This window comes from Lagopus leucura, unplaced genomic scaffold, assembly GCF_019238085.1.
Source record: "Lagopus leucura isolate 7727_CA_CO unplaced genomic scaffold, USGS_WTPT01 Super-Scaffold_1, whole genome shotgun sequence".
Taxonomy (NCBI): domain Eukaryota; kingdom Metazoa; phylum Chordata; class Aves; order Galliformes; family Phasianidae; genus Lagopus; species Lagopus leucura.
In genome coordinates, this window is record NW_024962250.1 from 34,685,731 (window position 1) to 34,804,092 (window position 118,362).

Sequence of the window (118,362 nt, forward strand, 5' to 3'; positions counted from 1 at the left end):
CTTACTCTTTTGATTATATTGCAATTATAACATCTTGGTTATACACTGATATAAAATAGTGTAGAAGGCAGATTCCCACCTCTAGGTATAATGTTCTAATTTCTCTTTGAATGGCCTAAGAATGTGCTAATAGAATAAATGAGGAACTTTAATTAGAGTTACATGGGGAAGAGCCCTTTGGTATAAATGGAGTGGACAAGAAGCATAAGATATTCTCAAGGCCTTCTGATGTAATGCATATAGGTACCTACCCAGGCATGTAGAACAACTCAAAAGCTAGTGTAATCTTCTGGATTGCTATTTTTCTGCCACCTGTTCCTAAAATGGAATGTTTAACTTGTTATGGTAAGGTTGCTTGCAAAACAAAGCATAGGCAGGAAGGCTGAAAGTTGATGAATATTTAAGTTCACAAATACAGATCAGCTATTATAAATATTTTGACCGGCACTCTGCCTAAAACAAAAGGTGATTTTTTCCTCAATTTGTTATTCTCCAAGCACCAAAGTTATTTTCTGTTTAAGAAAACATGTAATCCTTATTTACAATGTCTGTAATTTACACTGATTTGTATTCCAGTCAACCTGATTGTTCCTAACTGCCAAAAATTGTATTTTGGAATAGTTTAAAGCACTGGCAGACAGTCAAACATTTACCTTTGTTGTATTACTGATGGATCAGAAACAAAGATCTCTCAAAGCTTACAGGAGTATTGAAAATCTCAATCTGCCTGTTTCATAGGCAAAGTCTATTGGAGTTCAGGTGCAGATGTGAGATACTGACTTACGTGGTGCTTTACAAAGAGGTGATGGTGGCTTTGAGGCCTGACCTCAGGCAGGTTCGGGCAAGATGTCTGTGTGTTTGCATGTGTTTGTAGATAACCTGAGAAAGGGGGATGAGCAGTGAGGTGTCGGTGTTTGCTGCGTTATTGTTTGAAGTCCAATCTAAAAGCCAAACTGGGAAGAGCTCCAGCTGCGTATTTTTGAGGTACTCTATACCTAGCAAACAAGAAATTGGCAATGTCAGTAAGGACGCAGTAACACACATGGGGGAAAAATAACTGGGCCCACTGATAACTGCTAAGTATTAAGATCCGAATGGGAAGTTTGGCTCAGAAAATTTCTAGACTCCAAACTGCAAGAAGCCGTGAAGGTGAGCGATGGCCAGAATCCCTCTGTGCATGCCCTGACTTTCTCAAAGTACTGGTAGAAATGGAATATTAGAAGAGACCAACTTGGTGACCATAGCCTACTACTCTATTTTGTTCTTTAAATTTGCTTACTGGAAATGGAAACCATTGAAGAAATTGAAATGCAATTTTTGTTGTGTACGAGAAGAAGCTATCAGCCAAGCAGTTTGTCTGTAATACTCACACAAACACAACAGAAGCAAAGAAGCGAGAGAAATACTGTTGTTTATATTCTCTGCTTTCTCTTGCAAATGTGTTTTCAAGGTTAAACCAAAACTATCATATTTCTCAGTTACTACTAATGGTTTAGGATTCTTTTGGGCTGATTTTTCATATTCCAAAGCTGTGTAGCAACATGCAAAGTCTTTAACTAACCTGGGAGATTGTCAGCATTAATTTTCATTAATGCTCAGTGCCAACAATCTTTGCCAGATCAGACCTCAGCTTTTTTTTCTGCTTCCAAATCACCAATGCATCTTCCTCAAGAATAACTGCTATGAAATTAATGGAGTACTGGGAACCATCCTGTTGGGTAGCGCATCAGTGGATCAGCAGGTGAAACACTTTTCTCCCTATAAGATGCTATGAGACGTTGATACTGAAAATAGCAAATTGTTTTGCCTTGATTGCTTACAAATAGGAAATATCTGATCAGTAGCAGACGTTATTACAGTTGAGGCTCACAGAGCAATTAAAGATCTGTCAACACCCACAGCCGACTCAGCAGCAACAGCTTTCTGTGTTTGCCCTGAGATGGGCTGGTGATGGCAGGTTGTGAATGTAACAGCCCTCGAGAAAGTGTAAATGTACCATGAGGTGACAGCTGCAGCAGCACCATCACTGCACATGCTGCTCACTTTCATATCTCTTTCCCATTAGTGTTTCCCATTAGAGTTTCAGAGCATTCCAAGCAGAGCAGTGCTTTTTTTCTTTCTTATCCAGCTCTCAGACAGTTGAGCTCCATCTGTTGACATGAACACATGCGATCCAGTGCTCTCTGTCCTGATGGGGCACTGTACGACCCTTTTGACATTTCCACTGACTCATGTTGCTCAGCATACAGATGAGATGTTCCTCAGCGAGCTTCAGGGACATTGCAGTGTATACTTAAGGAATGTTCACAAAGAAAATTCCTGAGGAATAAAGAAAAGACCACAGGTTTGCTATGTGCAGTTGGATATCTGTACGCTCACAAGTACATGCAGAAAAAGCCAAAGTAGCAATCTTTGCTGCTGCATGTGGCAGCAGCCAGGCCTTGCAGCACAGCAGGCATTCCTTTGAATTGCTGCGTGTTACAGCTGCAGCTTCCAGCTTTCCACAAGCCTGGGCTGATCAGCTCTGTGGAAACAGTCCATGTTAGTCTGTATGGAATCAGTGTGAGCAGATGTGCAGCCTAGCAGCGGTTGAGTTGCAATGGAGCCTGGCTTTGGTGTTCATCGAGGGAGGAATCCCTCCTGGTTGGGCTTTGGTACAGAAACCTTGTGTGTGTACAGGTGGAGGGTTGAATACGTGGAACTGAATGCGACGTGTAGCGCGATAAGTAGACGGGTATAGCGGGTTTATGCAGAAATAAGAAATTAATTGTAGTACTTCAACATCGCGCATTGAAAGCAGAAAACCTGAGGAAACCCGATGATTTTAGTGAGACAGCCCCGCACGCTCAGCACGGAACGGCGCCGCCCGCCCCGCTCCGCCCCGCCCCTCAGCGCTTCCCGCCCCGCTCCTCCATTGGCGCGCGCGGCGGTGACGCGGCCGCTGCGCCGTCGCAGCCGGGGCCCGGCGCCGCTGGCGGAGGCGATGCCGAAGCGCTCGTGCCCCTTCGGGGAGGCGGCCCCGCTGCAGCTGAAGACCCGCGTGGGGCTGAGGGAGCTGAGCAACGGGGTGCGGGGCGAGGAGTACCGCCGGGAGATCTTCGGTGAGACGGAGAGGAGAGGGAAGGGAAGGGACGGGAAGGGAAGGGCGGGTGAGGGGCCGCGGCCGCCCGTTAAACCCGCCTCTCCTGTCCGCCGGCAGAGCGCACCCGGCGGCTGCTGTTCAGGGGCGCTCGGGCGTGCATGGAGGGCGCCTGTCCCGGCGCGCCCCGCGCCGCCAGCCGCTCCCCGGAGCCGGAGTCGGGCGGGCAGAGCGCGGGGCGCCGCCGGAGCGCGCAGCTGCAGATCGGGCCCGACGGGAAACTGCTGAGGTGCGCGGCCGCCGCGGAGAGGGGTGAGTGCAGCGAGGATGGGAGCTGGGAGCGGGGCGGGATCCGGGCAGAGGGAGCCTGGAGAGGAGGTGCGGCACCCAAAGGGAGCAAACTGGAGAGAGACCAGCTTCCGCGGGCTGATAGCGGCAGCGCGAGAGGGAAGGGCTTTGAAGTACAAGAGGGAAGGTTTAGTTTTGGTGTTTGGTAGAAGTCCTTTACTCGGAGGGCTTTACTCTGCCGCCTGAGAGCTGTGGTGCCCCGTCCGTGGAGGCTGGGCTGGATGGGGCCCTGGGCAGCCCGAGCTGGTGGGGGCAGCCGGTCCAAGGCACGGGGTGAAGCTCAGCGATACGTAAGGCAGCCTGAGCCGTTCTGTGAGTGCTGCGAGCAGTGCTGTCAGCTGCTTCAAAGTGCCGCTGCCCTCAGCTGTAATACCAAGCAGAGATGACGAGTTCCTGCCGTTCTTAGAGCTCTCTGGTTCTCTCTGTTTTCCTAGTTTCTCAGTTGCATCTTTTCTAAGCAGTTCCACCAGTGGGAGTTTCCAAAGCCTGCTCCTCCTGCGTGAGAGCTGCCGATGTGAAGGAAGCGTGTGCGCAGTGCGACCGGTTCGTGTGCCAGAGCTGCAGCAGGGTCTGCAGCTGCTGTAATGCCATTACCTGCTCCTTGTGCTCCATCACTGAGTAAGTGCCTTCGGAGTTCTCAGGCTTCCTGTAACCCGGTGCACCCTGACGATCTGTTGTAGTTTGTGAAGTCTCAGCAGTTGTCTTAGCTCATACATCCAATTTTCTCAAATTCTTGGATATTGAATTAGGAGCAATAAAACTGTATGAAACGTGGAAAATGAAATGGTAGTTTAATCGATCTTCATGAAAGCCTACTTGAGCTTTTCATTTAAAGGCTTTAGGTGGCAAATATTGCTCCAGGTGGCAAATATTCCTCTTGCTGTTTCAACAGCAGTTCTCGCCAGTGATGAGCAAATGCACTCCCAAGGAGTGATGTTAAAATTTCCATATCGTCATTAAGGGTTCTGTGATGTAAAGAAAGTGTTGTGCTGGGAGTCATGTGGTTACTGTTCCCAACAGAGTAGAATAGCATTCTTTTTTGTGTTACAAGTACAGTAGATGCACTCTGACTTTCTGTTTTTCTTTCTTTTTCTTCTTGTTTCCTTCCTAGCTATGGTGATGTTGGTGAGCAAGTTCTCTGCAATGGCTGCTCGATATTTCAAGTCTGAAACCTGATGAAATATCCTTTATAACTAAGCTGTCTGTAAATTTCATGAAGTCTCCTTCTAACAGCTGGTCAGTTAATCCTTTTAGCCTGTGAATTAATTATGGGATTTCTATGTTTTATATCTTTATATTGTACTTTTTAATATTGTAGTTAAATAAACTTTTATATTTTGAGGATTTCTGCATTGTCTTGAGTCAACTCTTGTTTGTTCACGGTTATGACATGTTTGTCTGCAGTGGGCTACTTTGTGCTCTTACCTGGTATTCCTTGTGTCACACAGAATTCAGTGTCTCTCCTGTTGTTGCTCGTATCAGGACATTCTTTTTGTGGATCAGAATAGAAATCATGTGTTCCTCTTGTGCTTCCAGGTGAGTGAGTGTAAGTCTGTTCTGAACGCAAAACACTTAGTGAACTAGTTAGGGTAGTCAGCCATGCCTGAAAGGACTTCCAGATAGAGAACTTGCTGATTTCTAGTTAGGTTTTCATAAACTGTTGCACATCTTATTATTACTGCTAGCTTGAGTGGTTTTAATTGTTATTTCAATAATCTCTTTGATAGAGAAGTGGTACTATGGACTTCTTGAGGGGGAAAAACAGACTAAAGAAAACACAATAGTTGAGTGTCAAAGACTGCTTTTGCTGCACCTCCTCATAAGGTTACTTTTTAGAAAGCAGCTTATTTGCATGAGCTGATCATCTATCCTGTGAATTTAATATTGTCCTGAATAGCTGCCAGAAATAGCTGAAAGCGGTCTGAAAAGTGCTCAGCACTCAAGGTCCCATCTTCACAAACTGCCATTCCTCATCTTCCTGTGCTGTCATAGCAGACACCAGCTTGCTTGGTTCTGTTTATGCCATAGGGGTGTGTCTGTCATTAAGCACTACTGGGAGTCCCCTCAGAATAGTTTTTGTTTACTATTTTTGCAACAGCTGTAGGAGAGAAAAGACTTATAACTAAAGCTCCATATTATGTCCCATAATATTTGCCCTGAATTCCCAAAGCGAAGTCTACCACTTATGCTTCCCAGTCTCCTCAACTACGATCAGTATGTTCTGCATGGAATAACCTTTTCTTACCTGTTTCCCTCCACTCTTGCTACTTCTGTCTGGGGAAATGAAAAGCCTGTGCAATGCTGGCTCAGCTGAAAAACTTATCGGTCTTATGGGGAGCATCTTTATTTCAAATGCTATTGAAAACAGTCATAAAATCATAACAAGGCTTGGGTTGGAAGGGACCTTAAAGCCCACCCAGTCCCAACCCCTGCTGTGGGCTGGTTGCCCCCCAGCTCAGGCTGCCCATGGCCCATCCATGACCTTGGGCACCTCCAGGGATGGGGCACCCACTGCTCTCTGGGCAGCAGTGCCAGGGTCTCTCTGCCCTCTGAGTAAAGAATTTCTTTCCTTTATTTAATCTAAACTCACGCTTCTTCAGTTTAAAGCCACTACCCCTTGTCCTATGCCCTTATAAAAAGTTAATCTCTGCTTTCAGAAGGCTCCTTTAAGTATTGAAAGGCTGCAGTAGGGTCTCCCTGGAGTCCAGGTGCTGCTGATTTTCAGTTTCTAAACACTGCAACTAACTGACCAAGTGCTCTAACGCAGGGTAGGCTGTTAGCAGCTGCTGTATAGCAATGCTTCCTAGCTGCACATGGCCTGGCTTTGGACATGACATCCACAGGGAGACCTGGAGTGACAATCCAGACACTGTGCAAATACCTCATGTAACTCGGTGGTGACGCTTAGAAATCATTTGCGTCCTCTGGAGGGGATCCCATTGATCTTCCTGATGGTGTAACTTGTTTCCTTGTTTGGATAACTTGTAGCTATTGGAATGAGAGAAGTTACTAGCTCCTACTGCAGTCTTGGTTCTCAGGAGTGTTTGCCCTTCAAAACAAAATGTAACCAAGTTTGAGTCCGTTGACTGAGCTGGTAGTGACAGCATGTGCAGACCTGCAGTAACTCCAGAGTATTACCTATTCCTTCAGAACAGTAACAGATGAAGGATGATGGCAGAACTCTGGTGCAGCGCCCAGTTGTCAGGGTTCATAGAGCAAGTAAAAATGTGGTTTTTTTCTATGGTAGTCATCTTAAAATACAGAGTTCAGCTTTATGAGCGCTAAGAATCTGTAGCTACTGTGTTGAAATGTTAATTTGGGGGAAGAATTTTATGCCTTGACTTTGCTTCACTTGAAGCTCTAAGCGGTGGCAGAAACGTTTTTCAGTCAGGCATATTTCTCAGGCTGAAACCTTTCTGTGTGTCTGCTTTTTGCCATCCTTTCCTGAGGGTGAGACTGAAGGCAATGTTTTGCTTCCATTCTCCTGGGGAGATGAGACTTATTTAGAGATTTTATTCTATTTTAGAGATTTGTATTTCAGTGGAGTTGATGGCTGTGTTTTTTGCACTCATTCAGTCACGACTGTGTTTCATATAAAGCTGTCTTCTCTAAACCATTGGCTTGGATTTCCTGATGGGAACTTGTTACCCTGTAGCCCTCTGGAAGATGTCTGTTCATAAGCACAGGTACCCAGTGCCCAGTGAGGAGCTGGAAGAATTAAAAAGCAGGAAGAGTAGAACGAGGAAGAGAATGGAAGGAGAAGGGACGCTTTTGCATTGGAGTGATGTGTTGTGCAGGCAGGAAATATATATATTTTTTGTGATTACCAATTCACTTACCTGGATTCAGAACATGTGGGGGAAAAACTGCTTTTCCTGTGCTTATATGTCTCAAAAGACTCAAATTCTCATCGCAGAGGAAAGCTCCAGCTCTTGTTTGGCTCTTCTGAGATGACCAGGTGAGGTAGGACTGGTGACTTTTTTTTTTTTTCTTAGTCTTTGTTTGCCTTCAACAACAAATCATGGAGGAGAAGAATCTTAAATTGGAAGGTCTGAGCTCCTTTGTCTTTTTTATGCCTATTCAGAAACACTTTCATGTTGTCAGTGGCCATCGAGCTGGATGTTGTGCAATGAGTGGTAGAGAAAGAGAAATAATCTATTATAATTGGACAGGAAAACATTTTTTATACTGTGCTTTACTGTTATTAATGTATGTTCTTCACCTCTTATTCAATGCAAAGTACTAAAAAGCAGTTGGTGTGGCATTCAGAGCAGTGGTGATTCTTTGAGGAGCTACCATATGTATGGGTGAATGCAGGCTGCAGTAATGATCTGGATGGGTGCAGAACTTCTTTTAAAGCCATTATGTTATTACTGGTAAAATAAGTGTCACAGAGCCCAGTTTTGTGTCTTAAAATGAACTAACCTGCTCAGGACTGGCCTATGGATACAGCTTCTGCGCTATGTTTGCTAGTCAGGAGATGCCAAGAAACAGCAGCGGTCTAGGAATGTTTTAAGCCTGCTGAATTTGTGATGTATGAGTGATGTAACTCACCTTGGCCTCTGGTCTGGGAGGTGAGAATCCTGAAAATGCACGAGAAGCCTCTGGGTGAAACGGTTGGACGCTGCTTTTCTCTTATCTTTTCAGAAGAAGTTCTGCGTTACGTCCACACGGTGGCATTACTTTGTTAGTTTTGCATAGGTTCTCACCGAATCCTGCACCGGGGGCAGAGCAACTCCTGGACTGCAGGCTGGGGGCAGCGCGGCAGCAAAGAGCTTTGCAGAAAAGAACCCGGCTGTCCTGATGGACGCATCGCACGCGGCACAAAGCTGCGTTGGGCAGCGTTAGCAAGAGCAGAGCCAGCACGATTCCCTTAAGGCACGAGATGCAGAGATGCTGCTACACGCAGAGGTACAGGGGTATGCTGCAGGAAGCCTGGCCCTCCCCATTTTACAGGTAGGGCATGTCTGTGGCCTGCTGTCATGAGCACAGGTATTTTGGGATTGTACATCTGAGTTTACACATGCGCTGCTTTTGAAGACTGAAGAACTTATAGTAGCATTGAAACTCTTTGACCTGTTCCATTCTTCTGCTGTTCCACGCAGCGACTACCGATAACCCTTAGAAATGAGGAACTGGTAAAAGGATGTGTGGTCTGAATATGTCCACTCTTGCATCCTGTTTACTTTGCTACAACTACTCGCATGATGACACTTACTCATATCCTTAGTGTTTCGATGGGTTGTGCTACAGAGCACAGAGTATAAGCTTATGAACAGATAGAAATAGTTAAATTTTCAAACAAGTGTCTCACATACATAAAAGTGCATTAATTTTTTTATCTCAGTCCCAATGAGTTTCATTTCAGAAGATTGATTCTCCCACGCTTTCTTGCACTGAGTAATATCTTGCTAAATGAGTAACCTAATTGTTCTGATATCTCTTTCCAGAACACCAACATTATTTACTGTCACAAACTAGACTGGAAAATAGCTTTAAACCTAGTAAAAAATAAAGCTAGAAACCTAAGCCGGTCTTTTGGAGGAGCACTGTGTGGAGGCACATTATTGTGGTACAGTAAAAAAAAATACAGCTGAAAGTGCATTCAGTCTGCAAATGTTCATGGACTTCTCCAGATGTTAAGAGTGAGCTCCAGCACTTTCTTCATAATATTTCATATTCAGCAGAGTTAATTAAATTCAGGATTGCCCTGCAAGTCTTCACTTCTCTGACAATGAGAGAACTTGGTCTTGGTTGAATGTAGTTCCATGCATTACTACTTACAGAGGGATTTTTAGATAGCTGTGTGTTTAGGTAAGATTTTGACAAGAATGCAAGGCCTTTGTAATTCAGTAATTGTCTGGAGTAACAAAGTTCCATAGGAAAATACTTTGTTAATGTGAGCTTAGGTCAGCACTACTACAAGCATCTGTAAGTCCAGAAAATGTCTTTGAAATCTTTTTGCATTATGTTGGGCCTCACGCACCCAACGAGTGCACTGTGCTAATGAGACCAAGAACAGGAATCTATTGTAAAGCGAGTGAGAGGGACTTTAATTATTTACAGCCACAAGTCTCCCACAGTGTTTATTCCATGCGTGTTCAAGTGTTGAGCCTGCATTTTTTCAGATCTCTTCTACTGACTTTGTCCCTTCCGTGCTGGTTCTACTGATGTGGATGTAGCAACGACTTGTGCACTTCTGTCCACCTTCATGCTAACAGATTTTCCATTTGCTGCTGCAGTTCTGTCTATCTCTCCTGAAGAGGTCAACTGAGCTCAAGATGCCGTTTCTTCCTTGCTGTACTCTACTGTAAAATGACATCATTTCTGTTTCTTTCGTCTTTTCCTTAGTTCCAGATATTGTCTCCGGTTGTGCTTTACAGTGCAAACACAGCTTATATGCAGAAGGTGTGGCTTTGGACTTGATCTGAAGCTTCCATTGCGTTAATTTCACAGGTAGTGTCTTCTTCCAAGTTAAATGATAACTTTCGTCATGAGTGCTTCAGAAATGAGATCGCCTCTTGATGTTTTTAGTGGCATACATCACTTGCACATGAAAACTAGTTCAAACTTCAACATTTGTTCTCTGGATTTTCTTGAGAATTTCAGTTCTTGCAAGGCTTTTAACTTTATTCCTCCACTCCGAATATTTTCATAGTTTGCTTAACTCATGCTACCATCTGTTGTTCAGTAACTGCTCGGAGCCAAGAGGGCTGGTGGAGATCTGAGTTCTCTTAGATCAGCACTTGGCACTGTGGGTTTTTTCACAACCCAACAAGCCGTTCCAACAGCTGCATGTATGAATCACTGAAGTTACAGTGCCCTGCAGCACTCTGTAAGAATGGGTTTTGGCAATCTGGTCAGATGCCACACAAGTGAAAGTGCTATGAACTGAGCTTCTTGTAAGGTGTGACATAAATTTAAGGTACTTATTTCAATCCTTCTTTTAATATAATGTGGTTTGTTGTTGTTCAGAATGCTTTTGAAATACCTTCATTACACATAGTTTACCATTAATTACAAAAAATATTCAGTAGATTGGAAGGGCTGTTGTTTGTTAAACTCTTCTGACACACTCCCTGTGCTATTTCGTATTACTGACAGTTTGCCCCAGCAAAACTGCTCTTCACATGCTCTCGTGTCAGTCTATATTTAAACCTGTCTCCAACAGTATTTTATTTCAGTTGTTTCAGTCAGGTTTGCTGTGGATGCACTGTTGATTTTATGTTTATTGAGAGACTCGCTATCCTTTACCGCTTTTCTGCAAGTGCTACAAAGCCTCGCTTCACCGGGAGTTGAGCAATTGCTCCAACGCTTCTTAAAGCTCTTGTTCAAGAGGAGAGCGTGGGCTCCTTGCTGGTTTCAGAGCAGCTCGCTGAGTGCACAAGCACAAAGCCCAAAGCACTGTGTTTTCTGCTGCTGTAAATCAGCCCGCTGTCACTGAGCAAAGAGAGCTACGCTGCTGAGGATCTGGTCCTGCATAGAAGTTGTTGGCGTTGTCAGTGTTTAATGATAACCATTGCTTTGGCTCGGTGTTCCACATAAAGCCATTTACAGAAGAATTTATGGAGTCCATATGTTTGTATTTCACTTAGCAGCCTAAATAAGGTGTGTGTGATGGGACGATATATAGAGTGTTTTGTCTCGATTTTATTTTGAAGCTGCTTTGCAGACTGGCTGGAGCCAAGCAGGGCAACTGGAGGATAGGACTGTATCATCCAGGAATAGGGTGCAGAATCTTCCCTTCCCTCTGTGGGCAATTTCCACAGAGCTGCCTGGAAGGACTTCTCCACAGTTCCTCTTAGAAACTGAGTGGGTACCCAGGGGATGATGAGGGAGGAGTGCCAAACACAGCCTCAGTCATGCAGCAGAAGTAGGATGGGAAGGGACATGATTAAGTCTTGTGCTCTGGGAGTTTAATTCTTTATATATTTGTTTGAGTCTGACTGCAGGCCTTTCATAGTGCTGGAAGAGCAGATTAAAGCAGGATATGCAGGCTGCAGCCTGGCACAGTGAACCTGAGCACGTTGTAGAAGATTGGTGTTAGTTTCCCAGATTGACAAGGGTTCTTAGAAGTTTATGAGATTTTTAATGAATTAAAGGGAATGAATTTCAGTCAACGTCTTATCAGGGATTCAACTGCAGGTAAGACAGGTGAAACTCTGTAGTTTGTACCACAGATAACTTAGATAAAGGATGCAAGTGTTCTTTTTGGCTTTTCCTGGATGTTTTACATTTAAATTCACTCAATTTAGGGAACTCTCACTCTGGAATAGAATTGGATGCCAAGCAGTGAGGAATGGTCAGATTTCTTACAAAGAAACAAACATTTCTAAATCTGTTAAGGAAAAGAAATGAATGACAGAAGGTGCAGTTACCTCCTCTTCTTGCCCTACTGATTTCTAGTTGTGCTTACGCAGCAGAATTGATATTGAAAATATCAAAATAGCAAATGACTTTAAAACTCAAGGGGAGATGTAATCTTTCCTTTGGTTGAGTCAGCAGGGCACGCCAAAATGCATCATAGGATTCTACAGTAAACTTCTATCCTCAAGGTTTCTAGAGTGGTTCCTAAGGGTTTGGGCAGGTGACAGAATTCAGCTCATTCCATTTCCACATTAAGGAACTGCACTATCCAAATGAGATTCAATCCCTGCCTGAAGCTAAATACTGTATAGTCTCCAGTACTGTACATCTTGTAGCAAAGTCAGCACACCCAGACAAGCAGCAGGGACTGCAGCCTATGGTCAGAGCCTTCTTCCAGTCCATGCACCGTGCCAGAGAGCGTCAGTGGAAGAAGGAATACTGACAGGCTTTACCATAACTCCTTTCACTCATTAAATCGACACTTGTCTGAGATGAAGGCCAGAGGTCTGGCAGCTTCTTTATACCATTTACAATGGAGTTTAACTGTATATGGGGTTCCTGAAGTCTCTGCAGTGACCTGAAGGTCAGAGCACTGCCCAAGAGAAATTAATTACTTAAATTGACACAGTATCTCTTACTTTACACACCTTCTAGAAGGGACTGCAGAAGGTCTGAAACGGGCTAAGAAGGCATAAGAGCGACGGAGTGAATATAGGGAAAAAGAGAAGGAAGAAAACCATTGCTTCTTGTATGCTGCAAAGAGATGGAAAGGAGGAAGGTTATCATAAGGAAAGCATCAAAAGACAAAAGGAAGAGTACTGGTACTCAGATAAAACTTACTTAAAAGTAAGCAAAGGGGGAGAGGGGACAGGATAGAGAAAACTGGTCTCGGTGTGGTGGGGAAGTGAGAGCCCACCTCCGTGTCCCTGCTTTTTTCTGTTCCCAAGAGAGATGTGCTCTGCAGAAGACAGATGGCATTGCCATTGCCTGTGCTCCTGTGGGGGATTTTTCCAGATGGGGAGTTGGAAGCTTCTTTGTGCTGTTACAGCCTTCCCCTCGAGCAGCTCTCCGCCGCTCAGGGCCTCCACCAGCCTGTGTGCTCGGATCCCATGCTCCTTGTACGCGTGCACACTGCATGCTACTGCATGCGTTTCAGCTGAACCTGTTATAAAATGGGTTCGTTTGTACCTACGGTGTTCTTCACACTTAAGAAGGCAACCAGGATGCTTCTCATAACGCGCACCTGTGTTTTGTCACAACGAAGAGATTGCTAACAAAAACAACAAAAACAAAAAAATTACCAGCACTGATCTTAAGGAAAAGCTGACAGGACTGTTTTATACAGGGGAACCACAGATACCATTGCCACCATCACCCAGAAACTTCAGCAGTCAGTGCCGGTGCTTTTCTATCTCTGACAAATAGAACAGAAATGACAGGTTTCTCAAAATTACCTGGAAAAAATAACAACTGTGGGGAGACCGAGGGAGCAGGAGAAATCCAAGGAAGGCTATTTTAAATAACAAGCTGTCACCTTTGATTTGCTCTTCCTCAACAGCTGAGCCAACGAGCACAGAAAGTAAAACTTTGGAAAGGTAATGTGACTTCAAGCTTTACAATCAACTACAGGGAGGGAGTAAGTTTGAGCCCTTTGTCTTAGTTATACATTAAATTTATGAAAACCTCACCTGTGTATGTACATAAGTACGTTTTTTGGTTTGTTTTTATACTTTCCTTCCTCTGCAACTTTCCATTTGCAGCAAGAGACTTTGCTCTTTCCACTCTGTTTTCATTCAGTTTCACTTCGTATTCGATACTGGATTGTCACCAGATATTACAGTCTTCTGGTTAGTTTCCTTTCCCCAGGAACAGCAGAAGAAGGAATAATTGTAGCAGATTATAATATATGGAAAGTCAACTACATGCAGCAACCATCTTTCTTAAAAACAGTATCACTGATTTCATTATTACAATTCACAGAGGGGTTTGTCTTCTGGTCTTTCTGCACATCCATACATTCTTTAAAATCACCAACTTAGCAAATACCTAAGAAAAGTTTGGTGTTGTTTAAAGAAAAAACAAACACATTCAGGCTTGGAGATAGGAAAACACGCAGGGCACAGTCAGCAAAAGCAGGTTGCTCCGAGCATCAGTGTCCAGGTGGGTCACAGCTCAAAGGATGGTGACTCTACAACCTCTCTGAGCAACCCGTCACCACCTTCACAGTGATAAGGATTTTTATTACATCCAAACAGGTTTTCTCCTGTTTCAAGGACACAATAATGCAAAGAGATGCGATGGTGGGGAGTCCATAAAAAAAGATCACGCCGGTGGTAGGATTGCATCTCATCTGGTTCTGTGATTAATTTCCACTCTTGTAGTCAAAATGATTTTTGTCTCTTCTGTGGGGTGAATATTTAACTTAAAAAAGGTGTAGAATCATAACAACCATCGGAATCCAGGAAACACAACAAGAACAGCCTGGGCAGCAGTCTTTCTGAAACACACTTAGAGACCCATTGGAAGATGCAAAATACAACAGGTGTGGCAATGGAATAGGGAACACCAACGAAAAACTGAAAAAAATCATATAAACAGAATGATTGGGCTTACATTTAATACAGGAAGGTGTTGATAAAGTCCATTTCTAGGGGAGCCAATACTGAGCTCAGTGCAGGCAGCCATGTGAAACAACCTCTCTGTGAGGGAAAAACCAAGAACTGAGCAGAGAGTGTGCTGGAAAGCTGCAGAGGTGTCACACACAAAGTCCTTCACCTGGTCCCCAAAGGAGGGCCCACCACGTGCACAACACCACGATGGGGACCAGCAGTAAATAACTACCCACATAAAGAAAAAGGAGAGGGAAAAGGCACGCAGGGACTACTGTAATGAAACGGCTTTGTTTAAAATGATTTCAAACACAGAGCAACCAGTCATCACCTGATTAGAATGCGACATATGTTCCATTAGACAGAACTACGAAACGTCTGTACACTCAGCTGCATTTGGGATAATAAGCTCTCATTTGCTATAGGCACTGTATGTTCTTTTCGTTTTACTTCTAGTGGCAATTAACCTCCCTGTTATTAAGAAAATTGAGCTCAAAGTGGAAGACAAACACACTCATTTGCAACGCTGAAGAAACAAGATCCTTTCACATATGCTCATTTCTTCAAATGTGTTTTTACCTCCAAAGCTCTTTAAGATACAGCGAAGCAAATCAAACCTTCCTCCTAACTTCCCAATTCCCAGACTTCTCAGGCAGAAACCCCCACAACTCTCACAGGCGCTTCATGTTAGCAAGCTCTGCGTCTCCAGCTGCTTGGGGCTTACATTCCCACTGCAGACCTCCATCCTAAGCAAGTCCTGCTGCTGGAGGTAAAATCTGGAAACTTCAAACAATCAAGGAAGGTTTTCACCTCCCATCTAAAAAAAAAAAAAATACTTGGAAAACTGTGAGGAAATCCAAACAGTGCAACTTTGGGCCTGCATGAGAGCAGTGCAGCAGCTGGAGTGCACGTGGAGCTCATGGAAAAATGATGATGTAGAAAGAAAACTGCAGAAGCAGCAGTTCGCTTTGTTGTGAGATGTGAGAGGTCAGTTTAGCATTCAAAGCTCTGCACAGAAAGCACAGCGGTCCTGTGCCAGTTTAGAGAAAGAACAGTTTGCCAAACCTGACGAGACTGTAACTTCTCAGGACACATAATGGGATTTGCAGTATCACCTGGCTTTGGCCAAAGTCTCTTAGCCCCAGCTAGCAGCAGCACATGTTCCGAGCAGCTTTCAGCTGACCATGTCTCTGGACTGTAATTAGCAGCACAGAGGAATGCTGCTTGCTTTTATACTGTTGCAAATGTAAGTTTTTCTCCTGCTTTCTCCCAGCCTGAGTTTACAGCCAGGTTCTCAGGCTGCAGCACAGACCTGTAAGCAATGTTCTGCATTCAGGAGGCGTAGCACTCAGCATGCACCATCTTCATCTTGAAAAGGACCCCATTACACTGAGCTCTGCCAGCATTTTGGGGGTAAGGACCCGCAACCAGACAAAAAAATAAGCAGCAGGGAGAAAGAAGATGGCACAGCTCAGCCAGGATACCTGACTGGACATCACAGCAAGGACAGCATTAAGCATGAGATCAGGAAAGCAATAATTTAGAAGATGTCTGGAGGCATTCCTTCCATGTACAAAAATGAAGGCAAAAAAAGCTGCACAAAAAATAGGAGCTAGAAGACACTGCTATCAGTATTTCAAGCAGTAGCAGAGAAAAGGCATCAGGGAACACAGGAACAACCTGTGACATGGAGGACCGGTGGCGTGGTCAACAGCAGACTATACATAATATAAGAACACACACTGAAAAAGACACTAGTGTCAGATCAATGGGATTGTAAGATCTTTGCTGCAATGCACAACAGAAGAACACGATGACATTTGTCAGTGCCAGAGGGAAGAACAAAGAGGTTCTGACAGTTTTACAAGTTCTGTTTGTATGTTTTAAACACACCAGCTAAATGAATGCACGAGATTTAAGCAGTTTCTGCATGTGCTATATGAAAGCAATGAGATGAACAAGGCAGCTCACAGGCTTGTGCCAGGGAAAGACAGCAGTACCATATCAGCTTCTTCCCATTTTCTCTGTTCAATCAAAACTTAAAGAACATATTTTATATCTGCAGTAGGCTGCGGGTGAGTATTCAGTCAAGACAACAGGCTTTGAAAAACCACAGGTGAAATGAGGACTCACATCCAGAAGACCCTGTGCTGAGGAGTGGCCCTCAGTTCACTGTTGCCAGCAGGGCTAAGATTACCAGACTTTCTGACAGACGTTTTGCCCTCTTAATTCCATCATAGATACAGAAGTTAAAACAAAAATCCAATTGGAACAACTAGCAAAAAAAACCACTGTTCTCAGACAGCGCCTCAACAGACCGACCTGATCCTCATCTGTTCCTGCATTTGGAAAAACACATTTTCCTTGGGGCAGATTGTGGTAACCTTTGCTCCTTAGTGTTGCCTATATTTGGATGCACGAAGGACGTTAGTTCTGATCTTGTCAGGGCTTGTAGACTTGCAGAAGAGCTCTCTGGACTTCGTCCCTGAGCTGGCTGCAAATTCAGATGAAGGTTTAAGCAAAGGAAGAAGCTGTTAAGAGATGGGCAGTCCAGCATCAATTTAAGGTATACTCTACAGACAGATCCTCCTTTCACTTTCCATCTTTGCATAAAACATGCAGTAAATTCTACTGAGAATTACAGCCTACTCCTCGAACCAAAAGAACGTTTTGGACATTTAAAGGCTTACAACAGTTGCAACTTCTGTGCTTAGTTTGAAGCAAATTACAGTTGTTCTTGGATGCTCTTGCACTTTTCTCTGTATTCTCATTTGAAAAAGGACATTCCAGCCTTGTGTAACTGGCTCCCAGAAGTGATTAATACCAGTCCCTAGAAAGGAAACACAGTGTTATATGTTGTGCGCTGGCCAGAGTGACTGAAACAGAAATACCTTTAGGTTTGGGGCCTCAGTAACTCACTGCTGCTAGCACTTGGAGGACAGCAGAGAGGCCCATCCTCCTTTCCCTCAAGAGTGATTCCACAGCAGGGCGTACTTCACTTCACCAAACTTTACCAAAACTGTCGTAACACCACAATCAGCACAGAGATGTAACAACCAGGGAGGGACAGAAAAGCTAAAATCCCTTCACCGACTCTTGAAACAGGAGCAACTGTTGCATCTGTACAGATTCAGAAGGCTCCTACTACAATAAATAAGAACCTAACGTGTTAAAGCAATTTTTATTTAAGTATTTGGAGGGAAACTTCCATATCATAAGTAAAAATACTAGAGTTGAACGTTGTTAAAAAAAAAAAAAGTCAAGATGATGGTTCTCTGTGCAAACACAGCAGGCTCTGATGGAAAGGGGAAGCAAAGGGGTTCACAATATACTCCTTTTCAAATAAAAATCAAATGCTAGTTAATGGTGGTACATGGAATCGTTTTTTATACAGTCAAGAGAACAAAAAAAAAAAAAACCAAACACAAAAAAGCCATTTAAGAGAACGCAACCTACATTGGAATAAATTCATTCGCAGGAGAGACAGAATAAGACTGCTTTTATGAAAATTACAAAGAAATTGATACAACAAAAACAGGGTGAGGGGAATTTTTCCACTAAGGTTAAAAAAAAAATGAAGAAACAAAAAAAAAATTCACTTTTTGAACACCATTATTATTCAAACACATACGAAGTTCCAACCTAGTTTTTTTTCTTATACATGGGAAACACTGGTAAAGTGAATCTTCAAGAGTGAGAAGGCACCGTGAACTGTCAGCTGATACCTTTAACGCACACTCAAGAAAGAGGAAATGATCTGGCATGATGCAAAAAATCATTAAGTGTTTATATATATTCATATATCTTTTCATTAAAAAAAAAGCGGCAACAAGTCATTACTTCAGTGCCAAAACGGACGTCTGTCTGCGTAACTCGCTCCTTCAGGTGGTTTCTCACGTAGACCTGTATGGTATTTTATACAGTGGTGAAAGTGGATGATTCTGTGTTGTTGCAGTTCAAATTAATTGGTAAAGTAAGCATTTTCTATGTTCTGAGAAGCCAATCCTATGAAGTATTCCTAACCTACACAAATGGAACAATTAAATGCACTGTCCTGAACGGAACACTCATCTGTGCTATGTAGCGATGGACCAGATTCCACTGGATTCGGTTTGATATGTAATGTCTTGTAGCAGATGTTATAACAAAAATAACTTTTGCTTTTTGATTTACCTCACTGAGGCCATTAATGCTGTTCCTATAGTTGGTTTTCTGGAGCTGGATGACACTTCAACTGCTGTCCAAAATGAGTTTGAACCTTAATCCTCCAGAGTTTGTTCACTTTGTTGCTTCTATTATTGCACTAACTACTAAAGTCTTATATCTTCCTATATAAATCTAATTGTTCAGAGTGCAGATTCTATATTTAGACAATGAACTGTATGAAATAAATAAAACAAGGGGATGTTCTGGTCAGAGTTGCTGATATGTTGAATACCTTAATTAATCCTAAAGTAAACAGTTTTGGTGCATATTCTTAAAAACCTATGGTCGTTCAGCATAAGAGCCTTGACGTAATACTTTAAGAATGGATTTGTTTTCCTTCTCAAAAATGCATCAAAGAATTGTTTTAAATACAGAATCTGTGAGGCTTCCTACAAATTCATCTAAATCGTAATACAAACACAGTTTGTAATTCAGATAATATAGAAAGTTCTCTAGTGTCCATTGAAGTAAGGTCCCCAAAATGCAGTCTGTTTTGTTTCTGAATGGGAAAACACTGCAAAACATTAAGCGGTTCCACTGGCTGAATAGGAGAACTGAGGAAAATGAGGTCTTCTCTCATTGTCTACACAATCCATGCTGTCATCTGGAGGAAGAAAAACAAACAGAACAAACCCGTTAAGACAACATTTGGTTCTTTTTTTGTTTTACATAAACAAACATGGAGATAACACACAGTAAATCTCCCTCAGAAAAGGCAGTTTCTTCTTCCACAGCTAGAAAAGACAAAGAGACATCAAGTCTGAAATCTCACCCCGTTCACTGGGCATAGGAGCAGATCCTGAGTTTATGTTCACTGTGAAAGTGGTTGTTTGGATGCCTATTTGAAACTGCTAGGGGCTTTCATCACTTAACTTCATATTCAGTGCTCTGAATCTTTGGCAGCTGCTATTTCAAAGTACTGAACATGCTCCATCAGAATGAAAGACTGACTGAGAACGGACATTAACCCAGACTCAACTGACTGCATATACCCAGTGTGTGAACAGATGCACGCAGCAAAGCTCATGGACAGAGCTTTTTTCCCCAGCAGAGGACTATGAAGATTTTGAAAAGACAACAGAATAAATAACTTCAGTGTCTTTTAAAATGAGTTTCCCATTTCTTAAGCAGGAAAGATGTGTGGAAAGTTTCACACTGATTCTGAAATTCACACAAATTCTTGATCAAATACATGAAGATGCTCACACATTTTTGCACACGTTCTAACAAATAACCTTACAGCAAATTGTTTTTATTGGTCTGGAAAAGACAGCAGGAAATGTTTGGGAGAACTTTACCTTGGTCAGGAGGAGTGATTGTAATCATCTGTGCTGTAAATTCTTCATCAAAGTATCTTGTATCTGTTTCAGATGTAACTTGTGGCTTAAACGGAGGTACAAGCTATGAAAAACAGAAAGATACTGTTTGTTTCCAGGTTCACCAAGCACTGTTTCAAGCAGGCAGGATCTGAAGCATGGTTATGAGCTACAATGGCTTCAAAAAAACCCAACAGTCCATAAAAAAGGAACAGCATGCATTAAGGCTAGGTGTGCACTTCTGAGGCCTTTAAGACATTGCACTTCTAGAATTTAATTGTACAAAGAAAATCCTACGCTCCTAATGTCACTTCAAGGAAAAAATAACACACATGTAAGATATTAAAATGAACAGTACACACTGCTTCTCTTCCTAATTATATGCAAATCCAGTCTGATTTACACTTGAGGAGGTTGAAAAGGAGTAAGAACCAGCAACTGCAAATGGATCAGTAATCCTTGCAGAAAAAGTCACAGAACCATCTGAGTTGGAAGGGACCTTTAAAGGCCATCTAATCCAACTCCCCTGCAGTGAACAGGGACACCCACAGCTCCATCAGGTGCTCAGAGCCCCGTCCAGCCTGACCGTGGCTGTTTTCTCAGGACGGAGCACCCACCACCTCTCTGAGCAACCTGTGCCAGTGCCTCACCACCCTCACTGTAAAAAACTTTCCTAATAGCCAGTCTAAGTCTCTCCTCTGTTAGTTTGAAACCATTTCCCCTTGTCCTGTCACAACAGACCCTGCTAAGGAGTCCATCCCCTTCTCCTTTTCAGCCCCTCTTCAGATACTGAAAGGTCTCCCCCAAGCCCCAGCTCTCTCAGCCTGCCCCTCCTTGGGTCATTTTCACAGCCTTCCTCTGGACACACTCCAATAGGCTCACCTCTCTCCCATACTGAGGAATAAGGGTGATAACATTCACAAAAATATTCCAACTACAGTTACTGTGCCCCAGCAGCTCAAAACACAACTGCAGCAGCCTGGGAGAACGTGGGTCACAGCAGCAGCTACACTATGCATTACACTTCCAATCCCCAAGAAGCAGTTTGATGTAAACGCTGAACTTAAATAAATGAGTAAATGAATAAATGAATAAATCGAAGTGTTACCAAAAAAAAAAAAAAAAAAAAGCAGCAGTAACCATCATCCTCTTGTTACAGCACTGTTTGGGTCCCATTCTTGAAATGCACTTGGGCAGAAGGGCCAGAAATCACTCATGCGTACATAGGCAAGCATTGGCAACTGGAACTCCAGATGGAGCTGAGCTGCTTGAACGGGGCTGGAGGAGAAGAAAGGCTGGGAAGCAGGGTGCCAGAGCCGGCTGCACGCAGATGCACGGAGCTGGAACACGTACAATTTTGGAGGGCAAAGTATGTGGGATTCAGACCTTGCTCACCTCCCCGCCGCACGATACACGAGGAACACGATGTAAACACTGCCCTCAGCCTGCCCACAGAGGGCACGCGCAGCTCTCAGCTGGGCTTCGGGTCGCCCACCGCTGGGGTTAAATGTGGCCATCTTTTAATAGCGCTGAGCCACACCAGGCAACAATTCTGGAGCGTGATTGAGGAAGTATATGGCTTCCAAGCTGAAACCGCAGGGAAAGGTTCATCTGGGCAAGTGGTAAATGGCTCAGACTGGAATTAAGCAGTGACCCTGAGATGCACTTTTGCTTTTGCACAAATAGAGCGGCAGAAATCACTACCTGGAAAATATCATCATATCTTGAACGTACAAAAGGATCTCTTTTCCACCTTCAGATCCAAGCTGGAGGAAAGCTGAAGAATCATCTGTTTGGCAAGTCAGCTAATAGGAAAATCACTGCCTTCAAGCTCCTCATTAGCCTTCTTTTTGAGAGCACCTAACAGCGCTGCTCTGACTTTCCCACACGACAATACAGCCCCTTCTTTTTCAGTGTAAAGCCTCTAAGCAATGTAATCAACACATATGGCTTTATTTCCAAATACAAAGAAGCATTCTGCAGTTTAAAACCAATCTTTAAATACTAAGGGACATACAAATTCTATCTTTATTATAGAAGAGAGCAAAATTACAGTACGTATTCATCATCCTTTTTTAATTGGTAATTGCTCTCTGTTCCCAAGTACGGCTTCAAGGAGCCTGGCAAATGTTTCTGTAAAAAAAATTAGGTCGGGCTTTATGTCCCGAATTTGAAACGGAAAAGGAAACCGGATATCCCAAAGGCAGCCGTCCCTCTGCGCCCTGCAGTCCTCCCAGAGCAATTGAAGAGGGAATGGTGTGCATTGTCATGCTAATAACAGTATTCCGATCAAGTCAAACCAGCAGCATTACGCATAAAGCCCCGCTGAGGATGAGTATTATTTATCACATCATTTCTATTCTTTCTCCTCATAGCAGTTTTCTGCCTGTTACCTTAAAGTGAACCTGTGTATGCTGTTTCACAAGCCGTGCGTGCATGTGCACATGAAGCTCGGTCTGTCCTTTTCAAGCTCAGGGTGCTTTGGGCATGGCAGAGCTCCCAGCCGCTCTGGCTTGCTTTGTGCAGCGCACAGTGATTTAGGACTTGGGCACTGCAGCAGACACCTGAACTGTGCACATCAGAGCGACTTGGAGCAGCAGCCCTAAGTCAGAACGCATGTGTAATGGGCGACTGCTGCCTGGATCATTTCTTCCTTTTATTTTAGGATCTGTTAAAAGCAATTTGAGACAGATTACGCTGCACCCACAAGACAAAATTCTTTTCCTAGCTGTCAAATTCAGAACATTAAGCTGGAAACAGAGGGGAAGCCACAGAAAGCTACACTGCTGGCTTTAGCAAGCAAATATGTTGCTTTACTGAAAAGCTGTCACTGCAATAGCTCTGCAGCTCACCCAGCAGAGGTGCCACCTGTAGCCTCCCACTGCTGCAGACCAGCTTGATACCCGCAGGCTTATGCTGGCTTAAGAGGCAAAAGAGCCCAGTAAAACCTGCTTGCGATTAACATCGCATTGCGTACGTCTCACGTGTGGATGGGCAAAGCACTGCAAATTGAACTGCACCTTTTGTTACACCAGAGACAAATATAAGCAATTCTCCAGGACAGTCTAAGTACAGTCTAATGAATATTTTACATTCCTGGGACAACCTCAGTTATTCAAAACCGCTTATAACTCAAAGCACAGCTCTGTTTCCAAAAAGCTTAATTACCAAGCAAGTGTTCCTGAGTACCCTAAACCTGTACTCATAAACATATTTGCCATTTTCTGAAGATGGGGGATAACCAAGCTGAGTGCACAACCACCCCAGGCAGCTGACAGAATTCCAGATTTATCCATCATGCTGCATTTCAGGTAAATGCTGCAAGAACCTCACTGGACCACCCAGAACTCAGGCAGCAATTGCTCACGGGCTGCATGAAATCTCTTCATTTACACAGCACAGCTATTTCTATAATAGATAACAGCTTACATCCAATTTCAGGTGCAGTATTGATGGGATAGGAACAAAAGCAGAATCCAGCCTCCTTGCACAAACCACACTGTTCCCTCCTGCCCAAACCTACCTCATAGGTTGCATGGAACTCTGCAAGAGACATTTTGAAAGGACAGATCTCAAAGCTTCATACGCTTTCAAGGCACAAAGAGCTACTTTCTAATTTTTCAGTTCCTTTTAGTCATACAAATATAGGAGGAAGTGAACAAGAAGGAAACAGAGCTCTCCTTGTATAGAAGCACTGGACAATTCTCTTATTGCAGTATGGAAAGCAGTGCTGTCATTCTCTGCTTTCTAAGAAAACAAAAATTGCACTGCATTAGTTTTACCAAAAGAATCCAAGGAATTAGAACTCCCTTCTTGCCTGCTTTCATCAACTGGAGGGAGAACTGAACTCTACTGATAGATTCAACTAGACCTGGTATCTCATGGGGCTGCAGGGGGAAGGAGGGAAATGAGGGAAGACTGAGGTTAGGTGAGATCATATGGCATCAGTAAATGGGAGCCTTGAATCACCAGACCTAAGTTTTAGTTAGCTGCATTTCACGTGACTGTTAGGAAATGGTAGCTGATGAGAGTTAAATGGGAGAGGACAACAGCAGATCAAAAGCATCAACAGGGACATCCCAGAAGAGTGCACTGAGTGACCTGGGAGTGAAGGGGCAGTGAGACAGACCGGAATGCCTACAAACTCAGTGGGTCTCGAGGAAAGCTGAGGAGAAAAGCCATGAAGGGCGACACTTCACAACATTCCTTCTCACCAAAGACACACACACCTTAGGCTTGAATTGATGCAAAAGACTGTACTTCGCTGTGCCTGCTCAATTCAGCCTGATTTTGTCATTCAAGACAAGAAAAACAAAGGGAATGGCACTGCCAGTCTTCCACTCTGCTTCTACAAAGTTTTGCTTCCAGATGCTCAGGAACCAGCAGTTCCCAACTTTCAGGCTCCATAAATCACAAGGGGTACATCAGTTGATAGCGAGAAACGGCAACAGGAATTCACAGGAAATGCTATTTCAAAAGCTTATATAGCATCTACATTTGGAAGCAATTTTAGCTGTAGCCTATTTACTCAGTCACAGGAAACCATCTCTTATTGAGAGAGGCTTCTCTCTCAATGCAGGCAAAAAACAAACCAAACCTTTGGTTGTGAAGCAATTCAGCCACAGGATTTTAAGAAGCAAGGAGCAATTCAACCTTGACAAAAACAATTGCAAACCTCTTCTGTGGAGAATTTGTGTGTACCGTACCAAAGGCAACAAAATCTGAGGTGCGCTACCATTCACCTTGGGAGAAGAGTTGTTTCAGTACCTTTTTCTCGTATACATCTTGCCAAACAATGCCAGCAAAGAATTTGTGTTGCATAATCTCCTTGGCATCATCAGGACCGCCTCCTAACCTGTTTGGGGCAAAATAAAGAAGTGGTTGAATACAGTTATTTTTTCTTCATACGATTTTTATTAAATGGTACTGAAGAAATTTGGAGTTTACATAACACATTCCAGAGCAATTCTGGCATTTGCTTCACATTTGTTTTTTCTGCAAGGCCTGCAGGACAGCCTATTTTAGATGTCAACACAGTTTGTCTAAAAGGTTTGAAAACACACTAAGGAATCGCAGTATGTAATTAAGGCTTCTGTTAAACAAACCTCAGAAAGGATGCTGTCCTACAGCCTAGAGCAGATACTGCAAGTAAGGGTCTGAGCAACCTGGCCTTCCCTCCTCCTGAATTAACAAGTGACTACCCCTTAGAGATTTCAAGAGCAGAGCAATGGCAGCAATAAAACTGAATTTGATTTTGATGCTTAAGAGAGGCAAGGATTTTTAAGACAAACTGATCTATGCAATCTGATTTAAATTTCCATTAAAGAAAACAGTTGACAACTGCAGTGATAACATCATCTTGTACGCAAATCCTTACTTCTCTTCAGTTTCAAGAAAGCACAAAGGGTGTTTTATTGACTTAAAGGTATATCAAGATAAAGCATTTTTATTCCAGAATAAAACTGTCCACACAGCTTACAGACGTAATCAGTTTAGTTGCAGTCTGGAGCTAACAGATGCTTAAATTTTGCTGTGGAGGTTAAAGTGTTCTCTGAAATACTGAACCACATCTGCACACAAAGACAATGCATTGTGAAAACTAAACACATACTGAGTCATCAGCAGGAGACTTACGCCGGATAACAAGGTGAAGAGACACTCTGGCTTTCGAGCACGAGAAGTGCCATCCCTGTACACCCAGTCTGACCTCTGGTATCTGCGAGCTTTCTGTTCCTACTGCCATCCCAATGCCACTGGCAAACTGAAAAGTTAACTTGATTTTATGGGCTTGGAACATTGGCTCCAGGTGATCAAGGCTTACTAGTTCAGCACCCATGCTTGCCCCCTGGCCCTGTTTCCATTCAGTGGCACAGTATTCTAAGGGGTCTGCCTGTCTCTGTTTCTTCAGGAAACCTGCAGTGCAACATACAACAGACTGCCAGGCTTCAAGTCACAAAGCACTGAGGGACACTCTGCCTCCCCCGTAAACTCTCAGTGCAAGCCCAAGTCCACCCCAGAGCCCCACCGGCCACAGCAGGCTGGACGATGGCTCTCCCCGTTCTGTGCCAGCATGGCATACAGCTGCAAAGCCACCTGGAACAGAGACAAACACCAGGGTAGCCTGGGAACAGAGACAAAATCTGTGAGTAATCATCTCTCAGTTGGTTCCCTGCAGGTCTAGAGGGTTTGCCAAGTCTATATCAGGCTCCTCCGCTACTTCCCTGGTGCAGATGAAGATGGCCAGTGAAGAAGAGGGTGGAATCCATCGGTTCTTTCCTCTTTACTCCCAGATGGCACCAGGCTGCACTCCAGCAACTAAGTTTGGGAGTTATGAAGTGACTAAAAGCTACAAAGAACCCAAGTACTGTTTTGTACAAGTATGCAGAAAGGCTGGATGATTGCAGCCATACACAAGTGCTTTGGAGAACACATTATCTATTATGAGCCTTTGTTCCATGAAGGGCAAATACACACTCAGGGAAAGGCCAAGAGAAACCCCAGATGTTTTACTTACCTTTTAAAAACTGTTAATATTAAACAAACCCATTCAAATCTAATGGAAAAACGATAGAAAACACGTGTTTTGGATATGAACTTATTCCAAAATGTTTTTCAGAATTATTATGAAAGAGCCTCTCAAGGTGAATAAAATCGTGTCAGCATCCAATGCAAAAAGCATGCTGAGAACTGAAAGCCCAACAAGTTTGTCTCCTTGCAAGAATATGCAACAACTGAAGAAAAATACAGCATGAACAGCAGCCTTTTTCAAGACTCCTGTACAGTGAAGTTAAATTCTATACGTCTAAGTCTTCAAATAGAACCAAAATCTGTATAAAGAGAACCCAAAAATAAAAGGCTGCTGAGGCTTACCGTATACAAGGGAATATCTCAGAACATGTAGAGACTGAAAAACATTTTATTTATTTTTTTTAATCCAAATTGGTCTCCTTAAAATGGACCTGCTGAATGTTTCTGGTTTAACTTCCCTCAAAACCTGAGACCCTCTGGTTTGGTGCTTCATTTCCAAGAAGAAAATTATTTATAAATACAACATTACTGTTAAATTCAAATCGTTTCCACACTTTTAACTGTTATGATATTGTGTGTTACTTGCAGGTTACTTTAATCATTTAATCACAAGTGCCTGTATTCCAGAAGCCAAGGGCAAAGAGCTATTGTACCATAGAGAAACTATTTACAAAACTTGTATGCAAGTATGCATATGGTCATTGTAGAGCTGCATATTATAAACATAGCATATGCACAGATGCTCAACAATGAAGGCACTGTTATCACAGACCAGATGATTACAATTATTAAGTAACAGGACTTTTTTTTTGCTTTCTACCCGTCCATGTAAAGGTAAGCAGCACTCAGCACCCAGGTCTATTCCCAGTTTTTTAAAACATCCCATGAACTTCTTGTTCCACAGATATTTTTTTTTACCATAAGGGCAGCAGGGCTCCAATGCAGGGAAGCAAGCAGCAACCATGTTCACTCTGGCCTGCCCAACCATCCCGTTCCTCATCTCCTGATGCACCAATGTTGGAAGCCACTAAAGATTGTGACTGTGGGCAAAAGCCTGCCATACTTCCAGGTTACAGACTTCTGCTGTTTACACACTTGCACATGCCCCATCCTCACATGAAAAGACAGTCGCAGCTTTAGGGACTCCAAAGTTTAGTTGCTGTTTTGCTTTCATGTGAGTTCTCTGACTCCCCTCCACCTCTTAAAATGGTTCTTGAATAGCATAAATACACCCACTTGGCTCAGGAACAGCAGCTCAGCAAAAGCTCCTTGTGTTCACCAGGTTGGAGCACACAGATGCTTATTTCAGCTTCTGTGATACTGTCAGGAAGGAGAGCAGGACTGTACCTTGGTATGGTCCTTACCCTCACAGACCTCTAGCAGACACAGACACATATTTATGAATTGCACCTACCCAGCTTGCCTGGGGCCAGCAGCACAGAGAAGCTCTGGCCTGAGGTTTCTCAAACTCACATCCAGACTGATCCTGAACAACTCAGGGTGAAGTAGCAATGTTATTAATGTGACTAATGTTACCATGTACAACAGCTAAAGCTCAGCCTCCCTTCACAGCACTTGGTGAAATGTGCACAGACCTGCTGAGCAGTTCAAGGGATAACCAGGATGTCGAGGCTCTTCTGGAGATGACAACTTTTTTGTACTTACAGCACACAAGTTTCAGACACCAGATGCCTGTCACAAGTGATGCCAAAGCTCTGCAAGCCAACAGGACATGAAGCGTGCTGCAGAACAGGAGCAGCTATTCAAGAGCTTATTGCAGAGGAAGCAGGGGGGTCTGCAGTCCTTACAGTTGTCACCCCCACCTCTTCCAAAGCCAATAGCAGCTGCAAGGGCTGCCGACTTTGCTGTACCTGAGAGCAGGTTTGCTCACACTGCTTACCCTTCACATAGCAAAGAACCACAGAGAGAACAGACATCTGCAGCTCTGTGCAGTCGTCCAACCTTCTAACAGGTCTTCCTCCTCTTACTTCCTGCATGGCAAGGTCCCATAGCACCACCAAAGGCAGCACTGATGAAACAAAGCAGCTTGTGATAAACACATGGAAAGAGGCTGAACACTGGAGGCCATCCTGCTCTATGCTGGGGAGCACAAAGGGATGCAGTGAAAACAGCATCAAAATTCAGAGGAAACGGCCTTAGAGATCCCTCAGGTTTAAAACCTGCCAAGGTTCAGTGCCTCCGAGACTCTGCTGGTTACAATGCACACGCACACTTAAGCTCAGCCCATCTACATGGAGCCCTCTGATGCATGCCCATGCTCACAAGTTGCAGACCTTACAGTTAGATAAAGAATAATAAGAATGCCACCAACTTTGCTGTTTTATGTGTGCAAATATGCTATGATTACCTCCTTCCATTTGATCTATGTCACAAAGCAGCAAAGGAGAATTTCAGGTCACACTAAAAGGAAGTATTTGTAGAATAGGTTTTTTCCTTCTTAGGAAAATTAAGGCTCACATTACAAGATTAATAAACTTATATCAATCCCAAAAGAAACTTCAAAATTCCTTTTCTCTTACAAAATGGATTTTATATGACCAAATTTAGAGAACAGCCATTATTAAAAGCAGAATGCAATTTATTGTTCTTCATATTTTCCCCATATGCCTGGGAGTTGCTATTACTGAAAGCAGAATGCTAAGACTGCTCCTCTATTTCCAGCTTACGTACAAAAGGTAATTTGTAAGATTTAATTCACCAACTCTGGTCATTATTCATTTACGATTTACGCAGAGTTTCGTTATTTCAACTTTTTTTTTGGGGGGGGGATTTTACTGGAAAGGAGAATATGTCCTTGTTTCATTTTCCTTTTGCTCATCTTCTCTGTCCCACTCTCAAGCCCACTGGCAGTACCTAAAATGCCAGTGATGATGTTTTCTGCCACAGACACTACAACGAAGCCAACTTCTGCCAATCACTGGGCTTTGCTGAGGAGGGGATTTCTGTTGAATTACACAAATTCCCCAAAACATCATCACCAGGCTAATGTGCAATGGACTGCTGCACATTATTTAATTTCAATTGACTGTACTTTGCAGCTATCTGGGTGTTTTCCTTTAGCATGGCTGAATGACCTCATCATGAGTCAATCACCACGTCTCCCAGGCGCCCCAGCACAGACCAAAGTGTGAACAGCTGACAATAGAACCCATAACACTACAAGGGCAGGGCAGGATTCAGGACTGCCACCCCCAGTGCCCCCAGCTCAGCTCTCCCTGCTGCCCAACACCACCAACTGCAGTGCACTGCAGAATCCCAACTGCAGTTAAAAAGCTGGGTGAACAGCAATTGGTGAGAAACCAGTATTTAGGAATGGTCCACAATCCAAAAAGCTTGGGAGGCACGAGTGTAATTAGCAAGGTGCAGGCATGTGTGCAGGCTTCTCTAGTCTATAGTTATTTCTATCAGCAGCATGAAAATCATCTGTCCAACATATCAGAGCATCACTGGTTCCAAGCCTGCTGAAGACACACGTGAAGAAGTGGCTATTTGCACAAAATGAGCATATTGTGGAGTAATTATTGGCACTGGAAAAACCTTGCAATTAGAAACAAGTGGGCGTTCTTTGTTTGTAAACAAATTGTAGTTTGGTTCATCAGAGATGCTCCTTTAAGAACAAATTACAGCAGATGCTGCTTCTGTTTCCAGAGATTGAAAGGCCCCACCTGAATAAGCTACAAGAGGGTCACAATTGTATTTAACCCAGGACTTTCCTAGACAGGAATCCTGCTGGCAGGGGCTGCAGCCACATTTGCTGGGCAGGGTAACCAGAGGGCTGCTCATCCATCACACAATCAAAAGTAGTGATGGAGGGAGTCCACTCTCGTGACAAAAATCCCTGCTCTAAGAAATCCCAAACTGGCAAAAAGCATTTTCACGTTACATGTGTGTGTGTGTGTATGCACAAACTTAACAAACATCAGAAAGCAAACTGGAACATTTTACTTACATCTCGTGTGAAAGGTTTCCTAGCTTGGGTTCTTTTATGGTGGGAAGGTTCAGAGTCACTATTTTCGTTTGTTTAAAAAGAGTCTGGGCTGACAAGATAGCAGGTTTTCAGACTGATGTTTACCCTTGGTGCAAAGGTCAACATCCTTTTTGGATCCTGTTCTATTTTTTGTTATGTTTTGTTTGTTAGCCATTAAGGTTTTGGAGTTTTCTTTTTTGTTGATGTTGTTTTTGTTTGGTATTAAGACATAGGCTACTTTTTTAAACAAAAGGAGGAAATGGGAAAAGTAGATTAAAGCACAGTATGAACTCCACCACAAACACGGTACGAACACCACCACCTGCTGTCCAAAGCAGGATGATAGATCACTGGCACAGACTGAACAGAAAATTTAGAAAGCTTACTGTAAGCAGCCTGAACTTGGATAGATGGTAAAACAATTACTGTAAAGCAGCTGATAACTCACAGCAACGATCAGATTAGTTATGACCAAAAGCAAGGTTAACTTGCTTTGTCCAAAGCTATAGCTGGCAGCCATCGAGTTCTGAAATTCGGTCTTCTGAACAACAAAACTGCTTCATGTTGCCATCTGCAAGCCAGCTTGAGTCAAAAGTTAAGATGAATCTGAATAGGTCTGTGTGCTACATCTCTCAGCTCTACTTGGTGGATGATAATTTTGAACCAGTTAAAAACAAATTCACAATTTCATCCAAAATACCTTCCTCATTTTTAAAGACAAAAAGACTGGCATGGGTGCATTCAGTCTCCTTTGTGCAGAATCCTCTTCAATTGCTTCTCAATGGTGGAGATATGGATCATTTAAATGGCAGCACAGGAACGGCCACTTTTAAGCCACTTGTCTAAAAAGACAGCTCCCTTTCACAGGCACACCTCTACACAGCACAGTTACTAACTTTTTTGTGAAGGCTTTAAAAGATGTATTTCCTTGATTTATTTAGCTATTTCTGAGGGAATGAGTGTTTGAGAACATCAGTATTAAGAAAAAGCCTCACCTTTGCTTAGGATCTTTCTTCAGCAAACCTGACAAGAGAGATTTTGCTTCAGGTGACAAAGTGCGTGGAAATCTAATCTCTTCCATAAGGATGAGTTCAAAGAGCTTTTCATGGTCCTGATTGTAGAAAGGGAGCCGGCCACACATCATTTCATACATCACAACTCCTAATCCCCACCAGTCCACTGCACGACCATAGTCGTTATCTTCCAGCACCTGCAGAAAGGTAAGGAGGCTTTAGAATACATTTCTATGTTGGGAATGAACACAGAACTCAAGAGGCAAAATTTACACCAGCAAATTCATGTTCTCGTGTTACAGAGCTGAATCTATTAGCACAGAGTGTTTTCAGAAGATCCTCCTTGAAAACAAACGTCAAGAGACAAAAGAGCACTGTAGATGAGCAAGGTGGGGAAGAGAAGAAAGTGTGCATGTTATGGCAATGTTCTCTTCCTTCTTCAACCCTCCCCCCTTTCACTGCATTGATGGTAAGCAGAACCTTTGAAAGCCCAAAGGCTGAGGACAGTTCTCACATTACAGAGCCAGCTGCTGAATTTTCACTTATTCATCACAAACTGTTCCAAATGAGATCTTATAAATATATATATATGTATATATATATATATATATATTTTTTTTTTTTTAAATGAGCTCCTATTTGGAACAGTATATATATATAAAATCAAGGAGCCGTTTTGGGAAGAGGAAAAAAGCCCGCTGGTCTGTTACTTCAGAAGCAACAAACTGAAAATCAAACTGATCGTCACAATCATCTCTGTATTAACCTGCTCCTACTCAAAGGGCTACTCTGCACATCACAAAAGACCACCCACACACACCAAATGACTAATCCACATTCAGCCCTAAGAGCCAGAACTCCCCTCCTAACACTTGACCGACTGCAAGGCTGTAAAATGGCAGCCAAAGTGAAATATTTCCCTTCCTCCCTCCAGTGGGACTTCCACACTGGCTCCAACACTGAAGGCCCTCATTTCAGCTTCTTCCATTTCTCACAGCAGAAGGGATTCAGCACATTCATTTTTCCCCTCCCCTGGGCATTTCTACCCAACAAATCCCTGATTAATGCAGGGCCTCGGGGCTCAGCAGTGCCCTTGCTCCACAGCAGTACTTTCACACTGCATTCCTCATCCTTTGCACCAACAGTTGCTGAGGAGATCAGGAACGTTTTGTGGCTCATGGAGTGGATGCTGGGAGCACTTCCCCAGACTTCGTGTCTCCAATACAGTCGTCTGTAGTTGACACCATCAGTCTCATATTCCAGACCCTGTCCTCAGGTTTTACTTGTCATCTTCAGTCTTTTCACAGGTCTGCACTGAACTGTGTACTGTCACCAAGAGTCAAAACCATCGCCAGGCCACCTCCATTCTCTCTCAGTCCACGGCGGCTGAGTGAGTTTTACATTGCTGAAGTACAGGATTCTCTGCATTCAAAGCTAAAAGGGTGAAACAGTCAGTTGAAGTTGGCAGCTTTCCCTTTAACAGAAGCAGGATCCGAACCTCCTGAAAACCTTCAGAAATTTTTGTGTGTGTGCAAAACTTAAATATTGAGACTCTCTGGAACAACTGTTTGCGCTGCGCCTCTCTTTATTCACTAATTATTCCCCTTAATTATCTGAACGAGGGAAAGGGCCTGCAGTAAAAATCAAAAGGCTGCCAGGTATTAGATTACCCCACGCTGGTCTATTTACAGCATCCCCTGCCGTATGATTCACACCAAACGACAGCTGGCTCTGCAGCTGCCCCATATCTGTATATGGCCGACACAGCTGCCGGCCGGACAGGATTCCAGGAGCCAGCCTTCCCCAGGCACCGTGGCCCTTGTGTGACTGTGCAGCTCCTGCACAGAGTGCCCCACTTCCAATCAATGCTTCCTGCTCCCGTTGCCCTGCTTGAGTTTACCTAAAATAAATTTGTCCGGGGTCTCTGCTTGTGTATTTATGGGTTGCTGCAGGAGCTACGAGAGGAGGGGATTGAAAGCAAAACACCACGAACTCTTTGGTTGTAGTATGGGCAGTGCTACAGGTGCTTTCAAAAGGCACAGAGCAATTCAAACATCATTGCAGTGAGGATACTACAAATGCATTGTAGTGCAGGTTGCTAACTACGAGCCTTTCCCCTCCTCCACTAATTCCAAACGGAATATAAAATGCTAATTTCTTCGAAGTGCTTTATCAAGAATGTGAACACATAAATGCTCATACTTGTAATTGCATAAAACAGAGTAATGGTGCAAGTATTAAAAATACACCTTAATGCAAAAGGTATTACACGTACCCATGATTTACTGCAACGTGCAGGACAGCAGTGAAATAACAAGGTCATTTCACTTAAAGGATGATCAATCCCTAACAAGCAGCTCTAGACTGCTGTGAGATGGAATGTGAAAGAGAAGGCACAACAGCTGTAAACATCACAGTCATTGATATATCTGACACATCAAAGTTGACATGGTTCAGTCACTGTCATCCATGCACAAGATTCCAATATGAACCTAAAAACAACTATGCAGCAACTGTACAAACAGGCTGCTCACCAGATTCAAGTTACAGACACAGATAACGAGAACGAGGCCTCTGCTTTTAAGGATGTTTGACCTTAAATGCACAGAACATCACTCACACACAATTTCCAGATTTTTTGCATGCTATCAACCAGATGACAAAAGCCTCCAGAGTTTAACACTCTAGCTCACAGACGGATTTGAAAGCAAAGGAAAGAGCTGGGTTAATCAGAAGGATTTGTCCTTCAGGGTTTTGGAAGAACCAACTTGTCATAAATATGAAAAATAACAGCAAACAGTATAACTGAAAAAATAACCACCTACACAGGGAACTGCCACGTGCCAAGTTTAGAAAAAACAAGTACTTTTTAATCACCTCACAAAATCCTCGATGAGAAACTGAAGTTCAGCCATTGATTTTAGGAGGAGAGCCACCAAATAAAAGCCACGTTTATGAACAAAAAATACTCTTTGCTGTGCTGCTAATTACTCCCTGCATCAGCGCATCTCAAATTGAGCTGCACGGGCCCCATTTAGAAATACTGAAGACTTCTAGTGATCCATGGAGAGCTGGCTCCACCTCTTTGCTGCAAGCTACTTCGACAGGTGCCCACGTTCCTCATTATTACGAAGACTGCAGGCCCTTGAGAGCAGCTGGTAGTTAAAACAAAAATATGAGAGCGTACAACTGCCTCCACTGCCACCACCACGCAAGCTGCAAAAGCACTGATCAGCAGCGACATCAGCTCCCCACAGCAATATTCCTCCTCCACCTTGGTCTTTTGTGCTTTGTACCTCTGCGTACTTTCAACTCAAGGAAGGTTTGCAATGCACACCTCGGAGAAAGAATACATCCTGGGTGTGCCTGCAATACCTAATCTGCTGGCAGCCCAAGACTTGCTCCTGCCTGCGCTCTGAGCTGGATGGCAGCCGTAACGCCATAGGTAAATGGCAAAGTGCAGGCAATGAGCCCTTCTGTGAGGCATGGGGCATGAGCTCAGGCACTGTGCCCTGCTAATACAGCAACTGCTTCCAGACAGGTTAGAGCGTAGGCAGAGAAAACCAGCATCTGCCTGCAAAATACCACGTATACATCTTCTCTATCACACAATTTCGCTTTTGATCTGCCCTTAACTAACTCACTGCTCTAACAGCACCTGTGTTGCACAACTTCCCAAAGAACTATTTCCAGGATGAATATTACAACCTTGGATTTGGATTTTATGCTTTGCAAAAACACTTTTTGTAGAAAAAACAGCCCCCAAAATGTATGCTTGGGGATTCTAGTTCCCTGCTTGGGCTTCCCTGCTTGGGAACAGATGTTTACAAGGGTGGATAGTGATAGGACAAGGAGGAATGGTCTTAAACTGAGATGGGGGAGGTTTAGGTTAGACATTAGGAGGAAGTTTTTCACACAAAGGGTGGTGACACACTGGAACAGGTTGCCCAAGGACGCTGTGGATGCCCCATCCCTGGAGGCATTCAAGGCCAGGTGGATGTGGCTCTGGGCAGCCTGGTCTGCTGGTTGGCGACCCTGCACACAGCAGGGGGATTGAAACTACATGATCACTGTGATCCTTTTCAACTCAGGCCATTCTATGATTCTGTGATTATTTTCTTAATAAATTAACCCTGAGGAAGACCTTTTCAGCCATGAAGCAGTTGGCATTTTTAACATACACAGTGGTGAACACTGAAAAAAGAGCTCGCTCCTTTGTACAAGTTTTTGTGCTGTTTTGTTTAAATTAGACTTCTGACACAAGAAGCAAGCACTCCTCTGTTAAAATGTAAATATTCCCTAGAGCAAGAGGAAAATGCTACCACATCTGGAAATTATCACACATCTTCATTCTGGTATGTCCCAAAATGATGAATAAAAGATTTGGAGTATGTGTTATGTGACAGTAGTGCTGTATGAACACAATAACAGCAGGAGTTATTACGGATTGGTAAAGCTGTCATGGATGGCATTTAAGAATATAATTTTGTAGAAAAGCCAATGTAAACAGACCTCTGGTGCAAGATACTCTGGAGTGCCACAGAAAGTCTTCATTGTTGCTCCATCTTTTATGCCTTCTTTACATAGTCCAAAGTCTGTAATTTTTATGTGTCCATCTTTATCCAGCATAAGATTTTCCAGCTGAGAAGAAAACCCAAAGGAATCACATCAGATATAACATACACTGCTCCTGAGCAAGTCAATAAAAACCATTCCTGCAGATTGATTACAGTTTTGAAACACGTTTTCACTGGAGTCTGAATTACAGTAGCTGCCAAAGCACGTGTGATGTAAATATGCATTTATATCACTTTCCCTAATCCTTTAGGGAGCGTTAGGTGACTCATTTGCAGTCTTTGGGTAACCAGTCATATATACAAAAAGATACAGAATATAAACATATTTGTGCTTCCAAAATATTATCACCAACAGAACACCAGATTCTTTTAAAAATAACACATTGTTACTTCTCACATGACTTCATCCCTGCTTTTATTCTTAAGTGACTGTATAAAATACTCTGCACTACTAAAGAGTAGTAAATGAATGAAAGTAAATGAGTGTAAGTTTAAGGAACCGTTTGTCAGATACCCTTGATATGGGAATCGTTTTGTACATCTGCTCATTCTTGTTTGCTCTACCAATTTCGAACAAGGCCATCCAGATTTCAAGACAGAGCTTCAACCATGTATGAAACAAAGTGCAATTTCAAAGGAATCACAGTGATATGGGATACAAAATCCCAGCAGGAATCCCTAAAAGAACTCTGAAGTAGCCTGCAAATATTACCTTGCATGCTCCCAGTAGCATCACCTCATTCTCTCCTGAAAACACTTCTCAGAAAACCAGTTTTGCTGTTGCAATACCCTTGAGAACTTCCCTAGTTTGTTTTCCCTGAGATTTCTTACTCGGTGCTTTTCCCTCTCTGCTCCCCAAACATAAGCCATTTGAACTTTATGCAATTTTCTCTCTGCAAGAAGGTACTATGAAGATAGTGATGCACAGCAGACTGAAAGGAAGAACAACATCCACACAAGTGTGAATTTGCACATATCTGATAAGACCTGGCATGAAGAGTTCAGAATTGTATTTCATCACACATGAAGCCAGAAAGGTTTCTTTTGGAACAAGCAGTCAGGTGAGAACACAACCCACGATGCTCAAACGCTCTTTGTATTCTCCAAAACACTGCCAGAACCCTGATAAATGCATTAGACAAGCTCTAATGCTACAAAGGTGTTTAGACACCCTGTAAAGTCAAACCCGACAGCTGCAATAACAGTTATGTTGAACTTCAGTGAGAAAAGGCTTTCTTACAGTGAAGGCTCACTTACTTCTGTGACTAAGAAACCAAAAGCCCAAATCCAAAAAGCCTCTGAAATTGTTTTTCTCCATACCTTCAAATCTCTGTAGACCACATTCTTCTCTGAATGCAGGTAATCCAGCGCTGAAACAATCTCAGCTCCGTAAAAACGCGCCCGGTCTTCAGAAAACACACGCTCTCTCGACAGATGGAAAAACAACTACAAGACCAACAGTGTCTCACGTTTAGGTTGTGAATGTTTCTGTGTTACGTCTAACACCTCGCAGGCCATCCTGCACCTGATGTTACCTAAGAGAAAACCCCTTCCCATCCGCACCCAGTTGAGTTCCCAAGTGTTTTAAAAACCATCATAAACAATGCATTGTAACTCATATTCACAGATGCATGCTGATAACTAGTTTGTGAGCTACACTTTGTGTGTACAGAAAATAAAACCTTCTAATCAAATTACAATTACACATTAAAACTATCTTATGGCTCAGTTTAGAGAAATGTTGGTATTTCATCTTTTCCTTCTTAACTAACAGCATTTTGCTGCACTTCAAATTCTCTCCATAGTGATATTCATCTAGAAGTACTAAAACCTACCTGAAAAGCAAACAGAAAGCAAGTCGCTTTTCTAAATAACTAACTGTCAGATTAAAGGATGTTGTTGTCATGTGTAAAATACATACCTACACCCCAACCTGCACTTACTAAAAGTGAAGAAATACGAGTCCTAATTCTTAACATTAGTTAAAACTGCAGACAGCTCTGTTTAGCTGGGACAATTTGGATTAACTAGAAATGCAAACACATTTATTATTTGGATAATATAGAAATGCAAACGCAGACCTTAGCTGAACAATGCCAAGCACGATTAACACTAGTACAGGAATATCCTACAATACTGAACATTGTTACATTTCCCTTACCTCCCCTCCGTTAGCATACTCCATAACAAAACACAAGCGATCGTGTGTCTGAAAGGAATACTTTAAAGCCTGAAACAGATTTAAACAAAAACTCAGGTGATCACACAGACAGTTATAAAAAGCATGCTGAGTAAGTTTTCAGAATCACAGACAGACAAAAGATAAGATTTCAGTGGACTTTTTGTCCTTGACTCTCATATAATACTCGCAGTTTCTCATTTGAGCTGAGTGCTGATCCACTGCCAACTTATTTTATTAAATATATTTAATGCAACATTACAAAAAAAGAAATCCCTTGCAGAAGCTACTGGTAATGCTATAATGTTATGAGAAGCCCTAACCCATTACAATGGCACAAAATGCATTGGCAGTGGCACTGAAATATCCTTCACAGGCCACAAGCTCCCAGTTTGATCTCTCAGACAGTGGGCCACAGCCAAATCCAAGAGCACGAGGTTTTGCCACGCTGGCTGCAAGCCCACTAGTGTGAAACAAGTGCACTTACAGACACCAGCCCCCTGGTCTCTGCCCTGCTCGCTGCAACTGCTCTCTGTTGACAGCCTGCCAGGGGATTGAGCAATGCTATCAATATGCACTTGTGAGCAATTTGCAAAAACAGATCAGACAGAGGGTGTGATGGAGTGTCACAAGGTGCCTTTGCACAGTTGTGTCATGGGTACTCCTGCAGTAAGAGTAACACCAACTTGTTTGCTATGGTCTTACGTTTCTTGGTCACAACCTGCTCTCCTAGCTGACTTCAAGACAGCCCTTGTTTTGGACTTTAGGGTTTATGAAAGCAATGAGAAAATACCACATGTGGTATCATCATCATCTTCATTATTAATGAAATCATTTTTATACCAGCAAAAGAAAGGGAGAATCAGGTTCTAGACATGTCAGCAAACATGAACTGATTATACTCAATTCAGCTAATATTTACTTCCAGAGGTCACACTTAAAAAGTTTAAATTCCAGTTAAACTCACGTGTATCTGGATGAAGGAAACCACCAGGATACTACACAGGTCTCTTAGAGGCCTGAAGTGGTTGGAAATGATTCAAAGCAAACTTGTAATGAATACTACAAAGTCTTGAATTAGAACTCAATCCAGAGAAACTGCTAGAGTTGTGAAGTGAGGCTACAGCTTCATTGAACAGTTAGCCAATCTAAATGGAAAGCAATAGATAAAGCACGGTCCTGCTCTCCCGTCTCACCCCCACGCTTCTGCTGGCACCACAACAGCTCTGATTGCACAGTGAGCTGTTTGTGGGAATTTGAAAAGGAAAGAAAAATTAAAGAGCTTTTCCCACTATGTAACCCTGAACTCATGTGTCACAAGGTCTGAGTCATCCTGGTCTCTGTCACAGAGGACAGCAAGCATTTGGAGGACAGGGAAAGCAAATACTTCTCTCAAGAGACAGGAGCCATTATACAGGTGAGCCATTATATCAAATCACATCCTGAAAATACAAAGTCTCTGATTTCAAGAGGCACTGAAGATCTGATCCACAAAACTCTAGAAAGGATTATAATTTATGCTTCCCAAAAATGAAACACACAAGAATATATACCTGCTCTAAAAACACAGATCACTGTGTAACCAACCAAAAATAAGGAAAGTCTCAGTTGTCACAATGTTAAGCAGCAATCAATAAAGGGACAAGTACTTACTGTTAGGAACGGATGCCGTGAGTTCTGTAAAACACGGTTTTCCGTCAGCGTGTGTGCTACTTCATCCTGAAACACAGGCAGAGGGAAATCACTACAGCGATTCTGCAGACCAGGGGCTTTATTTCAAACACTACTGGAGCAATTATTACAAGTGCTCACAGTACCCCTGTTAAGACTTTCCAGAAGGCTACAGCAAGAGTGAACCACGCTCCCAACTTTCCCATCTACTCACCTTTGCTACAATAACTTCCTTCTTCAGAATTTTCATAGCATAATACCGTCCAGTTGCTTTTTCTTTAACTAAAATGACCTTTCCAAAAGTGCCTTTTCCCAGTAGCTTAAGGTATTCAAATTCATTCATGGTCTGTTAATGACACAGATAAATAAGAACTGAATTATATGAACTACCAATAAGTACATCATTCTCAGACTAAGATTTCTCATTCCTGTAAGAACCCTATGTGCATGCATTAACACTTTTGCTTAGCTGAAAACAGAAGTAGAAATGATTCTTCCATAGAAATCATAATCATAGAATCATAATCACAGAATGGTTTGGGTTGGAAGGGACCTTAAAGGTCATCTAGTTCTACCTCCCTGCTTTAGGCAGGAACACCTCCCTCTAGAGCAGGTTGGTCAAAGCCCTCATCCAGCCTGACCTTGAATGCTTCCAGGGAGGGGACATCCACAGCCTCTCTGGGCAACCAGTTCCAGTGTCTCACCACCCTCACAGTAAAGAATTTCTTCCTAATATCTAGTCTAAATCTGCCCTCTTCCACTTTAAAGCCATTTCCCTTCCTCCTGTTGTTACATGCCCTTATAAAAAGTCACTCCCCAGCTTTCATGTTGGCCTGGTTCATGAGTACCAGTACACTTATGAAACATAATCAAACCAAGAAAAACCATTAACTGCCTGCTAACAGAAAACTCATTCACTACTTAGCATATTATCACTCTATAGACATTTCAATCGCTTTGTCAGCACTCAGAAAGATTTGTATCTGCTCGGTGAAGGATGCAGAAGGCTAATGGCAGCTACAGTTCAGAGTGACACATAAATAGTCACCCACACCAGTCTAAAACCAAGAGCATGACACAAGGCTGGCAGACATACAGAGCAGCCTCTGGTGGATAGTTCATATTTTATCTTTAAAAATTTCATCAGTTCTGCCAAAATTGAAGCAAAATTATGAATGTAACGGGGGATGACAATAGTGAGACAAGGACACACAGAAATGCTTTGGTATTCTCCAGACGTGGCATTTGCACAGAAGGTTAAATCAATTTTCAATTACAAGTGCCAATGGGAATCCTTTGGAAAATGGAAACCCAAGTAAGAGGCACAGATAGGGCAGAGAAAAGGCTGAAGGAAGATGTCCAGAAGGACTCCAAAGGGCAGAGAATCTACACTGGCACATACTGTGCCATGCAAGCCAATTCAGTCATTACTCTACTTGATGCAAAAACCCAAGCTCTATGAACACTATGGACAGACATATCATTGGCTGTCAGTAAACCCAGGCCCTTAACCCAGAGAAATCAAATCCTCTGGATCCACCCTAGATTTGCATACTGCAGATACTGGTGTATACTGCAGTAGCCTGCAACAACACAGCGCACAGAGTTCACACAGAGTCAAGGTACAGTGGAAGCTACAATTTCAGTTCCTGTTACCACAAGAAAATGGGCAAACTTCTTCTAGATCTAAGCTGGTCTTAGAAGTGAAGCATTATATCCAAGTTTAGAATGCTGACAAACCCAGTCAGGCTTTGATTGGTACCTCCTCATCTCTGACAGTTGCTTCATCCAGAAGCCACATCTACAAAAACTGCATAATTGTTACAGGAACAGATGTGCCTTGATGGTTGCTTCTTGTCTACATTCAAGAAGACCTAAAATTTATGGTTATTCCTGCTGTGCTTGCTTACCACTTTGTGTTTTGGCTTTGTCATGGAAACTTCCATTTCTTCAGCACCTGAATTATCACTAGGAGAACCAGATCTAAAATCCATCATCTCTTCCTCCTGTTTCTTGAGGCTGTCTGCTACAGTTTGGATGGCTTTTGTCCATTCTTCCCTGGAAAAATACAAGCAATGACATCTGTTACTTGCAACTCCAGATTACTGTTGGCCACAGCAAGGGTCTCCAAGGAATACAGAAGAATTAATGCTCTCAAACACACCAATGCAATGTACACTGAATTATGTGTTTTCAAGCACTATAAAAATACATTTTCAAGAGCATTTTCAGGCCATGTCTTCATCACTAGAAAATAAAAGGCAGCAGAAGTCCCAACACTCCATATCAACTTAAGACTCTTTAGCACACAAGACTTCTAATGCACTGTCAGTCACTGGGTCAAGATATGACCTAGTGATACAGAGATTCACATAACAAAAGCAGACTTGCCAAAACCAAGAAGTAGAAGGATCCCACGCCACACAGCACAAGCAATTAAATACAGCTCTTCCATTCCTACAGTGTACTGAAACATGTATATCCAACTGCTGGGGGCACTATGCCACCTCTTCACACACGTATCCCAAGTTTCAACAGCAAGGAATGTTCTAGGAAAAGTTTTAAGTTATTCTTCTCTTGGATAGATGGGTGACAGCAGCTCTTTTGTAAAAAGTTTAGCAGAGTGTCAGCAAAAAGAGTGACAGAGGCATGGTTACAAGAAAGTTCCCACAGCCATTTCAGCAACTGCTGCTCTGCTACTGACCCCTTTAACACCTATGCAGACCATCTTCCCTGCACTGAACTTTACGAAATTTCATACCTTCGAAAACTACTCAAGTTAAAGATTTTGGCATTCACCTCATCTCACTGCAAATGCACTGATCACAAAACATAACCCAGTGTCTAGCAGGGTTCTGGGAAAACCTGTAAGGTGTACAGGGGCTGAAGAGACGTTTTGTGGACTACGTGAATTTACCATTTTTTATTGTGTCTTCTGCATCTTTAAGGAACAGGATGTTGTGGTCTACTTGGAATTTTGGTGGCACTGGCTAAACTCTTCTTCCTAGGACATCACAGGTAAACTACTCTCGTGACAACAGGAATATAAATAAGTAGACAATGCTGAGCAATGCCACGCATGATCAGCAATGTACAGGAGAAGCCATACCATCCTAAGCAACGTCACAGTGTTTTTTCACTGGCTGTATGAAATAATATGATGAAATACCAGATTAAAAAAAAAATAATCATGCCTGACCATCTGAATTGCAATTTTTATTGGATGAAAAAAGCAAAGTATTCCACACAGGGACGGAAGTCCATAGAAAAAGTATCTGACATAAGATTCTAATACAATCTGCACTGATTACATGTAAGATTTTTTACGGCCCATTCAGGTTTTTGGGGGGATTTTCCTGACTAATACAGCATCCATCTCTACTTCACAGATATAGGAGAAATCTAGGAAATCTTCCCTCATCTCCAAGAGGCAAGACAGCTGTACAGAATCACCAATTTGGGGATAAAGAAAAAAAAATTAAAAAATCACCTCTTCTATGTGATGTGTCTGCAAAAGGCTCTTCAACATATGCTATCCAGCCCTCTCTGGGGCAGTAAGGTAATGCTAAACATAGGAAGTTCTGGATGTTCTCCTATGCTCCCAGCAGAGACTCCTTCACTAAAAATCACAAATGTAGTCCTTCATTTAAAATGTTTGTTATTCAGAACTGGCAGAGAGAAGCTAAAGGCTACCTCTGCTTCTGTTTCAGGATTTACTACTGACTTAGTTAAGATCGTGGCCTTCCTGAAGTTGATCTCTGATTTCTGGGATACCAGAATTTCACCTTCAGCTTTTACATCTCAAGTGTACACAACAGAGGTGACTAATGCCCAAGATCTGAAGCATCACCAAGCTGACTCCATTGGCTAGGAGCGAACAAAACAAGACTGAAATTTCCCCAAGTGGAAACTGTTATTCACTCACTTTAGGGTCAGTGACTGCAAAGCTACTGAACGAAACAAGGACCAGTTTATTTTTCTTTGCTTTAATTTGATTTCACTTTCTTCTGAATACTGTGATAGAATCAAAAGCGATAAACAAGAAGTGTCTTTAAATCACTACACATAAAGGCTACAGGACAAAAAAGTAAGGAACGTTAAAATCAGACACATACCAGTGTTATATCTAGGGAGGACCCTGGTTTTAAAATACTCCTTCCCCTAGGGCAATGATACTGGAATAATTTAAGTTCAGTTCCTGAAGAGCAAGTAAATATTTAAATACTCTGTAGTTGTAGAGTAGCTGTGCTGGAAGTCTCTTCTGTTAGGAGCTAAGAGATCAATTCTCTAATGACGAGAGCACAGGATGCATGCTCTTAGCTTTGTTTCCTAACAGCTGAAATAGAAATCTGCACCTGCAGCAGATAACTATCACCTTTATTATCTAATTTGCATAAAACATTAGCAATCAGCAGTGATACTACTAACATTTTTTTCCTTTAAAAACAAGGAGTCTGAAAAGAAATTAAAAGGTCAGCATTGTGACACAGCTCAACTTTGCTTGCATCTCTTTCACTCGTGTTCATCCTTCCTGAAACTCCCAGGTCAGAAACACTTCACATACCACATAGTTCCCAGTAAGAAATGAAGCCTAACCTTCCAGAAATAATTACCTGTGTGCTGGTACAGACATACACCTGGCTTTTTTGGATATCCAAACCAACATCATTTCAGTGACAGACAATATCCTACTTAAAAGCCAACCCCTCTTTAAGGAACCTTCTGCGCTACAACACAAACTAAACCTGAGACGCTCAAAAATTGTTACTTTTCAGTCTAGATGTGCATCACCTGGTAAGTAAGAGCTTCAGGAAAGGACTTACTGCTAATGCTGAACACTCACATCTGCTTGTGCAAGTAGTTTTATGTATTAAATATGAATGAAACATACCGCTCCTCTGGAGTCTCCACATGAAATGTTCTTTCAATTACTGTGGTCCACTGGAGGCATCTAATGATAAATGTGTTTGGTTTAGGTCGTTCTGTCTTCATCAGCTGGCACTCTACCACGATCAAGGAAGAAAGAGTCATGGTACATAAGCAGGTTTAAATAATCATTTGTCTTTATTCTTATCTAGCAAACTGTTGCAATTAATCAGCCATTGAAATCTCTGTAAGTACTTCTTTAGGCAACTTGAAACAATTTACTGTGTTGATGAAACCAATAAATAGCTTGTGAGATAGTAATCTAAGCAGCACTGAGAAGGAATTCTGCTTAGAAAGGCTCCATGTTTGCTCTGCCTGGAGAGGTAAGTAGAAAGGCGTTGTGATGACACAGAAACCATTCAGACACAGATCCTACACTCCAAAGGTCATCCACCAACACATGGACAAAGTCAGCTGATAGCACAGCAATTACATCCACTGAAATTAAAGCCAAGCCTCTACGTTCCCACCCTCTGATGTTCCAGACACAAAATCCAGCCTTTGGCTTTCAAGGAGTTGCTGGAAAGTGTATTCAGTCATTTTTCATCGCTCTGATGGAGATTAGACTCTGGCACAAAGCATTTCAGCCCTCAAACATTAGAGGGAACAACCCCCCAGAAAAGACCCCATTGCAACCAGCACACAGAGAGCTGCGCTCAGATGCATGGACTGTCATCCCTGTCAGCATCCAAACAGCACCTCGAACCTCTGAGGAAACGTGGCCACATTCAAAAATACCACATTCTTCATAAAAATGCCCCTTGAAGAGCTGAGCATGATTTATTTATTTTTAAGTAAAATAAACACATCTTCTGTTTTAAGCTTTGTAGGATATGATGAGTGCTTACCCTTCAAATTTGGGCACCTGATCAAGGGTACACAAACTATAAAGCAGCCAAAACCAAACCAAACCAGAAGAAGGTTGATTAAATGACAGCAGAAGCCAAGGCACTATAGTTTCCAGATTTATATTAAAATAAAATCCAGTGCTAATTACAAAGTTCCTCTTCAAGCAAACTCAAAATAAAGTGAGTAGAAGGATAATGGGAGAAGTGTTCTGCCATTAACGATTCTTCCTAGCAGTTCATGAAACCACAAACTCACAAACTGTGATTTGGTCTTCAGGGTCTAAATCAACTTCCAAGTGAAAGGAAGGCACTGAAAAGGCAAGGAGAAATTTCTGCTTCCTGCCAGAGCTACAAACACATTCAGCTGTGCACAAGATGAGGACAGGATATGGCCAGATTATTAATGTGGATTAACGGTCCACATGAGTAGGGATCCACCGGTATCGTTAGGCTAATTTTATTATTGTGAAAATTTAGAGTGCTCAGTTTTAAATTCAAGCTCTTAATTAGCACCCAGATAAAATATTTACCACCAGTGTTTTTGGGTGCTGTATTTTGGCAATATATTTCGTGCCTCATTTGCTACTGGAATTATAAGGTTTTCAATGAGTAACTTTGCATTTTTCATGACAAGAAAATCTAATTTTTCTTCAATAGCACGCTGAGGTTATACTGCATCCTACTAAAGTACAGCAATTAGGTAAGAGAAAGTTTATTAATGAGTCATGAAAAGGTTTTAGTGTGATAAACAGCACTCCTTTATTCACCGAGATTAAAGGACTTCCACAAAACAACGTGGTCATGCTTCCAGAGTGCTGTATTCTGCCTTCCAGCACCTCCAGCATCTTCTGCAGAATGGCCACTAATGCTGAACACAACTGCAGGACCTGGCACAGCCCAGTAGGCCCTGTTCTGAGCAATTTAACTGCTCCAAGATCTGCCACCTTAGCTAAGCTGCTCTTCTTTTTTTTGTTTGCTGTATCTCCCGTTTTTGCCCGACTGCTTTACACAACTAGATGAAGGCTGGGACTGTCCTCTATGAAACTGCACAATGCAGACACAACAGATACTGAATTTGGCTGAAGTCTTACAAAAGAAAACAAGGCTATTTCTAATCTTCTGCAAATCCAAAACTCTTACTGTACTTACCCACCAGTACAACATGATAAGGAAACAAACTGAGAGGTGTTGCTTGCTTACTTTTTTACAACAGCCTTTAGATGCATATTCAGTGCCTCAGAATAAATACCCTGAATAAGTGGCATAGATACTTCGATTTAACCACGAGCTCTAAACTTTAACCATTTAATTTCAGCCCAATAACCCACAGAAGATGTCTGTCACAGAAGGGGACCAAATAAATAGCACTGCTCTTCCCCCAAGTCAGCAATGTTCATCGATATCTGTTAAGCCTGCTGATCCAGCAATCTTTAATGCATACAGCAAGACGAATAATAGAGATTTGTCAGTTAATAACCACTATAATTCAAGTATGTCACACAGAAATGTTTTGTTTAGTGAACAATATGCTGTCTAATTACCCTGCTCAATCATAACAGCACATAAGAAAAAATGCAGAAGGCTTTATTTTTAACTTGCTTTACCAGTGTAAGGGCTGTACATGACAGGTTTCAAAAAATTTGTAGCTTCCACTTTGCTGCATATGGGAAGAACCAGCTCATGGATTTTATCACTCAAGTTAGGAAGCAGTGGGTTTTTTCCTACTTTTAGAACCAACTCTGTACTCTTTATTGTAGTTGGTAAGCACAAGAAGCACCAAAGTTGTCTCCTATTATCATGTACAGCAACAGGCACTGCTATAGCAGACCACAAATACAGACTCCACATAATACCAGGTCTGATTCATGGCACATCTGGGGTTCTGCTGTATAAAAACATTCACATTTCATCTACGGGCTGATGGTCATTTACTCACTTTGACGGCAGCTTTTCCTGTCAGACAGGACAGCATACATATCCTTCATTTGTAACAAATAAACAGCAGCCTGTTAAAAATGATTTAAATTGCTCTGAAGAACCTCTTGATTCTTTCCTGGTGTTTGGTCTTTTAAAGTAAGTAGGACAGAGAAATTGTTCCTAACAGGAATAGACACCAAGGCATTCAAATGTAAATTACCATTTTGTGTTTGAAAGACACTTAGTATTATCCCAGTGACTTTCTAAAATGTCACAATATTTGCTTCACCAGCACTTAAGCTAAAAGGCAGATTACTTGCAATGAAAGTGTCAAACTCTGCTCCCTATATAATGACATCACACTTTAAACCAATAATGTCAGGCACCTTCCCGTTCCTGGTTTGGTTTCTTTAAGGAAGGAGATGGGGAAAAAAAAATAAAAATAAAAAAGGCAAGTTGGAAAGTAACAAAGGTGAATAAATAAGACTTTGGAAATCAAAAAGGAATACTGCGTTGAGGTGCTTTTATATTCTAGCATCACTGAGCAGATCCCCTCTGCCAAATAGCTCAGCATGGCCAAAGTCAGGAGGTGGGAGCCCTGAGTTAGAGACCTACATTTAAGTGGCTGGAATAGCAGCAGACTCAGAAAATGTGCCTACAGATCTGGCCATACTGTGCCCTGTGATAAATGCCTGACTGCAGATACCCAGTCCTCTCCTAAAAGGAGCACTCACTGTTGAGCAATTATGTTTTCAGCTATGCAACAAAACCACTGCAATCCACCCTCCTTTTGGACAGCCAGAGAAATAATCCCTTCTTCCTAAAAGGAACAGCCCTTCTCTCTCTGTGCTGTTTATCACAATACACTGCTCTTCTCAGCTATCCAGTTTTAAGAGCTTATAACCTAATGGGCAAACATACATGGTAATCTGAGATTACAATCAGTACGAAGGCTACTTACCTAACAGATTTACAACACTCTATTGGTTATTTATCTGCAGGGTGTCTGGAGCATAACTAACTACTTAGGTACCAGCATTTCTATTCCATCTATCTTCACACGGGCACAGGTCTGACTTAGAAATCACAGTTAGTGCTCAAGTACCATCTTTCACAAGTTTGGAAAAAAAAAAAAAAAAAATCACCAGTAGGTAACATCCAGGTAAAATAAACTACATATGCATATCATTCAACTTCAAACATACTCAGCTGTTTTAAATGAGAAGTAGAGGTTTATTTATTTATTTTTATATAAAGTGATTCCTTTTTTTTTTTTTTTTTTTTTTTTTTTTTTTTACCATGTGGGCTTTTTAAACAAGTTTTCAAGGATTTCAAAATCCTTGTAGGTTGAAGGGAGAAGGCCTGAGGTAAAGAAGATTGTAAAGCACATAAAAAAATCCTGCAAAATTAAAGTACATTTTGCATTTATTGTTATTACTTTCTCCATAACTGTTACTGGGAAAGATAGAGCATTATTAGACAATGTTACTACCTTTCACTGTTTTCTCCCGATTTCAATATCTCTACTTTTCATGGATTGATAAAATATGAATTAATATGAATTTTACGTTTCTAATGAGAAGAGTCTCTTAGTTGTGGACAGAAAAACAGAAAAAATAACTTCTAGTTGCAAAGCTAAAGAAAGCCAACATTATTTTAGAGCAGAAAAGGGTAAAATTTTTAATCAGAAACATGGGACCCCTTCCAAAGAACAGACTGACAGGGACAGCCTGCCATCTCATTAAAAACAACAAAAAAACCCTCTCTCTCACTGATTAACAAAAAAAAAAAAAAAGAAGGCTATCATGATGAGGAGGAAAAAAAAATTAAAAGAAAAGGAAAGTGAAAGGATCAATTTTTACAAAACGTTTAAGCTGAAGCCACCCCAGCTCCACTGGCACGAGCCTTCTGCAGGCATCCTCTGCAGTGCAGAGCCACTCTGGCCTGAGAATTCCTGCAGAGCTTGCTCCAATTGACTCACGTGAACTCCACAAGTTAACTCAAGTGAAAGCACAAGGCAAGCAGGTTCAAAGGGAAGAGTTGTGGTGCAAAGCAAACCCAAGTAATGCAAGCGTGGAGGGTACCTAGAAGGGAACCACACATCAGATGCTAACAACACTGCATGCCAGTGCCTATATGAAAAATTAAATCCTGGTGAGGCAACAGCTGCTTCAGCGAGATCCACAGCACAGCACTGACTCGTAGTGAGGAGCCCATCCCCATGAGCATCGAGGTCTTCCCGACCTGCTACTGGCTCTCCATATAGGAGAACATCCTGCTAAGAACATCCTTCCACCCACCCCTCCCTGCAGTCCTTCTTCTGGGGTACCTCACTGTACAGGCATGTGTCTCATCTTTTTGACAATGCTCTGATACCATGGCAACAAACTTGTTTATATATAAATGCCAAGACTGACAAGCTCAATTTGCCAAAAAAAGCAACATATTTCTGTTGTGAAAATCAATTTAAGTTAACTCTTTCTGAAAGCAACTTGGACAAAGGGAAGGCAACAGACGTCCTTTTTTATTCCTTAGCAGTGATCTGCAGTAAATAATTACTGTAAGTAATGCAGTTAGCAGCAACAGAAGGGAAGCGTCCTGCAGAAAGTGCATTTGGTAAAAGCCTCTGGCTACAGACCAAGTGCTGAATTAATTTATGAATTCACAGCTTTCCGCCACTGTTTTTTTACCTTCTTGATCCATAAGTAGATACCCACCCAAAGGGGAAAGCGCCACGTCATTAGTGCAGTAAAAATTCTAAGACAACTCTCTCTAAAATGAGGCAAAATTCCCCTAAACTCTCCTGGCTCCTGCACTGGAGCACACCAGGCAACAGCAGCACGCCCATTGCTTTCCCTATCATCACTCCCAACAGGTATATTTGTCACTACCAGAGAAAACTAACGTTTGCATTAATGCCTGGTGCTGCGCAGCCAAAGGTGCTCCAAAATAAACCTGCTCAAACATCTCAGCCTGAAAATTGTCAAGAAAAGGGTAAATGTGGCACTGAGGGACACGTTTTAGTGTGCATGGTGGGGACAGGTTGATGTTGGACTGGATGATCTTGGAGGTCATTTCCAACCTTAACAACTCTATGGTTCTATGACAAGATGAATCCCATGCATTCCTGTAACAAGAAGGAAAATGCCCTGTGCTTCTCTCTGCACAGCTCTGCTTCCAGTAGTCATCAGAAACAGATTACTGCTAATAACAGGTGCCACAGTGATCTATTTTTAAGTAGTGAAATGAGACACAGGCAAGAGAGAGGAAAGATCAAGAACTGGAGAAAATAAAAGCTGGAAGTATGAATAGAAAGGTTAAAAACAGGAGCAAGAGAAGGAGATGTTCCTCAGGTTCTTCTATCTGTGGCACCTGAGCAAAGATGGCAATGTTTGCAAAGGACAAGAGGTTAGAAGATATTATTATTAGCAAACCTTTCTGTTGGCTCTAAAAAAAGAAATGTGGTTTTGTTTTCAAAAGGAAGAAAAAACGAGCGTGTTTTATTAAAACCAGAGCTTGTTCCGTGTTATACTACCAGTCAAATAATTTCAATTGATATTAGTGCCCCTTGCATCCAGATCTGGTGGCTGAAATGCTTTGGCTGTGCCTACTTGCCAAGTATCACACACTTGGTTAATACTTGCTGAATAACAGACAAACAAAACAGCAACAAGTAAACCTGTTTATTCTACAACCAGAGAACGAAAATCAGTAGAAAACTTCAAAACCCCTACAGCATCAAACCTACACAGTCATTACTGAGAAACATGGTGTTGTTTTGTTGTGTTTGTTTTTTTTAAATCTAGATTAGATATATCAGTCTGGGCAGACTTGAACATTACTGATGCAGATTCCCAGGGCTATGACTGGGATTTCAGCCCCCAAACTGGATGAGAGAGCACCTTAAACCACTTACGAGCTACTGAGAAGTTATTTAAAGGCGATTCTCGTTGGTCAACATCTTGTGGTCGCTCCTTGTAGCCAATGAACGTGCCGTCATTCTTTAAAAGAAAATACCGAGGCCTCCATGTTTTGATGTATTCTCCTGCAAAAAACAAGTGGGAAAAGAAAGATATCATCAAAACACCCCACAATACTGATTCACCAATCTATATATTTTTTTTAAGTATTGAAACTCAAACTCCTGACATAGCAGCAGCTTTAAGAACATTCAGTTCATTCTGATACGAGCAGTGGAAAAATACAAGCACTGAGTCAGATATTTTTAGTGATGCTACCCATAAGAATGGGACTTCACAAAAGGTAAACAGCTCTGTTTTGTTCTTCTATCTATTCCTATTTCCATTCAAATTCTACAACATCTGCCTTAAATGCATTTTAAATTTTTAAAAAATCAGAGCAGATGTCCTATGTATTATTTTTGCTATTGTCATTTTTCATACTGACAAGTGGAGAAATTTTTTTCATTTACATTTTGCAGTGCAAGTATTTTAAACAACAATGGGTAATTTACTAATTAGTCAACTGCTTTATCAAACCAACAGTCATTTTTAGAACATAAAAAGATAATTCTCTGCTTACGTTACATAACATCACTCACTCCTCTCACAACATCTGAAGCATGAAACATGAGATGATACATCACAATACAAAAGGAGAAAACACTGGGTGATGTACAGCCACCACAAACAAGAAAATAAGCATCTCTTCTGAAATACACCCCACCTTTCATTTTAGAGAGGATCCCTTGACCGCATTGTGCTATTGCTCACTTGGTAACACTGAGCAGATACTAGTTGATGACTATCACAGCCATGTTCTGAACCTTCAGCAGTTGAAGAAAAGTGCTGATTAAAACCTCAAGTGAGTTATCAGAGCTCCTCAAGTGGGCTTCAAGGATGGCAGTCTGGAGTTCCACCTACATCTGTTCTGGGAGTCAGTGTGCATCAGTTCCCCCTTGCGCTGCCTGCCCATGCTATTCCCAGATCTGTAGGTAACATTTCTACACAGCTGAATCACAGAAGCCTCACTCCAGGTGCTACTCAACCCACAGTACAGGCCACATTTCACCTCTGCCCATCCCTACCAACAACTGATTTAGAAGAGAGAAAACAAACCAAAGCTGTCACTGCAAACCACCCACAGCTGGGCAGCAGCTGCAGCCTTCTCCCTGCAGTAGGGAGATGTTTTTATGTTTGTCTGTTTGATCAACAGCAGGGAGAGGATGAGGGAGCAGATCAGACACCAAGCATCGCTCAGGTGAGCAGCAGCAGGTCTGAGCACCTCCCTAGCACCCACTGCCTGCTGTTTCACCTGCCAGTAAGCAATTCTAGCAGCAGCCAAGAGCAGGGAGAAGAAAGGGCTCCTTAAATTTACTGGCTACAGCAACCTGCTATTCTCCCTGGTGCCACTTGCATCCTGACTGTTGCTTTCAAGTTTTTAGCCCTTGGTTAGGCCTTTAACTTTCTATTCTAAAGCAAGAAACAAAAATTTATTGAGTTGCCGTTCAAAAAATATCTGTTTGCACTGATCCAACAACTCAGTCAAAACTGATGAGAGTAAAAGAAACGGACACAAACCTATGCAGTATTTCTTTTAAAGACATCAGTTGCAGCTGCAAGTATTATACTGACCTAGAAGAGCTTTACTACACTACAGGAATTTCAGAAGGACTCACCTAGAGCACTGCCCTGGCGTTTATAGGCAAGGCAGTAAATGAAGGAGCTTTTGTTGTCACCTTCTTGATTTTGACCTTAATTAAAAGCTGAGAACTTTCTGGGGTCAGTAGGAGATTATGCAGCCTTTCACATTTAAATTATCAATCCAACTCAGCCCAGATCAGTGAGATTACTCCAATCTCATTACTATTACACCCCAGATGGGACTACAGGAATAAGAAAACAGAATGCGTTTGGCCCAGTGCCTCCAGAGAGCTCTGCCAGGTAAGCGGGTCGGGCAGGCAGCCGTCGGGACTCTGCGACATACCTTCCACACTGGTGTTTTCTTCTCTTGATCTAAGCAAACCCAGAAGAGCTAGGCCTTCCTTCTCCATCACATGCCTACGCTTATGACTAAATCCACACTGGATGGTGTGTTAAAAAAACCAAACAAAGAAAAAAAACTAACAACCAACTACATGAGGGGCAAGTTAGAGAGTGTTAGAGTCTTGCCTGCTGTACATTATGCATCTTACCAGTCTGTATTTACAGGAGACATGAACTTTTTTTTTTTTTTTAAAGATATTCTGAAAATAATACCTGGTTATTTTCAGTGAAATATGCATATTTTTACACCAAATCACACTCTACTTTCACAAGAGTCTCCTCCTCTCCCTTATCCTATTTCATGTTTTATTAGAGGCTTAAGTTTGGCTCTAATACTTTCTTACAGCTTTATTCCACTGATCTGTTTCTGTTAGAAATACATCACCTAACAGGATTAATCACATAGTCCTTATCATGGTGTATTCCATATATTCCACACACTCATCCTCCACACTCACTCTTTCTGCCCCATCCCTGGAGGTGCCCAAGGCCAGGCTGGATGGGGCCCCGGGCAGCATCATCCGATGGGAGGCAACCAGCCCATAGCTGAGGGATGGAACGGGGTGGGCTCTTAAGGTCCCTTCCAGCCCAAACCATTCTGTGACTCCACTGTTGTACAAGTCTATCATTTACCTTTCACTGGAAATGAAAGCAGTCCATTAGCATTTCACACGAACCACTCCTCTTGAACCTTCGTTCACTTATTGCTTTAGCTGGTTCAGGTTCCTCATCTAACTTTTCAATTTGTAAATAAGTAAATAAACTGCTTTTTCCACGTCTGGAACTTAATGAATGCTGCAACATGGCAAGCTTACACATTACTGATTATTGCTCTTGCCAAGGACAGTATGAGGCACACTGCAGCATCTGCAGTGTACATTTTATTATGTAACAAGCTCTGAGGTTACACTCCTGCACCTTGCAGCAGCATGCCAGTGCTTTCTTTGTGACACCCCAATCAGTTTACTTGTTAATCTGATCTTATAGACAAGTTGGAACTAACTCTCATTCTTCTGTTCTGAAATTCAGATCACCAAGAAAGTCATCAACAAAACATACAAAGTGAATATTCTTAAGAAACAACTTTACATCCTTTTTAGTAACTAAATCAGCAGAAACACTACAAACTTTCTACAACCTGACCAAAAAACACCTTTTCCTTCCTCATTAAGCCGCCGTGCCTGAAGAGCGAACTGAACTGTTTCGATTTTTGTCCTGTGATTTTTGTTCCTGTTGCGGTTTTAAGAATAATAAAAGCAAGAAGTTGCTTGAAGTCACTCATGGTATTAGCTATGTTGTTTCTCTAGAAGAAACAGACAGAGTAAGCACAAGCATGTGTGGCAGATTCTATTAGACAACACTTAATAATAATAATAATGATCCACCATGGAAAAGTGAACAATTTACAAAGCAAAACATTTTTTCCTCTGTGATTCATTGCTTGTGTAATGCCCTGGCAGAGCCTTCTTTGTTTTCAGTAACAGAATGCTAACACTGCAGAGACAGAAAAGCAAAAGCATGAGTTGCAAATCCTACATATAAAATCCTGGAATCAAACAGACTCCTCTATAACACGCTGGCTTTATTATTTAAAACCTTTATGTATCGTTCTGTTTACTCAAAGCAATTTTCAAGTTGCAAAGATTCCCAAACTGTACATATCTGCAAATACACACCAAGACCGTTATAGACTGATTTCACTTTATTGCTTTGTGTCTGCCCCCACACACTGCATATTAAAATACTTAATACACGCTCAGAATGTAAATCCACCTCATGCCAAAGAAGCTTTTCCCAGTCACACGTACTGCAGAGCAAACTTACGCCTGAATATTTTGGAAAGTCAAACACAAAACTCCTCTGGTTCATGAAAAGTTAATTCTGCTGAGGATTTACAATAATGCAGGGTTAGGTTATTTTCCTCTGCTCTCCCCAACAGTATCTCACCGAATCTGGAGCTGTCTACCACTGATAGAGTGTCTAACATCAGAAACAGCTGCCACTCCCTGGGAAGCTTACGGGGTAAGTGGAGAATAATGAGCAGCAAGCACCAGCAGAACAAAAGAAAATCCATCTTTATTTACCAACTGCTGCATGCTTGTTGCTGCATCAAGCTCATTCAAAGCCAACGCCACACCCTTTAATTCGGAACAGACTACACTTAAGGAATCGTTGCTTATTTTTTTAATCAACTCATACATACCAACGGTTTAAAAAAATCATTAGGTTAACCAAGCCAGCATCCAACGATACCCTTGATATTTACAGAAGTCCTGGACCTGCTGTTAACTTTCTTATGCCCCAAAGTAACCAGAACAAGCCCAGCAACACCGAGCAACAACGAGGTCTCAGTTATATTAAGCACGCTCTATCGGCTACTGCGAATCTATGGATAAATAATGCATTCTATATTCTGCTTTGAGCACCAAAAGCGGCATCGTTAATTACAATTAAAGGTAACACTCAAAATACAAGGGCTTTAAGTTATGCAAGCCTCTGGTCCGTTCCCACACGCTCTGAACGCGTTGCATTCCTTGATCGCGCAGCACACAGCCAGCCGAGCGAGACACAGGGCTGTGCCAAGCGCGGCGCTCATGTGCCACTGGTCAGAGACAGACTGAGTCAGTTCTAAAACTTCAATGGCAGCAGAGAGTGCTCTGCACCGTCTGCCTAATAAGGCTTCCCTGATGCAGATGCCAGCTTCCCTCAAGACGTGAAGCTTTCAGGAGCTGCCATCTCATGCACGCTGGCAAGTCTGGAAAGAGGAAGGTGGATTTACAGTTAGTTTCTGCTGGCTGAGCAAATCAGTGTCCGCTCACTGGCAAACCAGCTGAAATCAAAACAGATTTCAAAAAGAAAGCAGGGCTCGAATTTCTCCTTTGCATTTCTAAAGCGCTCAGAAGCACACCCTTCCCAAGCACAGGGAGCCGATTCTGGATCGTAAATACTTGATACGAAACAATTAAGCAGGGCGAGAGCGACCCAAACGAAAAATCTGAATTCACTTTTTATTTTTCAAACAGCTGCGCAGCCATCCATTGGGCTGCTGCAGCACTCTTCCTCCCCCCCGCCTCCACAAACTGTCAAAACAAGGTTTCAAAACAGCGCCAGGTTTGAGGTAGCTTTTTTAGGAAAGAAGAAAAAAACAACAGGGCATGCTAATGTCTTTCCCAACACGCTCGCGGAGAGAGGAGGACCTCTGCTCTGTCTGCCTATTCAGAGGAGTACAGAAGGGGGCCAGTTCTTTGATTATTTTTTTTTCTTGGTCACTCTGGATGAGTTCTCACTCCTCGCCTCCAGCGTACAGCTGCGGCCGCGTCGCCCGTGCCCTGCATCTCAATGAGGCGGCTCAGACTGCAGCCCCGGGTGCTCCCCAATGGGGAGGTCAAGCCTGAGTCAGCAGCCCGTCTGCAGCCGCCCCGGCGGGGACCCCGCCGGCACAAGGAGCTAATTCAGGGCACCGCAAATCCGCTCCCCGCTTTATGCCGAGCCGCTCCGCGTGCAGCTGGATGGCAGCGCAGTGCGGGAGACGGGACAATGATTGACGTTGTTGCCAACAGGTTAAGAAGAAATGCCTCCTCCTCCTGAGCGGCTCCGGCTATTCTGAAGCGGCGGCTGTTTCTCACGCTCGCACAAAGCTACGATATATGGCACCTGCTTCATTATCATCTCTTCGGGGAATTTGGGGAGGGAGGGGAGGAAGAGGGAGGCTGGAGGTGGGGCAAAGGGGAGCGATTCAATGTTCAGCCTGACAAAGGAAGATCTTCGCACCGCACTCGGCGCCAGCGCCTTCAAAGCCAGCACGCTGCAGTTGCTCTTCACCTGGCATCCCACATCTGTAAATTAACTTTGGAAAACAACAAATAACGCCGACCTCTCGCTTCCGTCAATGCTATACGTGAGCTGGGTAGGAAAATACACACACACGAAGGTGCCTCAGTCTGTAGTTACACAACAGCTCCGAATTAAAACCCTTAATGAAAGCAAGGAACGGATGCTCTGATTGACGAAGCCAGGCCATGGGAGCGATCAAAAGTCAGATTATGGAGTAACAAAATCAGGTTGTCACCCAATGCTTTGCTCATGGACAACTGCCACGTTCCAATTTCATCTCTTTCAAAGGGTCTGAGATCACCACCACCACCACCGATGACATCTTATTCATAAAACCACTGTATTCCAACTGTAGGGTTATGTAAAACTCAAACACGGAGGGTTTTTTTTTTTGTGCTGAATTTCAGTTTAGAAGGTCAAAAATGTTGGCATATTGCTTACAGCAATCAATTTAAGCAATACCAGATATTCCCAGAGGAATGAAAGAGAATTAATCAGCATGTAAAAAAACTCCTTACTCCTACCTTTGGCACAGCTTAGTCAGGCTAGTCCTAACCTACAGCTGTCTCCAGTGGGAGAAGATGTAAATGAAGTTTCATTAAAAACAGCAGTTTTAAGGACTTGCTACATAAATTACAGGAAGTTAGGAAGCGATTTCTTCAGCCATGCTGAAAACCTAAGAGTGAATTTCATCTCTGTTACCTTGCGGTGGGAGCAAAAGGACTTAAAGCTACCATGAGGTGTCCAAGGCAATGAGAGAGCTCTGTGCTGTAATAGGCTCGCAAGCAGCTACAGAATTGAACACAACAAAGCCCTCCTGTAACAAAGAGAAAATGCCATCATGTGTGCCTCTGCTTTTGACAGGTGCCCAACTCTCATTTTTATAAATAAATAAACATGACAGAGGATGTGTCAGATTCACTGAACTGAATTAAATCTGCTCGGAACAATTATTTCTCCCCAAGTAATTTTTAACTCGACACTATGATGGAAGATAGCACAAGCAGCTAACGAAGCACTTAGGCTAATAAACCTCTGTAACTTTTTAAATATCTTCCTTTAGATAAAGCAGGTTCCTCCAACTTTCCTCGAGCTCAACATGAAGTTAATACAATCAGCACTTCTGCGAATCAGGCTCTTAAACACAGTGAATGTATTCATAAAAGGGCGTGACATAATCCTCCCAAGATGTTATGATCTACTAAGAGCACAAAGCACAAAAACCCAACACCAAAACACACCACACCCTGGTGTATTTGAACAAGGAAGAGCTTTTCTATACATCATCTAAAAGCTGATTTAATTACTTGATCTCTTAGCAGAAGCATCCACAACAGTGATTCCTATACTAATCTGAAGGCATGCCTTATGTGAATGGGACATACTCAGTTATGTTCCTCAGCAATGTCCTCTGCAGAAACCTTTGGACAGTGCAACCAGGGACAAAGCAATGAAACACACACAAGCCAAAGCTCTTCCACATCTTAAACAAAATAGGTCCAAAAGTATCACCTCTAGCTTGTATTCCCAAGGCTGCCTACACACAGCACACAGAGGGTCCTCGAGGAAGGCACCTCTAATTGAATAAAAAATGATTTGAGGTCTCCTCCCCCACTCTGCCCCACTGAAATCCCAGGTTTGTACAGGGCAAGCCATTAAGTTGGAGGGAGCTGGTGGGATGCAGCCATACACAAAGGGCTGCACCAAGGACTCAAGAGCTCCGGACTGCTTCTTCCAGGCTCACATTCCTGCATCACTGTGCCATTCATAAAGCAGATCAAAACCTTAGGGAACTGTAAAGAAATGGCAGGAAAAAAAAAAAAAAGCTAAAGGACATTAGAAGAGATTTATGGCAGCAGCTTTGCTGAAACAGATGATATGGACAAACTTCAGAGGCAGTTTGAAACCAAATCAAATCAAACCAAGCTCTGTTTGTAAAAACTGAGCCACTGAACTTGGACTTTCACAAATAAGCATTTTATGTAGGGTAAAATATGAACACATCACATTGTTATCCTTTAGCTTCTCATTTTGAGTCCTAATTTTCAACATAAATAAATACACAGAGTCTTTTTAGGCCACTTACAATACAAACTCAACCAGTAATGGCATGACCACGTTGTGCTTTAGGAAATTTCTTAAAAGTGCCAAGAAAAGAAAAAAAAATCAATGCAGAATTTAAAACATTTACACAAACAGCTACTGGGTAAATACTCCATAAAAGATGCTTTAGAGCTAAGCCAGGCAAGTATTTCAGTAACAAAAATAAGCAGCAGCATAGAAAAGGGGAGCTGCTTATATGATTGGGGCTAATTTGGATTTCCTTTCTCGTTTCTTCATTAGCAAGTCTCCAAAATCCAGGAAGAACACACCGAGAGCAGGCTAGTTCTAATAAAAAGCTTCATTTATCTTCAGTCGTTTAACGGCCATCAATGAAAGAATTAGAAGCACTTCCCAGAAAGTAAGTCCTAATATTTGTTATCATGGCAACCTCCTGGTTTCACCTCCAAATTTAGTATTCTCAGATAACTTCCACTGAGTCACTACCCTAAACTCAGCAATGGAAGTATCCTTCAGATAAGCAACAAGACTGCCTGGCTCAATTCAGAGGAATTCAGCAAAGCAACTCAACTGCATATTGTGAATTTATGAAAGCAACTTCAACACCGGGAAATGTGAGAGGGAACGCTCCTCCGAGCCTTGGTGCTGAGCTCAGCCAAGCAACACAGGCACAGGAAACCTCGCCAAGGATTCCCCTCTCTTAGCAAGAGCCGGCAGGGGGACAGCCTGCCCAGCACCAGGGAACAGGGGGGTACCTACAAGGCACCCCAAAACACAGCACAGCTGCAAAAAGTGCCAGCAGCTAGAACATACAGCCACAGAATTGTGTCATCTCACCCAGCCTTCAAGTTCCACTTGAATTTTTATGTCCTTGTCACTGCTAAACAGTTTTGTCAGCACATGGGTGAGAGAAACCAAGGAATGTAAGGGCAGGAAAAGATCTGCTAGGGCCAGCCTGGGGTCTGGATTGAGATGTGCCATCACTGTGAAGCAGAGTGCATTCCACCCTGCTGCTGCACCAGGGTCACAAGCTCAGGCAGACACATTTCTGTCACCTAAGAACTATCAGAATTATTTAGATTTACAATATGCAGCAAAAACATTGAGTTTAAGTGTAATGACAAAGCAAAATTCCTGGCGAATTTCAGTGGTACCACAATTTACTGCTCTAATACTGAAGTGTATTAATATAAACATGACTATTCATTTTTGAACCCCAAAAGCATCCATTCTAATAAGCTCATCACAGCATCTCTAAGCAAGATTTGTTACATTCAGTCATGTGAAAATCTGCTTCTTACAGAAGGAGGAATGAAAAATAACTGATGCATCTGAATAAAGACCCACCTACCTTGATAGCATTGCCATGAATTAATTTTCATATTGCAACAGCATCTTGAAACAGCTTCTTGGTATGTTAAAGCCACTGTTCATTAAATACAAGCAGCAAAAATAGAAGGCATACACTGCACAAAAGCAAAAAAAAAAGTAGATGGGCACAGGAAGATGAGAGCATGAGTGGTACTTCCCAGCCTGTAGTGCCCTACCCTGTTACATCAGGAACATGTGGCTAAAATCCCAGATGTCTGTTTTCTTACTAAAGAACAGAAGCAAAACAAAAACCAAGACAGTCCCTTGCCTGGCTGGGTTCAGCTACCCTTGAAGTTTGTAGATGAGGAAAAACCTGCAAAAACTACAGCAGCTGTCCAGGAGAGTTAGAAAACCATGTATTAAGGATGAGAAGGAGAACACTTAAGAGCAATATGTAAAGCTTCAAACTTACATAAAAATGAAAAACCTAAAGGTCACCTGGGGTAGCATTCCTAAAGAAGGTCATGTGGGGCAATGTTCATGCCTCAGGGACTTCTGCAGTGGGCTGAGCAGGCACGTGTGCAGCAAAGCCCACGTGCAAACCCCACTTTGTAGCTTGCTGCTTAGCACATGCTTAGGATGCAGCATTTCCTTCGTCTAGTTCCTGATCTGATGCCACACCTTGTGCGGCAGCTGCTGGGGGCTCCTCCATTCTGCAGGGGTCAAGCCAAGCAAAGCCACCCTGGAAAAGCTGCTGCCAGCAAGGTGGGAGGGGAGCTGGAGAAAGAGAGAGGACAGAGGCCAGCTGCAGTGAGGGGAATGGATGAGCCAAGCCCCAGCTGCTCTGGCTGAAGCCTGCTGCATCTGAGAGGAGGGTACTGAAAAAGGGATGTACTGCATGCTTCCAGCACTGGGTCTCTGCAGGTAGGGTGATGGCACTGGGTTGCAGACAGGGAAGGGGCAGGTTCAGCCCAGCCCATGGGCACAGCATTGCTACTTGTTCAGATCCTCATTTTTGGAGCATGGCCAAATCCAATGTTAACCATTTTAAGCAGCTGCACTGCATCCTTTAAACACACTCACACACACACAGGTAAGTTAGGCAGAGCTGGCACAGAGCCTATTAGGGAGCACATAACATCACTGCAATGACCCTGCTCTTTTACAGGCAAGCAGAGCCAATTCCTGCAGCAGAAACTCCAAGGTCAGGCTGACCATGAAACCTCAGCTCATTCCCTGCTTTGGGGATGCTATAAAGTTTAGATTATTCCCAAATTTGCTTTACTGCTCTTATTCCCCGCCACCATCACTTGTGCAATGAAAATAAAAAAAAAAAAAATAAGAGCAAAAAAAAAAAAAGTTTCCAAAAAGCAGCCACAGCACACTTGCAGCAGTTAATCTGCAATTTTCATTCATCCACAGCAAACTAAATTGATTTTCATAGTGGGCAGAACTTCCTTCAAATTCTGGTTTTCTACACAAAGCCACCTTTGGGCACAGAAACTGGAAGCTACTGGTAACATCATCAAATAAAACAAAACAAAAGGATCCATGTGATATCATGCTTGGTAATAAAAATGTTGTTCATCTATAAAATTACCAAAGCACGGGGTTCACCACTGGGTCACTATTCTTAGTTTGCTTACTTTTCCTCCTTCACCAGAGAATCCCAATCTCCTATTGCCTTTTCCAAAAGAATAGCATCTATTTCAAACAACAAAGGCATTTAATTATTTAATCACAGGGGCAATAAAATATTGGAATGGATTAGAAAAATTAATCCAAACTAAATGCCTCTGTTACAACAGAGTTTCCCAATGAATCTTTAATCAAAAGGTTCCCAATTTGAGGTATAAAATCTGATTAAAACTGCTGCTGCTTTGCAAAACTGCTGCTCTCCTCTGCCCTGTTCATTAAAAATGCAGTCCAAACTGCTGTTTTCACAAAGAAATATGCCTGATATTGATGGGATTGTACAAAAAATTCTTGGTGGCCTTCAGGGATTCTCCCATTTAACCAAAAGGTAAAATCTACAGTAATTTATCACACAAAAAATCAGCTGCTCTGCAAATCAGGGTTCACGTTCTGTGATTCAAGTGGAATTTCAACAGAAAGGCAGGAGGAGAGGGTAATTAAGCAGCTCCATTTCCAGTCTCAATTCTTTGCACTTAATCCACAACAAAACACAGAATGGAGAGAAAGGTAATGACTGCACACTGTATACTTTGTATTTCATCTGCTATGCTTCCTTGTTTTAATCTTTAAAAAGGAAATTATAAACAGCAAGCTGCAAAAAGGTTTGAAAGGATAAAAGGGCAGCTGAAGGCAGACAGGGCTGGGGAGGGAGGGGGCAGGAATTAAGAAATCCTCAGCATTACAAACGTTGATTTCTTTTCATAAAGAAAAGATCCAGCTACAACTCCCCCTTCCCCTTCCTTTGTACTGAAGTTTAATAAACATTTTCTCCAAGTTACCAATTTTGAGAAAATCACTGGATAAACACTTGCGTTAAACCCAGCTCGATGGCTCTGTGCCAAATGTAATGCCAAACTTCCCAGTTGCAAAACGAGCTGTTTTTACACACCAAAGTAACCACACAGCAGGCCTGTGGAGTCTGAAGACAGCTGACAGAGATGACTGTTGCTGTCCCCCCATTGCACCGACATCCATCCAAATACCAACATCTGCTGTGCTACAATTTACTTTTTACACAACATTTAGCAAAACAGTGCCTCTGACTGCAACATCATTAAGGAAGTAACAACAAATAAATCGCAAAGTCCCATCAGACAATTGTAAAATTAAAGCGTAGTTTGTCTTGCATACGCTGAGCTTTAGTTCAGATGTATTTGACTTCAAAAATAAGCACGAGAATCTGTTTTCTTTTTATTAAGCACACACGACAAAACTCTATACGCTCTGACAAGTGTAATCCATCATTACAGTGAAAATTACAGTTTTGAGGATATTGACTTGACTCAATAGACAGAAAAACAGATGTCTGCGAGGCATCCCGGCCTGCCCACTACAATCTCAGTAATCCAGACTACTAACAGGATTACGCTATGCCTTGAAGCAGAAGTGCACTTTCAATTCAGGGCCCACTCCCTTTTAAACGCTCCAAATGCATATTTGTGCTTCTGAAGCAAGGAATTAACATTCCTAGAAATTAAAGCGAACTTCACTTGAAAAGCAGAACAGAGCATGAGGGCCAATGTGATCCCATTGCACAGAAGCAGGCAAGGGCAGCACACCCTTTTAACAAACGTGTGGTCTGGAGGATCAACTCTGGATTTAGGTTCCAAAGTGCAAACTGGGTTTGGTCAGTGGTTTCTCTTTACTGCCCAACACACTTCCCACCACAGAAGTCATGCCGAGAAGCGACAACTGGTGCCACCACGGCTGCCATCTTCTGTGTCCACATCATACAATGGATTGAGTTGGAAGAGACCTCAAAGATCATCCAGTTCCAACCCCCCCACCCTGTTGTGGGCTGGCTGCCACCCACTAAATCACACACTGGAGCCCCACGCAACCTGGCCTTGAATACTTCCAGCAATGTCTGCTGGGTCGGAGCTTCACCACTGCTCCTGGGCTTGTAGAGCACAGGAGGAAGAAGAAAGGAGAATGTGAATCTTTGAAGTTATGACTAGTTTCCAAACACAACCCTTCTGACATCCTGTCCTGCAGCAATTCTATGAACACAAAAACAAGCAAAGGTTTTTCACGATCTTGACTGAAGGCTTTTCCCTAAATCTTTGCATTCCTCAGAATCACCTTTAACACAAAGTAAAAATTGCTTAAATTAGAAGTCCGTGTGTGTGTTTGTGCGTGTGTGTGTGTGTGTGTGGGAAGAAATGCAGCCCCACCATCTCCAGACAATGCGTCTGTTCGTAATAACAACACACTGAACACTCAGCTCCAGATACACAAAAACTTGGCAGGCTGCATCCCAAAGCAGTTTCACCAAAACAATACAGTCTCCCTCAAATCACAATCAGCTTCGTTGTGGAAGACAATAATATTTTAGATAAAATAGGCAGCAAACATTTTGGTCAGTTCAGTGGATCTCTTTCTCCAATTCGTAGACAAAAACAGTCAACACCCAAAGTGAGGTGAACAAACTTGCTTCTAAGTAATTTGGTGTTTAAAGCATACTGAAGTCAAGGGGCTGGGCACCTGCCCGCTCCTGGTGGTTGGGCCAGCACTGCTTTGTGACAGGCACTAATTACAATGGAGCATTTCAGTGGTGGGATGCAGCAGAAGCCTGAGCAGGGACATCCACAGCCATCTCGTCTGCACTAAATAGTACGCAGCACTTGCACAACAGGAGTCAAGGTCCATCGGAAACTTATCTGCAGATTTGCTCCTGTGCAATCTTTAGGTTCAGCCTGAGAGTTCAGCACTGAAACACGATTTGTTTTGTCCATTTCTCCCTTGGCACGGTTGGCTTTTTGTCAGACAGATGTATGCCACATCCAAGTCATTTCCCAATCCCTCTGCTTCACCTCCCTCCATGCACTCTGCACAGACTCTGACCCCTAAGCAAGAGCTGTGACAGAGGAAGAAGTGTTTCTGATAGCCTGTGTACTCTCCATAGTTTTATTGCAGAGTATAAACGTTTTCTCCTGCTTGCAAGCCTTTCTTGTAAGGAAAGAAAACAAAACTAAACAAAAAAATCTGCCACAGCCAAACAACTGAATGCCTTAAATCCAGCAGCAGGAAAGGAGAGGGGAGGGAAGGGGTGGAGAGGAAAGGACTGAGAGGATGGATTACACTGAAGTTATTTTTGTCCTGTTCAAGTGGATGGGCAGAGACAACTAAATATAGCATTTATCAAAGCAGGTGAACAAGGAAGATGGCATGAGCCACACGTTTCAAGGAGCAAAGCAGTAAGCGAAGCACACTCCTACCTCCCAGCCCAAAAATCACCCCAAAAAACACACCTCGATTTGCATGTGCAAGATTCAACTGAACACATATTCAGCTCTCTGCAGCCTTCCCTTTGGACATATGATAATGTAAATGTCGAGCAGATAGGGTTCTTGTGTTCTACCTGCTTCTACTCGACACATATCTATATATAAGTAGGTACTATGTAAAAATAGAAGAAACAGCACTTTCCTGTAGTGTCTTGAGACATAAATTCTTCAGAAGTACATTTACACGTACATCTGGGTAATAAAGCACCACTTGAAATCAAACGTTAGGGAATGTTATGTTGTCAGTGGCAACAAAAAGGATGTGGTTTCTGTGAAATTTAACCAGTTGTGTCAAGTACAATTCTTGCCAGGCTGCAGTCCACGTCTTGCTCACAGAAACCGCTAGATTAGTAGGAATTTCACAAGTGAAGATGCATTGATTTTTAACTCCTTCCAGCACCTGAGTCAGCCTGTGAGATACACAGAGTAGCTGCTGCCAGAAGCACGTACTCCATTCACTCACTGTGAGCAGCCCACACAGGCAAATACAAATACTAAGTCTCGCTCAGAGCCTGCAGCCAATGATGCAAACAATAGCTTCCCATAAGGACACTAAGTGCTGTGCTGGTATGCACACACTATTTCAGCAAGGAAACATTCAGGGAAAAGACACGGCACCAGTCATGACATGAGTGGAAACCACACTCGCATCAGGGCTGTAACCTACTGCTGGGCTTAAAGAACAGAAAGCTTTTATGCGGAACATTTCCCTTCTTCCATCTGTGCCCCAAGTTACCACAGCATCCAAGAGCCCCACAGTCTGAGCTGCGGTTGTCCTCACAACATCCCTGTGAAGTAGGGAAGTGCTGCTATCGCCATTTTACAGATAGGGAACTGGGGTGCAGAAAAATAAAAATAACCTTATCCGAGATGATCATACAGAAGGAAGTTTATGGTGGAGCAGGGGAGGACTGGCTTCAATTCTCAGTTCCAGGACAGCACTCTAATACAGAATCACAGAACAGCCAGGGATGGAAGGGACCTCAAGGATCATGAAGCTCCAATCCCCCTGCCACACGCAGGGCCATCAACCTTCCCATTTAATACTAGACCAGGCTGCCCAGGGCCCCATCCAACCTGGCCTTGAACACCACACTGCCCCCATCACATGTGGACGGGGCATCCACAACCTCTCTGGGCAGCTGTTCCAGCACCTCACCACTCTCTGGGTAAAGAACTTCCCCCTGACATCCAACCTCAATCTTCCCTCCCTCAACTTAACACCATTTCCCCTTGTCCTGCAGTTATCTACCCTTTCAAAGAGTTGACTCCCCTCCTGTTTGTAGGCTCCCTTTAGGTATTGAAAGGCTGCAATGAGGTCACCCCACAGCCTTCTTTTCTCCAGGCTGAACAAGCCCAGCTCCCTCAGCCTGTCTTCATAGGGGAGGTGCTCCAGTCCTCTGATCATCTTTGTGGCTCTCCTCTGGACCCTCTCCAAGAGCTCCCTGTCTTTCTTGTACTCTTGTACAGGGGCTCCAGACCTGGACACAGTACTCCAGATGGAGCCTCACAAGAGCAGAGTAGAGGGGGACAATTGTCACCCTGTCCTTGCACAATACCACAGCCACCACCTCAGCTTCTGGATGCTCAGCCTTCAGTCTGACCCACCTATCATCCCTCTTCAATGGGGAGCACCTACCCCTTCTATTAGCGGTGCTTTTGGCCCATCAGAAATGGAACAGGGTAGCAGACATGCGTGTTGTTTGCGTTCAGAAATCCAAATCTGAACAAAGAAAATTTCCAAAATAGTCAGCACTATCCTGTTATTGTGGGAAAAGGAAGGAAGACATACAAAGTTTCCAAAGTAGAAAAATAAAATAATCCCTGGCAAGCCATAGGTACAATTTCAAAATAATTAGTGAAAGTTTTAATAGGAAACTGGTATTAGACACGCATCCTTCATGAATCTCCCTACTCTGGAGATTTGGGGTTATAAAACAATAAGAAATTAAAAAATCCCTTTGAGACTACAGCTATCTCTTTTCAGACAGGAATCTAGACGCAGATCTGATGTAGAGGCATAGACAGATTCTGGCTCCAGGCTTCACCCAACAGCCTTGTTTCAGATAAAAAAAAAAAGTTAGAGGCTGCAAAGAGCTCAAGTTTTCTTGTTCAGGGTGCAGCCAGACTTTAACACTGCCCTCAAAGTATCTTTCTTCTGAGTGAAATGTCACCTCAGGTGCCAAAATTTGGGATTCCAACTGCAGACGTCTAGAGCATCAGCTGTGAAACAAGCTTCTATAACTTTATGGAGTTTGCAACCTCTTGACAGTGTCAGCTGCTTGTGGTCACTATTACACTGATGCAGACAGAAAAGATCCATCACCGGATGAGTTACCTGGTGTACTAAAGTCCGACTCCAAAATGTGGCTGCTCATCATACTGGACACAGGCTAACAAACTGTTGCACCATCAGTAGCAAGCCACATGAACGGATGTTACCAGTACCCAGACCACTGCCAAGGAAGAAATGTGTGGGTTGGTACTAGCTGCGGGCACCCAATAGCTGCGCAAAGCTCCCAGGTCACCTCTGCTACCACAGTCTATTCTGTTCATCTCTGCTGATAAGCTGGCCCAAGCCTAATCTTTCCAACAGACTTTTTCCAATAAACTTCAGCCACCACGAACACAACATGAACTCAGAGCTCATCTCATCTACTACACTCAGCTACAGACAGATTCCCAAGCAGCTGCAGCATCAGCTATAGATGAAGATGACCATCCAGGCACTTAATCTCCGTGAGCAACATAAAATATCTCCAGCCTTAATTGGAGAGGACTGGAAAGAACAGAGCTGGCCCCACAACACATCCTGCAACCCATATTTCAACTTGGGAACGTTCCTCTCCCAGAAGAGCGAAAAGAGTGAAGTTAGAAACATTCCTACTTACTCATAGAAACAATAAACATAACAACAACAAATCCCAGCAGCTTTAAAGCTACACAGCATTCTTAGTAGGCCTGACATCCCAGTAATTAAAAGAAAAAGCAACTTTTAGTTCCAAAGCACAAATTCAGATTACTAAGACGCAGTGAACTAGCAAGGTTTGTTTATTACTACACAATGTGAACCTTTGCCCTGAGAAACCGACTTCTGTAGTTGAACACATCAGACAGCGCTGAAAAATGACAAAGCCTGCTGACAACAGAGAAACTACTGTTTATTTTCTGTTTGTTGGTCATCACAAGGAATCTCAAAACAAAAACCAAACTGCTCTCATCTAGAAAGAAGTCTGCTATTCTCCTTCAGATCTGACTTAGCTTTACACATGATTACCAACATCAAGCTGGTGAAAAAATGAAATAAAAATAAAAATCACATAATACTTCATGTTGCAAGGAACTAGCAGAGGTGCAACTTTATCAAACTTCCACTTTCAAATCAAATTCAAGAAACAAAACCTCAAGTCTGCTTGGCCGTTTGCCCTCATTTTAATCTCCTTGCCTCCAGTAACTGATTTGAGGATTATAAGAGGCAGCGGAAAGATGAGTATCAATAAATATTCTCTGTGTGTAGTAGGCATAAGGAAGAGAAATGAATTCTGTGTTCCTCCATGTTTTATTCTACCACATGAATCGTGAGAGAAATAGCACAGGATAGTGCATGGTCAACAAGCTATGCATTGCCTCTGAAGTTTGAATACGTGTCTACAACCACACATCCTGTTGAGTGTCATTCCACTTCTAAAATGCTACCCAAAAAGAGAAGAGTCTCCACAAAAAGGAGGTTTTGCTATAATCACACCCAGTCTCGTCAAGGGAGTAAACAAATCTCTTTGAGAAACTAAGAGTTGAGGAAGCCCTCTCCAAGTAGCCTGGAGCTGCTGCTGAGAAGAAAGCTTTCCTCTGCCCTTAGGGAGAAGCGTTGCCTTAAAGTGGGAAGAAAACTTCATATATATCAATTTTTGTGCATTCCAACCAGTCACCTGTTAATGTTAAAAAAAAAAAAAAAGCTACCATAAAAGCCTCACAAAAATAACCTCAGTAAATGTGACCTTTTTCTCTCCATATTTTAGATACAGCTTTCTAAAGCCTAATTTGTATTGCTGCAGTACATTGCAATTTCAGATAAACATCTGGACCTGAACCACCTGCTGTACAAACAGAACAATGAGACAGTTCCTGTTCTGCAGAGTTTTGTGTTATAAGGCAGGAACAGTGGAAAAAAAAAAGAAAAAAGAGGGGAAAAGAAGACAGACAGTGGGCATCACAGTGAAGAGCAGTCTCGGTGTCTCAATAAACGCAATGCAAGTTCATCAAGGCCTTTTATAAGCAACACAAGGAGCGAAAGCTTTTGAAGAGGATAATAAAGCAGCACTGCAGATGTTTACAGGGAACATTTCCAAGTGTGAAAGGGTGGCACAAGAGAAAGCACAGAAGTAGTTGCTTGCCCCCATGTTGTAGTCACTGCATTGAGACGTGCTAGGCTAGCTGGAGGCAGAAGTTAACATCTTAATAGCAAATTAGGGACGGTAAAAATAGGTATGAAAAGGAAAAGCAGCTGCTTTTGCAATTCAATGCAACAGAGGAACTAGCAGATAGCAAAAGCGCAGCAGTCCAAAGGAACTAACTCTGCAGCAGCACTCTGAATGGGACACGGTTACATGCCAAGCATATAAAGTTGCAAGATGATGCAAATCTAAGAAAAGTATATTCCACACCACCACCACCTCAGTGTTTCACTTTTGTTTCCCGTTTTCTTGAAGAACGTTATGGTCCAACAACTTCAGTTTCTTTGAAGATCAAAAAAAAATACAGTCTCTGCAAACAATTTGGTTGTAGTTGCTTTAGATCTGGGAAAAGTCACTATTTCAGAAAGAAACTTGCCCACTTGCTGCTCTGAGCAGAGAAGGCAATATAGGTAGTACGCAAGTAAAACCATTCCTTCCTTCAAAATCACAGCCAGCATTTCCACCGAAGATAAGACTATATTGGAAAAAAAAAATGCATGAACTTCAAATGCTGCAGTTATGATGAACTGGCTAGCAAACAATCTTCACCTCATTTTTGCAGATTTCTCCCATCTTAAAATCATTTTACATGATTCCCAATAAACCATCTACTGCAGCCACTGCAAATGTCTACAGTCACTTCAGATCACCGCCTTCCTCTCAAGTCAGAGGGTAGGTATCAGTAAGGCTGGGACATCACAAAATCTCAGACATTGAGAAGTAATAGTAGTTACTGTGAAAGTATGAAACTCCTACGGTACAAATGACTCTTACTGCACCACGTTCTAACTCAACAGTTACCCACTAACCCACATACCTGATCCTACAGGTTACTCAGGATCAGAGCAACCGATGCCAACAGCAAGGCTGAAGTTTTGCACATTGCTCACGATGCAGCAGAGCCACCACAGATGCAGAAAATAAGCAGCTGTGCTGGATCTGTCTAGAATAGGACTGTCCACTTTGTTCAAAGCATGAGGCCAGATTTGGCCGCTACAACTTCATAAGGCCATTGTGTAAAGGGGGAGCACTAATCCAGCTTGGAAAGCTGAGAGTTCAGAGGGGAAAAGCGTTGTTTTACCTGAACACACTGAATGTGGTAAGACCTGATGGTCATGGAACAGTCAGAACCCTTTAAAGCACACACAGAGTCATTTAATAGACTGGGACAGTACTTTGTGTTGCACAATCCAAGCTTTTGTTTCAGGCAAGAAAATGTTTTCTAAATATTTTGTCACCATGACAGTCCAGCCTTGGACTCAAATTCTGTCCTTGGTAACTCCAGAAAACCCTCTAAGGACAACAAGGTGCTGCTGGCTAGCTCATCACTGAGTCCTCAGGCCACAGGTACTGATCCCAAGTGATCTTACCTACCCAAAACCTAACATATTCAACAGAAGATCAAGATGAAGAAAGGACATCATACATAGAAAGGAAATATATTTTGCGATGAGGAAAAACTAAACATCTTCCTGATAGGTTCAGCTTTGTCCAAGCAATATGGGCAAAACAAAACAATCCCCAAGATAGCAGAAATGAAGCCTGTGAAACAGACAGAGAGAAAGAGACATAGAAAAACAGCCAGGCTTTGAAGGCTTCGCTCCAATTAAAAGCATTTCTTTCAGGGATATGAATCTGGCACACTGAATCTGAGCAGCTACAGGCTGGGTCAGCACCACGGCCCTGAAAAGAGTGGCCAACCATTTCCGTGCAACCCAGGAAGCCCACAGCAGACTTCTGCAGAACAAGCTCAACAGGGTGTTTGTATACAGCCAGCAGCGCCATGTGGATGGTGGTTTAGTTTGTGAAATGAATGTTTGCATTGTCAGTTAAAAAAAATACCAACAACAACAAAAAGCCACTCTCTACTCCACACTTATAAGTTCCCAACATTAAAAACATAGCAGGGGAAGGAAGCACTCCAGCAGCCAAAATTTACAAATTCTTACCATAACTTTGGCACAGTAAACTTCTCCAGTGTCACAAAGGCCTATTCTTCAGGGGCGTTTGTTGTCTCTTTTTCAGGAGGACTACTCCACATGTGAAATATATTAAAGAACGCACACACCAAATGCCAACAGAAGCATAAACATGAACACTGCTGGGTGGCTTTTTTTTGGTATGCATATGTTTTCAAAATGATGTGTCTTTTCTTACACCAAAAGATACCCAGTAACAGCTTGGAGGCCGATATGTACGCTTTCTCTTCCTTTTTTCTAGTAAAGCTCTGTAAGCTTTTTCCTTTCCCCAAAAGACTGCAATCCTATTTTATTTTAATTAAAAAAAATCAAAGTAGTGACAGAGACTCGTCTTCACGAGCTGCAGTCTGAGGCCCGGTTTCAAGAATTTAACAAAGGAAGATTTCAACATGTTGGTTTGTTTTTGTTTTGTTTTAAACTGGAGCAGAAATTCCTAAGTATAACCCTTGACTTGTTTGAGAGGCACCTCGCTATGTGAACCTGGAAGAGAATGCTAATACTCTATATAACACTACACGCACTGTAAAAACAAATCTGAGCCTTGAAAGTCAGCATTTTTTCCTTATTACCTGAAGCTATTAAAAAGCCCTAACACAGATGTGAAAGAAATACACAGAAAAGCCCGCCTGATCTAAATACGCATAGCTAAATTTATCTTTTGGTTTTCAACATGTGGCTTAGTGATTGGGCATTTAGGATTTCTATTCACTGGCTAGAAAAAAAGCCAAATGGTATATTTCTTTAAAAAATGGACTTTGAAATATTGTTATGAGAACAGGACAAACTATGTAAACCCTAAAATTCTTTGGGCCTTTGTATTCATGATTATTGTCACAAACTAAAAGGCTCATATTCCCCACTAAGTAAACATTTACAATTAAATCCATTCTGCACAACGCATTTGCATTTTGAGATAGAACAGTCAGTTGTTCAGCTGCTGTGATTTAGATGGATTGGTTCATTATTGCTGCAGTTCGTTTTCAGCTACACTGTATAACAAAGGGGTGCCAATGTAGTCTTGAATGGCTTTAAAGCTAACTATTCTGGTATTCTTCCACGATGATGTAATCTCCACATCTCTCCCCTTTCTTGGAGCAAGATATCTCGACTTTACTGGATAAACCCTTGCAGAAACAACAGAAATGAGCTGTCACAATAGTGTTTGGTAGGCAGTGCCTCCACAAGTCAACTGAAGGCTGTTGCTGGCAAGTTCCCAAGGGATTTTCCAAGTATAAAAAAGTAATTTTTCCTAATTCTCATTTAGGATAAATACTTCTATCATGCAAGTAACAAGACAACTTCAGCTTCTGCACCTGGAGATAAATCAGTTGTGTATCTTCAAACATTCATGCAGTATGAAAGCTTTACCTGTACCAGAAAAGACAGTCTAAAACTACAGAGATCTCTGATGCAAGGAAAACTTCAGGTTGAAAAAGTTCATTATCATCCTACTCGTTCAACTGCCTGAAAGGCATCAGAGGCAGCATTAAACCAGACGCCATTTTTCTAATGAAGGCCACTTAAAAAGGCTAGATTTAATAATACACATACACAGAGAGAAAAGAAAATGGCACAGTGATTAGTGGCATTTCACCTACCAATTTAAAGCAACGTTTTCAAGATACTGCCAAAGCAACACAAAAAATATTTGTCACAGAATGGCTCGATTACTGAATTTACAGCAGCACGGAATTCACACCCTATGCTCAGAAACCAATTTCCACCTATAAAATTACTCCCAAACCCCACAGCTTGTGTTGCCATCATAAATTATCACAGATTTAAGTCTGGTCCATGCATAAACACACAGTACAGCTAAAATGCTAAAGCCATACTTTGAGTGATGCCTCGAATTAAGTGAGAGCCTTCAGCTGATAAGCTGTCATTTCTTGCGGTGCACCCGAAGTTTAATTTCTACTTAATGATGATAAGAGAGGAAGGAGACTGCATGATCAGAACTTTTTAAAAAGAATGTAAATAGTCTATACAATGAACATACTTCCATTTCAGTAACTATTTACAGAAGGTCTACAGCCCATAGATAGGAGTGGGTATTTCTATGACACACATGCAAAAAACAATCCAGACAGAATAATCTGTGCCTGCAAGTCCATGAGAAGCAACAAGCAAGTACAAGGCAGCATTCCCTCTGTGCAGCTGTGAAGAGACGTAACAGTGGATTTTGAACTGCTCAACAGTTTTATCTAAGGGTGTCACATTTTACTGACGCTCCACTTGGTGAAGTCAAATCAAGGAATGATGGCAGAAATAGATAAAGCAGTGAGCATCCTTGTGTTTCAGGGCATAAACCCTACCTAGTGTAAGCATCTTCCTGACCAGTGTAACTAAATTATTCCAAACATGGTAGTGGTATGTATGCAGATGTAGTATAGCATACAAACAGACTTAAAATTCTTGCAATGTGTTTTCTATGCAAGTATTTTTTCCTATTAAGTCTTGAGACTTTACTGGAGTTTAATGCACAAAAGTAAGTTCAATTGTAGTTTTATTTATATGTGCCTATTATCCATTAGAGGCATCAAGCCTCTTCCAGCAAACACAAAAGTTGTTCTTTCTTAACAGAGACTTTCTGAAGTGTAATCAGGATGTTTTTCTTGATCCCCATATCCACTGGCAGAGTTACAAATACAGAAGGAAAGAACTCAGAAAAATACAAGCATACCTTCAAAATTATTTTAAATCACATAACGCTCTAAGACTTATCATTAACAACAATTAAACAGCCCTTTTTCTTCTCCTTGGTCTGAACTGTTACTAAGCCTCTCAGGTTACATTTTCCAGCTTTCCTCTAGATAGTGAGGATTAGCACACTTCTCCACCTAAGAAAAAGGGGCAAAACTGTCAAAAATCTCACAATCTATTGGTGGGAACTGATTTTTGCAAACACATAAGGCCTGCACCTAAAATCTGAGAAGTAACAGCGACTGCTGCAAGCAGCCACGAACCCCAGTCCGCACCTGAAATCCACAGTGTCAACTCAATGAGTCAGACTTTCCTATCAGCACACCGCCACACATTTTGGTAGCAAGCTCCAGTCCTCAACACAGCCATCTCCTGTGAAGGTCGTGGTTCACAGCCAACACAAAGCCCAACTCCCTGGCATGCATGTTTTGTGGTCCCTATTAAGAGTACGTTATTAAAGCTGAACATCGTGGTGATCTGACAGCCCTGCTGACTGACCAGGTGCTCTGCTCAGCTCCAGCAGCCACACAACAACTCTGCAGCCATACACAGAACCACAGGCTCAGAGCACATCTCTACTTCAGAATCACTTTCCTGATTTACCCAAGAGACTGAGAAGGCATCAACTGACAGCTCTCTTCCTCTGCCTGCAGGCTGTGATGACTGTTTACCTCAGCTGTCTGCAAACACAACCATGCACTTTTGCATAAATTGACAAATTTCACAACATTGTTTGACCAGCTATCTTTTCACATTTTTGGCTCAACTTGAAGAGTTGGGAGAATAATCCAAGAGTTCATAATATGTTCTCACTTAACTTTGGTCTTCACTATTTCCCACTTTCAGTTGCAATAAACACTTCTCACAGCAGCACACTACTTCACACCTAATATGGTGTCATTCTTCCTCCATTCTTTTTCTTCCTCTTTCCTCATATAGTTTCCTGCTTTTTGTTCCCCCTTCAAGATGCATTATGTTTCAGGTACAATGTGCATCTGAAAATAATAATCCCTCCTCCTGTCTTCTCCCCTTGAGAGATTATTTTTCAGTAAAGTTCAACTCATTTCTTCTCTTAGTAAATCAGTTACTTAACACATAAAAGGGAAAAGAAATAAAACAACACGAGGCTGGCAGTTATTTTCTCACAACAATGCTCCATCTTTCAAAATTCATTCAAATGAAAAGTTCAGAGTTAAGTACACTCTTTCCAACGCACATAAGGTTTGTTTCTTTATTCCTTGCATGATCCTGAGGCCAACAACCACTGTAACAGTTTTTAGGAGAACTTGACAACAAACTGTGGGTAAATGGAGACCCAACTACAGGTGACCACCTGGTCTAACAGTGTAAGTCCTGGCCAGTTCTTTCAGATGGTGAAGTCTAAGGCTACTGGCGCTAAGCCAGAGCCAGTTCTGGCAAAGGCAAGGAGTGCAGCTGGAGGTGTGGACACAGTGAGAGCACGAGCACGAAACAGAGGAAGGGCAGGGAAGCATCTGGCATTCACACTGGTTTGCAGGGAAGAAATTCCAAGGGAAGGACTGGGCGCCAAATTCAAAAGACACTGCACAGTTCCCTGCTTAAAATCACTCCCACCAGAACAATGTGCAGAGCTTTATTCTCTGCCCTCTCCTCACCTCAAAATAGCATACTCCCTTCGTACTTACTTCTTCCTCAATGCAGACCTGATGACTTCTCAATATGTCTACTAAGAGAAGGGGAAAGAAAAGAAATAGAAAACCACATGTGGACAAATATTTATTTTTTCCTCACAGGCTTAGCTTTTACTTCGTTTCTCCTCTAAAATAAAAGAACCAGGAAGGAGAGGAGAGGATCAAAGACAATGCAGACGGTTTCTGTGTAAACCACTGTATAAAACATTGCTGGGCTCACTTTAAATAAGGCTTGCAGTGTCCTAGATCCCTCATTCTCAGATCTCTTTCAACAAGAAGTAGCAGCAATTTTAGAGATAAAACTGAGACCTACTTTGTTTGGCTGCTGACGTACAATAATGCAGAATACAAAAGTAGACTTCCAGAACTGCCACAAACAATCTTGAGCATCTACATCTGAGCTGTTCCTCTTCGTCACTCAAACCGAGTGGGCTTGGTATCACTCGCAAGTTCCAAACAGTTCACAAACACAGAGAAAGACCTAACCTCATATGACTTCTCCAAAGAACTGGTTAAGAACTTTATTCTTACTGCAGAACTGTATGTTGGCAGGGAAAATGCCGGAATACAAATTTTGGTGAGAGTAAGTTTTTTTCTGGGGAAACAAACAAACAAATATTCACTTTGCCTTTCAGAAATGTGAAGCTGTGACACCAAGTCCTGGCCAGAAAGACATTTCAAAAAAGACACTGGAAAGTAACCGAGATGATCAGAAGCTGAAGCAGTCTGCTGCTCAGTGGTAGGAAGACGAGCAATCTCTAGGCAGCACTAGCTCTTTCTCCTCTCAAAGGCATAGTATGCTACAGTTACGCTGTGCTCAGTAATCCTCAGCATCTGGCCTCCCTGCTGTCCAAAGCAGACTTTTTACAGTACACTGTACCCAGTTTGTTTCCTATGATCTCTCCACAAATAATTCCGTCATATGAGGTTTACCCTCCAAGAGTCAAGCTGACTAGCCATTATCAGCTCATATTTCTCCAGATGTTTTGTGATCTCATCCTTTCTTAATGTCTCTAGCATCTTGCCTACCATCGAGGTCAGATTTATTGGTCGATAATTTCCTGGTTCCTCCCCAGTTCCCTTTTCCCAGAACAGTGCTAGCAAAATGAAAGCAAACCAGAGCTAGCATTGCAAAACTATTGCCCCTTGTGTTGAAAAAGAGACACACAACAAAAACCACTAACTGACACAGCTTATCTTTTGTTTTCAAGAAGAACAGCAAGAGATTTCCCTTTACACCCAAGCCTTCAGCTCTGGAAATGACATCAGACTGTATCCCTGTTACAAACTTCCCCCTTCTACTCTTTGTTCAGCTCCTATCTTGTTTCTTACCTTTCCTTTTACCCTCAGTTTTCCCTCTACAGCAGCTGCGCTTCTCTATAGTTGGCATCCTCAGAGTTCAGATGTACCTTAGGATCCTTTGTATCAAATGCCCCAGCCGCTCCTTTGAAATACCATGAAAGCCAGACACTTCTTGAAGTAATGTGAACCTTGATGGCTCTAGTTACACAGGTCATCAAGAAAGCACCGGGCTACAACCCAAGACAGACGGAAGCCAAGGTAAAGAGAGAGAGAAAAAAAAAAAAAGACCCCAAAATTAGGAAACACACACACAAACCAAAACAAGTAGAGAACATGATGAAAACAGGAAAGAGAAAAGAAAGAAGGGGTGAAGGAAAATGGCAACACAAGACACTCACTGGCTTGAAAGAGAGTTAACTTCTGGTCAAACGTCTTACGATCCCATTGTGATACTAACAGAACACTAGAAGTGTGAAGTTGCCCTCAAAATAACAGAAGTAAAATTTACAGTCTGCATTACTCTGCTAAATAAGGTGAAAAGAGCAACAATCAGTTTTTAACTCTTAGCTTTTATTTGTATCAGGATCCTGCATTCATTTTATGCAATGTAGCTGTAAGAAGGCAAACCACCAAGGACTTGTAGTTATTTATTAGAACATCTGTGTTGCTCCATTTCATTAAAGAAACAATTCTTTAACAAATTTAGTAGTATTTCCAGCAGTGGAATAAGTATCTTTTGTGTCATCTCTCATCTAAGCACCTTTAGCAATTTTCATCAGACTGGCAGCTAGACTTCAACTACTCAAATAGTCTGTTCGGCCAGAAGCCCACACAAATTGACATTTGGAGGACATGTTCTGGTTTTCATGGTTAAAATCACTGCGCTGTGTTCTTCTGCTATTTAAAAACAAACAAGAAAGTAGCTGCACATTTGCTGCCAAATATTAATGGATGAATACACATCCATAATGTTTCTCCTATTGCTCAAAATTGCTTCAAAGTTCTCAGAGTGAGAAATCTAGATTTCTATTCCCTTTCATAAATATCAGCGTACATTTTTCCCTCCCCCTTCTTCCGTCCTACCCTCTCTCTCTTTCTCCAAAGACTCCTCTCTCCATTGAGTTTATGCCCTAATAGGAAAACCGGACGTAGTAGGGAAGACAGAGATGACAGAGCATCAGCACACACAATCCCACTCTTTGTTAGCCTTGCAGAAAGACTTAAAAAAAAAAAAAAAACAGGATGAAGACTGAAGACAATAGAAGGACTTTCATAAGCAGGGACCAGAGCAGGAATATATAACAAATCCAGTGAGATCTTTAAAAAGGAAGCAGCAAAGTTAATGAAATGCACTCAGGTATTTCTCTTTTATCTAAAAGTTCCACAACGCACAACCAGAAGTAAAGATACGCCTTATAAGCATCTAGAAAACCAGTGATCTCGATATTTCAGCAAGCAGCAGTTTAGACAGATAATTTTTCTCTTAGCTCCTTCCTATACAATCATGAGTACAGCACCTCTGTAGCTACCTGCTTCCCCCATGTGCCCCAATGAACAATCCTCCTGCTTAACTCTCAGGGACTGCATGTGCTGAATACACACACAATGCACTGGCCCAAATCAGAGTTTCTTCACTCCATGCTTTTCATGTGCATGTTTCAAGCCTTCAGCTACGCAGTTCTGCACAAACTGGTTAGTAATTTAACTACCGTTTTTGTCTTGCAAGAGTCTGTCGCCTCACTGTGACTGGAGTAATAGCAACAAGTCCCGCCAAGTGGGAAAAAAGTTCATTCATGAATTCTTACATTTCTGCCTGGTTGAGGTTAGGCATGTCGTGGAGATGACTGGCCTCTGCACAAACAAACATCTGTGCTACTGGAAGTAGAACTTCCTTTAAGCGACTGACTTACAGAACTGCCAGGAGCTCGCAGCCAGGCAGAGATGTTTAATTTCATTTCTCCATTTGTATTTTTAATCTTGGAAACAAAAACCAAAATGTAAAGCGAGCTGACAGAAGAAAACAACCCTAGAATTCTAGAAAGCCCTGCTATTTCTCTGCCAGGCCAAAACACCTGCTCCTGATAATGACAGCTTTATGCTTACATACACCTGCCATCCAGAAGGACTCCAGAGCACTTTACCAACTGATTTATACATACACAAATCATTAAAACTACCAAAATTAAGCCTCTGCTTAATTGAGATGTAGCAACTGTTTAACTGCACACAGTCGCGCTGTTCAACTGCTCGGGACATGAACTAAGAGATACCATATCCAACCAAAGCTACGGGGGAAATTCAGGTAGAGAGAATGTTAATTGCCGAACCTGGATTTTGGCCAGTTGCTACAAAATATTTGCATGTGAAAAGCCCTAGGATCTTCAAAGACCACAAGCAGTCCAACCTTCAGTTTTATAAGACAAACAATATACATTTCCTAAATATAAAATCCTTTAGCAGTCCCTCCCTGCAGTAATTACTGTTTATGCCTCGACTTCAGAAGTTCACAGTATCAGACATCAGTTTTGGAAACATCCTGTGGTTGTAGCACTTCATCTTGCAGAGCAAGCAAACTGATAGGGTCTGACAATAAGTGATTAAAAAGAAAAGTCGTTTACAAAACATATACACAAATGGATCAGATTCACCTCCCCCAAGCCAAAAGAATTGAGTTTCTCAACAGATCTCACAGCAGCTACAACAATTAAGAGAGTAACGGAACTGGCACACAGAATACACCAGAGTAAGCTGGGAAGATACAGCACTGCTTTCTAAAACCAATTAGACAATGCCAAATTAACAGTGGCAAAATATATTAAGCAGGGTGAGGTAGGAGTCACTGTACCTACCAAGAAGGCAAAAAAGCAATGGGGAACTGGTTAAAAAAGGCTGGGACAACTGGCATCCAAGAACCACCAAGATACATTTGACAGTTTAGGCACAAATTTGCAATCTCAATTATGTAGAACATGCAGATTTTGGAAATGGAAATGCATTCTACAGACAATCTCAGAGTACTGCCAGCAAGCCATCCGAGACAATAATCTGATTCTGTAAGGTGATTTAAAAAAGAAAAGTATCAGATCAAGAGATCAGAGCATCTTTTACTAGGACCTGCAAAGGTCTCCTTACATGAAAGTAGATTCATTGTAATTCCAGAAACAGTGTGAATTCAGTACTCAAGGCTAAATTAAAACAAGACTGAAATATGACTGCTTCAAAGTTTCAGAAACACCTGGATCATCCTGATAATCTGTGTGGTTTTCAAATTCCATTTGCAGATTTTTAAAACTAAATGTCTCCCTCAGATTTTTGTGCAGTGCTCCTCAAAAAAAAAAAAAAAAAAAATTAAAAAGTACAGAAAAAAACTGTAACAAGAAGATTAAAAAACACTGCAGCCTAAATATGCCATTTAAAACTAAAAATGTATCATTTATTAAATAAGTTTCTATCTACTTAAATGGGAAAGGGAAACATACTTTGTGTTTCTTCCTCCTGTTCTAACCAAACAGTGTAATTCACAATTTTGTCACCAGAATAAGGCAGCCTGAGTACACCAGAATTATCTGGTGCATTACTGAAGGTAATGAGTGAATAAGAGCATTCATATCCTTGCTTTTAAGTAAAACAGACCAGAACAAAAACATGAAAAAAACTTATCAAAGCACTTTTACATCAAGCATCAGATAATTTGCCAAACTGCATCCAGCTTCCACCCTATTAAACCATGGATTATAAGCTTCATTGTTGCAGATGAGTGATCAGCCTTTATCAAGGTTATGATAATGAATTCCCATTTTCTTCCAAAAATAATTACATTATACCTTTGCACCTTCAGGCATGTTGTTACAAACCCTGTGGAAAAATCCTGAGTTTGCAAAACCATACAAGTTTCCCTACTGCTGGAGCACACGGGTTCTGGTTTTGGTCCAAAAAATGACGATATTAAGGAAAGTACCTAGCAGTGTTCTCTCTCCTACAAGAAACAATAGCAGAATACAAAGAAACAGGTAAGCCAAGAGCAGTGTTGAAAACACCTACCTATCCTCTCAAAAATGAAGTACAAATCCGGCGTTTTGGAAATACAACACTTAAGAATGCAGAAAGCATAATGGTACACGTGACTGCGTTACTGCAGTTTCGCCATCCAGTCAAGAAAATGTTGGATAAAAATCATACTTTGTTAGCGGTAAAGCAGAAACACAGAGTGCACAAACTCAAGGCTGCTCTTTGTGTCCAGGGCACCAGTACCAAGAGAGGTTCAGGCAAACAGAAAAACGTGTTCTCTGGCAAGTCTCTGCAAGAGAACAGCACTGCTCGCAAAGACTGATCACCATTCAAATCGAGGCTCACTTCAAGACAATTCTACCTTCTAACAGCATACAAAGGGAAAAAGAAAAGCTACAGATCTACATATAAAACAAATGATTTGCCTCAGCTGAACCTTTAACACTCTAAGTATCATCTCTGGTTGCTATCTTCATAATCATTTTCAAACCAAAGAGCTGCGGCAGTTTTATGTGAACACACGCACATGCATGAACCCAAAGAAATCCCCTTGTAACACATTTGCTCAGCTTGACAGAAAGTCACACACACTCCTCACAGGCAGTTTCCCACTGAGGCGAGCAAGAAAATAAGAACTGACTATCTAAATATACCTTGCTAAAGGGCAGATCCCATGTTGCAGGACCCAACAGCAGTCGTCCTGAAGAGGAGAGCCACTTACCTCGTTTGTGGAGCCATCCTTCCTTCACTATCGCTACTTCATTCATAATGGCGGGAATGTCTCTTGGTGGATCTGTTTATGTCAAATGTTGAAATTTCTGATCTCCAGCAGAAGGGTCCACAAAAAGGATGTTCTTTTTCTTGTCTTTCTCCTTCTCAGCTACTTCTAAAAGGATCAAACAATCAAACAAACAAAAGCCCACCATTATTTGCAGTACATCACTTACGTTAAATCAGGTGTACAACAGGGAGTAGTTTTCACTGCTGGGTTGTTGGCTATTTTTTTTTTTTTTTTATAAACTATTATTACAAATCCTAAATGAGGGCTTTGTTCTTCACAGGGATTGCTGTGTCTCAGCAGGTGAAGGTGCTGGAAGAAGTGCCTGCTGAAGCCCTGCTTCCTCACTGAGCTGGCTGACCGCTGGCAGACTCACAGTATCTGTCTAGATTAGAAGTGGCTGCAAGTCCCTGCCCAGTAGGCACCTTCCAGCTCTCCAACAACATCAAACTCCCCTCAACAAGAAAAAAATCCAAGAGTCAGCAAAGTCGAATTCTAAATATTTCCTGGTAAGACTTCCAGAATCCCCTCAGGAAGGTTTATTTACAGCCTGCTGTGCATCAGTCTATCAACAAATACACGATGCATCTTAGGGATGCGCTCCCAAGAGTAACAATTCCCAATACTTTGCTGCACATTATCTTGTTATCTCACTCAAATCTCGTCTTCCCCCAAAATCACCTTTTCTATATTTGATATAATTCCTGCCTCTCTACAATGATTCCCAGATAAGCCCACGTTATCCTAAATCAGCCCTTAGAAGCATCCTGATCAATTTTATCATGTTTCTGTAACTCACTGCAGATTGCTGCTCCTTCTTGCAATGAAATAACCTAAGGACACCTTAGGATTTCTACCTTCTTGCTTTATGAGATGAAGTCTCTGTCCAAGTAGCTCAAAATAGACACATTTTCAATAAGGTTTGGCTATCTCGTGGCTGACTATCACACAAAATGTTCTTCATCTTTCTCTCCCTCAATGAAAGTAGCTCTTTCCAGAAAGATCAGCTTTTATTTTTTTTTCTAAATTGAATATTATTATACTTTCTGCTTGTGGTATAGTTCTATACCATATATCTATGCAGCTTTTCTTTAATGACTTCTGAGCTCTCAAAAGCATCCATTTGTTCATCCCATTTGATACTGCTTAGGCAATCAAAAAAAATCTAGTGGCACGTTCTAAGCAATAACTAAGTAATAACTAACATAGCAGCACTTGTAACAAGCCAGCAAAGACCTGGCTTTTACTGGTCTCTCTCCAAACATAGAGGCATCACATTCCCACCAACAAATATATATCATCTCTGCATGCACTTGGCGTGTGTGCATCAATTATTTGTGAGCACGCAGGTGATACTCATCAGAAACCAGATTAAAAAGCAACTAATTTCACATAACTCACTAAGACACAGCCCCGGATGGAAGAAGCAGGTGGTCAAAATGAATCCAACCCAGAACTGAGACATTAGCAAGGACAGAGGGGCCTGTACCATTCATTGCCAGTGCTCTATAACTATTTTCAAAGCAAGGAAGTCAAATTCAAATGGTCACTAGAAGCAGAAATTGACAGGGAGGAGATGCGAGAGAAAAAAAGCCAATCCTAGTATTTTTACCTATGAACTTTAACTGTTTATCACTATTTCCAGTAACATTTTATTTTATTTGTTCTTTTTTTTCCCCCTGGAAATAGCAGATATTTTTCCAAATTATGAATCTGCCATTTCTGACTGCTTATAATTATCATCTCAAAGAAACAGATACAACATTTGCCCGAGGGAGGAAAAACACACACAAAAAAATGACATTGGAACAAGAGACTTGTAAGAATTCTTAAATTCATAAATAAATATGTGAGAACCATATGCTGCAGAATAGAGACCAGCAACCCACAGCCACCAGTCATCTTTGAACAAACTCCTTCAGATCCAGAGCAATTAAGACACAACTTGATGAACACAGCAGGCTTTCACTCTCCTTTCAAAAATGCATGCACAACAGTCACTCCAGCTAGATCTACTTGTTGACATCAGTAAGAGACCAAACCTTGCTAAAGGCTTCGCTTCAGCATCGAGAGGTTTGCAAAGTCTTGAGCAAAACCCCTAAGATTATCACAGCTTAGGTAAGGAAACACAACACCAAGGTGTGAAAATAAATGCATCTAACATGGTGCTGTAACAGAAAGTGGGGTCTGTGTAGCATAGCTCTGTTTCTTCAATTCTACAATTTTAACATGTTAAGCAATCAACATCCTTTTCAAGATTCATACTTGAAAAAAAAAAAAGAGAAAGCAAGCTATGAACCAAACTAGTCTGTAGAAAGGACCATCCTTTTACTAATACCAGAAAAAAGTGCGATGGCACAAAATCATAGAACCTCCAACTAACATACTTCAGGTTTTTCTGTGTTAACACTTGCTAGGATTACCACCTGGCAGCCTCCTGCTCCTCACAGCCTAAACTGTCATCTCAATCTGAATCAGCGACTATGCAGACCAAAAAACAGCAAATCAGCAATGAAAACCAAAGTTCAGAAGAACTACTTTTCCCAGTTTCTGTAGTGCTCAAAAAGCCTGGACTGTCCTCCACTTCCAGTTCCCATACAAGAAGCATCCTCCACTTATTAGTGCAGCTCTGCCATCAGGGATGTGCCTACCTGCCCAGCTGCTTCCACCACACTGCAGCATCAGCTCCACCCTGCTCCTTCAGCAATGCCAAAGCATTTCTTTTCTAAGGGGGAACTTTACTTGGAGCTGGGAATGCCTTCTCGCTGTGTAATAGAATGTCCAAAGCTCCAACAGCAGCAAACTCACTCTACCTGGTAGTTCGAAATACACATCCAAGTTGTGCTTAATAAATGTATTCAAATACAAGGTAATCAAATAGAGTGCTAGCAAATAATGGTAATTTCCTGGAACAGATGAGCAAGTTAACTACTGGCCTATGTGTTTCTGAAGATGTGTAAACCAGAGAAAGTTCCATTTGCATGAAATCTTTAGAGAGAAGGAAAAAGAAAAAAAAAAGAATTATTACAGCCCTCCTTTATGGCCATCTAGGAATGGTTCCCAGTGAGCAGAGGGCATCTGAGGTGAGTATGACCTGGCTGCTTCAGTCCGTGTCTGCACATGACTGAGTACTGTCAAAAGCTAAACAACTCTGTCTTTCTCTCAGCATTCAGTTTGCTGGACATTCAATACACTTTCTGTAATACTTTTTTCAATACCAAAATATTCCTCACACAGCGGAAGCGCAGCAAATCACAAATAGCACAACATCAGCATTGTGCCCCAGTGAATACTGATCTAATGCATACATTAATCCCCTAAAGGTTATTAACTTTCGTAAGTAATGAGATAACTCATTTCCCTGTGCACTGAAACAACGAAGCTGCTTTAAGGAATCAGCTTAAACAGAAGGTGGAGCAGAATCATCTCTCCTGTATTTGGGAAAGCTCCTTTTTTGTGTGTGCTCTTGTACTTACATTCACATTCTCTTGTTCCCAAATACCCCTGAAATCAAGAGATCAATTTGTCCTTCTCAATTCACCTTCTTTCCAAGGTCAAATTTTATATTCCTTTCTATTCACACCCGAAAGCAGAGCAGGAAGAAAATTAATTCTTCCATTAACAGTGAATCTGAAACAAGCTTACGGGATGCAGGAGCATCACGGTAATGACTTCATCCTTGTGAAGGAGTAAGCCTCTCTCAGAGGAAGATCAAACCCACCAGCCTCAGTCCCACCCCCGTCACTCAGCTGTGCCAGTCAGCACAGATCAGAAAGCAGGTTACAGCAAAGCACGCTCCTGGACTAGCGCTTTGCCCATCCCAACACCCAACACGGGATGCAGACTGGCAGCCCTGATGCCCTCACGTGACGCACATCCGTGCACGTTCCCTTAACGCACAACAGCAGAACTTGGTTGCAAGGCGCTGTCACGCAGTAGGCAAGCTGCACAAGAACTGCAGGGGAGCAGAGGTGTGTTTTGGGGCCCATGCATCGCACAAGCAACCCGCGCTCTCTTTCTGCAGCATATCCCTGGTCTCATTTTAAGCTCACAGCCAACTGCATCCAAACGGCACAAGCACAACAAAGTTGGGCTCCAGCCAACATTTTAAGTAGAGCGTATAGAGAAGTATCTCCACCACGCTCTGACCAGTGAAGTACATCTCCTGCATTATGCAAATCCTACCCAGGAGAAGCAGTGCTTCCAAAGCACTCAAGGCCCCACGAACTCACAGAGGCTTCACACCATGACCCAGTTACTCAATCTGGGCAGACAGCTTTCAAGAGAGCACAGAAGGACCAGGTTTTTCCAGCATCTTAGCTTGCTTTACAAAAATGCATTGTGGACCATGAGTTAGGCATGGTCACAAATATTTACTACTAGCTCATGTGATGTTCCATTTAGAACATCATGTCTAAATGAGTATTTCATGATTGTATGTGCAGCTTATCACAAGGTTTGGAAATGCTTCTCTGATACTAAGAACTGCGGGAAAAACAGCAAGCGGAGAAGAAAAAAGATCTCTAAAGCTGCATCCACTTTTCTTCCAATCCGTCAGCACAGTCTAGGTTTACAAGGCTGCAATTTGGAATGCCTGTGCTCTCATGTCTTCACTAATCAATAGACAGGAGGTTGATTTTGTTCAGGTGAGGGGCCAGAGTTACGACACGCAGCTGTCCAAGCTGCAACCACAACTGCAGTTTGATAGGACAAACTGAACTGCGTATTTCAAAACTAAGCAATGGCAGAAAAAGAGATCTCTTCATACTCTCTGTCAAAGACATAGGCTAGACAAAATCTTCTTTATGTTCCAAAACAAGAAGAAGGCCTTTTACAGTTTACCCTCATATAATTTAATGACTGTGCTGCTCAGAACTTCTGTACCAACTTAAGATGCATTTAATCAAATTCCATTTCAAAGTATTTATAACAGAAGTTTTGTTCTGTCTCCCAAACAAACCAAGTCACTCATGAACCTATTTAATCCTATTCGTAATTACTTACAGGTTGTTTCTATAAGCCAGCAATGCCGGAGCTACAGGTTACTTGCGGACACTGGATCAATTCTTAGATTTGATTTACTGCTGTAGCTCAGAACCAAAAGCAGTTCTATACACAATGTACACAAGGGAAACCCTCCTATTTAAAAAAATCAAAGGTAGTTCCACAGTGCCTTTAAATCTATTAACTCAGACAAATGCCGTGGCTGTCATCAGGAAATTAGCTGCTACAAAAAGGTAATTACTAGTCATAGACTGTGTTACATTTATTTACTTGTAAACAAATATTCTTCTGAATTAAGTGCTAGTAACGCCCCTTTCTAACTGTATTTCAAAATGTACATCCCTCCTGGTGGCACAAATACAACAAACAAGAGTAAAGCAGGGATTAGCTCTTGTAATGGGTGGGATGGAAGAAAAATAAAGCAGAGGAAAAAATGGTTAAATCCTTTCCCAGGGGCAGCGGGAAATCCCAATAAGGTGCAACCTGCATCAGTACCTTTCTGTCAGTAAAACACACAGCAAACAGCATGCTCACGCGCTCCGACAGAATTCTGCGTTCTACAAAGGATCCAAAGGAAAAGTCCTAGAAGTCTGCAGGAACGTTTCAGCGATTGCAGAACTTCACCTGGGGGGGGGGTATGTGGAGGGAGGGGGCTGTCGGCTGCAGGCAGCTCCCCGCAGCTCTGCACAACACCGCCCCAGGGAAAAGTCAAAGCGATGGGGCCCAGCAGCACTGCCCGGCACCGACACACACAGACCCACACCCCCAGTCCGCAACGCAGCGCGGGGCCGCACAAAAGATAAAGGGAGAAAATGGGGGCGGGGGGAGGAGATGGAAGAGCGCTCGGCCACTTTCTGTGCAACACTTCGGAAAATGCCCCGTGCCTCCCTCTGCCCCGAGCCCCTTTTCCCTCGGAGATGCTCGGGGACGACCCAGCCGCCGCAAGCCCCGAGGGCGGCCGGGGGAGCCCCCCACCCTGCAGCGCTTCCATCCCCCGCATCCCAGGGAAGCCAAGCTTCCCGTTCACCCTGAGCCCTCCGGCCCGGCTCCCGCGGGGCCGCGGCCCTCTCCTCCCCCCCACCGCACGCCACGCGCGGCCCCGCGGCGCCTCAGCCCGGGCCGGCAGCAGCCCCCGCCGCGGCCTACGCGGGTCAGTGGGCGCCCGGCGGCCGCCGCCCAGGGAAGGCGGAGAGCGGCCGCCTTGCCTCGCCTGGCCGCCCCTCCCGGCCCCGCACAACGCGCGGCGGAGCAGGCCCCGGCGCTTCCTTCCCCCAGCCCTTCCCACCCCGGGGAGCGGGTCACTTACATGGCTGCGGGAGCCCGGGGAGGAGGTGATGGGAGGGCGGCGGCGGCGGCAGGGGAAGGAGCAGGGGAAGGGGAGGGAAGGGGGGAGCGAGCGAGCGGAGGAAGGGAGAGCCCGGCGGGCGGGCGCCGAGCGAAGGCCTAACTGGGCTCACGGCAGCCGCCGCCTCCTCACCATCCCCGGGCGGCGGGCGGCGGGCCGGCTCCTCCTCCCCTTCTCGCAGTCGCTCGGCCCATGGGGCTCACACGGGCTGCCGGCCTGCCTTCCCCGCCTCTCCGCCTCGCTCCTGCCTCTGGCCGAGAGGAGGAGGCTGCGCCTCTCGCCTCGCTCAGCAGCACCCCGGAGCCGCAGGGCCGAGCTCCCCGCAGCCGGAGCCGGGCTCGTCCCACACGCGCTCGCTCACATCCTCCGGGGAGCGGCCGCCGGGTCCTACCGCCGCCGCGCCGCTTCCCGCCCGCCCCGCCGCGCCGTGGGGCCGCCCTGCTCCGCCTCGCTGCTCCCCTCGGCCCGCCGCCTGCCCGGCTCCGGGCCCCGCTTCGGGCTGCCCTCCTTGAGAGGCACCGCCGTCCCGTTGCCAGAGCCCCGGGTGTGGGTCACTTTGTGGCTTCTCCTGGCTTAGGGCTGCGGGAAGCTGCCGGCGTTAACAGCCTGTTGTCCGGTCTCGTCAAAGTGTTCCCGAAGTGTTGGCAGTGAACTCTAAAAAGCAGGATAAAGCACGGGTCCCGGTGGTTTCGTGGCACCTCTGCTGCTCAGAAAGTGTGTGGCTCCTGTACAGCGCCAAAGCAACTTTGTGAAGCTTTTCTGAAGCCATACAAATCTACTTAACACGCTGCAGGTTTTCCCTGCGCCTCCTAAATCCTGATTGATTCAATAATGCGGTATCACTTAGAGGATATTTCAATATCCCTTCCCACAGCAAGCAGGACTGCCTGAGGACTGGTTAGCAATCCAGGCCGTGAATCTAGATGCTGCGTCCCAGCCTCCCTGCTGCTTGCTAGGCTGTTCTGCTCTCAGTACACACATCTCATACAATCACGGAATGGCTCCAGTTGGAGGGGACCTCAAAGCCCACCCAACTCCAACCCCCTGCCGTGGGCTGATTGCCCTCTACCAGCTCAGGCTGCCCAGGACCCCATCCAGCCTAGCGTTGGGCACTTCCAGCAATGGGGCACCCACTGCCAGGGCCTCGTTGCCTTCTGAGTGAAGAATTGCTTCCTAACATCTAACTTAAATGTCCCCTCCTTTAGTTTAAAGCCATTCCCAGAATGTTACAGATTGCTGCGGCAACAAGAACTATCGCTTGCAGCAGGGCAGTATTTTGTCAGATTTTAAGAGCTGTTCCGCTCTGAAAAATGATGTTGTGGAAATGGCTTTGAAAGATTTATGATTTCTCTGTGCTTCCAGTATCAAAATTTTCCCTGTTTACTCATTACGGGATTTTGTTTATTTTCTAATTGACACTGCCATAAAATCTAACTGGGCCGTAAGAGTGATTTGATTTGTTCAGAAGCATATGATCACTGATGATCGTGTTTCTGTAATTGGAAGCTCGTTAGAATTTAGAAAATGGCACATCTTCCCACAGCTTTGCACTGTTAACAAAATAAAGGTGCGTAAAAAGCATTTACAGAGTAAAGCTGGGGAACACAGCTCTGCATTTACACAGGCAGCAAATCTATTTGATATACTAAGAGATTTTCCCTTTATGTCATTGTGTACGTTCTTACTGAAATTCACGTTTTATATCCTTCTTCCATTGTAATCAACTAGGAAGTCTGTCCAAATAATCTTATCTGTCACTAATTTTCTGAGCGTTCAGTCGATCATCAGATTGTGTGTACATCAGTGCACTAAAGGAGCTTGAAAGAAAAGACTAAGCCCTTCTTCAGGATGGAGGGGAAAAAAGCCTCTTTTCCCACCAGCAAACAGGCCAGTTCCTCCTGGCAGAATGCTACACCATAGCTCTCCTTTAGGTTCACTGGGGCTTGTTTCAGCATAATTTAAAAAAATATAACATTCAGGCAACTTGGCAGAATGCACAGATCCCCCTGGTGCAGGCCCAATTGCCTGGCATCGGGTCAGATCTGCATCTGCTGTCAGTGGAAGGATTTATACTGGTATCGGAACAGAATGAAATGGCGGATAACTGTCCACACCCTAACGTAATGGAAAAGAAAAATCATATTTCTACATACTATGCATTAAGTTCAGAATATTAAGCATAGAATAAAATGTAGGTAGGTGTCAGAGATAAATTTAAAAGGAAATTAATTGTCAGCATGCAAAGCTCAGAGCTAACAGGGCACATATAGAACTTACAAGTACAAGAAGAATATCCACTTGTGAACTAATTTTGAGTCTTTAGCCTGCAATTATGCCTAGCAATAAAGAGCATGTGTAAGTACTGGACTTTACTGTCTGTGAGATGCTTCTGTAGAGGTGGGGGGATCTCTGGTAATAGATCTGATTGCAGGAGAGCTTCTTGCCTTCCTGCCAAGCCCAGTCCTGATTAATAAGCTCCCAGGCTGCATGGTGATCAAGGTCATTAGGACTTCCCCCGGCAAATGAAGCAGCAGTTTTAAAAATAAGGTCATACAGTAAACACTGTTTTCAGTCCTGAAGAGAAGAAAATAAACCTCCGTTGTTTGCTAAAAAGGAAGTGCAATTTAAAAAAAAAAAACACAAAGAGATTGTTTAGATTCGCGGACTGTTGATTCACCGTGATGAAAGACAGATCCATACTAAGCAGTTTGGATCCCGATGTGGAGCTGATATTCCCCAAATTTAAGAGGGAAGTTAGATTCAGAGACAGGAGTAAGGCTTGTCTCACACACAGCAACGTACTGCTGATAAAAATACTCAGGTAAAGTAGGAAGTGCCTAGTCTGCAACAAGAGTGACTTTGTATCAGCAATGAACAAAAGCAGGCCTTTTCTTCAATGGGAACAATGAAATCACTCAATAATTGTTATAAATGCAAACAACGTGTGCTTTATCACTCAGTTATCATCAAGGGGATTATAGTCTATAAACCCTAATTTTGAGGGAAGTCCCTAGATTTCCCTGGGTGCGTCCTCAGATTTCATCTGTTTACTCTCATTTCTTACGTGCTTCAGGATAAGGTGCGTCAGGTCTTCCTTGGTATCATATCACCCTAAAATAATGAATGCAGGGGCTAATGGCAGAGAACAGTTGATACCACACCAAAAGAATAGTTTCCATCCATTTTTAATAATTTGTCACCTTCCAATACTTGAAGGGAGCATGTAAACAGGGGGAGGGGGACTGGCTGTTTACGATGGTGGATAGTTATAGGACAATCGGGATGGTTTTAAACTAAGAGGGGAGGTTTAGGTTAGATATTATGAGGAAGTTTTTCACACAGAGGGTGGTGAGGCACAGGAACAGGTTGCCCAAGGAGGCTGTGGATGCCCCATCCCTGGAGGCATTCAAAGCCAGGCTGGATGTGGCTCTGGGCAGCCTGGTCTGCTGGTTGGTGACCTGCACATAGCAGGGGGGTTGAATTCCCCCTGGTTCTATGATTCTATGATAGAATTTGATGTAACAGAATCACAGAATCACACAGAATTGTAGGGGTTGGAAGGGACCTCCAGAGATCATCGAGTCCAACCCCCCTGCCAAAGCAGGTTCCCTACAGCAGGTCGCACAGGTAGGCATCCAGGTAACTGTTAAAGTCATTTTAAAATGTTAAAATTATTCAGCTTCGGATTAAAAAAAAAAAAAGTTTTATACCCAACCAGGCATAAAAAGAAGGAATAGCATATTAAGATGAAATGGAATTACTGAATTAACCACCAGTAGAACAAGTTCTGTTCTATGATGCAAGTAGCGGCAGCACATTTATGGGCCATCAGGAAATGTGTTCCTCCCTTTTTAAAAGGTGGGGTGTACTCAAATGGAAAGACTATGTGACAGCCCACTGGGGTTTTTGAACTAGGTACTGAAGGTTTTTAAATGACCAAATGAGGTTTGGTCTAGGACAAAAATATAGCTTACTGAATATGAAAATTAAGAATGGGTTTAGTAGTGCCAGAAACAGAGTTGTACTTCTAAAATTGAACAAATCCAATTCTTGAAGGTGTATTTCTCAGCAGCAAAACAATAGCAGGCTATCTAGAAAAGAATAATAATTATAGTCCTATTGAAACATGGCGACTTTGCTTTTTAGAAATTTGTCTTGTCCATATAAGGCTGAGTGTCAGCTAAACGGGCACCTTGATCAGCAGCGGTCTGAATTATGCTGTTTGCTAGGGTGTTTTGGGGAGCTCTTCCTAATAGCTTGCTAAAACCCCTTCAAGAGGAAGGGCAGGAGACCTTTGTTCAGTTGCCAGCTTCTGTTTCCTGGTCACCAGCATGCTGAAGCTGGGGAGCCCTGGGGAGGCAGTGCGCTTCCTCCAGCTGGAGCAGGAGGAAGAAGGTGCATTTCCCAGTCCTGCAGTGAGCCTGTCTGGCTGAGTCAGGAATGGTGTTGACAAACTCCAAAGTGAGAGCTGTGCAGTCCTCTTCGTTTGGAATAATGATAGCCATAACATAGGATGGCAAACACACTGTGGGAAACATAAACAGGAACTGAATTGGTTTGTATAGAAAATGCACTAGTTAGATATAGAGCATATAAAAATAGTGTATGTATCACTTCTGTCCCATACACTACCACAGCTGTTTTTGTTGTTACAGTGATAACCACAAGTCCCACTCTAGATCAGTCATCATTCGGGTCTGCAGAAGCACATCAGAAGACAGAGTTTCTGATGCTGATGAACTGAATTCTACCTCAAACTGTTGATTTCCCCTCTTGTTCGTGAAGTAACATTTCATGAGTATTTAGTTCTGGGAAAATGCTTGAGAATGCTGAAATTCCAGTAACCTGTGTGAGGAAACATCACAATTCTAGCTGTATTCAGAAGGGAAAATCCTATGACACTGAAATAGTGAACTTATATACATATATTGGAAAAACAAACAAACAAACAAACAAACCAGAGTAAAAACAGTCAGGTTCCTGTTGCATTCCCGTCTCTCACATATCCATCACTGATTATGCTCTTCACTTAAAATTATGCAGTTAAGCTCAATATAGGCATATTAACTTGAGTGCAGTATTAGTGATTGATTGCCCCTGCAGATCTCCACGTGGAAATGCAGAAGGAGCAGCAGCACAGCTGGGCACGAGCACAGCACTGTTGGAACACTGATGTTGGCTGTGCTATGCTCCAGGTGGAACCAATGCAGAGCCAGTCAATCTTTCTTATGATCTTTACAATTTCCTTGAGATCAAGAGCTTTAACAGAGCCGTTAGGGTTTTAGGCATTAGGGCGACAGAGGCTTCAATCCTTTAACATGTACCTGGGACATTTATCCAGAGAAAAATTTCTGTTATTATTTGTATATTGATGCTAGAAGAGAAGGGATTTTAATTTCCTCAGTGCAATTTAATGGCATCTGCATGCACACGAGAATCTTCTACAATTTGAATCACTTCATCAAAATTTTATAGTTTGAAAACTTTGAAGGGCAGCATCATTCTGGGCTGACCTCCCAGCTCCCGCAGCCATAAAACTGCACTTAGTGTGTCTTCATCTGTATTCACACTCATGGGTAGAAAAGATCACACTACCATGAACCAAGGATAAGCCAGGAAAGAGGAGAAGGATAAATTCATATCTTCACATCATTTCTTTGAAACAGAGCCCTGCCATGTCCTTGTTTGTGCAGTCAGACACCAGCCAAAAAAACAATGGTTTTGTGAAGCAACAGGAGAGGTGTTTTGGCTGTATTTAGAATACAAGAAGCTGTCCTGTGAAAGAGAAGCCCTGGTAATATGATACTATATGGTGCAGTAAGTGCAAAACTCTATTCAGAGCATTTTTTTTCTTTTTCTTTTTTCTTTTTTTCCAGTTTAAGCATTTCTCCTGTATTTCCTCAGTGTCTGACTGAGTTTGACCTTATGAGTCGCAGAATCATAGAAGCATAGAATGGCCCGGGTTGAAAAGGACCATAATGATCATCAAGTTTCAACCCCCCTGCTATGTGCAGGGTTGCCAACCACCATACCAATCTGCCCAGAGTCACCTCCAGCCTGGATGATACCCCTTGTCTTCAGTGAGATCACTGAGATCTTCTCTTCGGACTGATTTGTTGCAGTCAGAAAATTCTTGAAAGCTCTGACTAGCCTTTGGCTACATCTTTGCTGTTTTTGTTAGCTGTTTTGTGGCTGTAGCACTCTGCGGCCAGAGCAAGTTACTCCATCCTGCTTATATGGACAGGGCTCCTCTCCAGGCCTGAACCTCTTCCTCTCCCCCCCGGCCTGAAGTTTCCTGTGGGTAAGAAAGCAAGATGAGACGGATCTGCTTGAGCAGTCGTGGTCTTTGAGGAGCTGTCTTCTAGTGCAGTGCAATGGTGTGGAGGTCCTGACTCCACGCTGTGCGTTGGTGAAGGGTCACGCTTCAGATTAGGTGTAAATGGGTCTCATAGGCTCAATTCCTGGTGGTGGTCAGAGCTTAGAGAAACCATTCTGGAGGACATCTCTGGATTTACTGGAAGGGAGCCCAGCACACATGTTCCAAGGCTGCTCTGTGATATGAACCGAAGTGCAGTGGATTGGCTTTTAACTAAAAGAGGGGAGATTTAAGTTAGATGTTAGGAAGAAATTCTTTACTTAGAGGGAGATGAGGCCCTGGCAGCTGCTTCCCAGAGTGGGTGCCCCATTCCTGAAGGTGCTCAGGGCCAGGTTGGATGGCACCTCCGCACTGCAGGCGATTTGATCTGGGTGTGCTTTAAGGTCTCTTCCAACACAAACCATTCCATGATTTTATAATTCTATGAATTGGCATGATCAGGGGAGTTGCTTCCAAAGCACATTCCCTAATCCAAGATGTTAATGCAGACACAGCCACTGAAAAGGATGCTGCCTCATGAACTGAAACTGTTCATAAATTTAAGAAGATATTAGGAATGAGAATCAGGCACGTGCAGAAACTCCACAAAATTCAGGCTGAAAACAACTTACGTTTCTGCTGCTATAAAAATTACCTGTTTGGATATTACCCCCCTTCTCAGCTCTTGCCATACTCAGCACATAATGCTGGTGTTACTCTCACTTTGTCCCTATTTAGGAAATCAGGTCTACCCCAGGACATCCTTCTGGATGCATAGAGCTCCCCTGAAATCATTGGGGATTGCTTGAGGACATGCCTGCAGAGAGCCTCTGCTATTCTATATTTACATGGTATCCTGCATAATAGGACGTGAAACCCGATTAAAGCCTCCAAAAGCTCCTGCCATGGAAATCAGTCTTGTTATTGACTGATGACTCAACACATCTGAATTTAGATGGAAGAGGGCTACTTTCAATTCCCAGCTGTTTTAAAGGCTCTCTGCATAACCTCGCCAAGTCATTTAATCTCCGTACCTCAGACACTCCTGTATTTAATACAGAGAAAGTCAATAATTGATTAATTCCCTTCCCCCAGCCCACTCTCTGGTTTTTGTGATGATAGGTTCTTTGGGGGCAGATGCTGCCTCCTGTGAGGTGCCAGGGCACTGCATAGCACAAGGCAGCTTTGGCAATACCATAAATGATAAAATAATAATCATGTTCTGTAGCACAGAAGCAGCTGTGATTGCCCTAATATTTGTCCTCGCAGAATCAGTTTTAAATTGAAAGCACACCTGGGATGATTCAGTTCCAGAAGAGGCTCAACGTGATCCTGGGACTATGACAGTCACTGAGTAACTGAGCAACAGCATTTCCTCTAGCAAAGTAAGAACAGGTAAAATGAAAAGAGGCATTGATTTTTTAAAAAACTTAATCCATATGGATCCAAATCTTAAATAAAATACCATCAGCCACACAGCTTTCCCTCTTCATGAGAACAGCTGTGGAAAGCTATTATTGTAATTTGCAAATAATGTTACCCCTTTATGTGTGCCATCGGAGATTTTTTTTTATGGCATGTCTTCAGCTAGACAGTTTCTTACATAACAGCGTTATTTTTTATTCTTTACTTTTTTTTTAATTTCAGACATTTGTTAGGTGATGGTTTTCCATGTATAGGTTCTATTAATGAATAACCATTAGTTACACAGCTAGTTATCTCCGAAAAAATAGCCAGTATTTTGAAATTGGGAAGATGTTATCCGGGTTAGAATATGTGCCAAGAGGAAAACATAAGAACAAGCACATATCCCTGCAGGTATGCCATACAAGTTGGGCAGACTGCTATTATTAATACAAATCGCTTCAATTAAAATTGACACGTGAGATAATTAATAGCATGTTGATTGATAAACAAGCCCTCGCTCATTCCATCCAGGCATTTGTTAATTACCTGCCCGGTGCTGCAGCTGACTGCTGAGGACACACTCCCACAGGGGAATGCTGTGGGGCTTTTTTTGCAGTGCTTTCCAGCTTGCTGGTACCTAGAAAATAATAGTGTTTTTTGAGCTATGGGATATAAAGTTTTGTTCCTATGTGCATCACGGCCAGCATGCAGTATGCTTTGTCTCACACCCAATAGGGTAAATACTATTTGCTATGTGATGCTACAGAAAATTCTCGCTTCATTTCCTTGCCATCTTTTTTTCTTCCCTCCCACACATAAGACAGCACTGGTAGCCTCCACTGCGCTCTGTAGCAGAGAGCACACTGCGACACTGTTGCAGGGGTTCCCTACAGCAGTGCTTCCCAGTGCCATTGATCAAGCCACGAACGCTCGTTAAGCGGTGCAAGGTTGCTCTAATTCCCTGACTCATCTCCTGTTCGCCCTGGAAATCATAAACGTGGTTCTGGGAACCAAATTGCAGTCCTCTGACTGCAGCAGGATGGAGGTGCTTGGATTGCTGAGTCACCACGTTGACCCACACGGCTCAGATTTCTGTTTATAGTTAGCAGGAGTCGAAAATGCTCATTGTAATCTTATCACGGTGGAGGTACTAACTGCACATTCTCTGCAAATGTATTCAGCTTGGCTTTCTGCTCAGGGCTCAGATTCCCCAAGTCACAATATGCGTCATGTTTACAAAACCACATTTCACTTTAAGTAGCCTTGAATTATGATATTCTTGGGGTCCTTTATTTTATGCATATGTCATCTTAGAGCTCATCAGCATTCTGGTCTTGTACTTGCAACTGCTGAGAAAGTCAGATCTTAAAAAGCCGTAACTCCCCAACAATTTCTGCTGTCAATAGCTCATATAAGCTGTTCAGACATAGTAAGTAGTGTGGAGAAAAACTAAAGATCAAATTATTTTCAGGTATGAACTAAATCTATTTCTTTGAAGCAGCCAACACGTCTCCTTGCTCTGCAGGATGAGATTCTCCTTGTTATGTATGGCATGCTTTACAAACATTGCTATTTTATGAGCACGATGCCCATTCCTCAGTCAGTACTGCACTAAGGTTGCATCTCTGTATAGTACTTCTGATAATGTTAGCTAACGAGCCCTACTGTTTAAGATACTTTTTGTTCCAGTCTGGAACGTGACAAGGAATGTGTCTGTCATGTGCTTGAGTGCAGAGACAAATGGAAATGCAGCACTTGAGAGCTGGTTTGTTTATAAAATTGATCTTGACCAGTCAGCATAAAATGCATCATGTCAATGCAATTGCTGTAATGCTCCTTCATTAGCAGAAATGATTCCTCTTGTATGCAGTGCCAGCAGCAGGGATGCTTCAGCCACCCTCTCACGCTGCTAACAGATAAAAGTCTGCTTACAATGCACAGCAAAATATCAAAATAGATCAATGTAAATAAAGATGAAGGAAAAGGAGAGTCATGTCAGAGAGGACACGGATGAAAAGGCATGTGACCAGTTTAAAATACGAATGAGCTTCTGTTAAAACAGTTCCCTTCAATGACCTTCTTTCCTGCCATGTGACCAAATTCTTCAATCAGGCATTGTAAAGTAAAGGAATGCCAAAGTTGCCTCTATTTTCATTTCAGATCTGGCAGATCTTAGCATATACTTGCCGTATTCATCTACTGCCCAAATCATTTCACTTTCTGCTGAAGTCAAAGTTCTTCCAGCCGCCCTCCTGGCTCTGCTCCGCACCGCAGTGCTGTGGCTGCCCTTTAAAACCCTAGGGCCTGGGGCCAGCCAGCTCCGTGCTGTTATCGGACCCATCTGGGAAGGCAGCACGTATTCTGCAAGCCAGCAAGTGGCTGCGGAAGAAAGCATGGCTCTGAAAGCTCCTGCTCTGAAGGGCAGACCTTTCTGAAAACAGCCAGCCCAAGCTGCACAGAGGGACCATCTCCTATTTTTTAACCAAATGCCTCGCATCGGGCACAGAGGGGTACCCAGGGAGCTGCCCACCTCTATGCAGCCCCTCTTGTTTCTCAAAACCCTCACTGAATCGCAGCACCAGTGCCAAAGGCAGCAATCTGGCAACTCCTTCCTCACTGCCCCCCCTGCACTCACACTTCCAAGGATTGCAGAAGAATTTCTGACGTGCTCCAACATTGAACAAAGCAATCTCTGATCTTAAGAAAGAAAGAAAAAAAAAAAAAAGGGTTCAGTTTAATACAGGCAACTGGCAAAGATTCAAACTGCATCTTACTGTAGCCAAAGCAGTTCACCAATCCTGAGGAGAGAAGCAAATCTTCAGCTCAAGTCAGATGCCTCGTTATTCATTTCTCCTTATCTCGCTTTTCAAATCTTGCCAAGACTGCACCCATCCCTCTATCTCTAGGCACTTGAACACCACCCCAGCAGCACTGAGCCCTTCGGCAGCAGCCCTGCTCTCAGGTCACCAGGTAACCCGGTGAGGATGGCTGCATGCTGGCAACGTGCACCTCACTCAGGAGCAGCACCTGAAAGCACCCCTTGGACCGATCTCACCAGGCAAGCTTGTCCCGTTGCAGGGAATCTGTAAGAAGAGCTATGGCATGTGGCAAATAATGTCATCCTTTTTGCTTTAGGCAAAGCTTGAGATTGAATACTCAATCTGTTGCTGACTGCACAGCAGGGGCTTCCTCAAATTGCTGAGGCCAAAATGAGAGTACACTGGAGGGAGAGTAAAGCATGTAGAGTGTGCAGCATGAAGGTAGGCATTTCAAACACTATTTTGCTTCCAGTTTTGTTTTCCTCTCATGTTTTTTTCCCAACACATCTTCTTCATCCTCCCTTGACTCCCCACCCATGTTTCCTTCAAAGATGCCTTTTGGAAGCACTTTGTACTTGTTTCCTTCAGAGATGGCTTCAGTCCTGCTGAAGTCCATTGCAGGCCTGAAGGACTCAGACCGTGTTAGAGAAGCTCACATTTGAGCCCTGGAGAACACCTTTGTTTCTAGCAGGGCATCAATTCTAAAAGCAAACCATATTTTTTATTTTTTTTTTTATTTTTTTTTTATCACTTAGCTTGTATCACTGCTTGGGAGGAGTGACCTAAATGATGGTTATTCTTTTATATGTCTTCCACAGGGCCAGCTTCACCCCAACTGAGAGTTAGTCCCACTTGCAGAAGGCACTGACAGCTGGTATGGCTTCAGACAAGGGTTGTACAAAGGCCAGGGTTAGCTTCTTGGTATGTCATTATGGTTCCTGCATCATCTCCCACTTACAGATTTTCTTATAGAACCACAGAATCATTTGAGTCAGAAAGAACCATTACAAGCCATCCAGTCCAACTCCCTTGCAGTGAAGAGGGACACCCACAGCTCCATCAGGTGCTCAGAGTACAGCCTGGCCTTGGGTTTCTAGAGGGACAGGGCATCCACCACCTCTGGGCAACCTGTACCAGTGCTTCACCACCTTTATTGTAAAAAGTTTCTTCCTTAAATCCAATCTAAAATTCCTCTCTTTTAGTTTGTAACCATTCCTCCTTGTGCTATCACAACAAGTCCTGCTAAAGAGTCTGTCCCCTTCTTTTTTACAGCCTCTCTTTAGATACTGAAAGGCTGCTCTCAGGTCTTTCCAATTTGGAGAGAAGGATGTTGTAGGGTCTATGTAAAAGGCTTTACTGAAGTCCAGATAGATGACAGTGGCTCTGCCCCTGGTGAAGCCGTGCTGGTTATCCCTTACCACCTCCCACTCATCCATGTCTTAACATATCTTACAGAAGGATCTATTCCATGACGTTCCCCAGCACAGAGGTGAGGCTGATGGGAGGCATCCTTTCTACCCTTCTTAAAAATAAGTGTGACAGTGTCTTTTTTTCCAGTCACCAGGGACTTTACCTGACCACCATGACTTTTCAAATACCATCAAGAGTGGCTTGGTGACTATATCAGCCAGTTCCCTCAAGACTCTGGGATGCATCTCATAGGGACTTCTGGATGTTCAGGTTCCTCAAGTGGTCATGAACCTGATCTTTTCTTGCACCAGGATGAGCATTACCCTTCCAGGTCCTGTTTTCCAACCCACCTACTTGAGAGGTGCATCACTTATCAAAGTGTTTATGTATTACCATTGGCTTCAAATGTGGCCACTTGCAGCTTTGGGGTACAGGACAGGTCGAGGATGAATTTTGTTTCAGTGCTCTCTGTTTTAGCGGTGGCTTTGTGCATGAGCTTCAGGTTTGGGCGAGAAGTGCTTAAATGAAAACTCAGTCTGTTAATGCAGAATCAAGTGAATTTTTTTTAAACCTTGCAGACCTTTTTAAACTGCAGCATTTTGTGTGACCCCTGGAGAATGTGTAGCACCAAAGCCTCTCTCTGAACAGCCTGGCTGTGCTTCTCTCACACTGTAGAGAGAACAGGCATCACTGACATTGATACATAATTTAGTCACCACCTTCAGGGTATGTTAATTTAGCAAATTTGCTAGGAATTCACATAGATGAATTGATGATTAAATAGGCGATTGAACCAAAGAGCCCAAACGAAGCAGTTTGTTGCTAATTTAAATGCTCTCTGTGTCTAGACCACTCTCCTTGTTACATTTTAATTGACCTAATTATTTCCAAAAACACTCTTTTTGTCGCTGCTTTAACATTTAGATCATTCTGTATGGGGGCTGGATGTGGGAGGAGAGCTGTTCTGGTGTATTCCAACAGCGGAGAGTATTTTAAGCAACAACTTTGGATAGCAGCAGCAGTCACTGGTTATGAAGCTGCAGAGCTTCCTGTAGGGGAGAAGGCTGTGGGCTACCTGCTAGAGCTTCTTCACTGTACAACCACATCCACTGTTAGCACGTCTTAAGAATGAACGTGTCCTCAAGGAGGTCTTTTCAGTGAGGTTTCACTATTAGTGCTCAGACACTTTGTCGAGCTACTGCGATTTGACGAGCTAGCACTTGTCAGCTGAATCAAGCTGTTACAACCATGTGCACACTGTAAGTGCAGGGGAATGGCACTTCTCGTGGTGGGGAAGGCAGAGCTGAAATTGTGCACACTTGCTGTAAGGAGCTATTGTTATTGCTTGTAGGAGTAAGTACCCATGTAGATACCCCATCTCAGCTGATGTGAGGTAGCTTGTTCACTACCTGGATCCTGCAACTGAGCTCTATAGAGACCTCGCCCCCCCCGCATCATACTATTAGCTTTAGTTTGTGGTAGCAAGGTGGTCCGGTGTTGGATGAAGGAAAACCAAATGTTAAAGCATGGTTCTAGTCCTCTAGAACCCGTATTTTTTAATGCCGGACTTCCTGTAGATATTCTGCATGGAGAATCCACTATGGCCAATGATAAGTTCGAGCAAGTGGCCCTCATCTGCCCTGAACACAATGCCCATGCACATGCATTTAGGTTGAACTGTGATAAGTTTCCCCTTCCAGCTCCTAGTCCTATTTTCCCTTTGGCTGTGGGACTGTCACCAAAGGTACAGACAGTCATAAATGGAAGTAGAATGGCTCCATAACTGTGATTAACTTGTCTATATGCACTGACAGATATCAATGTGACCAGAACTGTCTCTTTCCTCATTTTGAGAGAGAAACTGGGGGAAAGAAAAACGACTTGAACCAGAGCCACGCACCAAACCAGTGATGGTACAAACAGAAGAACCTGGATGGGCCAACTGAGTGCTTTGAGCATAAGGCAGTGATGCTTTTACCAACACTCATACTGTCTTTTAGCCTGTCTCTCCCTGACTTTGCCTGAATTACCCTTGGCTTATCTCTAGTGGCTGTGAGAAGAAAATTAGGCCTAAGATGCCTAAGATGGCATTTTGTTATCCCTGGTGACTGCTTTGATATTTCTCAGTTTTCTGTAGCTGTCAGTCAGATGCTGTGCCAGATGTTTCCCACAAACTGTCACAAAATGCAATAGCTGTAGCAACACAGGGACGAGCTCAGCTACCAGCCTGGCCAACATGCCCATGGAGCCACAACCTGTGGGACAAAACAGCTCAAGCTTTGGGCCATACTACCTCTTCCCTCACTCTCTAGAGATTGGGATGCATTAACAGGAGTGATTGCACAGCCTTCAGCAAGAAGTAGCCCAAAGCTTGTTGGTGCGAATGGTTCTGCACCAAAAAAAACCTTTCCCACATCTTTCTTAGTCGAGTTTCCCTTCCACATCAGGAGTGCAGGACATGTGTCTCCTCCAGACATGGCTGTACCTGAATCTGGGGCTTTATGGGACTCCTTAATCACACAGAGCACAGGACACTTTTAGTTGCATCAGGCCATCAGAAATTTCTGTCGTGCGCTCACTTCTCAAATTAAGTACATAAAAACATCACACAGGCAGCCAAGTCTCACACAGATCCAGCTACGCACTGCCAAACTGTTGCAGACCGCCACTGACCAACGCAACAGGAGCCAACAGCAGCGTGCTAAATTCAGCAGCCTCCTCCAGAGCTGGAGCACGATCCACAGATGCAGAACTTCTCACCTCTCCCAAGCACCACGCGGCCACAGGGCTCTGCAGCCTGACACCCACATTTCCTTAATTCACTGTGTTATGCCAAAGGCAGAGCAATGGGCTTTTTCCTTTCCTTGCTGCCTTCTCTCCCTTCCTGCCCTTGGATGCCCCAATCCTTGTGGATTTCATCCAAGACCTAAACCGTGGCTTAGAGAATTTAAAGAGGAAATTTGGTGTCAAAGCAGCTGTCCTCCCAGTGCTCTGCACATTATTATTCTATACCTTCGAACATACTGTAGAAAGTTTGTGATTTAGAAAATCAGCTGTCACTTGAAACGATATCCCGCATAAACCTTCTGGCTGCATCTGTGACCTCTGCACTGCCGATTACAAAACCCTCTCCGTCTTTCAGCCCTTTGCTTTCCCACAGATGTTCTGCGTTCATCCCGTGCTCATCTGCTAAGATCAAATTGTCAAAACGATTGCTGGAGGCCTTTGCAGATAACAATTATTGGCTTTTTACTTACAAGATGATTTTTCATTTTTGGTTTTCCTGAACTTTTATGTGTGCACAGTGCTTTTCTCGGAGCAATCCCATTGACACATGGTGCTCCTCAGGGGTTGGTATTGGGACTGGTGCTGTTTTAACATCTTTGTCCTGGGCAGTGGGATCAAGCCTACCCTCTGCAAGTTTGCCAATGGCACCGATCTAATTTTGTTCAGACAGTAAAGATCTGCTACCAGCTATTTCATCAGTAGTGTGTAAAGATAAATCAGCAAGATTTCTTACTCGAAAGTTAGGTTTTTAACAAGGAAAAGCGTTCCTGGGAAATGTCGGTTTTGTTCATTCTGTCACTGTTTTAATTAGGGAACGGCACACTTAAAATCTCTCACAAAAAAACCTATTCAAACAACACGTAGGGTTTGGGCACATTGAAAAAACATATTTTTTGGTTTCAGTCAAAACCTGCCAACAACAGAGGACATCTCTTAATTAAAAATCAAACATTTCTCTTGCTATTCTTTTGTTTTCCGGCAAAAAATGCTGAAGGATATTTTCTTGGCAGTTCCTGTGAAAATAACCTCTCTCCAGGTTCTGACAACTTCCTTGGGATTATGCTGCTCCATTTCAAGTTCTTGTTTTCTTTCCTTTACCTTAATGCCAGCACTGGCACTGTAGCTTCTCTTAATGATGACATATGTTCCTCACTCATTCAGAATATGATCTAACTCTTTATATAGAGCATCTGTTTATTTATCTGTGGGACATGTGGCTAGAACATAAACTTGAATGAGCTGTGGGAAAGGCCAATTTTAAATATGAAAATAGACTATCATTGGTACAGTTAAAGGCGCTTTCAACTCCCTGATTTGGTTAGCAGTCACAGGAATCGCTCGGACATTCTCATGGCAGTTAGTATAAACATTATCCTTTCCATCGCAAGAAAATATTGCCGTAGCTGGAGAAGTAAACTGACCCACAACGTGAAAATGAATGTCACTTCAGAATTGCCTGTGAAAGCGTAATTCAGGAGTGGTACTTAATATTCTCAGCTGTCACCGACGGTGCGCTAATTAGTTTCAGTTCTAATGAATACGTATTAATATGCACAAAGTATAAGCATTGCAAATATCATATGTATTTGACCACAGTTTATGATGATGATATTGTACGATTGCATATATGTATTCATTACTATTGCATGAATATTTTATGGATCGGTGTAAAATGTAATTATACCCCAGTATGTTTGCTTAATGTCAGTGTCAACAGTTGGATCAAGATCAGCATAAGACATTTTGTCAAAGCAAGCTTACATTTCTCGTCTCTGGTATCAGGACCAAGATTTGGGGACCATAAATCACATTCATGTTTTTGAGGCAGTTGACATTTTCTCCAGATTAAGTCACTCCAATGAAAACTTTTCAGGTCAAACATAGGAGAGGGGGCCAAAAGGACGTTTAGTTTTCTTGAATGCTTAATCCTAGAAGAATCAGTTTCAAAGAGACAGAGCTATTGAGAGTGATGCAAAGACCTGCAGTTCTTTTAAATAGAGAATTCTTGCTGGTTTAGAGTAGAGTTCTAAGTACAAGAAATCTTTGTATCCTGCTGTCAGTAAAAAGAAGATACGATTTCATTGTACGATAACATCTGAACTCTCTATTATTTCACTTCCTTAAAAATCTCTCTTTTGTCTGAAGTGTTGGAAGTTCTCCTTAATCACAAATATCACCGAAATGAAAGATCAGAGAGAAAATAAACCTTGCTTTCTATTTTTATCAGTGTTTACTTTGTTCAGTTGCTCGCATGTAAACCCATTTCTGTTTCCTCTGTCAAGAGTTTCTCTTACAGTTTCGCTGTCTTTCTCATAAAGCAAGAAGCAGAGAAAACATGTTTTAAAAATAGGAAAATGTGATTGTGAAACCACAAACTTGTGTTTTGTGCAGAGGAGAGGTGAAGATGCTCAGAGAAGGGTCCTGCACAGAAATCCCTGTCATCTAAGTTTTGAATTGACAAAGTCTTACTGAATGTGAAACTCTTCACTTTTATGCTCACACCAACTTTGGTATCAGAACCTGTGTACATTTTCGTGTGGGAGATGGCTTCACAATATTATTCAGCTGCATAATTTCCCTTTTTTCTCGTGTGATTCCCCATTTTCAGTACTTTTCATTTGATGCTTTTGCTGCCCAAAATTGTCAACAATCATTTCTGAAATATTATCTTGAGATTCTAACTTGTGGAGATTTCACTTTGTTAATCCTTCTGTGCTGCTTTTGTGTGTTTCTTTATTTTTTAAATGATGATGGGACAGAAGGGAAAGCAAGACAGGATGATGTCACAGACTGCGAGCCTTTCTGAGCCCCTTAATTACAAGCATGTGCTGACATCTTCTGCTGGTTGATCTCATGGAAATTTGACAGTCTCTGATTTATGTATACGGTTTTGCTTTAGGCTTTACACTTAATAGCCTTCCATGTGTGTAATGCAGAATGCTGTGTTCTGCAAGGGGCATAATCCCAATAGAAAAACCTGCCTCCACGTAACATTGGTCCTTCTGAGCCAATCTCATGAGGCTGAGATGATTCCTAAGTATTTGGACTGAAGTTACCAGTCAAGGCGACGACACAGCATGCACAGAGCCTGGCATACTGCAACACATCGTGGAATCATAGAAACTTAGAATCATTAAGGTTGCCAAGACCTCTAAGATCATCTAGTTCAACCCATCCCCATTCTTGAATACCTCCAGGAGCAGTGACTCCACCACCTCCCTGGACAGCTGTGCCAATACCACACCATGCCTTCTGAGGAGGAATCTTTCCTAATGTGCAACCTGAACCTTCCCTGGTGCAACTTAAAGCTGTTACCTCTTGTCCTATCACTAGTTACCTGGGAAAAGGTCCAATCCCCACCACTGATCTGTGCTAAGAGAGCACCCAAACCCAGTGTCCCCGACACATCCCTCCAACAGGCCAGCAGCTAGCAGAGACTTAAAAAGTGGCAGAGGGGTGATGAGAGACTTCCAGGCACCACTGGCCTTGGAGTTGTGCTAGCATGCCATGCTTCATGTCGTGTGGGCTGCTTGTCTTGGTGCAACAGGTTGATCTCAGCACTTTGTTACCTTGCTGCCATCAGCTGCAAAACCACTGCGCAGCTAACACCACTGTAACCTCAGTTGCTCGGCACTTGGCTCCTCTTGATTTTAATTTACCCATTCTTTTCCTCATTTCAATCATCAAGTTTTTGTCCTTGGAAAGAACGGCCTTTTTCTCATTGTGAGGCTGTTCGGCAGCTGAATCTCTCTGAGATGTTTCCCTGCTGCTTTACTTCTCAGGCACAATACAAAGAAATGAAATGCAATGTGCTCACTCCTTATTATTATAGATTGATGTTGAAAGGAGTGCTGCATGTAAGATTTTAATCAAGAAACTGCAGCAAGTTTATGAGCAATATATATCTCTTTTAATTTGGCCAGCAATGAAAATATGGTTGGCAAGGGGAAAAAAGAAAACTCCCTCTCTCTCACCAGTGTACTTTCCAACATGAAAAAAAAGGATTTTGAATAAAGTGGCAATATGGATGCATTTGAAACTGTGAAATGTGATTCTTAATTGTTCTTGATTGTCTCTCAAACAACTGGTAGGTTAACCACGGCAGGCTGACAGCCTGTAAGAACCGACAAACAATATTGTTGAAATGCAGAACCTTTGCCTGCAAGACACAAAAACATTTCATTTTCAAACGCTACAGGACATCTGCTTCTGGAGAGAAAAAGTTGCTTCTCCTCAGCAATATGCACCAACTTGTAACTTATTTTTTCTCCTTGCTTGAAGGAAACAAAAGTCTTCTTTATACCATATCCTTTCCACTAATCTGGCAGCTATCCAGCATGGGTTTAAACAGATGTTCTGGAAAAAAAAAAAAAAAATATGGCATATACAAATGAGATGGAATCCAGCAACTCAGTCATGGATTATTACAGATATAAAATACTAAGGGCTAAATTCTTCCCAGATACGTGATCTCTATAATATTTGGCACTAGATGTAAGAGCAGCGCACAAACAAATCATTAATACACTCACTATAATAATTATTATATATTTAGCACAAAGACCCCAGGCTGGATCAAACCTTCTGCATTAAATACTATACAGATGCATGTTCAGGCTGAGGAGTTTACATTCAAATGGCTGCATTCAGCAAAGACTTGGATTGTAAGTAACTTTACTTCATGTGTTTACAGGATTAAGCCTCACGTGATTGTATTATTGGCAACAACGGGCATTTCTTACTTTCCATGCTACAGCCTTTGAATAAATCACACAGTAATGAATGAATGGCTTGATGTTAGAAGGAAAGAATTTGAGTCTTGCTGCATGCAAGTCTACAAAGCCTATGGGCTGCCACAAGGTTATAGACTCATTGGTAGGAAATATATGGACATGTACAATCCCTAAATATATGTAATGCAGTGAAATTGATAAAATTTAGACCTAGGAAGAAACATTTCCTACCAGCTGAAAAACACCTCCTCGCCTTCTGCTCCTCAGCTGTGCCGTATGTGTGCTGCAGCACAGCTTAATCCAGAAGTCAAAGCTGAGATGCATCCCACAGTCTCCTGAATCAACTTCTGGAACCAAGAGCTCTGCTAATGCTGCTGGGACAACCTGTAAAAGGAGGAGAGCTCGGGCCACACTGTGGGTCAAGCAGAAGATGGGAATGAAGCATAAGGCCTACCTTGGGAAACACACAAAAATTGCTTTCAGCTTCTACTTATATCATAGAACACGATCTCTTGGGTAGAATAACATCTAAAAGCAAGTATATCCACAAGGCCAGTGGAATCTTCCCACAAACTGGATGAGCTCCTTGTCTTTCACACCAGCTCCTGGGGGCTGCAACTGCCCTTGCCAGGATGTCTGTCTGAACACGCTTGTCTCCAGAGCTTTTATTTTTAACTTTTTCAATTTTTCTCCCATTACTGTTCCCCTTCCTTCACCTTATTTCTTCTGAATTTGAAATTTAATTTGCTTCAAGCACTCTGGTGTCTTTTCTGCTGCCAGAAAACAAAACCTATTTTTAATAGTCCTGAGACTGTACAGCAACGAAGGCCAACACACAAATAATCTAAACATTCACTTTTCAGAGCATTGCAAAGGACATCTGGTTACTTGATAAAAACTTCTGTTTCCTATTGTTGCTAGTGCTAAACAAAATAAAGTGAAAGGTACTGGGGAAATGCCAGGTGAGGATTAGAAAGGATCCATTTGTCCCCATTCTCCCCACTGCTTTTGTTTTCAGTCTCCGACTTGTCATCATTTCATCAGCTTGGGAAAAGTTACAGGGAGTTGAAAGAATGGCCAACTCCAGCTTTTCTACTCCAGTACTTTGTAATAAGGGTTCACATGATGGCTTACAATAGAAAAATATTGAGAAAGTGTAAATGAGGAACACGAAGAATTGGGCAGGTTTCTTCTTTCCCCTGGAGTCAAGGTGAACTCAGAAATTTGGTAAATCCAACAATAATGGAAAAATAGAAGATGACAGAAAATTCTGTCTAGAAACCATCACAAAAACTCATGGAAAAGCTGCTGCAGCTGGAACACTGTGAAGGAAAACCAGCCTGCACTTCTCCCTCCAGAAACATGACAAGCGTGCTCTTCCCTGTGCTGCTGTCGCCACAAAGTGAATTTTTGCATGACTGCTGCAAGGAACCAGCTCCTCTCCAAGTGAGTGCTTGGGTTATTTGACGACATGTGACTCTCCTTATATATGAAGAACATCTGCAAATACACAGAGAGTCTTTGGAATTGTTTCTGGTTTAAAATAATCTGTTGTTTAGAGCATTTCAACCAGTCACTCCTCTCCTTGCTGTTATGGCTCGTCACGATGTCACGTCCGAGCCTTTCCACTCCTTGCCTCAAAACATATTCTTCTTATAACAATCAGGTGCTTGCATCCCGAAGCCATCCCAAAGGAATGATGATGCTTGGTCTTCTATGCGTAGCTGCTGACCTTTTTCAGACCAGTTCAGTCACAGGAAGGAGTTATAAGAATGATACGAGAAATATCAGTGACTACCTCACTCACCTCCTTGGACCTGATGATCTTTGTGGGTCTCTTCCAATTTGGATTATTCTGTGATTATCTCCACCATACGTCTAGATGGCTTCTCTCACTCCCACCTGGAGCTGAGCGACATCAAGCTTTCTTCCTTATCTTTATCCAGAGATAATAATACAACAAAGGCCGCCTCAGGTCAGACCAAAGACACACATTACCTAGTATTTTCTCTCCATCAAAGAACAGCAGTGACATGGAGGGCTGAGTACAAAAATAGGGTGATCAAACCATGATAGTTCCCCAGAACACTCTTTGCGCTGCCAGCACTTTGTGGCTCTCCCAGTCAAAACCAATGTCTTGTGACATTGCCTTTCAACGAGTTTATTGACTATATTTTTTCTAGCAGCCAGTTTTGGCACCCAGAAGGTATTGTGTCAAGGGAATCTGCAGTCCCATCAGGGATGCTCTCCTTAAGCCATCCTTCTAAGTTTATCTGATTTGTTTTGTTCTTGCATTGGAGAAAAGAGGGAGGTGTGCGACCACTCTCTCTGTGCTTAGACAGCAAGCAATGCTTTGTAATAACAATTTTCCCCCAATTTGCCCAGCTGTACTGCCATACTCCCTCACAGGCTTTAAGGAGAGCAGCTCCAGAGGTGTGCAAGGACCAGAGGAGATGTTCCAGAGCAGACATCTGCATAGCACGAGGCAGGAGGGAGGCACACGGCTGTGCGAGCCGTCACCAGGCTGCCTGAGCAGAGAACTAATATCATTTGTGTGGGATTTTCCTCCCCCTCCCGCAGATCAAAAGGACAGCAGCAATGCAATCTGCTGTTTGTGTAGGAAATGTGTCAGAAGAGGGAAGGAGGGGATACACATGGGAACATCTGCTCTAAGAAGCCACTTGGAAATTAACTCTTTAGGTCCCGGACTAGCCAGCACCTGCCTGGCACTAAGCACAGGAGGGGCTCCCAGCACATCAGGGCCGCATGCACTCACAGCCCTTCTGCAAAGTGCTGGAGGGACGTCAGGTGCCGGCTGCTGCTGAGGAGCAATTCCTCCCCTGACTTCTTTGGGGAAGGACTGAGCTATTCCAGTGCTGGTGCCCCAGGGCCATCAGCAGCAGGGTGACTCCACCAGCTACAGGGTGTAGGAATTGCTACGCACGGCCAGACCCACACCCATGCGGTTGCAGGATGAGTGGATGATTGCGGATCACCTGGATGAGTGCGGGATTTGCAGTTTGGCTCCCTCCATCACTAGCACTAAAAGTGAGTAGGACTTTTTATCGCATTTATCAATCAAGCCCCTGAAAGCTTCGTTCTGTTGCCCTCTCAGAAAGGCTGCTGTAGCCTTTCAACAGCCTGTTGCAGAAAAATAAAAGTTTGGGACACACTCCGTGGGTTTGTTCTGGTGTCTGTGGCTGTTGCAGGTGCCCTGCTCAACCACAGCTGCCTCTTGTGCCCTTTGCGCGTACACTTGTCGCCGGGACAAAATATGTGCTGACCTGGCTTTGTACCAGACCACGCACAGAAATGAGTACAGCAGAGAAAAAAATAACTTAAAAAAAAAAACAAAACAAAACAAAATAACAACGGTTGTATTCCTTCTTCCTTCTGCGTACAAAACTAAAAACTCTCACATTGTTCCAGCTCAAGAGAGTCAGGCACAAAAGGGAAAAAACAGCCCCGTGTTGTTCTAGGCCAGCCGCCAACCCGACTTGTGTAAGTCTGTGCTGGCAGCAGTGTCCCCGAGCAGAGGGGCTGTGCTGGCGACTGCTGGCCCTGCTCCTGGTGTCACCATCCTGCCACCCCGTGTCCCCACACGCTGAGCTGAGGGGCTTTTGATTTATTTGGCAAAACGCGCCCTGCGACTGCCGAGGTGGCAGACGGAAGTCCCTGCGAACACATCGGCCTCAGCCTGCTCCTGGAGGTGGTCCAACAGATCCTTACCCACAGAAATACTTCCACACAAGTATTTCAGTCAACAGGATTCCTTGCGTGAGTAAGGGATTGTGGGGTTTAGCCTTTACCCATCTTATTTTTCCAGTATGTAAAATATACTTTTTATCAGCCTCTCTTGAGAACTTCACCATTTTTGTCCTGCTGTTCTGCCAGGATTTTCCTATTTATCCAGATTTTCCCATCACTTCAAATACCATCTAACTTATGACTTCTTTGCCATCTCTCCTCTGTACAAATCTCTCCACATTTGTCTGCCTTACCTGTAGAGATGAGTTAAATCAACAGTGTGACCTCCTGGTCAGGAGGCAGATAGAGATTGTTCAGATTTCAGTTTTACTTTTAGCACAGTCTGTTTTTCATTTTCTGCAAATGACCATAGCATCATAAAATCATATTTTCAGTTGGAAGAGACCCACAAGGATCATTGAGTCCAACTCCTAATCATAGAATCACAGAATGGGTTGGGTTGGAAGGGACCTTAAAGCCCACCCAGCTCCAACCCCCAGGTGTGGGCTGGCTGCCTCCACCAGCTCAGGCTGCCCAGAGCCCCATCCAGCCTGGCCTTGGGCACCTCCAGGGATGGGGCATCCACAGCTTCTCTAACTCTCTGCTAACATGTCCACCATCCTATATTTCACTCATGTCCCACAGACCAGCCCTTTGAGCTTTGAGTAGCCAACATCCACTGAACTCGGCAACCACCTTCTTAATGCTATTCACATATCTCAGCAATTAATTAGAACAGGAGAGTTCTCTCCTACACTGAGAGTCTAATTAAGACCAAAGTTCCACATTCATTTCCAGAGCAGTAAAAAGCAAGTTATGTAAACTCACAGCAAGTATTTCTTCTTTTACCAGAACAGAAAGATAAAAGCATAAAACATCCATAGGCAAAACAGTAAAGGAGGGGAGTGAAGGATTTGGCAGACAGCACACAAGAGAAGGAAGTCTAGAAAGATATTTTTATTTGCATTTCTTACATTACATTCTCTGGACTTTCCCTCCACCTGGAATACATTAGAAGGAACTAGAGCGACCAGTGGGATGGCTACTGTAAGACAACAGCAGCTCTTTTCGACTAGGAAAATGGTCAGTCTTCCTCTCCCCATTTGCAGCCCCCAGTTCTCAATTCGCAGCCCAGTCTGAATCCGGGCTTACAAAGGAGTTGAGTGGAGTTTGGGAGCACAATAAGCCCAGCTTCCTTCTGCACACAGCTCCCACTCCCCCCCCAAAACCCTTCTTGTCCAATGCTGTTTCGTCCCATCCTCATCTCTTCTGACCAGATCAGGGAGAATGAGAGCAAAGAGAGGCTGACACACTGGTAGGAGATGCCCGTGCAGAAGAAGCCTACTACATTTTAAAACTGGTAGTTTATAGATTTAGAGACAAAATAGTGAAGAAGCATGGATCCTTGAGTAAGGAACACCCACTGGATAGCATAAAGATGATATAAGGGTGTGAGAGAATGTCCAGTGTGAGTGGGAAAGGGGCTAGGAAATGATGCCAGTGTAAGCACTCCATATGCAGAAGGTCTTGAAGGTGGGAGCAAGGAGCTTGGTTGTGATTCAGAACTTGAATAAAAAAGGATAAAGAAATAGTAGAGGTGATTTCTGCAGCCATCTGTGTGGCTTAGAGAAGGCAGAAATGGTCATCACTAAGGCCAGCTAAGAGTTTGTAGTAATCATGGTGTGAGCTGTGTAGGGCATGAGTGAAGGATTTAGGATGTGAAATGGAGACAAGTGAGACATACGCATGTATGTTTATATGGTTGTTTTAACTTGTATCTGGGATGCTTACACTTGTTTATATTTGCTCTGTCTGGTTTAATACAAAACCGCCATGGAACAGCAAAAATCAAGAGAAGACTAAAATTATATGCCACGCATTTGGGAAAAGATGGAGTCCTTTCACACCTGAGATGGCAGATGTATCAAACCAGGATGACAGTGCTCTTTCTAGTATAGTTGGCCAACCCAACAACCTACAACTCATCGCACTTAACAGACCTTTTGCAGGCAGTGAGATGGGCCATCAATCCTCTGCCTCGCAAAGTTCAGGGTAACAGTTGGAGGTGAGGTTGATTTACCCTGGGACAAAGCACTTTCCAAGGAACCGCTGCTCAACTGGCACCCAAACACCACTTGTACTGAGCCTTTTATTCTAGGTTATATTTTTGCTTAGCAAGCATTTCCATTGTGAGATTTCCCACTTCCAACATAGCAAAACACGTCTGCAATATTTAGCTCTGCTTTCTTCTGGGAGTTACTAAAATAAAGTGCATTGTTAACAAAGAGTACTATTTGCCTACAAATAGAGCAGCTCCAGTTAAGAACTTCTCCTTTAGCACGATATTTGTAACTCCACATTGGACCCTACAATGCTGCTTAGCTTATCTGAGAACATATCAGCTGCTGATTTAAAGAGTTTTGCCTGGGCCTGGTGAATTTTATGCCTGGTCCCAAAGCAGACACCAATTTTGTCTCTTACAATCTGCCGTTATTTACAGCCTCTCATTGTCACCCTCTATATATCCTGCTACAAACTTCCATCCACCTGTTAATTTATAACATGGGCTCCTGGTTTTGCTTCCTGGGGATTGATGGATGGATAAATAAATAAAGCAAATATCAAAAAGGAAGCAAGTTGCTTAATTGTATTAGATAATTCCAAAGTAAATGTATATTAGATTCTGAATGTAAGCAAGCAAATTAGAGCAACACTGAAGTACGGCTGCTAGGGTGATTAGCAAGGACTAAAGGGAAAAATCCTCCCAAAGAGGAGATCGTGCCTTATCAATCCCACACATATTTCCTCCACCTGTACAAGCCCTGTACGTGAAAAAAAACACCAACAGATTTTTACAGGCCGAAAATGTACCTTCGTTTACACTTTCTAGAAATCCAAAACACAGCAGATTGTAACAAGACCAAGCAGAAGTTGAGGCTTCGGCAGGCAGAGTGAAACTGTGAAGGATGAATAATGAGGAGGAAGAAGCTTTCTCCCAGCTGCTGCTGCTGGAGATGCAGTGCAGGTGCGATGGGAAGTGTCTGATGGCTCAGAACCCGCAGAGCCCATTGCACCTCTAATGCTTGTTCCTAGATCAGCCTGCCCTTATTGATGCAACAGAAAATATGAGTTAATATGCAATTTATATATGCAGGTTAAGGCTAACAGGAGTCTATGCATTCTGTAGGATGGCTTGACAGTGGAAATGTAAGGCACTGCAACATATGCTCACCAACAGTCCAGTGCACAAAGGTCTTGTTATCAGGGATGAATCAGCAGGACAGCCATAGAGCTAATAGGATGTACATAAGCACACGGCTCAGGAGCATGTCTGTGATATATACTCAGATTAATGCCTGGAATGGCAGTAGTGCATGTTGATGCTTCCTTGAGTCCCACAAGATGTGCTAGGACAGGATCTGTGGAAAGTTCACCCCACTCGTCTATGGCTTGGATGTAAACTGGGCAACCCCTGAAAGCTGACCTTGGTTCTGACTGCAGGTAAGTGCTGGAACAGATTGCAAAGTGGGGAAGATCCACGGATGCCAGTGGCAGCTCCTTCTCTTAATAGCATGGGGCTATTTCAGAAGACAAGATGAAGCATTTGGTCCTTCTAATGCATGCAAATGTCTGCATGGGATAAGTCAACGTTTGGAAAAGTTGGGAAGAACTTTTGCAAACCAACCTTGCTATGACCAATAGATCTGGAACATCCCCATTGCCTGCAGTGTTACACAGTTCCTGCCTTTCCCTCTGAAATGTGACTAGACTCCCAGAAAGGAGATGCCATGCTAAAAAAACAAAACAAAACAAAACAAAACAAAACATAAAAGCACGGAAATCATGTAGAAACAAACAAAAGAGGCTGCTACCCAATGAGGTGAGAAAGAAAACGATTAAAACGCGTGAAAAACCTGTTGCTACCACTTCTGCATTTGGCCAACGAAGAGGGACGAAGAGGCCCCACTGGGTAAACATGCTCTCTCCTGGGATCAAAGGGGAAGGAATGGAAGCGAGTCCTCAGGCTCCATGGACCCAATCCAGTTGGTTTTCTACTAATTTCTGTGGGCTTTGGCAGCATACAGAACAGGGACTGGGGCTGGCAAAGGAAAGCCCTGCCATTACGGCCAAGTTTCCACTCTGCCCTAAAACTGCAGAAGGGTTTTAGCAGAGCCCAGGAACGCATGTGGCACAAAGAGTGCCCGATATGTCAGCTCCCAGCCTTCTCCATCAGCCCCATCTGGCAATGGGATGATGGTGATGTCCCCCTGCTTAGGCCCTGGTCCAAGTGTTTCCTACAGGATATGAGGGCCAGACAGCTCCTTCCCCTAGGGGTAAGGCTGAAAATCGAGCCTGTTCTGAATGGTATGGGGTCCCCAGCTTGGGGCTGGGGCCGGAAGCAGTTGCTTGCTTGTGACTTTGTGCTTTCACAAGGGCTTTCAGAACGGAGCAGTTCACAGAATAAAGCTTCTGGGGCAGTTCTTCCTGTTGCCTTGCCTCGAGTAATCGCTCTGGGCCTGTTTACACTAGCAAGTTGTACTACCAGTATTTTATACAGGCGCAGGTAAATCAGCACAACACCTGCATTGTGTGTCTGCTGCTGCCTGGCGTGAAGGCAAGCACAGGGTTTAGGAGCTACTGGAAAGCAAGCCAGCATCGTGCAGAGCACGAGCTAAGAAGGAACAGGCACGGGTGTACGGCATGGCATTTCAACCTGGGTACTGATCACAGGTTTACTATGGAATTGTAACGAGTTTACTAAAAATAGAGCACTGTTAAATTGCAGACAATTACTTGGTTTGCTCAGCCCAGAGCAGAAGGGGGTGAGGGGAGGCCTGATGGCATCTGCAGCTCCTCACAGGGAGCAGGACAGCGCTGGCCGCTGCAGGGCCTGAGGGAATGGCATGGAACTGTTACAGGGGAGGGCCAAGTGAGGGTTAGGGAAAGGCTGTGTCCCAGAGGGCGGTGGGCACAGAAAAGGCTGCCCAGTGCAGTGGGCAGAGCCCAGTGCTGGAGCTCAGGGAGCGCTGGGACACTGTTCTCAGGCATAAGGTTTGGATTTGGGTGATGCTGTGTGGAGCCAGGGGTTGGACTCAATGATCCTTGTGGGTCTCTAACAACTCATGATGTTCTATGACTCCTAGCTTAAGAATTCAAGCAGGAATTAAATCCTCTGTTCTTTTTTAATGCCTTCGGTTGTGCCGAACAGCAACGGATGCAGCCCCAGCACCTTTAATTTGTCCACCAGAGTGGGCACCTCCCCATTCTGGGCTGGGGTTTCCCAGTTCGAGCACTGTGCATAACGGCATTACATTATGCAGAGCTTTGGGATCACGCGGTCACTGAAGGTGCTCCAAATAGGCTGGCACTCACTGCCAACCCAATTCAATGGTTGAAGTCTGTAAAGGAATAGTGGCAAAACAGTCACAGCAAAGAAATGGATTAAATTAGTGACAAATATGCCGGTTGATAAACCTGATGCATGAAGATATATTGGAAAAGACACACCGCAGCGCTCCCAGGGCGCACCGCTCCGCGCTCCTTCCGCGGGGCTGCGTCGGAGTTGGGAGCGGGACGGCCAACGCTGCGGCCGGGCGGGGAGGAAGGGAGGAGGAGGAGAAAGAGCAGGAGGAGGGAGCAGCCGGCAGCACGCACCGGCCGCCGGGGCTGGCCGGGCCGGCGGGGGCTATTGTGTGCACCAGCCGGGGCCGCGCACACACACACACGCTCCCACACACGCACTCACTCACACCCGCGGCTCGGAAGGAAAGTATCGCGAGAGCGGCCGGCGAACAACCTGCTCCGCAGCCCCGCCGGCCCCGCGCCGCGCCCGCGGAGCGCCGCGCACCGCGCACATGCGGCCGCACAGCCCCGCCGCCGCCCGCCGGTGAGTACGGGCCGGCCGAGCCCCGGGAGAGAGAGCCCCGCAAAGTTGCGGAGAGCGGAGCTGAGAAAGAAGGGGAAGGGGGGGGGGGCGGCCGAAAAGCGGCTCCGCGGTGCCCCCCCCCCCTCCTTCCCTTCTCTCGCTCGCTCCGGCGAAGGTCACCGCGGTGGTGCGGGGAACGAGCTTTGCGGTGAGGAAGGGGGGGGGGGGGGGGG

At 43.1% G+C, this 118,362-nt stretch overlaps 2 protein-coding genes and 1 long non-coding RNA gene across 3 annotated transcripts in view; 2 read left to right on the plus strand and 1 right to left on the minus strand.

Moving 5' to 3' along the window:
* Window positions 1–2,965: 2,965 nt before the first annotated feature.
* Window positions 2,966–4,771, plus strand: SIVA1 (SIVA1 apoptosis inducing factor). The gene is made up of 4 exons (XM_042867496.1): window positions 2,966–3,101; window positions 3,200–3,391; window positions 3,889–4,045; window positions 4,539–4,771. Exons 1-4 carry the CDS (start codon window positions 2,984–2,986, stop codon window positions 4,594–4,596), a joined length of 525 nt encoding a protein of 174 aa, XP_042723430.1. The 5' UTR covers window positions 2,966–2,983; the 3' UTR covers window positions 4,597–4,771.
* Window positions 4,772–17,567: 12,796 nt separating this feature from the next.
* AKT1 (AKT serine/threonine kinase 1) lies at window positions 17,568–82,764 on the minus strand. Its single transcript, XM_042862971.1, has 13 exons — window positions 82,600–82,764; window positions 51,489–51,617; window positions 44,773–44,884; window positions 41,792–41,939; window positions 40,096–40,227; window positions 39,864–39,929; window positions 38,193–38,261; window positions 37,352–37,477; window positions 35,967–36,095; window positions 31,437–31,651; window positions 24,693–24,780; window positions 19,908–20,010; window positions 17,568–19,213 (listed from the first exon to the last, which is right to left on the minus strand). The coding sequence occupies exons 1-13, from the start codon at window positions 82,643–82,645 to the stop codon at window positions 19,134–19,136; spliced, it is 1,443 nt and encodes a 480-aa protein (XP_042718905.1). The 5' UTR covers window positions 82,646–82,764; the 3' UTR covers window positions 17,568–19,133.
* Window positions 82,765–118,268: 35,504 nt separating this feature from the next.
* LOC122179201 overlaps window positions 118,269–118,362 on the plus strand; it is an 8,280-nt gene continuing 8,186 nt past the window's right edge. The window contains exon 1 of the long non-coding RNA XR_006178583.1: window positions 118,269–118,337. This is a non-coding gene — a long non-coding RNA (uncharacterized LOC122179201). The remainder of the gene's footprint in view (window positions 118,338–118,362) is intronic.

What these genes read in the sequence shown, in the direction of transcription:
- SIVA1 (XM_042867496.1), top strand. Translation starts at nt 2,984, where the DNA reads ATGCCGAAGCGCTCGTGCCCCTTCGGGGAGGCGGCCCCGCTGCAGCTG. An exon ending in CGCGGCCGCCGCGGAGAGGG is followed by an intron (nt 3,392 to 3,888) that starts GTGAGTGCAGCG and finishes TTTTCTAAGCAG; the next exon opens with TTCCACCAGTGGGAGTTTCC. An exon ending in TCCTTGTGCTCCATCACTGA is followed by an intron (nt 4,046 to 4,538) that starts GTAAGTGCCTTC and finishes TTTCCTTCCTAG; the next exon opens with CTATGGTGATGTTGGTGAGC.
- AKT1 (XM_042862971.1), bottom strand. Translation starts at nt 82,645, where the DNA reads ATGAATGAAGTAGCGATAGTGAAGGAAGGATGGCTCCACAAACGAG. An exon ending in AAGATGTATACGAGAAAAAG is followed by an intron (nt 20,011 to 24,692) that starts GTACTGAAACAA and finishes TGTTTTTCATAG; the next exon opens with CTTGTACCTCCGTTTAAGCC. An exon ending in AATCACTCCTCCTGACCAAG is followed by an intron (nt 19,214 to 19,907) that starts GTAAAGTTCTCC and finishes TTCTTCCTCCAG; the next exon opens with ATGACAGCATGGATTGTGTA.